Consider the following 144,179-nt stretch of genomic DNA (forward strand, 5'->3'; position numbering starts at 1 on the left):
GTTATCTCTGTACTCCTCTACATGTTGGAAGACGAAGTGAAGAAGTGAAGTTGGGAATGCAGAAAGAGGTTTGGGAGAAAATAAATTATAGGCAGTTTGGTGACTTCCAGATATGATTGAACTACAACTTTAACAATCCCAGCTGGTACAATGGCTGTATCTCTGGGAATCCTGGGACTTACTCTGAATATATCTGGAAGGTTCTAAATTGAGGGAGATTATGCTGTTTTCTCCCATTATAAATGAACACATATATAATGGTTTCTGTCTTACTTGGTCTGGCAGGAAAGGCATGCTCTGGGTACTGTCAGCTAGGGAGCATCAGCTGGCAGGGCCCAGAAGGAGAGCCTTTACTGCCATGGCACCTGCCCTTTGGAACATCATCCCCTGAGATTAGACTGGCCCCATCCCTGTTGGCCTTTCATAAGGCCTTGAAAGCCTGGCTTTGTGCTTGAGCCTGGGGCCTTGGGAGTGGGTTAGAGCCCGTGTCCTGGCTGTACGGATGATGGATTAGATTGTGCCTGGCTGCTATGTGTTTTTATTTCTGTTGTATATTATGTATTTTGTGTTTTTATTTGTTTTGTTGTAAGCTGTGATGTAATGGAAGGCATGTGGGAGGGGGAGCATCCCAGGAGAGGGTACAAGGCAAGTGCTTTCTCAGCCCGCAGCAAGACCGTGAGAAGAAGAAGAGGCTTAGGCTGGCCCGTCCCTAAAGTCACACAGGGTTTATCTACTAGTTGCTTTAGCACAGATTGAGACTGGCGAGATTCTGTCTTTAGGGTGTAAACAAATAAAGGAGCGGTACTTGACTGCACCGCCTCGTTGTTCTTGGGCTGGGCCTGACACGCCTAGAGTCACGTAAAAGTGAGATGGCAGCTATATAAATGAGTAAATCAATCAATCAATCAATCAATCAATCAATCAATCAAGTGAATAGGCACATGTAGATTTTACATGTATGTTATGAATCATCTGAGGCAGATCCTCTTCTTTTTCATTAAGTTCATATAAAGAAAACACTTTTAGGCTGCTCCTTCAGACAGTCATGTAACCATGTTTTGAAGCTGCATTCAGGAACTGACAAGAGAGCTACAATCTTATTGTGGGGAAGAAGAAGATAAAGAGACATTTGACAGTGGACTGCCTAAAGAGAGTTGTTGAAGGGCATTAACATGCGTGCGCATATGTGTGTGCGTGTGCACGTGTGCATCTTAAGGTCTAAGCTCAGATAGAAATATTTCAGGACAATATTTGTTCTATCCCTAATTGAGCATGACAAACCTATGGGCACCTACAAAGTAGAGAAAGAAAAGTTTCGTGAAATATCTTCTGGTGTTTGGGTCTCTCCCTCCCTCCGCTCCTAGCTCTTAATAGTATCAGCAAATCACTTCATTAAATATGAATTGCTCATGGCTATTTCTTCAAAGTAATTTCACACTGCAGTTTGATTCTGTCCTTTTGATGCAGCAGTTTCCCCAGGAGTGGAATAAATAGGATTTTGGACAAAATATTTGATGCCCTTTTTTACTTCTGTTTTAGCATGAGCTTCCTGAGGCTGAAGTCCAATAAGTAAATTTCTCAAGTCTTTGTTGAAATCATTTCCCATCATCTCTGAGTTCATGCAAAAAAGTCACACTTGTAAGAAAATTTGTGATATATATATATATATATTCCCTGTGAAATTCTTCAGTTATCAATACAAGTAGGAGTGTCCTTGCAAAGAGATTCTACTTACCTTCCAGTGAACATTAAGGAGGAAGAACCTGAACATTTTCTGACTCAATGTATGGAAAACAGAGACTGTGTGTTGGGTGAAGACATTGGCATTAGGGAAAGTAAAACCTTTTAACGTTCCTTCTTTTTACAGAACAAAAGTTATGGTTGGTCTTGCCTTATTTTAGCACTCACTTTTTCCTTTAAGCCTGTCAGTTTGGCCCTGGATGTTATCACTTTCAGCAGCACTTGGGCTTCTGTTTCCATACTATTCCCACAATGGATGCTTCCTCTCTTTTTTTGACAAACACTATTTTCCTATCTCTTGGTGATGGTGGGGGGCTTGCATCTTTACATTAATTTTATTACTGTACTGACCCGTTTGTTAAGGAGTAGGCATGTCAAACCCATCGTTATCTTTGTAACCAAGTTGGCTATTCTTCCACATCTTTGTGAGGGAGTGCAAATTAAGTTCCCGTTCCTTTTGAAAGGGAATGCTTGTCTGAGCTAATCATTCCGTATTGTTTATGCAGATCTGAGCTGTTATTGACTACCTGTGAGTGAGAACTTGAATCAATCATTCCCCAAATTAGAAGCTGAGAACAGCTACGTATTCCCCAAAAGGAGGAGTACAATTCAAAAATCTACTGTGTGTGCAGCACCCTTCTGTAACAAGATACTGTATCTCATTCCAAAATCCAGAAATAGACAACATAGGCAATTTCTTATATGCAAGCATTCTCCACAATATGTATTTTTTTTTCGGGGGGTGGGGGTAGCAAGTGGCAGGAGCTCCTTTCCTTCTTCCCCTCATATTTACTGTAATAGCAGCATGAGCAGAACTCTTTCTGGAACCATTTTTGGTCCCCCAGAATGCTCTGGGACCAGGATAGGAAAAATGTGGTGCCCTTGCAGACTTTCCAAGGCTATGTCCTGAAAGGAAATAAGAAAAGAAACATCATTCTCTAGAATGAAATTTATTCCTGCTTTCTGCCTTAAGTCTCATGCAAGAGGAAAATTTTAAGAATCTTCATTCTAATTCTTTTGTTAGCCTTTCACCAAGTACAAAGTGTTGAAGTGTGTGAGAGAAAAGATAATAATTATGGGGTTCTACCATACCACCTCCCATTCTATATTCATATTATTTCCAACACACCATAAGGCCACCATGGTTTTTTTAAATTGCTTTGTCCTCTGTGTACAACTCCCAAACACATTTTGGGTTTCACCCCAGGCAGGAGTATCCACAGGGTATGGTAAAAGGGTCAAGATGGTGCTCATGACAGTGCGATTGAAGGAGGAGCTTCAATGGCACCATTGTGGACCCCATATTGACTGTTTTGACCACACCCTGGAGACACCCCTGTCTCCAGGCTATGAATCATGAATTGGAAAGGAGGACAAGGGATGTGGTAGACAGCTTCCCCAGTGAAATGCCCACAAACACAAGAGCAAAGCAACGGAAGGTGTCTTCTATCCAGCCCTTGGACAAAGCAAGGAGGGAGATTTTTTCAAGAGATGGCCAAAGCCTGGGTTTATTTATTTTCTTTCCAGATCTCATCTCATATCAGAAATGCAGAAACTGGAAGGGAGATCATTATTAATCTAAATTTAAAAACTTTTAAAAACTTTAATAAAAATATAGATTTATATAATTCTTGCCCAGTGCTAGGCCACGTTGATGGCAAAGGTATTTCCAACCAGCAAGTCATTCTGTGTGCATGTCGGTCCCAAGGGGCACTGCAAAAGATGGGTAATTGTTTGAATAGCACCACATTCACAATAAATATCCTTGTCCTCAGGAAGAAATCCCCATTTTTCCATTTGATCTTTAGCTTCACCCAAACGAGTGCACAGTCTATTTAAACATCTCCAAACCGTCCACTCCTCCTTGGAACCTCCAGGCAATTCCTCAAGCGGTTCTATCCAATCGTAAAGATGTTTTGCTTGGGTTTTCCATCTTTTTAATTGCTCTGTTTGAGGTGTGGTAGCAATCTCCTCGGTGCAATCTAAAAAGCTCCTCCTTGATTTCAATCTTTTTGTGGGAGGTACTTGAGCAAATAATGGGTGTGTCGGGTCATGTAACACCTTTCCATATTCCACGTCTTGTGCCTCGCTCTTTCTAACACTTGGTGGGGCTATTCCCACCAAGATATACAGTTTATCAAGTGGAGTGGGGCGCAAACATCCAGTAACAATATGACCTGTATCACTAAGTACCCTATCCATATGTATATAATGCGCAAACCGGCCCCAAACGGGGCAGGCATATTCTTTCCAGATGATAGCATGCCAGTCTTGTTTTGCAGTCGGCATAGTACCAATGGGTCAGAGGTGTGTCCTACAGATGTTGAGTATCATCCTGTTGTGGTAGGCCTGATTGTCCACATTTATTTATTCATTTATTGTTCAGATTTATATAGCTGCCCATCTCATATATATGACTCTAGACAGCTTACAAAGATCTTGAAGCTGTCTGCCCCCACTGTGGAAAACTGGATGGAGTGTAAGACGAGCAATTGGTCTGACTCTTATGCTCCTGACTGGCATCTGCCAAAGTGCTGGATTTCAGCTCCCATAAACCCCCAGCTTTGGATCTCAAAATGCATCATGACATGCATTTCTTAGCATCTGAAGATATACTAATATGGGCCACAATAATATAGGGAATTCTTAAAAAGCAAACCGGGATGGGTACTGCTTACAAGAGTGGGCAAAGAATACAGCGGGTGATTTCAGTCCTTTGCAAATTAAGCTTTATTATCTTCAGCTTCTGTGACTGTTGGTTTTGAAGTTTATTCATCCTGTGATGCTCAAATATTTTCACTGGGCTATTCAGTAATCGGATGACATATATAGATTTCAGAGATTGACGGAGCTTCATCCCAGAATACAAATTGGGAGTGGATTATAGATGAAAGTGGGAAAGAAGCGCAGAGAATCGCAACTCAATTCGGAATGGGGGCTCTAGAGCCTGCAAGCTTCTTGTTAATTTTGACTCCTTTTTTCCCCATTCGAGTGAAAAATCTTTATGTAAGTTCACGGACTACATTAGGCAGAGACACACTGACAAAAGTGTGTTTGGACTTAGCATGCCCTGCTTCTCAGGCAGCAGAATTCTTTTTAATTAAAACCATTTTTGGTAACAGGAAAAAAAAAAAACCCAGTATGTGTAATTGCTAACACCTGCTATGTGTTACTAACAGATGTTTTTTTACTTACCTAAGGGAACTGTTATAATTACACTATAAGCTTTGTGGAATGGCATTTAACCAAGGTAGTATAGAAACTTTAGGTGGAGACTTTGTGTTCTTTTATTAGATTTTCCTCTTGGGGATTGAGGGGAAAAATGTGCAGTAACAAGGATTCTACAAAAAAAAAATCTGTTCTTATCAGCCATATTTCACAATCTGTGGCTGTAGAATCTGTCGCAGAACATGGAGATAGACATGTGTTTTCTGCCAATGGTGAGCAATGTGTAAAAATCACTCTTTTTTTAACAAAAAACAAAAAGCAACCACCAACGATTTGCTAGAAATTTGATTCAGAATATCAGCTCAGGAAACCCCAAGACAGACTGAGCTGGTCTCTTCAGAGCTGGGGCCTGACAAGCTACTTGTAGCCCAGAGTCTATTTTTTCTGTGGCTCTATCCCCTCCTCACCCGCTTGTGTTGCCAAATAATTTTCTGGCAAAAGAAAAAAGAAAAACAGCCAAGTAAAGTAGAGGTATGAGGTCTCTCAGATGCTTAATTTTCTTTCCACCCCTCTCCCAGAAGCCCAACTTCTTAGGAAAAGAAGCCTGGAACTTCCAACTCTACATTCCTTCTCAAACACCTTGGGGTGCCTCTGGATAGACTGTGTCAGGAGGTATCTGCAGATGGGAGGCGAAAAAGTCAAGAAGATGGCTGCAACCGTGCAATTGAAGCTCCTTTTTAAATGTACATTGCAGGCACGCAGCCATCATATTTGCCACCTGGAGAGCTGAAATCCAAGACCACTATTACTGGTGTGGTTGGATCAAAGGGATGAGGAGGTTCTATGGAAGAATATAGAAAGGTAGTGCACAGGAGTGGCCCAAGATACATCGTATGTGGCGCAGCATTTACCATATATTTGCAGAAATCATCTTGTGTCCTCCAGATACTTTGAACTTCAGCTAGTGGGATAAGTATTGCAGGAACTGTCACATTTTGGAGAGTACTAAGTTCCTTGATGTTCCATTGATTGCTGGTCAGGTTGGTGGTTTGTACCTGAATGGAAGGAGTTGCCATCCTGTCTGTCCAAGGCAGCAGTGTCTTGGGCCAGTTCTGTGCCTTAGCCTTTCCACTTTCCTAAATAGGGCTTTCTTGACTCTTTGTTCTGACTACACCGATAATGGAGGTCTTGGATTTAAGAGTGTCCTATCAGAGAGAGTGAGCATAGAGCAGAAAACCTTGCTGCAGATCCAACCCAACCTCAACAAGGGCTTTTAGCAGTCTTTTTTGAAGAACAAAGAGGAAACGTCTTGCTTTGGATATATAGGCAGCATTTAATTTGAATGTAAACCAATATGTGCAAAACCGACTAACTAACCCTAGTTAGATATTGTTGGATCACTGCCAACACCACTAGGCACTTCTTTTTCATCATTAGAACTTTTTTTTTTTTTGTATGTGCTGTTGCTGCTGCTGCTTCTATTTTGTTTGTTTTTGATGCATTATTTTACAATAATCCTGAAATATATTTCCAGGTTCTTCTTCACTATAGATAGCCTGTTGGGTTTCGTTGTCAAGCTCTTCAGTGTCTTCCTGGTTAACTGGAATCCTGCTGAGTCCTGTAATCGATGTAGTAGCTTTAAAATATATTTGCAATCTACTTTTGACTTACTAAACAACTAAAGTTAGCAGATCAAGTCTGCCATAATCTAGGTCATTGTGGGGGTATTCCTACTTGGAAAGAACATACTGTAGATGTGGGTATTTTTCTTTAGCCTTGTACTCCACACCACGAGTAGCACTTTTCAATCTGGCACCATGCCCCAGAGTAATTGTCACTTTGGACAGTGGAAGTTTGTCACAGTCAGAGGAGTGGCCATCAGAGAACAGCTCTCAAGCCCAGAACAGCCTCATGGCTGAAAGGTGCATTACAAACATATCAGCAACCATTGAGCACACCTTGGTGGCCACACTATGATATGATTGGAAATGCTACAGCAATAATTCCATAAACTTCACTGAAGATTGTGGGACACTCTTGGAAGCTGTTAACTCATCCTCCCACAGACATGTGGCTGCTGAGTAGATATGCATCTGCTGGGAATCATGACAGCCATCCATGCTGAGTCCTTCTATTCTTGTAATAGCTCTGAGCCAGTCTAGGGTTGAGTACACAAACATTTAGCTTCCATGCTCTTCAGAAGGCCAACCAGTAAGGGTGACAGCATTCATGTCACCAATAAATCTCTGAAGCAGTTCTTCTCAGCTTTCAGATGGGTTGGACTTCTTTTAGCATGGTCTTAAGAGATGTCCTCAGTTTAAAGGAGGGACTGATATGAACAGAGACTGAGATTCTGTCCAGAAGCTGAATGGTAAACTTAAGTATTTACAGAGACAGGCTTCTTATATGGCACCATACATGGGAGGTCAGAAGGCATAGTTCATCCAGCCTATGTTGTCCTCTCTGACTGGAAGAAGCCACCAAGGATCTCAAGTCTGGAGTTTCATATTTCCTAATGTGTAAAAAGCTGAACTAGATCTAAGAAGCATTTCTGCATTTAACTTGCTGCATGTTTTAAAAAAATATCCATCAGCTTTGGAGACTACCCTTCTAGTAATTTAAAACATGGAACACATGAGGAGGAAATATAACCCCTTTTCTCCTGTTTTAGTGGCATGGAAAATCTCTCCTGTAAATTTAATATTTGCTTTAAGGGAAAAATTAAGCATTAATTAAATACAAATTGGAATAAATTCCACTTCTGTGCAAGTTGTGATGTCAATAACTGTTAGTTTCTTTTCCACTGATTTGCATTTTTCCTCCAAATGTTGCACATTAATTTGTTTATAAATATTGAAAGTAATTTCTACTTTGATTGTGAGACCCTTTTTTTAAATGAGTGGAATGAAATGTCAGTAAGCTTCTACATATAATGTGTATGATCTTCAGTGAGTTATAACACACACACACACACACACACACATTCACACACACCCAGACATCATATTGTATCTTAGACCCAGCAGAGAACAACCTAACTGACAGAGGCAGAAGAGCCATTCTGATATCATGGAACCTCCTTCAGCTTGTCTGAGGCCAAACTAGTGTCTCCCTCATGGCTTCTTCTGTCCATCCAGTAGCACAGATGTGAAAAATAACTTGTACAGTTGCTTAATTAGAAATCAATGATCTGCAAAGGCCTTTGGCTTCAGCCACTTATCTGTAAAATGGGAATAACAGTGACAAAGATACTTCTTAGAGGAAATAAGGGAAACACTGTCAAGGTTCTTGTCAGATAGCATCCAGTCATTGTTTGAGGATCTTTAGGACACAAGGCATTCACTCCTTTATGAAGCTAATCTTCCAATTGGCTGCAAGCATGTGTTTGTTAAATCACATTGGCCATGATGATGTGAGATTTATATATATATATATATATATATACACACACACACACACACACACACACGAACAAAGAGGAAGCATAATTTATAATTGCCATTTCAACAAGCTGTGTTGTAATCAAAGTGATCCGAGGGTGACTCATTAATTAATTGTCTTTATTATGATGTGCTATTGAGTTAATGAGCAATTTGTATCAGATAATGTTCTGAACACATTGATTACATAAAATTTTTCAGAAAGCTTTCATCCAACGACACTGTAAAGAAGGGGAAGATGGCAAGTATACTTTTGCTAGTCTTTGCAGAGAATCTATGTCAGAATGAAATTGTTCCAAAGGCATTTAGGGTACATCTCAGTGGGAAAGCTCACAACACAGATCCATTTTGGTTTGTAAAATCCTTCTTTGTCCTGACACATCCTTCATCCCCAGAAGTCCCACCTGCCTTTGAAGTTTCCAAGAACGCTTCTGTACCTATGGCCTCCAAAAAGAGAAAGAGATGTGGCTAATCTTAAATCTGTAATGCTTGTACTAGTCTGTAATGCTTGTACTAGTTCATATTCTTACAGGAAATGGGAAAATGTAACATGCAAATTGGATATAGAAAATAATTAAGTCATACTAAAGAAGTACCAGCAACTTCTTCTTCATCAGAGGATGCAGCTTAATCTCCTAGTCTGTTGATAGCTACAAAAGACCTTCTGGTGATATGGTGACAAAAACCTAGCCTGGTCACTCAGGTTTAGGGGTGGGATAGAGGGGTTTAAAGGCAGGAATGTTTTTTTTTTTTTAATGCATGTGCTTCTATTTCCCGTTTTAAAACTATGCTATCCCTATCCTCAAAACTGACCCTCCAAAATAACTGCTAGTGCTTATGGCCTCAAATCCAGTATACAGTATGTAGGTTATGAGTTGCCCCCTCTTGCATTACAGTGAAAAAAAAAAGCAAGCAAATACTTATCAATTTGTTGGCCAGTGTTGGGCTTCAGGGTTTAGTGACTGTGGTCTAGATGACAGATTTCCTGACATTATTGTGGATGGTATCTTTAAAGACAAGGTGACCTACTATGCAGACCACAGACAAATGAGCAGGGACTGGTTGGGCTCCTGACTTTATAGCCAGGTGTCCTGACTTCTGATTGGTCTTTAGCTAAGCTGGTTTCTGATTGGTGCAGGTTGGTGAGAGTTAGTCTCTGATTGTTCATTGCTTGTGCCCAATCCTGATTGGTCATTTTGGTGGTGTTGGTTCCTGATCCTTCATTCATGCCAGTTTCTGATTGGTCATTTTTGGAGTGCTGATTCCTGATTGGTTCTTTCTTTGTGCTGGGTTCTGGTTGGTCAGTCTGAGCAGCTGAGTCCTGACTGGGTCCTTGTCCAGGCATGTTTCAGATTGCCCCATTTTCTCTAGACCATGGTCACTAAACCCTGAAGCCCAATGCTGCCCAACAGATATTGGTCATGAAAGCCTACACCACTTATAAATTCCCTGATTTGGAAATGTAACTTCTAGTTCTTATGCACAGAGGAGTGTTGTATCCAATAAGTTACAGGCAATGCTAAGAATGGGCAATGTTTTGGTAACTGGAGGCCACATTTACCATTTCTGGTAGTGGTAGGGTGGTGATGTAAGTCTGCTTGGTGATCATACTATAAAAGCTGCCTGTTCTTCAAAGTATTTAACATTTCCATGAAGCTACTGCAAGAAGTTATCCATTGGTCCAGGACTGAGTACCATCAGTACGTACATTTCTACTTTGGGCCAACTAGGAGACACAGAATAGGCTGCTGGGGACTGGATGGGTGAAAACAGACTCAAGTTGAACTCCAGCAAGATGGATTGGCTGCTTGTTCAGAAACCTTCTGACTTCTTAGAAGCTCCAACTTTGACTCTGGATGGGGTTAGACCCTCCTTGGAAAAGCAGGTATGTTATCTGAGTTCTCTTGGATGTGGGCTCCTGCTGGCACAGCAAGTGGAAACTATAGAACCAGCTTTGACTTAAATGCCAGATATGCCATTTCTTGAAGGTAGTCTTCTATCTTGGACTTTTGCAATGTACTCTACTTGTGGTTGGCTTTGAAGACTATTCAGAAACTTCAATTGTTGCAGAATGCAGAGGTCCATGTGCTATCAGTCAAAAGCCCATTCAATAGAATAATGTCCCTTCCTTGGTCACTGTACTGGCTATCTATAGGTTTCTGGGTATAATTCAAAGTTCTGGCTATTGCCTGTAAAGCCCTTCATCTCTTGTATCATAGTTACTTTTGGAACTTCCTGCTCCAAGCAGGCACTGCCAATCCTACATATTCAAACCATGCTATGTATCTCCATCCCCTGGGAAACTGAGGGGGCAGGAGCCAGGAAATTTGCCTCTTTGTGGCTGCCCCAGATGGCTCCCCTTCCTGTTAACATTAACGGAGGAAGTGAAACCATCCTTTAGCTCAAGCTTCACACCACAGGCCAATATCAAGGAAATAAGCACAGATTTCAGTAATGTATCTTTAATGGTGGTCTGGAGAAAAAATGGAATCTTGTAATAGGAATTTCCTAGCTTCATTTATAGTGAATGAGTAAATTAAGGCAGAGTCTCTTCAAATGCTTCTTCCCAAATTACTCTTCACCTGGACTAAGTTGTTGTTTAAGAGGTAAGCCATCAACTGACATGACTACCGCTAACTCATGATGTTTATGATCTGCGTTCTCATCCATTCCTTTCCCAGGCACCCCACAATCTCTTACTCTTTTACCCGGTATTAAACACATTGGACATGTGTTACTGGCTGGGTTCATTTTTGTAATTATCATTTCAGTGGTTATACAATATGTCATTATATTATTATGTTTATTCACATCTGTGAGCCATCCAGTCTTTATGATTCAGGTGGCATGGAAATTGTGTAAAATAAATATATAAACAACATAATGGGAAAAGGGATTTCTGCCTCTTAATCGGTCAATCAGCAATTCACTTAAAAAAAAAGTTCTTCAGTTTTGATGTCAGCTTTGGACCATGTTCCTTTATGCTAATTTTTTATTTAAAGTTATATGCTTATTGAGTCCTAGAAGCTTGGAATAGATTGTGTCATCTTACAATGTCTTAGTTTTTCCACCTTATTTTATTTTTGTTAATTTCTCTGTTAGTGAGGTTTATGTAACACTATGCTATTTTTGTGTGTATTCCTAGCTTCCATTTTGCATTTTTTCCTTATATCAATCTCCCTGAAGATCTTTCAATACATCCCTTTTAACTTTCATCAGTGCCTTCAAGATCTGATCCCTTAGATCTTGTGGATTAGGTAGATAAAAGTTTGTCTTCCTTTCACTTAATCTTTAGGCCACACTGATACATATTTGGGAAATGACGAGGAGTTGCATGTAACTAGCTAGACTGGTGGAAATTTAGATGCATGACTAGAATGAAATAGTCATTTAAAATTTTTGCAAATCTGGTCTGGTAATTATGACCTATCAAAGCTATTTCAAATTGTACAAAATTGTACCTTTCTCATTTGTTTTCATTTTTCCTTCAGTACTTTTTATATTGCATGTTCACTTCATATAAGCTGGAAAGTATTTGCCATTTTTTGGCTTTGCATTTGAAAGGAACTTTAAAGAGACTTGGGGATAGCCTCTAGTTAAATTTGATCATTCTGTCTTGTTCAATCAAGTGATTAAGGACCCTCATTTTCATGACTGATGCAAATGCTGAAGCATTAGTGTGAAGCAATGAGCCATCCTTTAGAGCGGGGAGAGATGACTGTGAATGAAGTGCAGCTTCTACCATCTGACCTAGTATCAGTGGGGAAGACTGCCAGGTAGCTACTGAGGATAATACCATTTATTGTAGATGATGAGATCATTAGCAGCATTAAGTAGAGCTGTAGTAGCTGCTATCAACAGCCTGGCAATTTCATCTCTCATACTTCAGGTTAGTCATTTTCACATGGAGAAACTCTGGGTGAGATTGCCTTGGAGATGGCCTGGATACTCGGTATAAAATAAAATAGCTAGGTTGCCAACCAGTGCACAATTTCAGGTTCATGTTACACCCATAGTGAAAGGAACTTAGTCTTTGCCAGTTGCTTTGTGAAAGCACAATTCAATAGAGGGGGGTTTTTTTTTTTTGGTGCCTTCCAGTCAGTGTTGACTCCTGGTGATTGCCTGACCTAGTACCTGCAGTTTTCTTGGCAATGTTTCCCGAAGTGGTTTGCCCTTGCCTTCTTCTTCTTCCTAGGGCTGAGAGAGAGAGGGCACTGGCCCAAGGTCACCCAGCCGGCTTTGTGCCTAAGGGTGGACTAGAACTTACGGTCTTCTGGTTTCTAGCCGGGTGCCTTAACCACTAAACCAAACTGGCTCTACACTAAATTTAATAGAGGCCTGAGTATAATCTTATTGCTTAGAACTTGATTATCCAAAGGGCCACCTACTTTGGTATGAAACTGTTCATCCTATGGTCAGTAGAAGTACACCTCTTTATTTTTTTACCATTTCTAGCTTTGTTTTGGAAAAGCAGTTTAAGTGTCTAATGGACAATAAAATGGGATATTGAAACCAAAATAACACACCAGGTGAACCAAAAATATGATTGCTTCTAATACCGATGTCACTCTCTTATAGGAAGAGGTAACATTACTGTAAGAACCAGTCACTGAATTCTTATCAAGTCAACACTATAACAAGCTTTCCAAAACTTCTGCTTTACAATGTTTCTGACAACCCCCAGAAATCCCAGGCAATATGACAGCTGGAGGATGGCAGCTTGGCGAAGGTTGCAGAATGGTGGCACTGGATGGATGTTTATCTCATCTGAAAGCTTGATCGCTCCAACTGTGATGGTGGTCAAGAGTTGAAGCTGTGCAAACCATTCCTAGTAGTTTCACTTTGGTGGCAAACATTGTGGAGAGACCCGCAGAACAGTGTTTCTGTTCTTCCAACAGCAGATCTGGAGGGCCACCTCTACAAATAGGTTGCACAGACTTAGTAAAGCAATTTCCTATTCACACTGCCATTGGATCTGCAGAACTCCATGCAGTACATATATTCCTAGCAGTGATTGGGTGGTTCAGTCATGTGGGCCATCCAGAAAATGATACAGCCTAATGTGAATTAATTTGTAAGTACTTTGGCCATTTAGCAGGTTCTAAGATGGAATGCCTGAAGATTTTTGCCCCAGTGATTTGATAGGGTTTCAAACAGTCTCTTGACCAATTTTGGATAGGTTTACTAAACACCCGTGTTTATGTAACATTGTGTAGTTGTGGATTGTTAAGAACTATGGGAAGAAATGGAATGCAGGTAGTCCTCGCTTAATGACCATGACTGGGACCAGCAAGTCCATAGCTAAGTGCCACAGTCGTTAAGCGAGACATCACGTGATCTTGACTTGCAATTTTACTGCCAGCTTCTCCTTTGTCTTTGCTTGTTGGAAGGCCACTGTGAAGCACGGAAATGGTGATCACCTGATTGCAGTATGCTGCAACATTGTGTGAGGACTGATTGTAAAATTACCTTTTCAGCACCGTTGTAACTTCAAATAGTTGCTAAACAGGGCAGTTGTTAAGCACAGACTATCTGTATGTTTTAACTCTGTGTTTGAGGATCATCAGTGCTGTCATGAAAAAGATTAGACTGAATCAAGCCACAGGACAATGACCCAATCAACTATCAACTTGTTATTGTGTTATTTTGCTGAATTTGCAGGCGACAATACTGGGCTGAACCCTGAAACTTTTTCTATTGCTTGGTCTCTAGTTGTCTGAACTGTTCTTTAAGTAAATGGACAAAAAAAATCTTCCAAAAAATGAGAGGAAAACAACCTATTCAGAAATGAATGCAGGCAACCTCATTACAAAGAAAACAAGCAAGTGAGCAAGCAATATTATCTTAACAGCTTATCATCCAGAACTCATGGGCCGCCTGAAATTCAATCTAGCATCTGAGGCTAATAGTCATCTTTTTGTTTTCATTTTGCCTGAGATCATCATTTCTGCTCTTTTACCTATATGCATCAATCAACTTGCTGCTGTGTGCTAAATAATGTTATCTTTTTCCTGAGCTTTGCATCTTTTCTAACATGCATGCATTCCACTCCATGTCTGTTAAACTCATAGCTTTTCAGTGTGCCTGTTATGTAATAATGAGAGCTAGATACACACATGCGCGCGCACACACACAGAGTATATGCACAAAGATGAGATGGCAAACTGTTCAGAGGCAGGCCATATGGTCCTGAGATCAATATTAGGTTTCCTTCTACTAGCTCAAGTGCAAAAGTAGGCTAAAGATCACTCCATGCATCGAGCTACTAGTGTTGGTGAAAAGTAGTCAGCAGTGACAAAAGGGAACTAGTGGTATCGCTCTGATATGACCAGGAAAATTGAATTTGTGCACTTTGCTTTTTGCAATACTGTATTTGCACTTTTTTTTTCCAAATGCAAATATGTTTCAGCATATTTCCACAGTACATTGCATTTTTTTAGAAGTTTGCATGAAAATTCACTGATTCTGTGTTCAGTATCCTATTATACAAGATTTTGCAAGAACGCTCAAAGTATTTTCTTACACACCATTTGCCTACAGCTCACATATTTGTGCACAACTTCCCCCAGTGTACTACTTTTTTTTTAATGGAGCACAGCATTCCACGTTCTAAAGGAAGAATAATTGTGCCTCACAATGCCTATTAGTGTGGGAGGTGCAAATTAGTGTGGGAGGTGAAAATCATATGACACAGTGAACAAAATGAACTTGGCCTCCATTCCTGAGTATGATAGCCTTCTCGTACATGACAAACACGGCTACAGGAGTTGCATAAAATGGCCAGGTAGAGAAAGAAACCATAAAAGATCTTTGGATTGCCCGACTGCAACACCAAGAGGGAATACAGTTGTCCTCTTTCCAGTATACCCATTAGACAGAATGAAGCATCACTTTGCTTGGCAGATCAGGATATCTGATGAACTGGTGCCAAGCCCCATTAATTGAAAGACCATGCTCAGAGCAATAGATCATGAAGTGGATCTGCCTACCCAAGCAGGTGCTGTGGTCATCTTACAATGCATTGGTCTGAGGACTTCAAATGATGTCTGTAAGGTGGCCAGCTGGCTGGAGAGTGAGTAGTACTAGTGCTACCACCACCAGCGAAATTGTGCAAGCAGAGAAGCTGTGAATCTTCCCATTTCAACTGGTGATTTTTCTGAACAGCTGTTACAATGGTACCTTTATTAGACAGCCAGCAGTTGGCCAACAAGAATGCGAGGGGAAGTTGAGAAGCACTAGTTTCAAATATTGCCATCCAATCCTTAGATTTTATTTATTCGTAGAAGTTCCCACCCCAACAACTTGGAATGGATAACAATAAATTAAGAAACAAACAAACAAACAAAAAAAAATACAATATCCAGTTAAGTTTTGATCAAACACATCTACAAAGGAACAGATGCTAAAACCTTAGGGCTCTACTGGAGGCGTTTCATTTCTATTTCCACAAATGGCAGCCCAAAGCAAAAGAGAAGATCGTGCTTCTGAATGATTACACAGGTTTTGGTAAGTCTCCAGCATGAAGGCATTGCCACAGTGGTGGGATAGACACCATGGAAGTGTCTCTGGCAGGTCCAGCTGTCTTGCATTAGCACACAGATAGTAACCTCAAGAGGGCACTCATGGTCAATGTTACACATGGGATTGACCAGACAATCTCAAATCCGCTGGACCTAAACAAGATGAAATTTAGGAAAGACACTGAGGGTGTTTTTTTTTTTTAAATAATATGTTCCTGTACAGGAGCAGAAATCACTATGCTACATTAAAATAACTTCAGAAATATTTATATATACACATATAAAATATTTTACATGACACCCAAAGGCACTGAGTTGCATTGGGGCTCAGCTCCTCATTCCCAGTTACATTGGAAACGGCAAATACTACATTTTCTTAGGGAGGGTGTGGAGCACAGCAGCCCCCAAAAGAATTAAATACCTGCTCCATAAAAGTTGAAAACTCCTGTCTGTAAAGTTGTTGGTGGTGGTGGGGGACAACATAGCCATTTCCAAATTATTATGGCAAAACAGGAAGTACTTTTCAATGCACAGTGTGAAAAGAAAAGAGCTAACATCATTCCTTTTCTTTAAAAAAGGGAAAAAAGCAGCAGCAGGTTTTCAATGATCTTCTAAAATATCTTGGACCACAGCAAGTTCAGCACTGTCTGTTGCTAGCATTATAATCTAGTAAAAAGTTAAGCACTTCTAAATCCCACTGATTTCAACAGAAGAGTTAAGCATGCACTTAAATATATCCGATCCATTTCAATGGAAGTAAGTACTTAACTGTGGCTCAACCTCATCGGTTATTTTTAATCGGACAGTTCAAATGTCAACGTAGCAGTTGTACAGCTTCCGATACAGAGAAGAATACAATGGGATTGGCTCTTAAAATTCTTTTTTTTCCTTGTTTGTTGGTTTTACTAGAAAGATATAGCTTTTTCAAAATAGCTGGTAGATACAGAAAGCATAAATATATAATAAAGTTTAGACACCGATTGTACTAAATGCAACAATACAAAGAAGCAAACGGGAACACAAATGGTAACACAATAAAACTGTATTACATTTGTGCTTCAAATCTTACAATATATTATGTACATTAGTCCAAAATAAGCATCTCATGCCAAAGGACACAAAAGGAAAAAACAAAAAACCAGCAAGCCAAAACCAAAACTAAACTTTCAGCAGTATTTACAATATCTTTTAATGAACATCCAGCCGTGAACAGGTGCAATTTCCACTACAGATAAGTGCAGTCTTCCTTTTATTCCACAGGACCATTCTGTCTCCCTATATCTATGCTATTTAGTAGGTTCTGGTGTCATTTCTTATATACATGTTAAAGAAAAGAGAAGGAAAGGAAAGAAAAGGAGAAGAATGTTGGGCTTCCATACTCTGAGCGGTGAGGGTCTGAATCAGCGGACTTGGGGTGCATACCCTTCTTTCATTAAGCCCTCTTCATAGTCCGTCTGGCACAGAATCATGTTGTTCTTTAGGAAAAATTTGTCTCCCACGCAAAATCTGGAAATACAAGAGGGAAAGAGATGATTCAGTTTGCACCGGATCCTGTGCCAAAGCCTTGAACCAGGGGAGGAATCTTTAAGACTGGCAACCACGGTTCACTGCATTTTTATAGGGGCGCAGCCCTTTCTCCTCACCCCACAAGACTTAGAATGCTGACCTTCTATGGTGTTAGATTGCACGGGAAGTCTTGACAACCAGAATAGGAATTTATTGGAATAGAGTAGCCCAAATTTGTTGAATATACTTTGTGGTTGGGTTATCCAGGCTCAGGGTATTAACACTGACATACTAATCAGGTTTTTGGTAGACGTTTCACCCTATATCTCTGTGTGACTTCCAAATGGGTGGTTGACTTATGGTAGGATCAGATCTGAACTCAGGGGGGCAACCCTTCCTTCTGAACCATTGTACCAAGGAAACCTTGCAGAAGCATGGGGTGAAACTTTTGCAGAAAATACTGATTTACATCTCAGTATTAATTGTTCAAAGTCCAGAAAACCTGAACACAAGATAAGCTGAATAGGCTCCCTATGTCCTCTCTCTAATAGAAGAAAAGCAGCTATGGGGACAAGACAGAGGGGACAATAGGCTCAGCCCAATTTCCCCAGTTAGGGAACTACTGTATAACTGGATTCATACCAGTGCCAGATTTAGACATGGTGAGGCCCTAAGCTATATAAAGCTTGTAGGCTCCTTGTTAAAATATTACACCAGAAGGTCACACTAAGGTGCATACCAAAACAGGACCTTGGGTTGCCACACAAAAAATTGAAATCATATACAGTAGTCCTCACTTAACAACCATTTGTTTAGTGACCAAAGTCACAACAGTAATGAACAAAGGGACTTACAACCAATCCTCAGACTTACAAGTGTTGCAGCGCCCCTACAATCATGTGATTGCAATCAGGGCCCATGACAAACAGCTTGCACTTAAGATGATTGCAGCGTCCTGGGGTCACCATGTGACCTTCCCAGCTGACTTCCCCCAAGCAAAGTCAGTGGGGAACCACATAATTCACTTAACAACTGTGTGATTCACTTAATAACCACTGCAAAAAAAGGGCATAAAATTGGGCGCAACTTGCTTAACAACCGCCCGCTTAACAATGAATTTTCCAGTCCCTATTGTGTTTGTTAAGTGAGGACTACCTGTATATGCCTTTTAATTATTTAATAGCATGGTATTTAAAGTGAAAAATACAAATTATTTTCAAATGAGTGCATTTACTGATCACATCTTTATCACTTGGCTGGCTTAATCTCTCTCTATAGCATATCCTGGAAACAATACTTAAATGTTATTTTTAAAATAATTTTAAGGTACATTAATATATATACAAAATGCTGACAAAATAAGTAATCAGGATCACTTTGATTAATATAAGTAATAATGAACTCCTTTGCAAAATCAGAAAACTGATATTCTGAAATTTTGTGAGGCCCTGCAGATTGTGAGGCCCTAGCCTATAGCTTGTTTAGCTTGTGCCAAATCCAGCATTGATTCATATACTACATTACATGACATTAATACAACATGCAGAACCCTAACCAAACAAACCACTTTATGGCTCAGTGAGATGTGAGCTTAGCACATACATGAAGAGGAAAGAGAATACTCAGTCATGGCTAAAATGTAATAACTGTGAGGAGTCATAAGCCAAACCATCTGTAATATAGAGATCATTTTATCGTGAAAGCAAATTTCCAGGAAACTAGGTGAAATGATACCTCTGATGTTAATTATTTACCTATCAACTGCATGCATGTGACAAATATAGATGCCGCCAAGTTTGGACCCGTATCACCATGAGGGGCTACAGGAGAGCAGGAAAATATTAAACACCAAAAACATCACACAGACTTTGTAGGGTTCCTTCTATCCGCATCCTTGAATTTGGCGCTCAAGGGAAGTTACATGAATCGGCCTTTACAGACAGACAAACCATCTGTAGCATGGTGGCATGAGTAGAGATGAGATGGTTTCTACCACGGGTCTTTTTTTTTTTTTAAAAAAAAGAGTGATCTCTTTAAATGCAGCTTAGGGAAGAGGATGGACCATCCCCCAGACACAGCAAGGGGTCCTTCAGCACATAGAAGAATTTAGCTAATGAACAATGCTATGCTGGGGGGTCATATTCTGTTTGCAAAGAGCCCTCCATCTATAAAAACATCCTGGGAGGAACTGCTTGCTACAGTCCAATTAAATCAAAAAGAGTCACCCAAATAAACTTTTTTGCATTGATGCGGATAGACGAAGACGCCTTTGCTTCAGCTAATCACCCGCCTTTGTCTAGAAAGTATTCTTTAATTTGGTACTGGATTACAATGTCCTTTTTCCCCCTCCTATAATCTTCCAAACGGCAACATTTTGGACACAATTAAGAGCTGAAATAAATGTGTGCACTGTTTACAGTACACTGAACAACAGAGTGGCTATGGGAATAGGCTGGATATGTACTTAATTGCAACCATTTAACCTTCAAATAGCAGTGTCTAGCATAGCTGACCCAGGTAAAGTACACAGAATTATATGCACTGACCTGCCCAACCTCTGATAGCAGCTCCCTCGTTTTTATTAGTCAGTCACTCTCTAATGATGTTTGAAGCCGAAATCTGAGGGAATTGTCACTGAGTAAATTGTATACTGAAAGGAGGCCTTTAATGCTTTGTGAAGTTGTGAGGTTTTAAATGGAACAGCAGTTGGACTGATTTACATTTGTAAAGATTGGAATGCTAGACAAACAGCAAAGCCATTTATTTTCCAACAGGGTGGCTTTGGAAATTTATCCTTATGCTTGCTAAATAGAGAGAGGGGGAGAAAATAGTGTAATAAAAAAGTGAATTGAAAAGAATTAGCCTGGCTCCTGAAGGAAAATTGGACTGTTTATTTGTGGATTCTCACTCTTCCCCCCCCCTCCAAACCTCACCCCACACGCCTTTCTCTTTCCCTCTCCCCCAGTTTTGGATTAAAGCCCACTCTCTCTGTCTGAATGAAAATACAGATTATAAAATGGTCCTGATAATGCTGGAGTTATTTATGGACAAATCAGTTTCACCAAATGCACGTATTTCCCAATTTGTGGTCTCCTGCAGCCTATTTTTATATTTCATTATATTTCTTACAGAATGGAGATCAGAGACAGCGGGAGCAAATCGTCCTATGCATTCTTTTGCTTCTCTTTCGGTAGGGTCCGGATGGGTCAGCTTGCTCTCTGCAAAAACAGTCAGGTTCTTGCCTAATTTTGTCACCATTTGAGGAAATATTTGTCTCACCAATGTGTATGCCAGCAGTTAGATAAAAGCGATCCACGTGAAAACATGAATATGCACAAACCATTAACTAAATATAAAAGATGGAGTGGTGGAAGTGTGAAACCCTATTGTTTCTATCCATTCCACCTCCATCATTCATGCTAGAATGAATGGAGAGGTTGAGTCATTCTTGTACATCATTCAATGGACAGAAAGACAAAACACAACAGAGAGTTTCTTCTCTCCCTTGACAAACACCACGGTGGGAGATAGTGGAAGATGCCTTTTCTCTGTAAAGTCCACTGATGGAAGGGAAAAGCCCATCAGATCCAAGGCTAATAGGGCCAAAGTAGGCAGAATTTGTACCACGGCGCTCTCCCCTCTGAATCGAACTAAGTTTCCCACCCATGCAAGTTCACAGCAGGGGACAGCAGAAACTGAGCTCAAAAAAACCAAGCAAGGCCTGACTGATTTATATTTAGGAGACAGCTAAGAAATCCCAGGGGAGAAGATTAGATTGGAAAGCTGAAAGAACATCTCAGAAAAAGGCAACGGCAAGCCATGATCTTAATGTTGCCCATATAATCAGCAGGAACCAAATCAAATCATGGAAGATGTTACCTTTTTCCCCAGCCAAAGAAAGTACTTGCAAATCTATTTCAAGATCATATCTAAAAAGGTGTGTGCAACAGCCTCCTTTCACTTTACATCCTATCTTGAGCAAGGAGAGCAGTGCTAGCACTGAACAGGAAATCCTACAGCAGCACAGTATGTGGAATGAGAAATCCTCGGCCATTATGCAGCCCTTCCAATTTTAAGCCAGAGAAGAACACAATTTGGCATTCCAATCGCAATACCCAGAAGTCACAGCCAGTCTGGTGAGGGATCATAGGCTTTGCAGCACAAGGACACATGGAAGGTCAAAGAAAGTATGTCTTCAGCCATTTGAATCGTGGATTTCTAAACTTCAGAAAACTCTTTCTATATGGAGAAGACAACATGAAGTTCCCTTTTATTAAATCAATGATCAGAATTCAGTGCTTTGACTAAAAATCATCCCAGAATCTCAAGAGCACATATCCTGCTTTTAAACCAGTTTCTTGGTCTGAACCTCATGAGAAACTAGCTAATGGGCAAGGTTGTCAAGACTATTTAGGTGAGACAGGTAAGGGGGGGGGTATGAATAAGACTGTTTTACCACCAATAAACTATGATTTAAATTAGATTAGCACAGCCTACCCAGTCCATTCCCTATAAACTTGATCTTTGGAGAGCCTTCTTGAAACTTCTGATTTCTACTTCTTGTATTTAAAACTTCTGCTATTATAAAAGAGATCACCACCATGCATTTACACTTCAGGTTTTCTTTAGGAGAAAAATTAAGAGAGACTGTTAATAGCTGTTCTTAACTTCAGCGAAGCCTTAAAAACAGGAAATTCCTAGTTTCCATAACATAAAAATGCTAATCTTTGATAGGTTTCTACTTACATTTTGTCTCATCTATCTTCTAACAAGCTCAGTTTGGGACCTACTGTATGAAGGCAATACAGCTGCAGTTCACAAAAACTTAGCCCTTTCTATTACTTAGAAAAGGTGTCCTGATTTCTTGCTATCATAAACTAACACAACCCTCCTCCAATGTCTACACAAAAAGGAGATTAACAAACAAAACAAAACAGACCTACCCTGCTTGCCTACATCCTTACTTCATGTTCTGTGCTTAAAACTAATCAAAATAAAATAAAATAAATTCTCAACATCTCTACAAGGAGGAGCTGAAAGGCTTCAAGCCAGGTTTTTCCTTAAAAAAACTGCAGCCCAGGAGACAGGATGAAGTAGATCCTGCAAATGAAGAAATGGACTGCCACAAACCAAGGTGTATCTTTTTAAAAGCAACAATAACCACAGCTTGATTGACTGCAGTTTCAAATACACTGCAGCCAAAGTTGTGGGATCACAGAAACCTGGAGCTGCTTTCAAACTGATGTCTGTATTTATATTTTCATTCTCATTCCAAACCACGGAATATACAACCAGATTCAGGGTTTATATAAATTTTAATCTGGCTGAGGGCCAGGGGTGTCTGCAAGGTATGGCTGTGATGGTATAGTCAAAACTCTACCTGTTTATATGTCTGTCTTTGATCACACCATCATCTTGACTTTTTGGACCACACCTCATGGTGTATGGTGAAAGGCTGGGAACGATTTAGATTTAGATCCACAGCTCCTTATAGCATACCCCTTGTCCCTCCCTGAAATTTTCCTGAAATTTCCCTGAAATTTCTACTATCAGGATGATCTAGCCATGATACACCAGAATTTAATTTCTGCTTGTAGTGTGGTTTTCAAGGGGTAAAAGCCCATTCACTAATCCAACCTCATTTCTCTCCCAAGCCTGAAGAGGAAACTTTGCCCCATCTTTTGTCTGGGGGTGGGGTGGGGTGGGGGTGGAGGAATCAAAAATTACCTGCCTTGCTTGACCACTAAAGATTACTTGTCTTCTCGCGTTAAAGAAGTTTATCTTGCAGGAGATGAAGTGACAATAACTAAGTGCTAATTGTGCATAACCAAAGCTAAAGATATGCTGTGGAGGCATGGAATAAATGAAGCGAACAAGTACGTATTAGGCACTTTTAATAAAGACCCTCAAAGAGTAGTTTGGAGGAATGACGATGGGAACGACTTTTGAGTCTCAATTCAAAAGAGGCTGCAATTATTTCTTCCTTGAATAGATCCTCCTGGTAGGCTAAAGACTGACCTTATTTTGAATGCAGACTCTTTAGTTCTGCACCAAAACAAGCTTGATGTATAGGAACTGTAAATGGCCCTGTAACTTCTAATTGCTTAGCATTATTACATAGTTTAAACAGTGGTTATTACTTGTCTGATATTTTAATTTTCTGCACAACGTGATGAAAAAGGTCAATTTGGCTTTGTTTTAGAATGTAATTGTAGAAAGCTGTAATTATGGCAGCTGCACAATTCACATTGCATGAGGGGGAAAAAAAAGAACTCACTACAGTTGGGGGAAAAAAGAACTTACTACGATGCTATCAAACGGCTTGGGCTGATTCTCAAATTATTTTACTGCCCCACACTAATTACTTCTGGTTAGCGTCCCTTTTGCAGGCTCATAAAACAGCTCCTTTTCCCAAGTAAAAGCTCTATGTGTGCCAGACATACACATATGCACTCGCTCTTGAAATAAAATTTAGATGTTTGGCAGTTTAACATTTGAAAAATTGCAAACCTGATGGACATGAAAAATATGCGGATAAGAAATTAGGAACTTGTCTCCTAAAGGAATGAGTAAATAGCTAATTCATCAAGCATTCCTACCCCCAAATGGGATTTCAAGTTAATTCAAGCCAGAACCACGCTTGTGAGCTGTGTGTTTGCTAGTTTGCAATGGTGTGAAACTGGCAGTACTGACATGCTCCAGATTGCAGCCAGAAAGTAAGTTTACGAGGATATAGCGAGAGAGTATAGTTGGAGTGGTATTAAGACAGAGTGTACATGGTGTGGGGTGGGGTGGGGTGGGAGGGCAGCACAGTTTGGGAACCATCTGAGACCTCAAAATATAGCCAGAGAAAAATGGCATCCAGGTTCTTTTCTTCTGCCTCTAACATGAAGGATAGGTTGTTCACATTGAGATCACATCACTCTGGTTTTTCTGATTCTTTGGCAAAACTCACAACACAATATAATCATATCAGAGTGATCTTCTAGAATTATGGTGGAGGAACCCAACACTTGAACTGCACAATGGGTAGATATGATTGACCTACCTTCCGTGGCAATTAGCTGGTGGGGTGCCGATACTGATCTTTAAGAGATTATATTATGTATATATGATGCTCCTTCACTAAATATATCTAGGATTTTGGCTTTAAAATAATTTTCTGTGTTGGTTAGTGAAGGCACATAAAAAGCTGACTGATGTTGAACTAGAAATGAGCTGAAGTTAAGAATACATTTTGAAAAACTGTGGTATGCTGGTCTATGACCAGAATAAAGATTTGATTTGATAAAAACTGTAGTAAGAACCGCTCCTTCTCTTCCTCCCCACCCCCTTTTTTTTTTTTGCAGAAGAATGTTGCACAAAATCTCAATCCAGGTTGGCACTGCATTGCATGGATGGACAATGTTCTCCCTGAATCATTTTCCTTCTTAAAATTCCAACTGATAGTTGCCTTGCAGTTGCTTCTCCTGAAACTTGAAAGTGACTAGTTCCAAGCACATGTAAAATGTGTGTTTCTCTTAATAAATCATTATATTGCCCTCTTTACGCCCCCAGGTTTGTTTTGACTGCAGTTAACAGAAAGGTGATGCAAACTGGTTCCCACCTGCTCCCCCTACTCCCCCAAACATCTTATGTGAATCAGATCTCTACTGTAAAGCAGACAGGTGAGATAGCAAATGAATTCGTGAGTATATACTTTTTCAGGGATATGGAAATGTGGTGGCTCATACAGTTTGCAGCAACATAAAAAAGGCTCATTTTGGCACAATTTTAATTGCAGAGATTAAATCCAATCCAACATTTCTAATACTGTCTCCTTTAATTTAAGGCATGCACACGTGTATGTGTGTGTGTGTGTGAGAGAGAGAGAGAGAAAAAGAGAGAGAATTTTTATCAGGATGGCAGTGTATGGGTGGGAGCTCAGCTCTGATCCCACTGAATCCTGAAACCTTTGGTGAGACTTAAAGTCTTATTATTTTGTATCATTATAAAATCCACTTTTCGTCATTAAAATCAAATCTCAAAGCAGTTGGGGCGGGGAGAGCTCAACATTGCACCAATGGGACTATTTTTTCCTATGGAGGGTAGATTTTTCTCTAGGAATGTGGTTAGGGAAATTAAGATATAAATATGATTATACCTGACACCTTCAGTCCCAAAGAACCTCTAGTCTCACTCCCACAATTAAAAAAAGAAAAAAGAATTATCTCCTTTGAGTTGAATTTGACTCTGGTGACTTCATGGTCACATCCATCTAATTTTCTTGGAAATAATATGGAAATTGCTTGCCACTGACATATTCTATAATGTTTTTTTACCTTCCTAGTTCAGAATGCTGTGTTTTCCTGGCAGTCTCTCATCCAGGAAGTAGCAAGGTCTAACTCTGTTTAGCTTTTAAAGATCAGTCAAGGTTGACCAGATGTTGCCACCTTGCTGGGCACTCTGGCAATATTTTATGTGGAAAAGAAGACATAGTTGTGCACCATTCATATAGCGCAACATATCGTTTGACCCTCAAGTACACTAATTCTTGAACATTGACAAATTATATTTTCAGGCTGTTTCCCAATGTGCATTTTATAGTGTGACCCTAGATTTGTCTACAAATGGAAGTCTGACTGACTTCAATCAGACCAATGCCCCATTGTATAGGATTATAACCTTAGGAACATGTCAGAAAAAATGAGATACTGGTTTACTGAGGACTAAAACAAATGATTTGGTAAATACTAGAATAGCCTAAGATGCATAACTGACCCCTGAGCTTAGAATAGCCTACCAAATATGTATGTTTGCACTCAATATAGTTATGACCCTACAGTTTAATAATCCTCACGTTTTTGTATCGCCAGTAACAATGGCATTGCTTACCAGTCATCTGGTGACCAGCTTCAGAGGCCTCAAGTTCTGCAAATCTGCACTGCTGTATTGCCCTAAGTTGCACTTAGGTGACTTTGGATGAAAAGCCAAGCAAAGATGGCGCTGGTTAGTAACCGGATGGGGAACTCTTGGAAATCTGCTTAGTAGGATAGACTGTCAATACATCCTGGAAGAAAGTAATGGTAAGCCACTTCTGGAATATTGCCAAGAGTCACTAGGAACTAAGCTTGACTTAAGGGCATCTTCGGCTTTACTGCTCTACTATTATGCTTGAGAAAACATTCCACCCCACTAGTGAAGGGAATTGAAGTAGTCTATTATTTGGTCAGCACCAACACAAGAATTAATGGAATCAAGTGCACAAGAATTTTTGGTGTTTCCAATTCTCAAATGCTACCTAATGTCCTTGAGAAACATTCCTAACCCTTATACTTGCTAAAAGCAAAATGAATGGACAATTTTAAACCAGACTGATTGATTGATTACATGCCATCAAGTCACTGCTAACTCTTAGAGACCACATAGATAGATTTTCTCCATGATTTAAAGCATAGCTCCACATATACTGTTATCTGAATGTTACATGCTGATTTTCTAAAGAGCCATATACTAATCCCACTCCAAGTATTGCAAAGAGTAATAATCCCCTGCTAAAAATTAGAGCTTAACTTTCTATTGAGTGCATCAGAATGTCACCATGTAAGATAATGCTTTCCATATATGTAGAATTAAACCTGGTCTTTTTCATTGTTTCCCTTGGTCTTCCACCATAACCCAGCAGCTCACATGTACCCATGGGTTGCATGCCATTTCTCAGATGAAATTTCTTGAATCTGGTACCCTCCAGATGTCTTGGATCTGAGTGAGAATTGAAGAAATCCAATATATCTGGCAGGTAGCAAACTGAGAGAATGCTGTCCTAGGCAAATGTGGTTAAGCAAAACCCAAACATAAAGAGAAAATGGAAGAGGCTTGCCAAGAAGTTTAACCAATATCCACACACATTCCCTGCAAAGAAGTAGCAAGTTATCTGTTATTTTGTTAAAGGAAACCAGAGCTGTTTTTGAGAACTCTGAATTGTTCCTTTTACGGTTTTACTTATGCAGACAACCTGAATATCCACCAACTGTACATTTTAACACAGCTTCATACCCAGCTAAAAAAGACTAAAATACTAAAAAAATAGTAGATAATAAAGGTTGAAGCCTTGTTCCAGTTTTAACTCTAGTTTTCAAAATATGAGTCTAATCCAAGTTTACAAGGCTTCTCCAAGATGCACCAGGACAAAATGAAACAGATCTCTAAAAGAAAGAGCAGACCCATCTTAAATCCTCATGTAGAGCCCTGCTCAGAGATGGTTCCAACACAGAGAGGGTTTTAGCTATCATCTTTAGTCATCTCTCTCCAATCTGGTGCCCTCAAAATTCCCACGGGGCACAGGAGGACTCTGGGTTAGGGTTGTGCTAGATCCACTCGGACAGAGTCCTCACCTATGGTTTCAGCACGACTACCCTTGAAACCCATTCACAAGTATGAGCAGCCAGTATCGTGGGTGCTAGTACTTTCTTCCTTTCTCTGTTCATTAGTGGACATTAGAAGCTTCTGCTCATTTTCTCTGAAATCAGGTTGTGAATTGCATAGGCATAGTTTATCAAGGTTGCTACTAAATCAGGAACAATAGCAGAAGAGGAAGGGAGCACAAGAGTCTGAGATTCATACTCATAACGAGATACCCTGGTTCATGTTACATATGAATGTCATCCAGAGGATGGGATGGAAGAAATGATGCCATTCCTTACCTGGGTTGTTTTCCTCCAAATAAGGCCCTTGCTAACCAAACCAAGTTCTGCCCAGAGCACATTGGCAAGATCTCATACCCATGGCTATTCTTTTCTAAGCAGCGCCAACTGGCATCAGCACATGGAAACACATTGAAAAGTCTCTTACCTCTGATTACAAAGTTGACATGCAAAACAGTCCAAGTGGTAAACATTGTCCTTGGCTCTCATCACCATCTCAAAAGCAGGGATAAGCTTGCTACAGGCTGCACAGTTTCCAGTAACGCCAAATAACCTGCACGTGGTGGGGATAGTGGAAGAAACACAGAGAAAGAAACAAAGATTGGCTGAGCAGACAAACAAACAAACATAGCACCCAATAATCACCCCATCGTTCCCACTGACATATATTTGATTTCACTGTACGGTATGATGGGAAACGTCTCTCTCTTCTCTCTAGAACTACTGTTACTAATCTGCAGTGCACTGAAGACTTACTTCTTGAAGATGTGAGGGGGAAAAAAAGAAAATAAAAAAAATCACATCAGTCCAGCAGTTGACTGGTTTGAGAGTGCAACACAAAAAAGGCTGAGGATTTGAATGCAACCATGGGAGAATGTTGCAAAACCATGGCCCTGGTGCTATTTATTTATAATACGCACGCACTTGAGCATAAGAGGAAATAATACTTTGGGGCTGGTGGGGAGAAGCTAGTCTTCTAGTCATTTTTGACACCTAGTGCTAAAAGCTTTACCATTATTAAAGAACATTTTATGAAGAAGTCATTTAAAGCGTCAGAAAGCATTAGTGGTTCATGCACCTTCCAACCCTACGCAATGCTTATAGCTATGATTATGTTATAGAAGGAGCCTATTAAAGTAAATGAGGCAGTCAACTATATATAGCCACATTAGGAGCGCTGGTATATTATACTGCGGGAACAATTTTAAAATTCTTCTGAAATGTTTTAACTTTCAGCTCTGTCACGCTACTCTTCGTTCCAGCTGCAAGTCATCTCAAAGGCACCTTAAACCCAGAGTGTTTTCCCCACTCTGTCTTCATCACCCAGGGGTCCCAAATGTACTACCCTTAACCATGAAACTCTGTATTGTGCACAGCCAATACAGTATACAGAAAACATAACATAATAAAACTCATTAAAATAATAACTGTCCACAGACACTCTATGGGCCAAAGGCCTGTTGAAAAAAACAAGACTTCAGGGCCTTCCTACATGGGACAAGAGCTGGGGCCAATTTTACTTCCAAGAACAGTGTGTTCCAAAGTGTGGTAGCTACTAAAAGGATGTCTTGATGGCAAGTCCAGTTCCATGTACCTCACATGGAGGTGGGATTCTCAACAGGCCCACTCCAGATGACTAGACTGGATAAACAAAATCATGATTGGTCAGGTAGTCCTTAAGCCATGCTGCAAGGCTAATGCTGCAAGTTAATAACCACCCTTTGAACTGAAGCTGGAAATTTGAGATAGCTGATGCAGGATGGGTATAGCAGATTTCTTCAGCTAGTAACCTGGCCATCCCACTATACACTATCCATGCAGCTTCTAAGTCCTCTTCACTGGCAGCCCCACACAGTGTGCACTGGAGTAGTAATCATCATCACAGGACCTTGCAGCGTTATGCTTTTCTATCAAGCGTTGTGTAGTGAATTAGCCTAGAGGGGAGGTGTTAGGTCAAATAGGCAAGGCAGACCATCCAATGAAAATGACTATCTCTCCAACACAGAATCATGAAAATGCATATTCCTTCAATATTCATCTCTCTCTGAAGCGGGGAGAGGGAGGAAAAAAAAATCTGGTTTTAAACGGGCGATGAGAAATCAGGTTTGTGGAGTTACTGCTGCTTTGCCGCTAGTGTCATGTGAAGTCTGGAGATGTATTTGGCAACAAAGGCACAGTAAGATCATCGAGCGATTAGGAGTCTTTCTGTTAACCCTTTCCCAAACAAGTATGTGTGCTCCTGCAACATTACCCACTAGACACTTAAACACGTTGTTCAAGACTGTACTGCGGTTGTTTTTTCCCCAAATCGATTATATTACAAGTAATAAAATACCGGTAGCTCCCTACCCATGCAGGAAGAATTCTAATTCTGCGACTGCTGTATTATAAACTTTGGTTTTGGGCTCAACACACTATCTGTGTTTGATATCAATGCTAATGTAAAGCTACTTAATACTTAATACATCCAAATAGACTTTCTTTAAAAAAAGAGAAAAAAAAGACTGCTATTCTTTGTGCATAGCCTGCTAATGCCATTTGCAAGTATGATAGAAAATAGATGAAAATGCCACTTCTGCCGCTTTGCTTTTTGCTCTTCAACATCAGGCTGACAGCAGAAAAATATAATGGCTCTCAAGGGAAATTCCAAATTAAAAGCAGTTTTAAGCTAATGAATTCAAAGGTGCTAACGAGGAAACTCGGGACTGACAACAAAGACAATGAATAGGAGACCTGTTTAGTAAACCTGCACCACCCAGGCCAAATTCAACGAGTTCTGATTCAACGAGAATTCCTCACTATCCACATTTGGAATAACATTCCAGCATGTGTGTGTAAGCATATACACAAACATATCTGCATATTCACATAGACCCCACCACACATATATGTATACACAAAACACAGACACACACACACATTTTCTACTACACACTTCCTAAACTTAGTGCCTCTCTAGATATGTTAGACTTGCAACTCCTGGCATGCATGGCCAAATCCTGTTGTCTTGGGAATTCCAGGAGTTGCTGTCCTGAATGAAGGAAAGCATCATTTGAAAGGCTGATTTTAGTGATGATCTGATAGCCTGATCTCTCCCTCTAGTTTACCAACAGAACCAAAGCCTAACCAAAGCTTAAACATTAGCGGTATTCTGTTCATCAGTCCCTCTGTGATTTATTACACAAGCTTGTGTCACCTTTGCTTCACTAAAGTTGCTGTAGACACATAATAGGGTCTCTCCCCACTTTTCCTTCCCTGAAGATTACACAGGAATTAAGGTATTGCTGATGTTACTAGGTCCTTTTTGAAAGAGCCCCAGGGTGTTCCAATCAAACTGTGTAACAATAATCTTTCACGCTTCTGTGTCATTGTCTTATTTAACAGAAGATAGTCTTCCAAACTTTGGGAACTTGCTGAACTACAACATCCAATGTCTCTTTAACACTGTAGACTATGGCTGTGACTGTTAGGAGTTGTAGTTCAGCTACATTTAGTGAGCCACAGATTCCCCCACCACTGTTGATTTTGAAGGTGTCCTATCTGAAGGCTGGTCCAGTTCATTGCTGTAAAGGTGAAAGATCTATAAGATGAAATAAATGACTAGGTTGTCCAATTAGAGCTGACTTCTAGAGTTGGACACAAGCCATTTGGTCACATTCTCTGCATATTGTTTCAAAAACATTATTCTCTGCATATTGTTTCCAAAAATATGTGCAAATTTTATGCAAATCAACACTTTTGGTTATTTCCTTTTGTGATAATACTAAAGTAATCATCCAAAATTTTGCAGTGACCAAAGCCATTCATAACTTTTTATTTAGGGAGCTGGCTGGAAATCCAAAAACTGGGTAATTTTTACTGGACTCCAAGGCATTGTGAGAAGTGGGAGAATCAGAAGAGGTGGACTGAGACACGTCAGCCATTGTACCTAAAATGAGACAAAGTAGGTTCTGTATCACAGGTGAAAGATTTTGCATTTAAGAAAGTTTACTGGACTTTTCCCAATTAAGGGTGTGTGCCACATTTGTTACAATTGTTATTTAGCCCCTGCATCTGTTTTTAAACCACTTATTGTGATTAAGGGCTTCTGCAACAAGCAGACTTGAAATTAAAGAAAAGCAGAGAAATGCAAGAGCAGCCAGCTTCATCAAAACTGAGACAAATGCCAACCTTCAAAGAGTCTTTCCTGTGCAGAGAATCCCATAAAGCCTGCCCCTATATCCTCATGTGGAAGAAAGGACATTATGAACCATCATGGGCTTGCTTATGAACAACTGCCAATTGTCAGTCTGTACAATAAGCTTTTAGCACACTTCTGTTCTGCTCCAACAATTACTCTCTGCTATCCAGACTGACTCCAACACCGGGTTGTCAGCATGCATGTAATCCTTAGCCTGACAGCATTACCAGAAATCAGCCTGGATTGATGGAAAATTGTTGTTACCAACAGCACCGAGACACTTGTGAAATAGGACCTTGATGAAGCCAGGAAGTATGGATATGTTCTTTGCTATCACAGGCATCACTGAATGGTTCTGAAACCAATTATTTGGTGAGTTCCCCTTTGTTGGAAGCTATTAAGCAGATGGTTAACTGCTATGGATTCCTTTATCTGAATTCTTTCATTGGACAACGGAGTGGATTCAATGATCTAAATATCCCTTTTCAAAAGCCCATTTGTACACACACATGGGCTAACCTGAATAATTTGTAATATGTCCGCAGTTTAACATTCAATGCAGAAATTATTGAACTGAACTGAAGCTGTGGATACAATTCTTCTTTTATTTTTAATCTAATGGAAGAGATCAAATTTCAATTAGGCACACACAGATCCAGATGGACTCCATTTGGTCATGACCAAGCGAACTTTTATCCCAGCTCATAGCAGTAAGAAACAGGACCTTCTCAGTGGCTGCACCAACACTGTGAAACTACCCCAACAGGCCCTTTCTAGCTTTGTTTCACTACTTCATGAAAACATTTTTTTAGAAATCCCAGTAGCCTAAACATCTGCTATGTAAATGGGCATCTGCAGGGTGTGTGTGTGTGTGTGTGAATGATGTCAAAATGATGGGGGTGACTGATTGAAGCCTGCTCCTTTTTAATGTGTGTATGATGTTAAAAGGGGGGCTTTGATTGCCCAGTGGGGCCCCCTAGTTTGTCGTTAACCCCTCCTGTAAGCACCTCTATGTGGAAAGACTATGTCTGTTGCAATTCTGCTTTTGTTGGCTTTTAAAATGTGCTTTAATTCTACTTCACTTTATTCAGCGTATTTTCATTTTATTTTATGATGTTGTGACTTTACAGCTTTGGCCAGCCATAAATAATACCATAAAATCTTTATTACAGCCAAAGGCCAGGAAAATAAAATGTTGATAAACAATGATGTAAAGACAATAGATAGTAAAATAAAATAATAATAATAATAATAATAATAATAATAATAATAATAAAAAAAAAAAACAAACACAAAATGCCTGTGAGTATTTAATCCAAAATCTTGCAAATCTCTAGAGAGATTATGGAGGTGAGATCACTGAAAACTTGTATTGATGTCCCAAAAGCTGGGCCATTTTAATTTTTGAGGGGTAGCACAGTAATGCCCAAGGCTTGAAAAATTGCTGATCCTTGTTTAACAGTGTTGTGAGCGTCTATAGGTGATGCATACACTGAAAAAGGCCTGAGACACTGAGCAGAAGTTAAAAAAAAATAAAGGCAACGAAGCAACTCAGCCAGTTAACTGGCAGGTTGTGTTTGCATAAAATGTTTCACCAGGCCTTCCCGAATTGCTGCATTCACGTGGCCTGCCCCTTTTGGTTAATCTTATCCTAGGTCAGGTTTCTGAGTGGCTTAGCATGGTATTGGAATCCATTTCATTTAGTTAGTCATTCCACTGACTGTGTGAACCCAAGACACTGGATTCATTCCGTAAGCAAATTAAGTGTGTTCCTACTCAACTGGCCTGGCAAGGTTATAAGGATTAAATGAACCTGCTTTGCTGTCCTCAACAATTTTTAAGTGGAGGTATACATTTCAGCTGTGTCTAAGACAAATGTTTAATTTTAAACTGAGATTAACATAAATAAATAAATTTCTGCATTCACACAGCACACTACGTCCAAAGAAATAAATCATATTATGGCTTACCCTCACAGCCCATTTGTATAACCTCTTAAGTCAATTTTCCTCACAACATACTAACCCAGTGCAAATTTAGCCTATTCCTACTGCTCTGTGTAAACCAAATAAATTAGATACCACTCAGATATCAATGAGGACAAGTGCATTGATATCTCTTGAAGAATATCTTGTTGCTTTTAAAAAATGTTTGATTATTAATGTCTCTGAGAGTCACACTGGATGTTGTGACAAGCAGCTCTGAGTTCACTGTTTTCTAAAATTTTACTGACTAGGGTCCCGCTGGATTAAATTAACCTTATAGCTTTGTTAGTTACAACAGGTTTAAGGAAGACATATAAATCTGAAATTCTGGTGGCTTAAAAAAAATAAAAGAAAATCCCCATGTACAACATATACCAGATCAAACACAGGCAATTTAGGCAGAGTTATGGTAGAAGACCTGTAAGCACAAGTAAGCGTTGTGAGTACAGATTATAGGCTTCTGTAAAACAGGGTCCTCTATCAAGTCTTAAGAATAGAAGGTGGATCAAATTAAAAATAAGAAATCTATCCAGATTATTTTCTTAAAATAATGTCACTCCCTAGAGTAGAGTATTATATAACAAACTGAGATAACCTCAATCATAACAATACTATAAAACAATTGTCATACAGTCTTCTTCTTGAGGGACTTATGGCCAGTTACTACTTTGTAGAGGAATGTTAGATGCCTTCACAAAGCTTTTGTTGAGGCAAAAAAGAGAGGAGGAAGTCCTGTCTATTCTGCTTTCAATATTTGGAAGAAAAGTGAACTATAAATCCAGCACATAAATAAAATACCTGGATGAATAACTGCATTTTGATCCAGCATTGAAAAAATTGTAAGGCTGGGTTTACTCAACAAACTTGGGTCATCCAAGCACAATTGGGGTGTTCACATAACATACAATGTCCCAAGAAATAAACTATTGGATTTATTTCAACAGGACTTTGAGATGGAGAAACATTAACTTTGCATGAGGATTCTTGATTATTGTTACTGGTGGTTTTCCTCAGTTTTGATCAGGTATTATTTTTTGTAATTGTTTTAAGATTTTATCATTAAGATGCTATTTATATTATTTTAATTATGTTTATGTATGTAAGCCATGCAGAATTGGTTTTCAAACCAAGCAGCATATAAGCCTAGTACAATAAATATATAATGCCTTAATATGATATAGTCTTATAAATAATATAATGGCTTAATATAATAATCTAGTTCACCAAACATGTTGGAACAATAGTTGGGTTCCTCAGCTAAAATCGGACCACAAACAACTCAACCCCGCTTAGCCTATTGTAGTTATCAGAAGCCAGCCTAACATGATGGTCCTATGGGGAAAACGTTCTAAAGCTGAGATGCCGTAGAGAAGACACAGGCTCTCACCTACTTCTTCTGAAAAGGAGATACGGAGAACAACTTCCTGGGGAAATATTAAATTAGTATGGGGGAAGCACTCCTTCGAATACTGAGAACACTTCAGGTTAGTATTTGGTTTCCATCAGAGGACAGGGAAATAGTCTTGGGAAAGTCACAATTATGCCAGGAGAGCTGTAATGCCACCATACTTATTAGATCTGTTTAGAAATATCATGTGCTGACTTTGGCGCTGGAGATCCACCCCCTTTAGCTCTCATTTTCTTGAGCTAGCCCTACAAATGTCCAAAATCCTTAATAAAGGAAAGGAGAAGAAGAAGAAAAAAAAAAGCTGGTGGCCATTCAAAAGGAAGAAAAGGAGAAGGGGCAAGAGTTGCCATCATTCAAAAATCTCACCCTTATTCACTGAAACAGGAAAAAAGTATTCTTCATTTAAAGCAAAAAGAATGGCTTGGTGGCTTATCCCAAGCTAGCTAGCTTTAAAAAAAGCAACATCAAATATATTCTCCAATAATGTTGTATCTTGCAGCTTTTAGTTATTAAAAAACCCATTTAATAATTTGCCATTTTTAAGGCTATGTAAGAGATCCTTTGTAGCTATGTTCCATGCAGAATGCAACCTTAGCAAGTGTTAATTCTGAACATAGCTGTTTATTTAGATGATTTTTCCCCATTATTTTGGTCTTCTACTTTTTCTTCTTGTTTTGCTGTTATTATTATCATATAACTCTAGAGTACCATGTTGAAATTCTAGACTTAGTTCTTTCTTTTCTCCTGTCCCCAATTTCAATTGCTTTCTTTCCCTGAGCATTTATCAGCTACCTGATTAGAATTTGTTTCCACACAAACCATTGATCATCAGCCTATTACTAGGCAAATGACAGTTAATTACCCACTACATTAACCACTGGGACCCGAGACCTGATTCTCCTGCCATCAGTCAACATGATAAATGTGGCAAGTTCAGTAATGCATGGCCAGCCCCGAGCTTCCTGCTATAGTGTGAACAACCCTCAATCTCACTTCCAGGCCCAGGAAAATCTATGGCAATCTGCATAATTACAAGCTCTAGGTTAATAACAGACAAATGATTTGTTGCATCTAAACAAAGTCCTTGGAACAGGGCTGGTCTCCTGTGGTTTTCCTAGGCTGGCTGTGCTCTGCCATCAGTGAATTTTTGACTATAATGTGCATTTAAAAGAAAAGAGAGAGAGAAACAAAGAAAGAACTGCATCTCCTGATACTATACCTCCCCCCAATTTGTTGCTCACCAATTTATGGATCCTACATATGTGATTTTTAATCATTAAAGAACTCTTGGAGCAATATTATCTTAATTATTCTCTGCTGTAAGCAGGGAATTAGACTTCAGATAAAATTTTCTTCTTCCGCTGACTTTCTCTGCCTCGCTGGAGGCTCCATCAGTTTTCATCTGCACCTGGACTCTGAAATCCTAATGATGAATTATTGCCCTTTTTCCTAAGAGGGCGAACCTTACAAGGGAACATTTTACTGAACTGTCAAGCTCACAGACCGAGTGCGGAGATGCGGAAATCTGATCTAATTTACTGCAAAACGATGCACTTGTTAGACTTTCTCCCTCGGTTTCTTTCCCAAGGATCAAGAGATCAGTCAGTAGCCAGCACGGCCTCTTCATGTACTGAAGAAAAAGAGTGAGTAGGGTTGGCATCAGTTAGCTTCTCCAGGAGGCTCAAGATAATGAGAACTGAAACCAAGTTTGTTGATGCTGTGTAGAAAGAACAAATCAACTCACAGTAAGCAATAGCTTTTCTTCTGATGTTAGTCCTATCCATTGTTTCCTACTCCCCTACTGGATCCTTAAATGTCTCTATGGCCATTATATTTAGATTCCAGCTTTTTATTTTGCAAATCAAAGACCCAGGTGATAAAACCCAGACCAGAATGTCAGTAACTGGAGATTGGGAATAGAGGAATCCTGCAGGTCCTGAGTAGGCTTTGAACAGAGTTTGGTGAAGAAGAAACAGACTACGTAGACTCTTGTTATTCAAGACAAAGCTAATAGGATGCGGGAGGTCCCAGGGAAACGCGAGTGTATGGGTTTTTCAGACCCCCATTAGTGATTATTAACCAGTCTTCAACTAGTTAAAAAACGTGGAACTCTAACACAGATCTAGTTCACACTGCCTGTGAATGAATCTCTAAATGCATCTAGTCTGTACAGCTACTTCCAGCACACAAAGAAAGTCATTTTCCAACTGTATACTGATGTAGGTTTTCATGGCTGATATCTGTGGGGCAGTGTTGGGCTTCAAGGTTTAGTGCGTAAACCTTGCCTCTGAAGATGCCAGCCATAGTTGCTGTGAAAAATCAGGAAATTTGTTGTCTAGGCCATGGTTGCTAAACTCTGAGAGAGAAAGAGATGCAACACAATAGCTGAGTATCTCCCTTGTTTTTTCAGGAAACCCAAAAATTATGCACATCTCCTTTAGAAGAGTTTTTCAGAGTCTTCTGTCTTACTGAGACTGTCCCAATATAAAACCTTAGCAGACAGCAGCAGCCAATATCACCTTACTCAAAATCTCCAAATTAAACTATGTGTTCAACAGGGGAATGTACAATATCTCCCATCAATGGCCACCATGTGTTCTTGAGCCATAAACAAGTAGAATCCTGACATGGGTTTAAAGCCATAGCTAGGACCTAGACTTTTATTTCCCAACTTATTCAGATCTGTTCCCACTCCCAACATATATGCATGCATGTAATCTAGAAAATAATATGTCACAGGGTGGGGGAAGCAGAGTATTTGGCTGTTGCAGAGGTTTTCAATAGGTCATAACTTTGCGGATCCCAAGCTGTCATTAACCCCACTACCTTCAGTCCTGAAAAGATATTCCTTAGGCAGCAAATAATCTACAGGGAAACTGCTCCTATGATTAGATGGACTTAGAACTTTGCATTGGTAGATTTGGGGTGTTCAGAGCTAGCATGGACTAGGAATGGGGAGATCCAGGTTCTAGTCCTCCCTATGTCCCCTAGGGCCAGTCACTCTCTCTCAAGCCTAATCAGCAGCAGGCTATGTAACTAATCAGCTGAAACAAAACTCCTTGTTGGATCATGCATTCATAAGTTTCACTGAAAGGACTGCAGCGAGCAGAGGGCAAAACAAGCAAACCCTGCAGCTAAGTGGGACAATCACTAGGAACAACAACAACATATTTGGGGGGTTATACAAAAATCAATGTATCAATAAGAGATCTGGCCCCTAACAGTTGTGCATTCTGGTACTGTAGTCCCAAGACATCTGGGGTCACTTGTTAGTGAAGGCTGATCTAAGAGAAAGGTTGACAACGAAAATCAGCTGCACAAAGTAACAGCAAAAAGAGTTGAAGAAGCTTCCACTGAATGAAGAGCACCAGCCATGAACTACTAACAGGGCACCTAATATTCTGGATACTCTACAAAACATTGTTTGAAGAAGCTGAGCTATTAACTCTCTACCTGACTGAGAACTTGTACTTGTGTGTTCTTTTAACCTTTTAATCAAAAGAGCAGGCTGATACTTTGGGCCAAGCCAGAAACTCCACATTCTTCTGAAAACTGCACTCCAGGCAACATTCAGTGCCAACTATAATGATTATATCAAGGCTGGGAACATAATGGTTTTGATTCAAGAAAAGAAACATGTTCTGCAACACCTATGGACCTGTGGCTCTCTAGATGTTTACAACTCCAAGCAACCTTGATTAATATCCATATTGGTTGAGGCTACTGGGAGATGTACAGTAGTTTGGGCCACAGGTATCCCTTTCCCAGACCATTGATTTTAAGCATTTTTCAAATACAATCCACTCTAATAAAGTTACCTTTGAGTTACATGTGTCTGCTTATTGAATTAACCAATTTTTCTGGGTTTCTCAAATACTTTGGACCATCAACTAACCAGCACATGGAGTTTCCTAGTATGTAACATGCTAAGTCATTAAATAAACTAATGCTAATACTTATCAAGCTTTGCATGTTGCACAAATGGAATCACTAAATTTTGAGCTGTAATTAGTGTGTTGTGTGAACATAGCCAAGTAATACCTTCATATTAAAACACAAGAAGAATCAGATTAAAGACCTGTTCCTGACTCCATATGTTCTGAACAGCCTTATACCCCCAAATTAAAATGCTTTTTAAAAAAATAAAAATAAAAATGAGACCAGAGCTGCAAAGGCCATATTCTGAAATCTACTGAGGTGATTCCTGCTTCCCCTCAAAAAAGAAATGAAAACAAAAGATGGGGAGGATTGTAAAAAGAAAGAGATCCAGTCTTCATTCTATATCTTTTCCATTCTCCACAACATATAAGCCAACTCAGTCAGGAACGTCAGTGCAACAAAAGGTGAAAACTGACTTTTCCCTACTATTTTAGTCAGCAACCCAACAGCTGGGTGGAAAACAGCCATTTTTAGTTGCTAACACAGCAAACTAACAATGATGCCCTATTTTAGTCTCCTCTACTATTCTGATCTTCCAGCAGAGAGCCAGACTTCACCTGTATTTGTGCTTTGCTCTCTAAATCTTCATCCAGGGCATTAAAAAATTGGAAAATACAGAAGCTGCTTTATCCAACCAAACTGACTACAGGGCAAAATGATCAGATAAGGGGATATGTGTGGTAGGATGAATATTGGCACGGATGAGCACTGAGGGAGGAGGAGAGAGACAGAGGAGCAGGAAGAGAGAAACCTGAGAAGAGAGTGATGAAGAAGGACTGAGAATGTGGAATGACTGGCACCGCATCTAATGACTGTTGGCCTTGGAGTGAGAGATGCTGGCTAGACTATGCTTACAGACACACACACAAATAGGACCTACCAAAGAAAAAAGTGGGCAAAGTCCAAATGGTGGAACTTGACCATTTGATTCATTCTACTGCTCACATGACAAAACAAAAAAGCCGTGATCACCAATATCTATAGTTTAAGATTTTGTCTAAAATCTGGAGATTATGATTACTATTCAAAGAAATTAGTACCTTAAATAAATTCAGTCCATGACTAGATACCTTGCCTTGTTCTGATGCTGGTAATCAGTTTCTCAGTTTGAACAAATAGTGGCTGGTTATAGACTTTTTGCCTTTCATTTAGGCCCAAGTTGCAAGGAGAAGAGATGGGGCTGCATGCATGAGCAAAAAGCCTGGGAATTGTGCTTTAAAAACTAAGGTATTATTGTCCAACCATGGTCTTTAGAATGTCACCCTATAGACAATCATATGATACAAATGAAATGTATGAACTCTAGCTACCAAAAACCTTTCAAGAATGTTTAATGCGTTGTAACACTCCAAAGCGGTTTTCTCAGGGTGATTTTATCAACAGCTGCCATGTGACAAATAATGCTCTACCTTCATCCTTTGAATCACACACAGATGATTTGCTCTTACTTAACATAACTAGGGCACAATATTCAGCAGTGTTTTCCCATCTCTGAGAATTTTTCTCTCCAGAGTCAAACATCTAAGCACAGATGTCAGCAAGCCAATGAGGCATTGTTGGAATATGGACTATTTCAATAGATTTGTTCTGTAACAATCTCCACAAAAGGTGACCTCTAGCTGTAATGGACTATAACTCCCCAAATCTGAAGACACATGGCACGGTATTCTAAGAGTTCTAAGCCCAACACATAAGAGCAAGCTAATTTGCAGAAGTATAAATTATATATAATCTAGAAATATACAAGACATACCAAAACGTAGTCACCTTTAATTTGAGCAATTTTGGGGGGGAGGGGTATGATACAGAAGCAGTTATTGCCTTCTTTTAGGATATTCTTTCCATTTCTGAATCTAGTCTACAGTCCTTAAATTCTCTGGTGGTCTCTCACCCAAGTGCTGATCAAGGATAATCTGGCTTGGTTATAAATCAGCTAAGATTGATTAGATGCTTCACTAGATATCAAATTATTTGACTGTAATGAAATGCACCAACAATCAATGCCACTGGCCACTCCAACCCACATACTTGCCATGAAGTAGGACTTTTGAGAATTAGAGGGTCAGAGTAGGAGAGGGAAAACATGGCTTAAATCCTACTGTAACTCCAAGAAGATCACTAGACAAACGAATCATTCTTTCTTAACCTAGCCTACCACGCATGGTGGTTTTGGTGATAAAATGGTAGTGGTGGTGATTTCAATACATTACTTCAAGCTCTGTAGAGTGTAGAGTGTTTTTTTTTTCTGAATCAAAATCACTGTTGGCTTTTAAGACATTTGTTGGAAGCTACATTCTAAAAAGTAGGAGTTCAAGCCAAGACAAAAATCTAAATTTGATTTGATCACTCTCCAGTAATAGGTTAAATTGTTTTCTTCTTTGATCACTCTTACAAAACAATTTGAACATAACATCCAGAGGTCTCTCAGGGCTTTAAGCAGCCCTAGGGTTTCAGGCTGTGCATGCCTACCTCAAAGGAAGACTGGAACATGCATGAGATGAATACATACTTTCCATGAAAAGAGGTGGCCAAAGCAACAGAGAGCCATTATGGCTAACAATGAAACATGGCAGAAGTATTTGGAATGGCCCAGGTTCTTTATGGCATCACTGCATAATGTGATCGATGAGCACTGTGAAGACCCAGATTCAAGTCTCCACACAATCATGGAACTGAGTCAGTCACACCCACTCAACCCAACCTACCTTGGAAATTTGTGGTTGTAATGATTGAGAGAGACCACTACTGAGTGATCTTGCTCACTTTTCCTTTGGCCTGCCTTACACAGTTAGTGTGAAGTCAGCATGAGAATAGCCTACATGTGCCACATTAAGCTCTTTTTAAGCAATATGCAGGACTCAAATAGAAATCACTTAGATCATCGATCTTTTTTCCACAATAACCTGAACAAAAAGAAAAATCTGCTACAGCAAATTAGAATAAATTCATTCCTTAATTAGTGGACTGAAAGATGGAAGAGCAGGATTTTTTTCCACTGTGCATCCTGAAAACCAAAACTTAAACCAAATCCAGAATCACGTGAGAGATGGATAGAACTGTTGTGATACAAATCGATACTGAAAGGGGGAAAGAAAGGGGCAGGTCAAACCTTATTCAAAGGTCTATGCCTACCTTCAGTTGCAACTATAAACAGTGTCGCTGCTGAATCTCTCCCATTGGTATAACAGCCAGGAGGCTGCTAGGCTCTGAAATAAATTGTGCTCTGCTTTATTAAAGGTAAACAGCAGTTTCAGCAACAATACAGAACATGATGCTAATTGATGAATGCCTTAAGCACTTCTTAGCTAATAAAGGGTTTTTAAGAGATGGATGAGGGGAGGGGGAAAAAAGAAGAAAACATGTACCACGTGTAAAAATAAATTTCTAGGTGCTCAGTTCTGAATATACATGTATAGGTCATTCCAGGTGAGAAGCACATTCTGAAAGACAACCTTGGAAAACGTATATTTTATTCAAAGCTCATGGTGTCATGGGGAAAGACACATCTCAAAGAAAGAGAGAATGCAAGGCCATTCTGATTCCCACAATGTTTCCATGACTTGGGTTTAAAGATGTATCTGTATCCAAGTGCCAAGATGAAAATGTGAAATCTCAGGTGACAGTCTTACAGAAGAAGCCCTGCCACATATCTTGACAGGAGAAATGGAATTAAGGAATGGAGCACTGAGCAGATTCTAATGCCATGACTTCAAGAAGAAGGGAGATATTTTTCACCTTGGAGCAGCTGGTGGTTAGAGAAATCCATGACATGAAATAATTAAGAAAAGTCTTCAGGAGAATTCTATCTATTTATCTATCTCACCTTTGAATCCTCCTTTCCCTTCCACCACTATCTCTGCAACTCAGACAGAGTTTCAAAATACTTTATTAGGACTAGTTGAAAACTGCAAAGCAGAAAGCTAACTTTGAATTTCAATCCACAGGCTTTATAGTTCAAGAGAGAGAGACGGAGGAGGAGGAAGAGGAGCCGCCAGTACACAGCATGACATGATTCAGAAAGTCCTTCTTAGGTGAACTGGATAGCTTTTTCTAAGTTCCAAAGATCTTGGCTTCTACCAAAACACATTAGGAAAGAAATCACGGCTGTTTTCTGCTCACAAAATGAAAATCTAACAGCAATCTAAACCTGTTCCTAGTGCTCATTTGAATTCATGGACCCCATATTAATGTGGAGAACAGAATTTAAAGTAAACATGGGATCCTTATGTAAGACAGTAAATATATTTTCAGTGACATTCTAATAGTCTAGGATTAGGCTAAGGAATTGCAACTGATTCAAGGTCACTCAATAAGCAGGAAATTGAAACCCATCCAAATACTGTATTGTTTCTACCTGCTTTTCTCCTTTGCATATACTCTTCCTCAACAGGGTATCGACACGGAGCCAGTTCATATAACAGTTTTGCCATTGCAGCCACATATGCTTGAATATTAGGAGAAACTTCCTATTGTGGATGTTGTTCAACAGTGGAATCACTTACCTAGAAAGATGACAGGCTTGTCTTTTAATGTTGTGTTCAAGCAGAGACTAGACAGCCAACTCATAAAGATGTTTTAATTTAGTCTGAATGTGACCTAAACGGTGTCTTCTGAATCTACAATTCTAGGTGAAGAAACTGAAATAGATGTTTAATTTGTTCTGGCTTAAAAATTGGTTCCTATTTTTATACACACTCACACAAACCCAAACCCAAACCCATAGGTATGCTGAGCTGAATGGAAGAATTAGAGATGTATGCTAAATAAGCAAATCAACGTCTCTGTAGGTTTCACTGTGAATTGAATTATAACCCTAATACAGTGGCAAAAGCAACGGGGATCACATCCTTGCCCTGATTGTCATTCTGCAAATCTGCATAAATATATTCTCTGTGTTTTGAGACTTGCCTCCTTATTAAGCCATGGAAGGAACCAAAGTTTGCTGGCCTGAGGGTGCAACAAATAGAACATTCAAAAACACATTTTCCATCAACCTATAAACCAAAGGATATTTTGGGTTTTGGGGACACGTGTTAAAATTTGCAGAATTTTTTTTCATCTTCTCATTTTTTGTTAAGCAAAGTGAAGATTCTCAACTGTAGAATCATGATAAGGAATACTGCATTTTTCTGGAATACCATGTAATCAATCACTTTTTTTTGGCGTCCCTACACAGAGGATGGTTAACAAAGGCTAAGTTACACATAGATGTCATAGGGATGCCAAAGGTTTTTGTTCACCCTACATTCTGAACTGATCAATTTGGCATTTCAGAATCACAATTATTTTTGGTATGTTTGGTTTCACATACTGCAGTTAGAGTTTTAGATGATTGGCACTGGGGGATTTTTCCACCATTAATTTTATTATATCAAGTTTATTTGGTACAATTTTCTTCCTTTTGAGGGGCATATACTATGAAATTCCAACAACTTAGTAGATCACTTTTTTTCTCTTGTGTCCAAAAGAGTAAATGTAGCATTCTGACAACTGTCCAAAAACATACAGAATTCAAAACATCTGAAATCAAGTTCTATTTTTTTTATTTAAGGCGTAATTTCAGCTTTTGAAGAGGGAGAAAGCAATGCACAAGAATCCTAATATTCAATGGACTTTTAAAATCTATTCAGAATAAATCTACATTTCTCTAAAAAGAATTATTTGCATTCAACAGCCTATCGATACCACATACTAATAGCCCCAACAACATAGTTAGACTTTTATTAAGGCAACAACAACTGCAAAGGAATGCGTAGTTTCTACAAGATTTCTAAGAATTACAGGTTTACCACTGGATAGAAGCAAATAATTAGTCTGCAATATAGATGTGCTTGAAGAGTAATCACACACATGGTCTTCAATAATTCTGTGCTGAAATCCATCCTCCAATTTCCTGAAAATCTTCTTCACTTGTTTTTTTTTCTACTTCACACTAAGAATGCTTTAGAATTTTTCAACGTGGTGAATTTGAGCTTACCTTCTGACTTCCAAGTGGCGGAGAGTTTTTTTCCCCCTATTAACATCTCTCCATTATTTCATAGCCCATCTTTCTGATATGAAAAGTCAGATCATGATAGACATCCCCTCCTGGTGCTGTTCCTTGAGACCAAACTGAAACGGGGGGAGCCTGCAATCCACAGGAGAGATATAGACTGTACAAGGCAAGACAAGACACCCTCATGTAAAGGAAATGTACAGTGGCACAGATATAAAAAAAAATCCTCCTCTTCCCGCTTTAAGTGCATTTTTTCTCTATTAAATTGAATGAGCATGATTGGACGATGGTAGCCTTAAAGACAAAATAGTAAAAATGTTCCATTTGCTCCCTCACCCCCCCAAATCTCCCTAATATTATCCATCATGCCTTCAATTTCATTTCCACTATATTTGATAGACTATTTCCAACCAAGATGGTCACAAAATGTTGCATTTCAAATGCTTTTCTTTTAGTCCCTAAAGGAATACAGTGCATCCTGAGTATCATTTTTGCCTCTCAGCTTAGCTCTAAGGGACAACATTTAACCACCTTATAAGTATGCATTTGAAAGGTTAAACCTTTAAAGAGTGCGCTGAGAGGCACCTCAGAAGCACGACATTTCCTCAGTATGTCTGTGCATGAGTTAAAGTGTGTTAGGTCTACTTTCAGGCATATAAAGCTAAAGTTCCCAAAATATCTATTTTATAGATGCTCTTTGCTAAGGTAGAAAGAGGGCAGTGCTTTATGTGTGGAGATGTGAAGGATTTGCATAGAATTGAAAATAGACACAAATTTGTTACTGCATCCTGTAACTACATTCAATGCAATCTGAAACTTCACTTTCTCCCTTGAAATGATGAACAACCAGACATGATTCTAATTTTTTTTCATTCACAGAACAAAACTTTTGGAAGGTAAGCATTTCCTTAGATGGCTTGGCAGAATTCTTCTGGAAGCAAAAACTGTTTTAAATAATGTCTTAATATTAAGAACATAATGTGATGGAATGGTGTTATGAAGGCCACGCTCAGGGAGATAAGCGTTTCCTTAGCCCTCAACAGGAGCGTGGCAAGTTTAAGAAGATGAGACTGGCACCACCCTAAGGAATTCACGGTGTTGTGGCTTGCTGGCTTGGGAACTTAGGTTCAGCCTGGGGAGATTTCTGTCTTGAGGTGGAAGCTAAGAAATGCAACAGAACTGTATTTGCACTGTCTCGTGGAGTTCTTTGGGCTGAACCTGACACATAAGAACGTAAGCAGTGCCCTGCTGGATCGGACCCCTGGCCCATCTAGTGTAGCAGGCTGTTCTCCCCATGGCCAAGCAACTGCACAGAGCAGCCCACAAGCCTCCTAGTAGATGGCCTTCAGAGGCAGTCACCTGGCCATCAAGGCTGATGGCAGTTGATCCCCATGACTTCCACAAATGGGTCCAGCCCTTTTCTGAAGTCAACCAAGTTTGTAGCCAGTACCACATCTCGTGGTAATTACAACTAACTCTTTTCTTTGGAAAAATAATCAAGTACATTTTACCATCTCTGCATGATGTGTACACGCTTCCTGTCATTTAGAAAAGACAACAGTATTTAAGGTATCGCCTTTACAGTAACACTTTCAGGACTTGCCCTTTGATGGCCTGCCTTGAAATGGCTAATCTATGCAGTGTTTGGGATATTCAGCCAAAGCTTAAGCAGAGTATGTCTGTGCGTGTGCGCGCGTGTGTGTGTGTGTCAAAGCCTCAGGTTTTTCTGAAGTCTTCTATCCACTGGACATGTGTTATGAAGAAGAGTTCCCAATACATTATATAAATGTTGATAGGATCATTCTGTAATACAGGAATATTGATAACTTTAGAGTATTCCACAACAAAAACACCATGAGGCAGAATCTGAAAGCTATTGCATGTAGGAACCGTAAAATCTGTAAACTGGAAGAGCAACGATTATCAGCCTCAAAAATTGTACAAAATGTTCCTCTTTTTGAATAAGGTATTATCCTCGATAAACAAATCATGAACTCAATGTTGAGGACTTCAAAGTTCTGAACTCTTTCGTCTGATGTCCGAATGATTTGTTTGGTAGCCTATTAATATATTTTTGCAGCTGTGGGCTTGGTTATTCTTAAGTGTTCTTAAATTTTAAAAATACATTTCATATTTTGATGACTGGAGACTACTACAAAATACATTTTGATGTTACCAAATGCATTCAACATTGCTGAAATTCAGTGCTGTGTTGTGCCATGCTATATGCATTAGACAACATTTCCCCCCACTGTTAACAGCATCAAAGACAAAATAAAGCATTGTTAAATTGAGTGTGATCCAACTTTTTCACCCATTTTTGTCTCTTTTTACAGAACAGCTCTGTAGAAACAGACATTGGAGGATTATTCTATACATTTTGTATTCTGAGTGAATGCTGCCAAATGTCATCTAACCCCCCCCCCCCAATATATTAGTAATAATCTCATTTATTATAACAGGTAAGCTTTGGGGTAAAAAGCAACAGATGCCATGTTGACACAATACTGTTCACTAACAAAGATGCTAATTGTGCATGGATCACAATTCTTCACCTATATGAATAATTGTAAATTAACACACACTCCAAAAGGAAAATAGAGCCTGTTTGAATAGTTAGAACAAGGTTATGCAAGCTGTCTTCTGAGCATGAGAAAGAAAATGTGGGAGCTAATAAAAATGTATGTGTTGCGAACGACTACCTTTGAAAAAATATTTAATGCTGCTTTTGTTTCAGCAGCTCTTTGTGTTTGCAAACCTCAGAGTAAATATCCAGCACTGCTTGCTTGTGGGCAATTTCCATTTTCCTCCTTCCCTCTGAAAGGAGGAAGGTTATTCAGCATACAGGGCCAATGATTCTGAGTAACATCAGCAAAACCCAGCACCACGAAGACACTTCCCTCCCTAACCTTCTCATTTATCTGTGCTTATCTTCTAAGAGGAAGACAACTGCCAGGTTGCAAGATGATAATTTAAAAGCAAACGCTGGTGCCTTAAGCTTCTTAATGAATGAAATCTGAGAAAGTAAGCTTGAGAGAAAAAAACAGAAGTGTCTTTCCCACCTCCTTCTCTTCCTTGTTTCAAAGCCATACTTTGGATATTCCTTTTCTCACCCTAATGACCCTCTCCTTTAAACACACACACACACCCACACACCAATAAGCGTGTGTGTGCACACACACACACACCCACCAAACCCAGAGGGATTGTGGAACAAGGCTGTTACACAAGGCAGCCTGCTAATTGAGAAGCTGATATGGGGTAGAGGGATCCTGTTTTTTACCACATTAAGCTTCGAAATCAAGCATGACTAGATTGACGCTACCAAATCACCGTCTGGAGGCCGCTCCAAGCCAAGAGCAGCAGGGCTTTTCACACCTGATAGGACCTCACTCCATCTACATCAAGTTGCATTAAGAAAGGAATGGATTACAGAATCAGAGCCCCTACCCTTTAAAAGCGTTACTTGGACAGGCTTAATTGCAACTCCTTTAGGTCCCTTAGAAGTATCAAATCCTACTCAAGCATCACAATGATGCCATTATCTCTTTCGCGCCTTTACACCACCATGGAGAACATCGCCAACTGAAAGAAAAGAAACTTAAAATTCTACACACTCATGAGGGATTCACAGCAAAATATTACAAGGTGGAGTAGGCACAGCCAGGGTCATACCTTTTCAAGGATACTCCGTTCAGTTCCCTCTCCCACCCAGAAAGCCACCCACCCAGTCCTCACCATGCTGCCTCTTTGGTTCTTCTTAAAATGTTGGGCACCTTTGCAGAATTTGGATGTGTGTAAGGTTCCTGATCCCCCTCTTGGGAAGAGGTGGTGTGATTTAAAGGATCCTTGTGTGGAAAACAAATCCTCTGTTGGTACCAATATTACACATACTGTTTTTTATTGCTTAACATTTTATTATGTTTTCAATGGTAGAAAACATGATTTCAGCTTGTACACCGCTGGGAAATGTATCGCCTGATAGGTGGTAGAGTAATGCGTAAATTAAAGTAAAGTAAATAATAAAGCAATAATCAAAGCTCTTTAATCATATCTTCCAGCAATGTAGAGGTAAAGCCAGAGACATTTGCATACTCTATTCTTATATCAAGAATTCCTAAACTACTGGATAGATAGCCTGGTAATATTTTGGTAGCATTGTGTTCAAATTTTTATCATGGCAATATTTAAAGGCAGAGAATCCTGTTAAATTGCTCAGAAGTTTTGGGTGCAAAAGACTGCAGCCGGTTTAAAAGAAACTACTTGGAATTGCAATAAACACTTCTCTGGACTGTCCTGTTTTCAGAACCCAAATAATACCCTAAGGTAAGACCGCAGATAACTTTCATCTTGGCTCCACTGCATAGATTAAAGGTATGGCCATTCTATCCATTTTGTGGGCAGTAAAGGTGTAGTAGTTTATGCATTAGGCTAGAAACCAAGAGATCATGAGTTTTAGTCCTGCCTTAGGCCTGAAGCCAGTCAGTCTCTCTCAGCCCTAGGAAGGAGGCAATGGCCAACCACTTCTGAAATCTTGCCAAGAAAACTGCCAGGATTTGTCCAGGCAGTTGCCAGGAGTCAACACTGACTTGAAGGCACCCCCCTCACCCCCAAAAAGTGGAGCCTAAATTGTGGGCCCTTTTTGCATGGAGGGGTTACATGCAAAGTTCTGTGGGGCAAAATGGATACTCATAAGCCAGCAAACCACTTCTAAAACAGGACCTGTTCCCCTTCCACAGCCATAGCCTGGTATGGCCCTACAGGCAAAGAGAAACTGCACATTCCTGATATAGGTGCACCAACTAGACGCACTTAGGATCGGGGATACCCTGTTGTCTTCTCATCCCCATCCCAACTCTAATTGATTAACTTGGAATTTTGAGCAGAAGGAAAAGAAATAGTGTAATAAAACTGTCGAACTCTTAAACGTATTGTTTTTTAAGCCCAAGTGGTCTGTGTGTTTGTGTGGGGGACAAAATGAAATGTTTGAAAACATTTAAAAATGCAATCAAAACCATTCAAAATAGGTGTTGCCCTTTTGGGATATGGCTGCTGGAAGGCTTATATGCCCTCTTCTGTGGCTTTATGACGCATTCACACCTGTCTTTTTATATAGTACTATATCTATGTTGTTATAGGCTGGACCTATAAATCTGGTCCGTTTGGTGCTTGTATAAGTATTGTTAGCCACCCTAACCTCTTGAGCTCTGCTGAGAAAAGGCAGTATATGCAATGTTTCAAATAAGTAAATAGTGTTGGTCTTGAAAGATCCCTTGTTTGGGCATGTCTCCTTAAAGGAAAAAGTAAAAGTTGAAACTTACACATAAGTTTCCCACAAGAGTTGGTTTTCTTCATTACCTACTGGAATAATACAGTTCAAAGCACAATGTGCAATTCTATGTAAAATTCCAAATGAAAAGCATAATGCTTAATCAAACAGATTCTGCCACCCTTCTATATACTGTATGCATTTTTGTTTTCAAGTATGCAGTCGATCGGCCTGTCTGTCTGTCTGTCTATCTATGCATGGGTGGGTATAATACTTTATAACTACGAAAATTGTATTTTTTTTTATTTTAAGAAATACACCAACTTTGTTAATCTGGGAACTTTTGCTGAGGAAAATCTTAACAAGAAATAGGTGAATAAGTCCTAGAATAAAATCATTCAATCTTCATATGCCATGTTGTTTTACACGGTGGGTTTTTTAAACAGCACATTCACTTTACGCAAGGGTGTGTCCTGAACTGTTTTCTGATAACCAAACACGGGTGTTAAAATGCTGAAGCAGATATGGAATTGGTTCCCAAGTCCAATTTCCACAGAGACCTGAACATTAGCACCTTACAAATAATCTTTGCTTGGGAACGCAGAGGAACCAAGAGTCCCTAGAACAGGGAGAAACTAGAATCAGAAAGGAAAAGACACAGCCTTCTTTCTGCCCAGTCTAACTCTTCAAAAACAGGAACTGGGTCAATCTAAGATGTCTGCCACCAGCACATGACAACCAACAAAATGGTGCCACAGCGCTAATTCCACAATCTGGCAATTGAACTCAACTTCACCCTACTGATTTGGGGACAAAGGCTAGGCCACACAGTGCACACAGTTGTAGTTCAATGCCTCACTGCCATTTAGAGTATGTTTCCACCTCTGAGGAAGGAAGGGCTCTTTGCCTGCTGATCAGATCAGCCCTGGAATACAGGATGCTAATATTATTAGGGTTCAGAGTACTGATCCTTCTAGTCTAGGATGGGTAAATTGTGGCACCAGTAGCCCTACTTTTTCTTTTATTATCATTTGAGCAAGCAGGTGTTATAAGGGCATAGTATTGCACAGGCTGGTGGGGGCTTCCTGTTTGCCTATTTCTTTCGTGTTCTAGCAGAAGCTAGCAGAAAATTGTGCCACTAATATTCAGCAATCTGCCCCTAATTAGAGCAGCATGATCCAAGGGTCTTCTGGCCTGGAGCGGCTTGTGGTCCATGAGCTGAACATCTCTGATCTAGTATAATAGGGTCTCCTTTCACTGGCACTTTCTCCAAGGTCTCAAGAAAGATGGCTGTTACCCATCACTTAGTATATACCCAATCTAGTGGAAAGCCATGGGTCCTACCATAAACTCTCTTGTTTTCTGGAAGAAACTGTGGACCCCTGAACAACCATATTAACAGACTGACTGCTAGGGCTGTGCAGCCCTTCAAAGGGATAGTATGAACACAGCACCTGTCTCAAACTCCTCAAGGCCACCGTGCCTTTCCCTGGCTGCTCTCTGCACAATCCCAGGAAAAGAAAGAGTTACTTGGAGGTAATGTAGGCAGGTATTCAAAGCACTTTTTGAAGACTGAATCCAAAGCTCCATAGATCTCTACCAACCAGTGTTTTCTTTTGTAGCAGAACCTCCACATAAATCTTACAATCTGTCCAGACAACTTTGCTAAATGGGCAGATCAGAAATAAAACAGGGAAGTAACATCTTCTCTTCCAATGGATCTTTTGGGGCTTGGGATAAAAATGTCTGAAAGGAAAGCCCATAAAGTCTTTCATAAATGTTTAATTGTTTACAACATTCCTTTGTTTTAATTTCACTCTACAGCCTCTCAGGTGTCCTGCCAAGCCAACTCAAATTCTAATTTGACTCCACAGAGAGGGGAGGGGATGGGAGCTCCCTGCTCAGTCCAGAAAATCCAAGAATCTGACCTTCTCCAGAGATGGCTGTCCTGTCTTGGCTTGAGAAACACACCATCTTGCTAGGTAATTGGCTGTACTGTTGAACTGCTCTTACTGTCAAAAAGCTTTTCCTAACATTCAGTTGAAATCTACCCTCTTGTAAATTAAGCCAAGAACAAGTCCTTAGCCTTCTTTTGTGAGACAGATCTTCAAGCATTTGAAGAGTTCCATAATGTCTCTAAGCCTTCTCTTCCCCAGGCTGAGCATACTCATGTCCAACTTTTCTCACAGGACTTGTTTTCCATAACTGATTATGAATCAGAGTTTTATAAAGCTCAAATATTATATACATAAATTAAAAGACAGGAGGGGTTCTAACTTCAGATTCTTGCATTTTAAACACAAAGTGTAGCTGATGTAGTAGTACATATTTTCTCTATGCCAGTGTTTACAGTATTTGAATTATATAGTTTGGTTCCCAACAAATTAAGTCTGCAAATGCTGAAAAGCCAACATACTGGGATTCCAGGCAAGCCATCTGTTAGGAAAAGAAAATTATGAGGCAGTCCATCCATGGAAAAGGATTCACAATCTTACTCACCTGCCTTAAAGAGCCCTTCTCATCTGCGGGCAGTGTTCAGAACACAACTGATAGAATCCCCAGCTACAGTAGTTAGGAATTATGGAAGTTATTAATTATGAAGGACCGCCTCCCCCCCATGATTTCAACCCGTCCCACCCGATCACACAGAGAGGGCATGCCCGCAGTAAAAGAACTTCGATTAGCAGGGTCCAGAAGGTGGGCCTTCTCTGCTATAGCCCCCGCCCTTTGGAACATCTTGCCCCCGGAGGTGAGACAGGCCCCCTCACTCCAGGCCTTTCGGAGAGATTTGAAGACCTGGCTCTGCCATCTGGCCTGGGGCGGGGAGGGAGGATATCAGAAATGGGGTTGGCTGGCCCCTTAGCAACCTGGTGTGGCCCCTATCGGCCTCTTGGATTTTTTAGCCTTTTTATCTTTGTAATGTCTGGTTTTTATAACTTTTAATTGTATTTCTGATTTTAGTTTGTTGTAAGCCGCCCAGAGTCCCCCGTTGTGGGGAGATGGGCGGGGACAAGTCTATTAAATAAATAAATAAAGTTATAGATTAAAATATCTGAAGGGCACCAGGTTAAGGACCTGATCAGTTGCAAGGAGAAGCCAATCTGGATCTCTTGCCCTTCTGAAAGCTGTTGTAATGTATTTTTCTCAGCACTAATGGCTACCCCTTTTATTATGGCATCCTTTTGGTTGAGAAGGAAGGATAATTAATTTTTAAATTTAAATACAAACAAAAACTTTTATATAAAAGGAACTGCAATTCAGACCATCAACTCATACCCTTATTATACGATATCAAAGCTGACATATGAAGGCTCCAGATTAAAAAAATTTTAAAATCTAGGAATATAAATGTATAAAGAGCAGGCACAAAATGATGAGCATTTAATGATAATGCTAAGTTTCTGCTGATAATGTTAATCAATCCCCTAGAAATAAAAAAGACAGAAGCATGAGTAGTATGTAAGCTCTAAGTACCTAGCAAAATCATTGCACATATCTTGGAAAATGAAGGGGGATAGATATGATTTTGCAAAACCAGCTAGCTAGCTGTAGTAGGAGAACAGTATAGACAAGTATTGGCAGACTTCAAATTTTAGGAACTGTTTTCCCCCTAGAAGGCCAAGGTCCACTGACTGCAGACAAGTACAAACTAATGGAGGCAAGTAGACTCTTACAAAATGGAGCCAAGCAGATACAGCAGTCCATGGTTGATGCATTGGAGGTGGTATCAAATTCAAATCATCCAATGATCAATTAACTCAGCCTTGTCCTACTGGAATATGAGCCTTTGCCAATCTAATATCCACCAGATGTGCTGGAATTACCACTCTGCAAATTCCCAGCTAGCATAACAGATTTGCAGTCCAAGACATTGGGAGAACACCAGGATGGGAAAGGCCTTTCTTCTCTACATTTGAATCTACAATTCAGTGATGCCACAAAAATGTGTTCATGTGTGTGTGATATACAATCCATTTAGCAAGACTTTCCAACCATGTGAAATTCCTTCCTTGCTTATAGAGTTCCCTCCCCATAATTATTTTGTATAAAACTCTAATTCCCCCCTCTCCCATTTACATTCTCAGATTAATCCTCTGAGAATATTTCACAGGCTTTCACTATATTCCAGCAACACAATGAGGGAGAAGCAGGAGGAAAAAAATTCCTTTCCCTCCACCCTATTAGAATTTGGATGTATTAAAAGGGAAGCTAATTTTAGAGTTCAGTCTGGGTTTTTGGTTTCTAAGATGAAAAGAGAATCATGATCATCATAGGCAGGCGAAGAAAGGGCGAAGAGAAAGAAAAGAAATGCAAAATGCACTTAAGACTACATTTTAATTGACACTGAAGAGGTTCTAATCAAGGGGCAGAGAAGCATTTAGGACAATCAGCTACCATTCAGAGGGATGATGTGTGTGATGCTCAGAAGTACTCATACCAAGTGCAATAGAGTCAGGAGCTTCAGGAAAGATTATTTTAGCTGAAAGGCACAGTTGCTAGGTCTCTGGAAGCCAGTCAGACCTTTCACTACAGTCTTACCTACTTCAGCATTTCCCTGTTTCCTGAAAATAACCATCAACAGAAGCATGCATGAACACACACACGCACACCAATTTTTGCTCCAACTGTCATATCCAATGTAGAATAATGGCAATGGTGAGAGAAAGTAACCAGAGGACCTACTTGGATCCATGCTGTGCATCCCACTTTGCTTAAACCTATAATGGAAAGTTTAATTGCCTTATCTGAAGCTTTAGTTCAGCACTGTGCAATCTGAGGCCTGAAATTCCTTGAATGTGGCCCTCAGAGATCTCTAGAAGTTGTTACTAAACTGTACTTTTTAATGTCCTAGAACAGGAAAAGTAATTAAATACATGACTGGAAAGTAAGTATGTGAACTCTATTAAATTTTATTTGAATGTAATGGAAATTATGTACGATCTGCTTTTTGATGTGTGGTCCTTCGCACTTCTCAAGGGCCAGCAGTTGCTTCAGCCAAGAAAGAAACCATCCTGTCCTGCTTGCTTTACTTAAGTGAGGACAAGGTCTGCAAAAGGAACTTGTGGGCTCCAGGAAGAATCTCAAGGGCCATATTAGGCCTACAGGGTGTAAATTCCCTGTGCCTGTCTCTATGAAAGATGAACTCCTTGCTCAGAGGTTTTTATTTATTTTTTTCAATCTACCTAATGATAAAAATGCTCTGAGTAAATTACAATGCTATGTATTTATATCTATCCATAAGAGAGAGAGCAAAAGAGAACAAAGACTAAAGACCACATCTTTGAGAAATGATGCCACATGAGTTTCCTTACAGAGGCCATTCTATCAAGAGACAGCTACCCCTACTGAGACGGCAATTTGCATTAATGTGACAGATACACAATTCGTTGTTTTTTTGATGATGTGCCATCAAATCAACATTGACTCCTAGAGACCACATAGATTTTCTCCAGATCATCTGTCTTTCCTCTGGTCCTTCAAGTCTTCCAACAATGTACTCATTGCCACTGTAATCAAGTCCATCCACCTTGATGTTGGTCATCTACTTTTCTTTCCTTTCACCTTTCCCAGCATTATGGACTTCTTAGGGGTACCAGGTCTTCACAAATATGAAATTTGAGCCTGATTATTTGTACCTCAAATGAGAACTCTGGATTGAGTTGTTCTATGACCCTACTGTTTGTTTGTTTGGGGGTTTGTTTTTTTTTGACTCTATAGTATTCTCAGGCACCTTCTCCAAAAGTTTGAAAGTGTCAATACTCTATCATATTTATTAAACAAGGGCCAGACGAGACATTATATTAAATATTTAATTTTCCTTTTACCTAGGTAAAGAAGTGGATGATTTAGGTAAAAGCAATGTTTTTAATCCTTTCCTTACCATTTTTGCATTCCCAATCATCCCCACCTGCTGTTTCCTTCATCAGATGACAAGATAGTAGTCTTCTTCTCCCCCTCTAAAAATATTTTTCTCATAAATCTTGAGATCTAAAACAAAAAAATTCTAGAGGATTTTAGAAATGCACATTCCTGGTATTGCTCAGTATTACTGCACAATCAGACCTTGATATTTCCTCCAGCTTTCTCCCCATTACTTAAAGAATTAGAAAGAGTCATTAATAAATCTCGTATGCCCAACTGATGAAATCCTGCAGTTCAGAACAAGGCAGAAGTTGCATTACCTTGCTGCTAGATACTATTGGCACAAAGAATGTCATGCTCCAGGATTACGAAACACTTTGACTTGCAGGGAAAGATGATCTACCACTCCAAGTATAGTGATGGTCCATGCCTTAGGGATAAATTGAAGTCAAACAAACAAGCCATTCCACCAAAAATACCTGAGAGAAAATAAAAAGGTCTGGAATGGCAAGCAAACAACGACAAGCAGACAAAGTTGGAGGGCTGGACCCAGTTATGATGTATCACTGGTAAAGGTTTCTGACTCAGCAAGAAAAGTGAATAAACTACCTACTGGAGAGTAACAGATTCAGTAAAGCTTCAAGCCAAAAATGCAATTAACTTTGTCCAAGTATTTGCAAAGAAACTCACAACGCTATTCAGCAGCTTGCATGTCTTCCTGAAATGACTCTCTTTTTTTGCTGATTAGGGAAAGCAAAGGAAAGCATTTGAATGAGATCCCAAGAATAACACACACTCTCTCTCTCTCTGTATAAGTGTGTGTGTGTGTGTATGAGATGGCAAATGCCAGCGTGGTTATTAGATAAATAAACCTCACTGGCTTCTCTGGAAAGAGGAAGGATCCTTGGTAACACCAGCTGCTACCAACATACGGGCTGCCTATTCACACAGGCAGCTTTCAGTCATGTAGGTGATATCAAACCAACCAATGATTTCTGGTCTGTCTCTTACACAGGTTAGGGGAGGGTTATGTGATTACCGTGTTGGATTCCACTCAGCATACATCAGCAGAGGGGTCAAAGCAGCTGCTTGAATTACCTTGCTAATGCATCAGGAGGAAACTTAAGTGGCTAGCATATGCCACGTCAAGAGGCAACTTCCATTACCGTAATACAGATTGTCATGATTCAGGGCAACCCTTTTTTGATGGGGTTCTGAGCATAAACCTGAACACTGCAGCACATTAAAGACTAAGTGGTTTATTACAACACACATTTGGGGGGGGGGCAACTGTCTACTTTATCAGATCCATAAGCACATCCCTTGCACTGTAACTTTCCCACACATACAAGAAAGCTCTGAAATGCAGGGTCTAAAACTGAGCTATAGAAACAGTACATATAAGTGCTACAGACTCAGGACTCAGCCCTAGCTACTGATGGTTAATGGACAAATTTCAGAAGTACAGAGTATATGATGTAAGGCACATTACCTTTGCTTTACAAATGTGGCTAAACAGCTGGGTAGAATATCGAACACCCTCACCAACCTCTTTACCCAGAAGAAATGAGCTTGACACTACCTGTAGAAGATGTGGTGATCAACTGCCTCTCTATTTCTCTTAGACTTGGCCAACATGCTAGCAAAAATCAGATCAGAGCAAAAAGCAGCAGCCATAAATTATCCAACATATTAGTAAGAAACAAAAACAGGAGAGGGTGCAGCTTTTCATCCTTTTTTTTTCCAGGGGGAGAGAAGAAATTTGCTAACAGTTCAGAGAGAGGGGATAAAATTATTCATAAAATTCCCTTCTGGGAAATGTTAGCTTGGTTAATGCTGAATGAAGTTTTGTTATTCATTCATACTGATAGAGAAAGCAATGGGCTGAGAGGGGAATGAGCTCTGCCTATTAATTTCTGGTCTTCAACAAACCCTAACATTCTACTATTGACTATTTGAAACATCTACCGAAGGAGATCCAACTATGTGTAAAAGAGGACTGCAGAGGCTGGAAAAGATATAGACTAAATGATCATTTGGTTCAGCTATGTGTATCAGCATGAGAAAAAGAAATCCCTGTGTCACCCTTTTTTTCTCTTGATAGAGTAAGGCTGGGTACTTTACAATCCCAGGATTAATGTAAATCCCAAGTCACATTTTTATAACCCTTGAAACCCTCTTTGATAATAACTGCTGAAAACTGACACCATATTTTCCTACCATTTTGAATGGGGAAGTAGATTAAAATAGTAATGTAGAGCCTGGAGAGGCTTTTCAGTATTAAGAAGAAAAACAAAAACAAAACACCCCCCCCCCAACTCAAATACCACCCAACATAAATGCTATGATCCCCCACCCTGTAGCCTTGCCCTCTTGCGCTCTCAAAACTATTTGCTTAAGGTTATATACCCTTCTGGTATAGGAGCACAAATGAACTGCAGTGATTCACTTGGCATGCAAGCCAACTATCAACTTTTAAAATTTCTTTGAAAAGTATTGATCAGCTAGAATGCTCTTCTGCTTGTTGCGCATATTTTAATTCTGCCAGAAAAACACATTTATGGAAACTTTGCCATACTGGGGAAACTCAAAAATCTCTTTCAAGATTAGACTTCCAAAAAATTATACGGCCCACTTGCAACTATAATATTACATGAAATTTAGCACTAAAAGATGAACCGTTTTAAGATTATCCACTCAGGGAACTTCACAATTATGATTTGGAAGAATTGCAAGAATTATCAACCATAGCCTGCTCATAAGCTGCAGTTCCAGGTCAGAGGGGAAGAAGAGTTAAAATAAACCAGACAATCTGAAGAACTTTTTGAAGATCTTCAAAATCTTTTCGAAGGGGCTTAAAGACCTGGCTCTTTGCCCAGGCCTTTGGAGAGGATGACTAATGCCCCATTTTTTTTGTCCCTTTGTGGGTTTATTCTCTTTGCCATCGTTGTTCTTCTGTCTTGTGCTGTTTGTGTGTGTGTACGGGTGCATGTTATTGTTCTTTGTTTTTAAATGTTTTAACAACTGTAAGCTGCCCAGAGTCTTGGGAGTCGGGTGGCATATACATTTAATAAATTATTGTTGGTCGCACAGTCAGCCAGATGTTTCGACTGGATTTGGCATTTTTATTCACCGATCGAGTCCTTCCCAAGGACCTGGGATAGGCAAATGTTGTCTGATGTTGTTAAAGGTATCGCCTCAGGATATAAGCTGTTCCAAGTAAAGCTGCCTTTTGCAATTGACTGATGGTGATTTTTGTCAATGCCGATGGTGTTCAAGTGGTGCTCCAGATGTTTTGGGATTGCACCCAAGTCACCTATTACTATTGGTACTATCTTTGCTTTCTTTTGCCACAGTCATTCTACTTCTATTTGCAGGTTTTTTTATTTTGTGATTTTCTCAAGTTCTTTCTCTTTTGTTCTGCTGTCTCCAGGTAATGTCCACTAGTCAGACTTTTTTGTCTTTCTTATCAACAATTGTTAAGCCTGGGGTGTTGTGTGGCAGGGGCTTGTCTGTTTGAATTCTGAAGTCCCAGAGCACTTTAGCTTCTTCATTTTCTATTACTTTGCCTGTTTTGTGGTCCCACCAGTTCTTGCTTTCAGGCAAGTGATATTTCTTGCAGATATTCCAGTGCACCATTGTTGCTACTTTGTCATGCCGTTGTTTGTAATCAGTCTGTGCGATCTTCTTGCAGCAGTTGACTAGGTGGTCCACTGTTTCTTCAGCTTCTTTGCAGAGGCAGCATTTGCTATCTGTTGCTGTCTTCTCAATTCTGGCTTTGTATGATTATTGTTATTGTTGGTCACAGAATCAGCCAAATGTTTAGACTGGATTTGGCATTTTTATCCACCTATTGAGTCCTTCCCAAGGACCTGGGGTGATGATGATATCATCATCATCATCTGCAGTCCTATCATAATCTAATTGGGAGCAAGCCCCCTTAAACTCAGTGGGATATATTTCTGAAACAACATATATAGGATTGCACAAGTAATCTAATTTGAAAGGCAGCCATTTTATGTATTAGTTTTATATCCCATCTTCTATTCAGAAGCTCAAGGCAGCATAAATAATGTTCCCTCCTCCTATTATTCCTACAGCAACAACTCTGTGATGTAGGTTGGGCTGGGTTGAGAAAGGGTGACCCAAAGTCACACCTGTGGCTGTGAGAAGATTAGAAACTGGGTTGCCCCACTCCTAGCCTAGCACCTTAACTGTTACACCGCACAGGCCATTTCACAATTTTAATCAGGTTTGTTACATTCATTATTAATACATGTATACATCACAGAGTTCTATTTGCTGTTCTATTTATTTTAAAAAATACTTCTTTTTTATTATTAGCTTCTCAGGGAGTTTACAATAAGACAACAGTTCCTAGCATAACTATAATTCAAGGAATTTAAATCAGTGGTGTTAGAACAGAGTTTATAACTTCTGCCAGCCATACAGTTTTGTTCAGAACTGATATTAAAATACAGGTTTCAGCATATGCATCTTTAAAAATTGCAACTACTGTACTGAGAAGGCTTAAAATCTTCCCTTTGTTACACTCTGATTGAACCCTCCAATGGTTATTTATGGGTTTTTTCTTTTTTTAAAAAAAGATTGTGTAGCATTAAATCATGTAAAGTGTAGGTGGGTCATATCTAAAGGGTTGCTGAGACATCAAACTCTCAAAAACCCACACATTCTAAACTTCTTGGATGAAAAATGAGATACATTATACCAAAAACATACAGCGGAAATTGACTATATTTTGGCTATGTCCCAAATAATTCCCCAAAATATTAAAAAGGACGATCATCCTGTATCATGCAACCTTTGCTCAAGGTCTTGTGTAGAAATGCTTAACATTTGTGAATGCAAGCAGGCCAAAGTCTCATGAGATTTTATTTATTAGACTGTCCAACTCAACCAGTGTGACTCTGGGTGGCCTTATAAATCGAATGAATGAATGAAGGAAGGAAGGAATTTTGGGACTGTTCCTCAAAATTTCAAAAAATTTCTGCACCCTCACAAAATATTTGGCGATCTTGAGATTTACCAGCCTTTTAAACACATACACACAGACAAATATTGTGAGTCTGTGGTTGATATCTAGGTGTTTCAAGGTTATCATGATTCCTTCAGTGTTATACTGCTGATCCCATATCATTGAGTTAAATATGATTTTACAAGCATGTGGAAGTTGTCTTGATCTGAGCCAAGCTACTGCCAAATAGTATATCTCCAATATTTAGAAAGTATTTTTTCTAGGAACTTACACATTCTTCTTCATTCATTATCGAAACATGCAGGATTTATCTTCTGCCACTAAGCACTGGATCTTCCCAGTTCCACTTACTCATCTGAATCGAGACTGTGTATCAACCTAGGATTCAGCAAGGCTAATTTACAAATAAAGACCAATATAATGCTCTGGACTACGGACATTTTTAAAACAGTTCACATCTTTTCAGAGGAAAATCCCCGCAACAATTCCTCACCAACCTGTTTTTTCCCCTTGTATCCTATGGGTGGAAGTCTGAGTCTCTCCCTTCCTTTCCTTTTTATTTTATAAGTTTTCCTGTTAGCAGCAAATGTACAGAGACTTTCTTTTTCAATAAAAATCCTGGCCTTGAGTTTTTGGCCCTTTAATAGTAGCCTCTATGGTTGACTACCCTTGGTGTTAAATTTTCGTAAATTGTATTTTCTGTCAGTATATCATTTAGAGAGAGAGGGGAAAAAAAGAGGCAACAGACCCTATCATTGCAAGCATTGTTCTGTCAGGAGTACATTTTAACAGCATGACACAAGTATTTTTCACTACAGGAGACAAACAATGATATGTATTTTTTTGCAGTAAACATTGCCTTTGGTACATACAGGTCTGCTAGCATTCATCTGTCTAAAAAATTTCATTGGGTTGTAGACTGTGGGAGGGGGGGGGAACCTTGCCTCGTTAATGATTGCCAAAGGCTGAACCTTTGTAAAGTACCAACAATGCTCTGTCACATTTTTCACAAAAGAAGAGCTTGATTGACTATTATGCGAGACTGTGGAAAACTCAAGCAAGCTGGATTAGGGTCTACATTTAAAATGTTGTGAAAAGAAAAGGAAGGAGGGGGAAATAAATAGAAACCTTCACGTTTTCTTCTTCCTGATAAATATACCACGTAACTTACAGAAAAGATTTTCTACTGCAAAGCGGGATGCTAGGTAGGTCTAATGACTTACAACATATTGGCAAAAATTGAGAGAGAGAGATAGATGCATTTCAGATTACAAAAAACTAAATCTGTGAGCATTTGGAAAAGAATGCATTGCTTGGCAGGAGATGGCATGCATTTATCAAGAATAAATCCTGTAAAAACAATCTGATTTGTATTTATTTATTTATTTTTTTATAGCGTGACCCCCAATTTAGTTGAGTGTGGGGATGCAGGAATTTCAGCAAAGCATCTGTCGTGAGATTCTAGAAAAAAAGAATGGCAAAATGCAGGCTGAATTACGCTACCATTAGAGGGGTACAGTATAAGCTAGCTAAACAATCACCCCCATCATGTTTATGTCAATGTCAAGTTGAAAACAAGTATTGAGTGGTGTACCAACAGCGCTGTGTTTTAGGCCCTGTACCATTCAATATATTTATAAATGATATGCCCGAGGGATTGGAAAAAATGATTGTCAAATTTGCAGAATGCACACTGATGAGGGGATAGCAAACCCCTAACAGACACTATTAAGATTCAGGAGGTTCTTCACAAGTTGGCACACTGAGTAAAGGCCAGCAAGATAAACTTCAACAGGGATAAATACAAAGCTCTACATTTGGATAAGAAAACTCAACACATGAGAATAGGGTTGCAGGGGCAGTGCATGATTTACAGACAGCAGCGCATGTAAAAAAGATTTGGATGTCTTCATGGATTTCAAACTGAACATGACCCAACAGACTGTGGGGAGACATGATAGCTGCCTTCAATATCTGAAGGACTGTTATACAGAAGACAAGGCAAAATTGTTCAGAGCTGTTCCAGTTGTTTGTTGGATGTGAGGAGTGTATTGTCTTTGGGGGTGCTGGGAGTTTTATGCTTTTTATTGTTTTATTATGGTTTTGAAGCCACCCAGGGTTATGATACATAAAATGGGTAGCTATATAAATCTTTTAAGTAAATAAATAAAAGGTGAGAAGCAATGGATTCCAATTACAAGGAAGCAGATTTCAGTTGGATATCTGAAAATAATTCCTAACAGTAAAAGCTGTTCAACAATGGAACTGTCTGCTTTGGGAAGTACTGGATTCCCCTTCACTGGAGGACTTTAGAAAGAGATTTGATGGCCTTGTGTTGGAGATGCTGGGCTAGAGAATTCCAGAAATGGGCGGGGAGTCAGACTAGATTATCCTCAAGTCCCTTCCAACCCATACATTCTATGAAAAACTCAAACTTCTTTGACTATATTTTTGTGGGCACAAAAGATTGGAGAAATAAATGAAAGAAGTATGAGTTGCTCTACTGTTACCTGCCCAACTAAGGAGAAGATATGGATTATGTTTTCCAAGATCAACTTGCAGGTATTTCTGAAGGAAGTGTAAATAGTGATGAAGGACTTTAATTACTCTAAGCTGAGAGACAAACTCTGCCAACATGGTCCTTCCATTGAATTTTCTAACTTTCTTGCTGACAGCTTTCTTCTTCAGAAGGTGGAGGAAAGAACAAGATGATCAACTATCCTTGATTTGATACTAACTAATAAGGAGATCTTAGTCAAGAAAACTGAAGAAATAAGAACACTGAGAGAAGGTGATTATGCAATACTGGAGTTCTTGGTTTTAAGAGAAACGAAACTTGAGTGTAGTTAAAAATGTATTTTGGACTTCAAGAAAGTAGATTTTGACAAATTCAGAGCAATGATAAGCAGGATTTTATTATATTTATATTTATATTTTCAAATTTAGTCACTGCCCATCTCACTCAAAGAGCGACTCTGGGCAGTTCCATGGCAGGCAAAACTAATGGGTGGGACTTGCTAAAAATGAAGATACTAGAAACAGAATTGCAAACAAGTCCACTGCAGGGAAATATGAAAGACAGAATAAATCACTAGGACTGCACAAAAAATATAATACAGATCTGAGAACACAAAAAACTTATATAGAAGATGAAAAGGACAATTTACCGGTTTGAAACTACAGTGATGGCATCAGAAAAGCTAAAGTTCAGAATGAACTGAGGTTGATGAACCCCCCCCCCAAAAAAAGGACTTCTTTAGATTAGTTCAACCTAAAGGGATGAGAAAAGAATCTCTTCAATGTTTTTATTAATGTCTTGAATGAGAAGGTGGAGGGGATGTTTATCAGATTTTCTGATAACACAACATTGAAAAGGATAGCTCAGCTAATTCCTTAGATGATTTTTTTTTTTAAAGTCAACATGATCATGGTAGGTTAGAGAAATGTGCTGAAAATCACAGCAGGAAATACAACAGACAAATGGAAAGTTCTTCATCTAGGAAACAAAATTAAAAATACAAGGACAGCATGGGGATATCTGACTTGACAAAAGTACTTGTGCAAATGACTTTGGCACAGTTGCTCCTACAATCTGAATATGAGTCAGGAATGTGACTCAGCTATAAAAAAAAAGGCAAGAACAATTCTAGGCTGCCTCAACAGAAGTATAATTTCCAAATCAGAACAAGGAATTGTTCCACTATATGCTGCATTCCAGTGCTTTAGAATTAGGAATAACTTTAGAAAAGAACAACAAGGAAGATCACAGAACATTTTCTAGTTCTGTGATCATCCTTACTTACTCTTTTCTAAAGTTCTAGGGAAGCCAGATTGAAGGAGCTAATATGTCTGGCTTGGGAAGAGAAGCTTGTGTGTCTGTTTGCAGATATGACAGCACTCTTAAAGGATCTGAACGGATTTTGTCACAGAAGAAGGCCTGTTCTCCATCATCGCAGAAGGAAGGTTATGGAATAATAGGTTTAAGTTATAGAAAAACATATTCCAACTGAATGTTAGCAGAAAAATTTCTAACAGTAAGAGCACTTTGACACTTAGCCCAATATCCTAAAGAAGTCCCTTTGCTGGATGTGTTCAAACAGAGGGTAGACATCCACCTGATAATGGATACTTTCATTTGTTTTCTTGTATGAAGCAGGGATTGGACCTGATAGTTTAAATAACCCTTTCCAATCCTATAATTCCATGATCAGAAACAATACATCAGAAACAATTCTGCTCAAGTTGTCCAGCTGAGAATTCACAAGGTAACCACCAGTGAATTGCCAGAGGTTAATCTTGGTAGTGGTTTAAGTGTGTGTGTGTGTGTGTGAGAGAGAGAGAGAGAGAGAGGGAGATTGCAGAAAAGCTTCATTCAGGGTTTATCATCCTTTTCTCTGCCTTTGCTCCATTCACATAATGCTTTCTGCACTTAACCGCTCACCACTGCAATTTTGCAGCATTAGTAAATTGAGTGGTCAATACAGATCATCTGAAGGCACTTGGATCACCCATATCGACCACTGAATGCTTCTAAACTGCTCTCAAGGACATGGCAATTGTAAAATTCATTACACTTTCTTATAGTAACCTTGCACCTTCTGTTACTTTCCTGTATCATTATAGCCAGTTGCATCTTTGGGCAGTTGCAAGTTTGGGCTCCCTTCTGTTCTCATAATTTGCTCTTTATCTAAATGAAAGACCCCAAGTAAATTCAACCGCTTCTATGCTTTATGACTTTTTGTGTGTGGTGTGTGTGTGTGCACCTTCAAGTCGGTGTTGACTCTTGGTGACTGCCTGGACAAGTCCCTGCAGTTTTATTGGCAAGATTTCAGAAGTGGCTTGCCCTTGCCTCCTTCCTAGGGCTGAGAGAGAGGGACTGGCCAAAAGTCACCCAGCTGCCTTGTGCCTAAGGTAGGACTAGAACTCTCAGTCTCCCAGTTCCTAGCCTGATGCCTTTACTACTATACCCCACTGGTTCTCTTTTATGACCATTGGTGTGGCTTGAAAGAAGGCCCTTGAAGCCCAAAGTGAAGAGAACTTCAAGAAAATATGTCCCTCCTATCTGTAAAACATTTTGTATCAATTTTCTCTTAGATTATACTTGGCAGTAAATCTACTGAATTCCATGAAACCCTCCCATTGTTGTCATGTAATTTGTTTCTTTAAAAATTTTCATCCACTTTTACTTGTTCTTTCTCTATGTCATATTTTAACAGCACTTGATACAGATGTCCTAATTGGTGGTCTTTAATTTAAGAGAACATTGGTACAAAATGTTTTACAGATGGTACATAACTCCATCCTAATTGCAAAAATAGATAAAATATATCATAATAAATGTTGGAAATGTTGTGATACAGAAGGAACATTTTATCGTATGTGATGATTATGTAAAAAAATTCAAAAATCCTGTAAAAAATTTTTTTTGAGGGAGTGCCTTTGAGTCAGTGTTAACTTCTAGTGACTGCTCCGACAGGTCCCTGCAGTTTTATTGGCAATATTTCAGATATGGCTGGCCTGACAGTGAGCGACTGTCCCGAGGTCACCCAGCTGGCCTTGTGTCCATGGTGGGACTAGAATTCACGGTCTCCCGGTTTCCAGCCTGATGCCTTAATCACTATACCAAACTGGCTTTTTCAATTTCTCAATTTTTTTAAAATTAAAAACAAAGCTTAAATTGAAACCTCTGCCCCTCCCGCCCCACCCAGGAATCTTTCCACAACAAATAAATTAAAAATATCAGAGTTTATTAAGATATATGCTGATGTTTGTGAGGACAAATTTGCCCCAACGTTGGAAAAGAGATACTTTTAACAGTATACATCCAGAACAAAAGTTTGGCTAAATTTTGGCTAAATTTAAGCAATAATGGCTTCTCCATATATTACATATCACACAAAAGTCAAACAGATACTTAAGAGTAGAGTTTTTAAATGGGAAATATTTGAGGTAAAGATAGTAGGCAAAAGCAATTTTAATATTTATAAATATTTGGATGTAATCGCCAGTAGGTGCAATGGGAGGGAATTTAGAACTTAATATTCTTTTTAAAATTATTTATTTTTCTTTTTTCTTTTTACAAGATCATGTGCATTTATTTTAGGAACAATGATCAATAGTGGTGACATCAATATAAATATTAATGTTTAGAGTTTTGTAGTGATTTTCAATTATTTCTCAAGATGGTATAATGAGTCTAGTTTTATATATTCAATTAATTATTTAATCAATGAAATAATGAATTTTAAATTTTATGGCAATTGTAAGTTCTCTGTTTATTTGCTGATATATTACTTTCCATCAACCATGTCCTTTTTCACTTTCTTCTTTCTTTTATGTAGTCATTCATTTTCTTCCTTAAATGTTTTAAAATAAATAAATGAAAATGTTCGGAAAGGAAAGGAAAGGAAAGGAAAGGAAAGGAAAGGAAAGGAAAGGAAAGGAAAGGAAAGGAAAGGCCTTCTCAAACATTCAGAATGGCACAGATAATATTAAGGAGGAATATTGCCAGAAAAAAAGAAACAAAAATCTGGAAATGCTGTTATGGCAAAATAGAACAGTAAGAGTCCATAATACTCTCAACGTGTACATAAGGTGCTGCAGTTCTCAGGTTTAGAACATTCCAGAATGGTCATCTCCTGAAGTACAACCTGTATGTGCTATAAACAAAGAATCCAAAATGTTACAGCGTGGTCTGCTTCTATTCAGGGTTTCATCCAATCATGCCCTCTTTGAGATACTCCATGTGATTCCATGTCTCCAAACAACAAACTAACATTCATACTGATCATATTCATGTTCATATTAGGATGTTTTAGGAGGTAATAAACCATGAAATAAAAATAAAATCTGGGCAGCAGCAGCAGGAGAGGGTTCACCCTATGATTTCCAATGAAGCTGTAGCACTGAAAATAAACAAGCATTTCCATTATTTTTTTTCTAATAGCCCTATCTTTGTGAGATATCAGGTAAGAACGTAGACAATTTGCCGAATTGGCTTTATCGTGGCATTCTAGTTTCTTCTTTTCTTTGAAACTGAAGAGTGAAAAACATTCTAATGACAACTCCTGCACTAGAAAGTAGCAAAGTAGTAAGAATCAAGGAGGACTCTTTTGTCTTTAATAGCACAACAAAATCTGCCAGAAAGCAATCCATTCATCCTACTGTATGCAACTGATTGAGATTCATTACACTGTTGCCCTTACTCAGCCATCTAAAACAGGTTTTCCAATTCAGCCTCTGCTTCTTAAACGCTTAAATTCATTTCTGCACGCTTAAACCCTAGCCTTGTTCTCAGCCGAGATCTTTTGCCAGCCCTTCCACCTCAGCATGATTTGACTGGAGATTCCAGGAACTGAATCTAAATCTCAGCTCCGGAGTCTAACCCCTGCCTAATTTATATCTCCTTACTCTGCACCCCCCACTTCTCAATCAGCGCGATCACCTAGCTTTCATCTTCAGTGAAGTGGAACTGGAAAATGATTCCAAGGTAAAGCATACTCCCCTTACCCCTTCCTCTGGAGATGTTTAGGAAAAAACCACTCCTATTCCCAAAATGTTGGTACCATTTTATCCTACCAGAAATCTCAAAATCTCACTTTCAGCAACATTTGGAAGCATCTAGGGCTCACCTGGAAATCCAGCCAATCAGTGCAAACCCTCCTGAATTTATAGTAAGAAGAAAAATCAATCTTTAAGTAGAACATCATATTTTCCCCCTCTCCTACTAAAAGCAGCAAATCTGGCTTCAGAACACAACATCCTCAATTTGGAATATTTCAGAAAACAGATCTTAATGAATTCTAATTGGAACTGGCTGGATGCTCAGCTAATGTGTGGTTCAGGCTCCAATGTTCTTTTACCTTTTGTGTTTCTCTGAACTCTGTAATGCTGTTCTTGGCTCAGTACATGCCACGATGTTTTAAACGTTTGTATGGACCAATGCAATGCAATAGGATATATTTATCAATGTATGTCTTTGTGAACAAGCACACAAAATGTATGCATTTAAGAACATGCTTAAGCATTCATTTTCTGCCAGATTATTTTTAGAAATGCACACTAACAGATTAACAAGATAGAACAGACTAATTAAAACAAAAGGCATAGACATGGTCTGGAAACAGATTGAAGCTCTTTGCATGGAATGAACAGCTAATGTTTTACTTTACAAACAATTTCCCAGATTTTGCTGTCCATTATGGTGCCTATTCTGGTGCCTTCCAGAACAAAGGATTACCTAGAGAGCTACACTCCTATAATTCTGGTACCTCAATATCTATTCTCTACCATCCCAATGAGACCTTTGTGGGTCCAATGGCATTCCTGCAAATACAGCGCTAGAAGCTAGCAATTAAAAAAAAAAGTCAGGTGAGTCAAAGAACCCAATGGGCATCAAGGAAGTACCTGGTGGCAGGTTATTGCCTACAGGCACCACACTACTGATTCTTGATACAAACTGTTCTAACACCATTGAAAATGCCCTTCAGAAAACTGATTGTGAATTACATAAATTAATCTACCTGAATAACATTTTATTATATAAAACATTTTTAATGATCAGTTTGGGAGATTCATCAAGGAAGACTTGGTCATCATATAGTGAATGGAGATAGACTATTCTTTGTTGATCTTTAAAAGATTAAAAGAAAAGATTGTTAGATTTATTTTTTAAAAATGTTTTAATAACAACTTATTCATTGTTCCGGTGCTGAAGGAATAATAATTACTGAAACAATGACAACAGTAAAGATATTAGTATAGCACTGATTAATAACCTGAAACAATTAAACTTGCATGAAAACACAGTATCAACTAGAATAAATTGAATATATCAATATACTCTAGTATTACTAATGCTAATCTTCAAATTTATGAAGTTACTTCCTGCTTGAAATGTTTAAACAGCCCTTGGAAGAGCCACCAATAATCTATCTCAAGCAAGCAACTACAACTAGATCACCTACAATCTCCATTCCAATTCTATGATTCCCATCCATAAAGCAGTTTGGAATCCATTCATATTGGTACCTCTTTTGAACTTACAGCATCTTCTGGGACTTCTCCATACCACTATTTATTCTGTGGCAAGTGTGTAGTTCCAGTGTACACTTATCTGCATCTCACTGTTGCACATGGAAGGGAGCAAAGTATAGAGTGGAAATAATGGCTAAGAACCAACTCAGTTAAGGTCAAGGTAGGATAAGGATCAGGAACTGGAGAAAAACTGCTTTTTCCCAGTGGGGAACAATGTATGTGAGGAGAAGACATATCTATCATCTTCCAACCATAGTTCATCCCAGCTTAGATGCTCTGCATAGTCACCATATTGCAGGATGTAAGAACCTCAGCATGCTTGCTGAAACAGAGAGTATCACACAGTGTGTTAAGAATAGGAAAAGGGGAAACAATGTCAGGCTTTCAAGATTTGAGACAGGCTCTGTGAGGTAGGCCAGGTCAAGAAACAGACTCCACCAGAACTCTATTAATGAAAAGCTACAATAACGAACCTTGAAAGTCTGATAGAGTCTTCTTCTTATACCAAAGAGAGTCAAGGAGAGGCATACAGTGGTACCTCGGTTCACGAATGCTTCTGTTCACGAACAATTCGGTTCACGAACAGCACCATTCGCAAAATTTTGCTTCCGTTCACAAACTCCGCATCGGGTGATGAACAGGATCTGCGGCCATTTTCCCTGCCATGACACGTGGTCGTGGCTTCCTGTAGGGAGCGGACTCTCCCTCCAAACAATAACCGCCTCCCCACCTGCCTTCCTGTCCTCCATGCCAGAAGTCGCCTCAAACAAGGTTAGTGTTCTCTCTCTTCATACTGTACTGTACTGTACTGTACTTGGTTTCATATTTTTGTGGTTTTAAAAAAAAATACATATGGTTCAGAATGGATTAACCGTATTTACATTGAACCTTATGGGAAAATTTGATTCGGGTTGTGACCAATTTGGGTCGTGACCAGAGTCGCGGAATGAATTAAGTTCGTGAACCGAGGTACCACTGTACTTTCTTGTTTTTCCAGGCTGAGCTCACGGTTTTGCTAACAGTCATTGCATGTTTTCACTGTGCTCCTCGACACACAGAGATCGAGTTGATCTACATATACAATGCACGCTAATCTGTAGGCTCACATCTGGCCCCTCCTCATTACACTATCAAATTTTAACCACTGGTTTTATACGCTGGAGGTTAAATCTTTACTGTAAACCGCCCAGAGTCACCCCACAGTGAGATGGGCGGTGACAAATTTGAAATATAAATAAATAAAGCATAAATAAAAAAAATAAATTTCTTCATCTTGTAATCTGGTAGAGTGCCCTTTCTAGAATTAGAGGTGGGTTGAAGATCTTCAGATTTATTTTTTTTAAAAAAAACACAATTTTTAAATAATTTAGATTTAATTTAAACAACTGAATGTTAAACGGGTCTTGCAAGTAAGTAATGTGATACTTTACTCACGCTTTGTGGAAATGGATGGGACAAAGCCTGCCATTTGTGTTTCTGCATCAGGCACTTACAGTGGCCTATTTTTGTTTCTATCAAAACTTTCAATTCAGCACTACTTCAGCCATGAAAGAAGCGTCTGTACAAACAAATCCTTAAAATCTGCAACAGAGTGTAAGCCTAATTAACATTGTAAGGACATTTTTAATAGACATAGGAGAATAAAAAAAAAAGAAGAGAAAATAGACTTCTACATCTGTCTAAAGGTCTCACCAACTCTGAATATAGTCAGTTTGATCATCTTCTCTAGACCAGTCTATTTGAAATATTTATTATTATTGTTGTTGCATACAGTGTATTAATTCAAGACACATTATGCAGAAAGGGACAGATAGATTGAGAGACAGAAAAGGGAACCATATTGTTTGCCAAGATGCAAACACTCAGACATTTAGCATCACCGAGTTGGAGCTAAAGTCTCCAACAGCAAGATAATTTAGCTGCGTGTGTGAATAGCTATTCCTCGGTAAAAATGCTGCCAAAATTAAATCGGAAACGAAATGGCACTTTGTAGTCATTGGATGCTCAGCAGGGTATGCCTAGTTAAAAACCCAAAGTGAAAAGGGTGATTGACCTAAATTGCTACTATTGGTGCAGCTGCACTTCCGTCTTTTCATCGCATTCGATGAAGCTCATTAGTTAATGCAACTGAATTACCTATAGTTGCCAAGCTTTCATTTAGTTTCATACCACATGGCTAGATAGTAGCTTCAGCAGCAGGGTGACACAGTGCCCTGCCATGTAAACTCCGGGAGAGGTTCTGAGCTCCCCCATTGGGTCTGCCTATGCAGCAGGAACAAATCTAAGTTCCCACCAAGGATTATTTTTGATCTGCAGTAGGTCAAAATGTTTGCTCTCGGTCTGCCAGGCAGTATGTCAGCTTGATAGGGGAATGAGAGAGTTGTTGGATAATGCCTGTTTGGGGGGAGTGGGAGTTATGAGGGCTGTCTGCAACAGAGTGGGCAGTCTCCATTGAGCAGACAACAGTTTTAGGTCAAAGCCATCCCAAGGCTTTGTGTGGCACGCTGAGGGCCGCTCTCTCAAGGTGGGCAGAAATGGTTCTGCTGGGGAGGAGAATTAAGGGCCTTAACAGATGCCTTAAGCTCCCCAGATGCAAAAAGGTTAAAAGCTTGGTCCCACACATCCAGGAGGATACAGCAGGGAAACTGGTGGCCTGCACTATTTGCATTTCTGCTGTACGGCCACTTGTTCTTTTTTTAGGCCCTAAAGCCAGAGTCAGTTTATGCCCATGTCATGAGAAAAACAGGAAGCTCTAACATGGCGGAAGATAGTCCCAAACTCCTCCCTGTAATCCAGAAACGTGCCTGCCCACCAGCAGGTATAAAATGATCCCATCCATGATAAATGCTGCCTTCTTCCCCAAAAGGTTGTTGGCTCTAATATTTATTTATCCAACAAAACTGATAATCCACCCCAACCGATGGGCTTTAGGAGGCAAACAAACGCAAAAATTGCAAAAACAAAGCATAAAATTATAAAACCACTATTATAATCAAAGCAGCCAGTTTGGTGTAGTAGTTAAGGCACCAGGCTAGAAACTGGGAGACTGAGTTCTAGTCCCACCTTAGGCAAAAAGCCAGCTGGGTGACCTTGGGCCAGTCACTCTCTCTTAGCCCTAGGAAGCAGGCAAAGGCCGACTACTTCCGAAATCTTGTCAAGAAAACTGCAGGGTCCTTTCCAGGCAGTCGCCAGGAGGCAACGCTGACTTGAAGGCACACGTGCACATGTGTGTGCATGCACACACACACACAAAACCTAGGAGGGGACTCACAGTCAACTAGGGCTGAAGGCATGGTGGAACAATACCAGTGTTACCTGCTTGAAATATGGGGTGGCATGTACCTCTGGGGGAACAGAGTTCCCGGAAGGGGGCTTCCACTGAAAAGCCTACTCCTCATCTATCTCGTGAGGACAGAGGAGGTGCTAGAGGCCCAGATTAGACAGGCAGGTTCAATTCTGGCTAAGTATTGGGTGATGTATTCTAGTCCTGAGCCAAAGATAACAACCAGCATTGGGAATTGGACCTGGAAGCCCACTGGTAGCCAACACAACTCTAAAACAGAGCACTTCCAGGTACAGTTTTTTTTTTTAAAATTCACAATTACTCTGCCTTATTCACAGAAGGTAATAAGGAGACCAGGCAACATACTCAGTTTAACCCTCCCCTCTACCCCCCCAGAAAAAAACAACAACATATGTTCAGAGAAAAAAAATGGAACAGCTTCTCATCTTCTGACTGGTGGTCCTCCATGCAGAAAGCACCCACAGAACCTATGGGTAGGTTAATTTTTAGGACTTTTCATGCTGCAGGCTTGAATTAACAACCATGCTCCTTTTTGCAGAGAATCCTCAAACTTTCAAGTTGGTGAGGGGAAGCTACACAAATATAACAATACAATCAGCTACACTGCGATTCTGACAGTTCTTTGGAAGAATGCATGCTCATTGTAAGATGGTATAAAATGGCTTTTGAAAAAAAAATAGGGGAGTGGACCCAAAGCTTCACCGAAGGCTAACAGTGCAAAGAAACATGATGTTAGCTATCACAAACAATTTTATTCCAATGTAGTGACCCACATTTTATGCCAACCACATAAATAAATAAGATAAATACGTAAGTGCTTCATTAATGGTTCCTTCCTTACAACAATACTGGAATTGAGACTGATGCACACAACTAGAGCTATCCAGAAAGTTCAAACTGGTTTACAGTACTGAAGTATGAAGATGGAGTAATATTAAACACTTGGAAGAGACATAGGAATAGAAAGGCATAGGAACCATTTCCATTCAAGACTTGTCAATATATCTGATTTACCAACAATGATGGGATTTCTAGCTCAAATTTCCCCCAGGAGTTCAAGAAATCTTATCGCCTCAACCTGTAAAGTGGGTTGGGCTGAAAGACAGTAACCCAGTGATTTTCCTTGGCTGAGGATGCACTTGAACCTGGTCTCCCAACACCTTAACTACCACTCCATATATATTCAACAAGGAGACATAGCTTAACTTGACTGAGATACAGATATGGAGAATTGTGCTTGGTACACATTTTAATCCTTATATTAGAATAAAATTGTTTATGATAATTAGCATCTTATTTCTTTGCATTGCTAGCTCTCAGGGAAGCATTTTGGTCAATGCACTTACCTTATTCCCACTTTGAGAATTAATATACAAATTTAAGATAATTGTCCTTCAACAGCCACACTGCTTCAAATGTTAATAGGCATTTCCCAGTGTAAAAATGTATCTAAAAAACATCTTCGTTACAGAAAATAATGAACAACGTAGGTACTCAGAAAAACTGAATACTGTATACAAATGAGTAACTCAGAGAAATGAACATTTCTGTTCAGACTGTTAAAATGATTTTAATGCAAAGTGAAGTGGAAATCAGCCTAAAGACATTTAAATTTGGAAGTGTAAGAAATTGAAAAAAAGGTTTGTTTTGATTTTCATTTGTAATTATATTCTTAGCTATTGTATACATTCCCCCTAATAAAAGTGTGAAGAGACATTTAGAATTCAAATACCTACTTCCTGAGCTGGCACCCACGAGTTTTTAAAGTGAAAAATCAAGGTAACACCTGGCCATTATTCAGGGGTAACAGATTGTATAAAAGTGGAAACACCGTACTTGTAAGAGGAAATGCTGTCAATCTGAATGACGGAAAAAGATCAGCCCGTTAAACAAACATACTTCATCTCTAGGGGAAAGATGTGTCAGTACTAGTACAGTGGTTCATAAATTAAATATTGTGATGTCTACACACAGAAGGGAATTGCTGTTTTTCTACAGAATACTCCCCTGCCTCTGTGTTTTTGACACTGGGCTCAATATTTCTCTCTCTCTTTTTTAACAACGATGTTTTAGACAGCTAAAAACTAGCTGCTTCCTTGTTCTTCTTGTTGCCTAATTGTTTTTCACCTACCACAAGCTGACTCTATCCAGAGATGTTGGGACAGGTCACTTGCAGAATTTCTAGCCATCCCCAGGAACTTGAGGAGTTGTGACAACCCATACAGAGAGTGCCAAGTTGCGAACGAGCTCATCTCAACAATACGATATGTTTCAATTCTGTCATTCTATGAATGGCCAGAAAGATAACTTTGGGATTTTCCCACAATGTTCTGCAATACATCAGCATTCCATGGTAGGTGGGAAAGGACTTTACTAGAAATAGTCCCCCCACCTATAAAATTTAAAATCTCTATTTTATAGAGTTGCAGCAGATCAATATGTCTGTCACTGAGTGTTGTAACATTAGCCCTTCTCTTTACTGTGTCCATTCCAGTATATCTTTTAAAAACTTTCTAATTCTGAATACTTTGAGTAAGAATTATTAGCTTTTTTCAAAAAAGGGGGAAAAAAAGACAACCCCCATCCTTGATCTCAATTTCTAAAATTTCGCAACACACAAAGGAAAAGGGAAGGGGAAGGAGGGGGAAAGACACAAGGGCATGAACATGTTCTAAAGTTGCAGTTCTTTCAACAGTCCACTTGGAAAAACAGAGTTATCAGAAAGTGCTGGGTTTTGGCTGTCACTAAATGACAGTCGAGGAAGAGCAAAAAGTATCCTGCCATTGGTGTCCGCAGCTCTGGCTGCTTTCATCAAAATGATAAAAGCAGTGTCATGCCACAAATTTTCCATTTGTATGCAATGTCACTATGCAGGGGCTTATATCACAATTGTGTGAGGCTGCTTTCATTAGATTAACCAATTTGACTCTTTCACAGTCATCAAAGCATCCCACCTCTCACCAGAGAAGACAGAATAAAATAAAAGAATTGCCTTCTGGTGGGACTTGAAACAGAACGCCATCCTCTCTCAAAACACAGCCACCCTATGTCTTAATGGCAGCACAACCTAAAGATCATCTACATCATTCCGAAATTCTTAAAATAAGGGAGTAGATTCTTTAAAAGCCTACGAAAGGGGTACTTCGAAGCCACAACCTAACCTGAATCTGATCATGAGCAGATGCAATTTATCCTTCATATCCATATCAAATCGGTGACTCAGTAGGAAAGCTTATTTGCCTACAAAAGGGAACACATTTAACGACCTCCAAAATTAGCATAAAAAAAGAGCTTTAAAAAAAGAGGTTCATTGCATAGCTAAGTACATACGGATGTAATGAGGCAAATGACTATCTGCAATTACGTTAAGTGCAACAACTGGAAGTTTAACATAAATAGCATGTCTAAGCATAAGCAATAGGATGCGGGGGAGATCCATAGCTAGATCAGAAAAAGGGAGAATGAGCCCAAATATGAGGTCTGTTGGCTGGTTTAATCTAGTGTAGTTTGACCTCACTGGAGACTACTGTGGTTCTTAGACAAATATTCATTGTGAGACCTCAAGATGTTATGGATTATGAATGCCATTGCAGGACATGTCTGACCTTGTCTGGGCTTGAAAGTTAAGCAGGGTCAGGCCTGGTTAGTACTTGGATGGGAGTCCATCAAGGAATACTAGGGTTAGACTAGAAAGTTAGAAACGCAACGTAGAAAAACACAGTGGCAAGCTACTCCCATATTGCTGCCAAAAACCTAAGTGGATGTGCCCATGAAATTACACAAATCAAGCTTTTTTGACTCAAACTTTTTTGATCCAAAATAGTAAGTAGGCACATGCCTGGCCAAGGAAGACAGGGAGTAATTCTCCCATCACCCCTTACCTGATCCTGTTAACTGAAAATGCCAGGGCTTGAACCTGGGAACTTCTATATGCAAAGCATGCACTCTACTTTGAATAGCCATCTCTTTCCCTGGTGAAATTCCCACACAATTATTCCATTTTCTATTAATGTTTCCCATGGGTTACAGAGCAATCAGGTCACCATGCAATCTCCTTTATTTTGCTCCTTACTCACAAACCCAATATGGAGAGTTGGCAGGTGAGTTTTCTAAAGCTCAACTTGGATTTCCCAGAAATAATCCAAGGTGTTATGAAGGAATCAGTTGATCTTGGCTAGTTTTTCCTAATCCGTCTAGGGTCGAAAAAAATTGCATGTTTCAGCCTCTTAATTTAACTTTATCCAAATTAATGAAGCTACCTCATTCCATTGTACTCAACAAATTAAAACAAAGAAAATACAGAGACAGAAAATGAGGAGGGTAGGCGGGAAGACCACATCCCTTCTCCTCAGCTTTTGTCTTATTCTAATAATGGAAAGGAGTTCCTTCATGTTAAAGAATTATTACATTCAAGTTTGTCAAACGGCCAAGTCTCCTGAAAAAAAAAATCAATATACTTTGTTGTAAAAGACACGTTCTCATGTTCTCACTTTCTCATCAGCATCAGCTTAAGAGTTGGGAAGAAGTGGCCTTTTGAAATTTTTCACCAAAGTTCTAGGCAAAAGAATTTGCCTTGAAATTTCTTTCAAGGCAGAAGTTTGAGGAAACTGTCATGGATGGAATATGGTGCTCTGGCATTTATTCAATAGCAAGGTGCCCAAGGTGTGTGTGTGTGTGTGTGTGTGTGTGTGTGTCTGTATATATATGTATGTATGTATGTATGTTTGTGTGGGTGGTAGTGGTGGTGGGGGGAAGTGCAGGACTATCTCCCCAGCAATCAGCAGCCTCCCACTTTCTCATTTTTTCCATTCAGTTCTAAGGAAAGATATCAGAACCCTTCCCATCTGCATCTTTTTGGCCCCATCAAACTACGTTAAAAAAAAAAAAAAAAAAGCAGAATTTCTGTGTCCAGCACCACAGCAGTTGCCTTGAGAACTGTAAAGCGCAAATCGGCCAAATTCACTTCCTTTACAATGTTCTCTTGAAACAGGTCCTGATGTTTCCCTTAAAGTTCCCATCTGAATGTTGCGAACAAACATGCAGATTATATGTTAGCATCTCTGACACATAAAATTCTGATGTTCGCAGTCAGCACTCAGCAGGATTGGCTGGATAATAGCCAGCAATATCTGAAATGTTTGCATACAGCATCACTTAGTTATGCATTTCTGTATAGAATGTTGCACGATTCTTACAGGCAACGATGAAGAAATCTTTCCCATTCAGAACTTTAAAATATGTTAATGCAAATGGGAGGGGACAAAACATCTCAAACTATTGCTGAAATTAAGACTCTTTTTCTTGTCTTTGAGCGTGTTCTCCTGTAACAAGGTGTGCTGGACAAATTCTAAAGGTAAATGGCAAAGTCTCTAATAACAATAAGGTAGCACCGCTATCATCGTTGCTTCAGAGATTTTATCCTTGTTTCTTTTTCAATGGTGAAGGCAAAACAGTTCCTCACTGAGTCCTCTCAATCTATTAAAACACCCTTATAATAATCAGATTCAGAAAATACACCAACATCCTGCCCCGTGTGTCTTCTGATTTGCCTGTTCCTCGTGATCTCGTGACTATAATGGGAAGAAAGAATAACCTTGAGGACCAGGAGGAAGAGCCGCAAACAAGACAACGGTTAGATAAGAGATATCTGAGTCTGGGCCAGAACTGTAATCTGAGAAGGCATCTCAGATAAGACCCTCCTTAGTTCTCATGAACATAACAGGAGAGAGGGGTGAAGCACATTCAGACTTGCAAGATTCTATTACTGTAACCTTATAATAAAAGTAGTATTAGCATGCATGACTTTTGTTTTCTGGTCTGGTCTACCTTGAAGGGCTGACAGTGACCTCTCCTCCTTTTTTGTGCTCAACGACAATTATTATTGCTGTCACCATTACGCTGATCTATGACCATAATAAAGATTTGATTTGATTTCCTGTCACCAGTATATCATATTACACCTGACCCCAAACTTCATAGCGTATTTTCTTCTCTCACCGACCTTAGTTACTGCCAGTTACAATGTGGAGTGTGGCATAACCCTATTCAGCAGATATTGTCCATTAAATCCCTAAACAAAGTCTGTTAAATCAAGAGTTTACATGCAAGTTATTAAGTACTTTTTATTCCACCATTTGGTCCAAAGACCACAAAAGCAATCTACCCTGTAAATTAAATTGAACTACAGTACATGCTGCACCAAAAAGAGTTGCCAAGGATTTCTACCTTACGAGAGGTGAAGCCGGTAGGATTGGACAGTGGACTTTTTCAGTGGCAGCCCCTAACATATGGAACTTGCTCCTGGAGGTTCATGGGGTTGCTACCATATCTGCCTTCCACAAGATAGCCAAATCCTGTTTATTCCAGCAAGCATTCAAGTGCTAACAGTGATTTAAGCAACCTTTCTCCTCGTCTGTTGAATAGATTGGATTTTTTGAGGGATAAATGCTTGTGGTTGTAGGGATAGGGACATGGTTCTATTATTGTGGGTTTTAAATACATAAAATATTTAGTTTTTGTACACGAAGCACAATATGCCTTCCTCTCCTTAATTCTATCTATATCCTGACAGTTGATTTTCACTTCTACGGTGGTAATGGAGCAACGTCCTCTCTACCCCAAGGGCAGCCAAGCCAATCTATTCATTTCTTTGCCATTTCTTTCTTTATATCCTACTTTTCCTCCAGGACCTTAAGGCAGTGATTTTCCCCATAACCACAATCCTGTGATTGGGCTAGGCTGAGAAAAAGGGACAGCCCGGAAAACATCCATGGCTGAGGACAGACTTGAACCTGGGCTTTCTTGGCCTAAGTTCAACACCCTATCCACTACACCACACTGTCCTAGAGCAAACCACGCCACACACAAATCCCTTTCCTCCAACTCCTCACCATTCTCTACCTCTGCAGTTTGAGGTGTCTGGCTCCGTCTGCCTATCCATAAGCATGGCCCTAAAAATAGTATCAGAAAATGGAAACAGATGCCAAGCGTTACCAAACAGAGAAATGACTGGAGGTGAAACACAATGGACCATCCAAATGGCAACAAAGAGGGAGATAAGACCACCCACATGGGGAATCCAGTCTAGAGGGGGCCCTGTCTTGCACCCTTTGGATCTGCTCTAGCAGTAAGATGGCAGTACCTTCACGGGGCATGCAGTGAGGAGGGCTAGTTATGTCCAAGAATGCAGTCTGCAATCTTTTGGAGTTTTTAAAAATAATGTTTAGAAATATTTACCTCTATAACCCATTTTAGATGCATGCATTTAAGGATAATTTTATAACCTGAGAGACTGCACCCATTATTTGAGATGCTGGCTGCCAACCAATGCAAAGGAAATTATCTTGGGTTTACACAATTTGAACAATGGGTTATAGCTACAACTGACTGTTGTTTAGGAAAATAAAATAAGTAGCTCAAATCCTGTTAGGAAATCTCAATGGATCAAATTGCTAGCAACATTCATTACAGAAAACTCGGGAAAAGTGAAGGACAGGTGTGATTTGAATCCAAGAAATATCATTTTTAATTTATCTAATCAAGAATATATTGATAGCAGTGTAGTCCAAGGCACAGATCTGTGGCAGATTACGAAAGGAACTGTAAACCATTGTTCTCCTAGACCTGCAAGTGTTTTATCCTTGCACCCCAAAGCATTGATATATATTGGATACAGTTTTATCATGTAATAACTATTTGTCTAGAGACAAAGTAAAACAGGAATTTGGCAGATTTTAAGCAACCATGCTGAATAAAGTTGCCTACGAACATGCTCTACCATCACTAGTGTTAATAAAGACAGGGCAGAACACACTCATTTAGGCACAAATGTACTCTAGCATGTCTGAAAAACCACCCGTTGAGTGGAATAGACATACGAATGCGAGGACTCAAATCAGTTTATAGACTATGCACTGTTCCCCTGCTTGAAGCAACATTTGTATGCTTGCCATGGTGCATCCATGTGGCAAGGTATCCGTAGCAACAGTCAAATATGGCCTGCTTCATTTGGGCTACACTGCATGCAGTGCTAGGGAATGGAATCAAGTGGGGATGAAATACGATGGGTGCGCTGAAAAGATCTCAGTCCTACCTTAGGTAGTCTCTGCGGCACAGGATAAGGTTGGCTTTGGTGTACAAGGTGGAGCCTACTTCCCCCAAACGGCAGTCACAGCAGGCACATTTCAGGCAGTCCTCATGCCAGTACTTGTCCAGGGCCTTGAGGAGATACCTGTCCTTGATCTTACGGTTGCAGCCAGCACAACCTTTCGGTTTGGTGTCTGGCTGGACAGAGAGCATTTGTATACCTAAAAGCAGAAGAGTGAGGAAAGAGGAATTCATTTGGGATATTCAGGATGGACCCATGTCATATACAGGAATCCTGGTGGTCTGAGAGAACATTTTAGCCTTCCTTCCAGTGTTCATCAAAGTTTCTCCAGATCTCTTCCCATCCCATTTTTGTTCCCAATCAACTTCAGTGACAGAAGAACCTAAAAAGGTTCCTTAGATCAAAGATACATCTAGCACTCTCTCCTTCCCAGTGGCTAAGCAGAAGTCCCCCAAAGCACCTGAAAACAACAATCCCCTTTCCACTGTTGTTTCCTAGCATCTCCTAAATAGCAAAGTTCCATATTTCAATTGTGACCCATCCTCCTTGATAAACATGGATTTGTCTAATCCTGGTTTAGAGTCATCTAAGCCAATGACCAGTGCCATCCCTTGTGGCAATAAATCTCCCAAGTTAATTTTGTGCTCTATGACAAAAAGCTTCCTTTTGTCCTTCCTGAAGGTATTACCCATAAATTTTCACTGGGTGACCCTGCCATTCTCCTATTACAAGATAAAGACTCTTCTCTATCCATTCTCTATATACTATGCAGTTTTATACATTCCTGTTTGGTCTTGCAGCTAAAGTTCATCTAAGCAAATTTTTAATAACAACCCTAAAAGTTACTGTACTCTCCCATTTCATTTTTCCATCAGAATAAATTTTATTTAACATATATGAACACCAAAATATTAGAGCGAGTCAATATGACATGGTGTTGGACTAAGACCATACATATAACAAATCATGCAGCATGGCAAATATAATCACAGTTTGGCTTCTAAGGGGGTCTAAATATCTACAAATATAGCAAATTAGCAGATGTACAAAAGGGAGGAAGTTAGAAACTTTTTTTTTCATTTTCATTTTTCTTTTTCTACTTTTGATACTGTATTTTAATTCTTGTTAAATTTGCTCCATTCATCTATTTTTTCCTTTAATTAACATTATATCTATATAAATAAAACAATACAATGGAAATTTTAATATTAAGTAATTAGCTTAAGACCAAAACCTCTATTATATAACAGATACTTTGATGAGAGTCACAGTGGGTTTTTTTTTAATGTGATACTAAACTCTCAATGAAAAAGCCAAATAATTTTAATGCTTGTAATACTGATATCCTAAATTGTAATTAATATTGATAGAATATCTTTTTTCCTTCTTCTCTATTTTCAATACTCTAAGTACTCTTAGCAATACTCAATAATAGAATGTCAATAACCTTTAATTATATTCTATAAACATCATTGTATTGAAAGAATGAAAGAGAGAGAGAGAGAGAGAGAGAGAGAGAGAGAGAGATCCACACACTAATTCCCACTTGACTGTAGAATTCACTAGATCACTTAAGACAACCACTATTTTTCAGCCCACTCTACCTCATGGGGTTGTTGTCACAAGGATAAAATAAAGGCATATCATAGTGTAAGCAGCCTCAAGCTCCCAAAGAAAAGGAAAGATAGATGCCATAAGAAATAAAAAATAAAGAGATTCATATATTATCTCCACTACATATATGACCTAAATGTTTAAAGCAGTTTGCCGTGATCACTTGAAGTCCAATGGGTTGGATCTAAAGGTTTCCTCCTGTTGGAGGCTAGAAGTCTTCTCCGATCCAACCCAATTTTAGCACTGCAAATGTATGTTTGGTTACTAGCCAATTAGAAGCCAGAAGCAATTGCTGTAACTAAGAACAGTTGCTTTCTTTAGGTTTAATCAGGCACACTTGGGATAGGCATACTTTAAACAAAATCACCAGTGAGCATGTAAACATCAATCAGATCCTTAACATGACAATTTTCTCTGAGCTGGAGATATTGCTTCCAACAGGCAGGGTTTCCCAAGTCTCTAAAGAGGTTGAATGCATTTGGAAATGCATAACCTATTGCAGAGAACAGCAGTGAGGAGGAGGAGGAGGAGAGATTATGACTGAAGAGCCAGATCTATTCCTTGATATAACATATTTAGCTGGAGATGAAGAAAGACAGCCAACCAATCGCTCTTGCTTTAAAATAACCAGACAGTTTTACTGAATATACAAGCCTCATGGAGATATATTGGCTTGGCTCACCAATTATACTAAGATATGATTTGGTTTATCTTGTTTTGGCTTAAAATTTGGTGCAAGCACAGTCACAGTTGATGGCACAGCCCATGGTATGAATTCAACCAATTGTGATTAGTTCAATAAACCACAACTAAGTAAACAATGGCTTAACACAACACGTGTCTTGAATCCCAGTTCTGCAAACCTGCATGAGAGGGAACTGTGGCATCCCCAGATTGTTTTTAAAAAAGAAACCAAGTGATGAGATTTATTTGGCTGCTACTCCTCAGAACTACTTCAAATAATATTCTGACAGCACAAAGCTATAGGGCACCTCTCCATGTATGTTACAAGCTCTCCACAGATGTGAATCATGGTTAGGTAAAGTTTGAAAGTAGCTTCCACTGTAGAAACAACTTACAAAATTATTGTGGATGTTAACAATGCTTAAATGAGGAGAGTGTAGCATTATGTCTTGTCTTTTTTATCTGACGATGCATCAGATTTGAAATTACCCACATAGTAGTGCTATCAGGGTCAAAAATATTTTAAAAAGAAAGCCGGTCCTTATTCCAAAAAGTTTTATTTTGCATGGGGCCAAGGAGCTTCGTTTGGCAAGACCCAGGAGGAGACCCTTTTCTGTGGTGGCACTCGCCCTCCGGAACATCATTCCCCCCGAAGTGAGACTGGCCCCAACCCTATTGGCCTTCTGGAAGGCCCTTAAAACTTGGTTCTGCCATTGGGCCTGGGGATCCCATGGAAGTATGGAGCCCGTTAAATAGTTGTATTGTATTCAGAATGCACTCCCATTTGTTGTTGTTATACTTTTTTTAACTGTTTTTAATTGTTTGGTGTAGTGGTTAAGGCATCAGGCTAGAAATCAGGAGACCCTAAGTTCTAGTCCTGCCTAGGTGACCTTGGGCCAGTCACTTTCTCTCAGCCCTAGGAAGGAGGCAATGGCAAACCACTTTGGAAAAACCTTGCAAGAAAACTGCAGGGACTTGCCCAGGCAGTCTCCAAGAATCGGACATGACTGAATGGATTAACAATAATAAAAACAAAAACACTGTATTTTAATGTTTCTGTTTTAATTATGTTGATTGTTTGACTCTGTGTTTTAATTGTGTGCACTGCCCAGAGTCACAAGCATGAGATGGGAGGCTATATAAATGTAATGAATAAATAAAATAAATTTAATAAATAAAATAAATATTTTAAGAATTAGCAATATAGAGAGGGAGAAAGAAGTGAAAACAGGATATATGCAAGTGTCATTTATACATACTTAACTTCCTTCAGCTGAGAATGCAGATGTCATTAATTCAGCAGAAAATAAAAGTTTTTTTTTTAAGTCCCTTTTATTATTTTTAATACATCATTGGTGCTGCTCTAAAAAGCATCAGTTATGTTTCAGATTTTTTAGGAATAAAATTCTATAGCAGGTATTCTTGGGAAAATATGCAAATCCATATTTAATTCATGTGAGCGTGGCTGATTTTGAATTATTGTAAGAGGAAAGCTTGCAAGATTGGGCCATATTTACTCACAGACGAAAGGGTTTTATATCCTGATTCTAACGTCAGCCAGAACCAGTGTCTCCATTTTTCAGGAGAGGGGCTTGGAAAAATACATGAGGTTTGCAAGAGGTCAGATTGGCATCTGTCAGAGCACAGGGGAAGGAACACATTTCAATTACAAGAGTTCTAGAAAATAAATGCCTTCCTGCCCACTGCTGAAGTCAAGCAATGCACCCCTTACCCAGTTGTTTGCGAATAAGAGAGTCAGTAGCAGGACTGAAAGAATCTAGCAATTGTGATTTCTCAAGTTTGCAAATTTATCGTGTGTTTCTCATAACTTTTCTTTTTTAAAAGTTCGCACTAAAAACTATGTAATTTGGGGGGCATATTTCTTCAAATTTGCCCAATAAACAGGTTTTGCAAGCAACTTTTACTGATAATTTTTTTTTTGGCCATTCTTGTCATGGAATACATGTGTGGGTATGTGAACATGTGTACATCATTGCAAAACTGGAGAAGTATAAATTTTGAAATTGAATGTTCATTCCTATATTCAGTGCAAGAACGTGAAATTACATTTGCATTCAGTCTAGATTACTGTCTCTCCCTTCCCTAATTGCAGTATCTAAAATGTTTAGGGTTAAGGTGCAAAAAGCAAGGCCAGTACTATGAGCCTGTTGTAACAATGGTAACAAGATTAAATGTTAATTTATTCTGGAAGAGTTTTAAGTTTTGTGCTCTTGCAGTGGCAAATGATATAAATATATATGTCATTGGTATTAGGTATTTACTAGTATAAGTAGATATATTCATTTTATGTACTAATAGAAGGTCAAAGAATAATGCTTCCGAAGATGCTTCTGAAGATGTGCAACAAGGAGATTATCATTAAAAAGCACAATTGTTTGTTTGTTTCAGGGGTTTGGTTAGTAAATGTTTTATGTATACCCCATTAAATGTTTATTTCAATGCAAAGGAACTCAGGATCTGATGCAACTTTAGTACATTATAATTGCTACTGTGAAGTACCAGAGATGTTCTACAGCAAGTTTATAAATAAGCACACAAATATTGTAAAGTAGGAATAGGGTTGGACCAGGGAGCCTAACAGCAGGGTCAAGGCATCTTAGCTTTTGTATCAAGCTGGCAGATTAGTAGCAGAGGGAATTGCTGGATAATGACTGGAAGATGTTCTGCAGATGAACAGCCCAAGACCTGCTTCCTGTAAATTAACATACATTCATTCATATCCCACCTTATTGCCCCTGTAGGATCCCCGAGAGAGCTAGCACAGAGAATAAAAACATAAATCCAACTAAACAATGAAAACAGAATCACAGCAGCAATATTATTAAATCATTAGCAGTAGACACAACAATCTGCCTTCTAAAGACCGAAAGACCCTTTCATATTCACACCCAGCACAGCTCACATTTCAGATAACAGTGGAACAGAAAGTATATGGATAGATCCAATTCAAACTAGCTGCTCTTAAAATGTCCATGATCTAAATGTCTAGGGTAGTATTTTCTAACCTGGTAAATTCCATACAAACTGGGATTGCAGCTAGCAGAATTCCAGACAAATGCCTCAAAGTTGGGCAAAAGAAGAGTAGGACAGAAATCTAATGAAATAAATAAAGTTGGGTATAGCTGGTTTGAAGTAAAGTCTCCTCCGAGCCAAGCTTAACTCTTGGTGACTGTGTGGACACATTCATATAGTTGTCTTGGCAACAATGTGCCTTCTTCCAGGATAACTTTTTAACTTCCCTGGACAGACCCTGCTTAGCTTCCAGCCCAGGAAGTCACCTTACTAACTGCTGTGTCAAGGCTACTTAAGGCTTAGCTATGATAGAAACTATTTACACTTACAATTCAAGTATCAATTAAATTAGTTGCTCTAAAAGCAGTGTTTCTCAGCCTTGGGAACTTTAAGATGTGTGGATGTCAACTCCCAGAATTCCCCAGCCAAGTGGGGGTTGAAGTCCACACATCTTAAAGTTCCCAAGGTTGAGAAACACTGCTCTAAAGCATCATATAATCCAATTTAATCCAAAACTCTTCTGAGTCTTGATTGAAAGCTTCATCTTGATTGAAAGATAAGGTGTTGGTTGCTCTGTCTTGCAGCTAGCAGGGATGGGGGAGAATTCTATTTCTTTGTTTTTCACATAAGAAATGATCAAAAGGGCAACATGTATTCAAAAATCATATGGAAAGAATTCAGAACTTCAATTAGAAAAATTTTTTCCTATACATTCAGACAGGTTTCAATAGCTCCTAAAAGTCTTGAGGTGAACACAGAATGTTCAGCTGTATTTATAGTGCCAAATCAGGCTTGCCTGATTCACAGTTGTTTTTCTGACCGACTCCTTGTTTTTAATATCAGCCCAAACGGAGGGTAAAGCTGCTCCTCTCCATGCTGGGAACAGCTGCTTATTGAATTAGGCAAAAGGTTTTCCTAAATTCATTTCTGCTAACAAGTCTGCAAGATTTACAAATATCTTGATCAACGGAACAGAACGCATTTGAAATTTTAAAACTCTGAATGCAGAAGAAACCCAAAATGGGAACTTTATCCAGTTTGACTTGCAGCTACCAGCCTTGACACCTGAATTTTAAACATCTCTGCCCACTCATCCAGGGGAATCGTAGCCTAATCAGGAGCAGGCACATGTTTGGGCATTTATTATGGTCTGACTTCACACTGGTGGAAAATACCAGTGTAATAATTGTCTGACATTTAAGATAGAGACCTTGTCTTTTCTCCTACATAAAATCAGATGGGTCGGTATTCGAAATAGAGCTTTTTGGGAAAGGATGCCAAGGCCATGAACGACTGCCTCCTTGGAAATATGCCATCCTCTTTCTTTTTTTAAAAGCATTTGAAAGTTTTAAAAAATGCACAAATAACAAAATAAACCCAACATGTGAGGGTCAAAAGGAGGGCAGAGAGGATATCTGCAGACTCTTCCCATCCTGGATATAAACTGTTCTAACTTCTTCCTTCAGGACGGCGCTACAGAGCACCATATGTTAAAACATCTAGATATCGGTATAGTTTTTTCCCTTGTGCCATTGCTCTGCTAAACACTACATGACTCAATATGTGCCGGACAGTGGCTTCTCCCTTTGAACAAGTTATTTTACTGTGTAGTGTTTTGTTTATTATTTTTCTGCTGCTATCCAAATGCACTGTTGATTTTGCTGTTCGTCACCGAAGACAAATTCCTTGTATATATTTTATACTTGGCCATTAAAGTATTTTGTATTGTATTTGTATTGTATTGTATTGTATTGTATATATTCAGACGTCCAACCAGAATTAGTAGATGTAAAACCAGGCTATATTAAAAGCAAGCTAATTCCTTTGACAGAGAATTTCTATAAAATGATGTATAGATAGTATTTGTCACTAGAAATTGAAAGATTTCTTTGAAAGATTACCAAAAATGTACAAAAAGGTTTCAAACATATGTTGGAAATGTGAACAACAAGACGGGACTTTTTATCATCTTTGGTGGACATGTAATAAGGCTAAAAAATGTTGGACCCAAATTCATATATTAATTCAAAAGATTTTGATGGTTAATATACAGTCAAAACCAGAAACTTTTGGGGCTGATGGATAAACAGTTGGAAAAACCTCATGGACCTTTGTTTTTTATATATGATAACTGCAGCTTGACTTTTATATGCTCAAAGGTGGAAAGACTTGACATTACCCACAATGGAAGAATGGATGGTGAAGATGATGGAGTTAGCTGAGATGGCAAAATTGACAGCTTTGCAAAACTGACAGCTTTGCTTAGAGAAAAAGCACTAACTTTAATGCCAATTGGAAGCCCCTTTGAACTTTTTGCAGGAGACAGAAAAAATGAAATTATGATATATAGATTTGATGATTAATGAAAATAATAGGTTATACAAAATATGTATGTTAAGATGTAGTTTTACAGTAAGAAGCCATTATATGATTTATCTATATCTGGTGTATAAGAAGTAGGAAGTCATTCTTTTTGTAATTTTTCCTTTTTTCTCTTTTCTTTACTTTCCATCACTTTTGTATTCTTTCTTTATTTCTAACTTTCTTGTTCTCTACTTTTCTCCTTGATTATTAGTTCTTGTTTGCTTTTATCTTTATGCTTTTTATAACTTAATAAAGTTCTTATTAAAAAAAAAGCAAGCTAATTCCAACTAGCTTTGCCCTTTTAACTTCTATTTTCATTGCTATAGTTAGGATTATTGGGGAGGGGTCACTTTAGGTGCCATTTTTATTACTTAAACAAGTTTTGGAAGCCACACTGAGCACTTCACAGAAAATGGAGTATAAAAATAACAAAGAGAATTCTCTAAGTATAGTTATACTAATGTGTGAAAGAACTTAGACCTCAGAGCAAAATGCAGAACATGCTCCATAGGAGTGTCTGCAAGGACGTCAAAAACAATCAAGATGGAGGCTATAGCCATGCAGATGTAAAAAAGGGTGGGGCTTTGATTGCATGATTGTGGCTGCCATCTTGACTCTTTTGACCCATACCCTCTGAATACTCCAGTGCTCTAATTGTTCCTGGCATTCTATTCTGAGGCTCTTTCTATTTGCTTCAGAAAAGGCCCCTTTAAGACTCTGCTATCCCAATTAGAAGAATACTAGTAATGCTCAAGAGTGACATTCCTCATGTTCTCCCTACTTCCAGAGCACATTTTAGACTCCAAATGCACACAAGACATTAGGCAAGCTCAGGAAAAAGAGTAAGTAGCATCAGGACAAAAATGAAAATTGATACAACTTAAATACAATTTAATTGATTCAATACAGTCCAAAGGATTTAGTATTTTCCCCACCTTGGTGGTCAGCTGTTGGAAAGACTCACTTTCAGGGATTGCCTCTAACTCTGGAGCCTGTAATGCACTTCTAAACTGAACCATAAACCGTATGGTTTGGAAAACTCAGTGCCAAGGCTCATATATTGTAGAGGGAAGAGGGAATGGCCTTGAAGTACAGGAGGAAGAGCACCACCAAGACAACAGTCAGATAAACGAGGGCTGAGTCTGAGGCAGGAAGGTAACCTAAGTAGACATCTCAGACATTCAGCTATGTCAGCAAGGGCATTTCTCAAGTGTGCTCCCGCAGTCATGCCAGGCATAAGACCTACAAGGATGATGAGGTCTTCCCCATCTAAATATAACTTGGTGGGAAGGGAAGGGAAAGGCAAGAAGACCTCAACAGTTAGTCCTTACCCTCCACCCTGTGTCATTATACACACATACATACACACACCTTAGAGACTAAAGGACATTGTCAGACGTACTGCATTGGCATAATACTGATGCCTGCTTCCACTCCCTTTTTCCTGATACTCTGTACAACAGGCGACCTGGAGCCCGTTGAGAACATTATGGAAAACGTAAACTGTAAGGCTTAGGAGTGGAAAACCTATTAAGGCTGGGTTTCAACCTCAAAATAGCTAAAAACCTATTTCAAACCAAGCTTGCAAGTCTCCCAGTCATACAAAAAGCTACTAGAAAGTTTTATTTTATTTATAGGAATTTTTACATACTGAGCCCCAGTGATGATGGTCACAAGCGTGATCCTGAAGTAGAATCAACTTTTTTGTGGAAGTCGGTTCTTTCAGATTGCCTATCCAAGAAAGTTACTACACATTAGGAACAACTAACATCACAAAGAACCCATACATTAATAAAATGCTTTACCTTTACTAACTACCTATTATTTAGTGAACTCTACATTAGTAGCTCACTCTAATTTTCAACACCCTTTATATATCGGGCCCGTGACAGGTGGAGTGAGTTTGGCTCGACTGTGTGGACAATGCAATGTCTTGCAAAGTGGGGACGCAATCTGCTTCAACAAGGCATTTTGCATTGCCCCGTGGTTCATCAGGACTTGCAACAACCTGAAGGGACTGACCCAAATGGATCAAGCAAAGCACCGTCGATGCTTAGAAGCAAGGAAGCTGGGTTGCTTTCTAAGATGTGTACAGCCCTATAAGACATGCTCCCATGTTCCTATGGAATATACCGAAGGTCCGAGAGAAACCTTCACAGCTGCAAAATGATGAACTGAGGGATTGGTGACCCACAAGAGTATACGGCAATTACATGCTCCTTTGCACATAAATAATGCTAAACTCTTTAGGAATGTTGGAAGAGCCCACTTCCTAAGAACAAGAGTAGTTTGAGAGTAGAACCAATTACACATGTCTAGGATGTTTTAATATGAATTCTTATACTATGGATTCCTACCCTAAGCTGGGAAGGGTGGCCTAAATGCCCCCTCTAAGCCTTAAAATTCTAGAATTTTTGTCTCTGCACAAACCAACCAGCACAAACAAAAACTCAACAAGCCCATCTCAATTAGCAAGTTTAAGTTTTCCCAAAGGTTCTGCTTAAAGAACATTTTTTAAAATTAGCAAAACTGTGGTTTTGACACCAGTACTTGTCACAGCTCAACAGCTTGCCAGGTTTTCAAATGAAAAATAGACTTAGACTTGCTTGACTTAAGGTGTTTTGCAGATTAATACAGCTCTGTAGACTGACAGAGCCTTCCCTGTACCCTACACTCTTAATTTCAGATTCCATAGTCTAGGAAATGTGAAAGATCAAAGACTAGCTATACCAAGAGGTGGTAGAACTAAACGATTAGTGAATAATAGGCTCACAATCACACTCAACCATTTTTAAAACTGTCAACTGAAGAAATCACAAAGGGTTACATCCACACAACCAAGCAAGCTAAAACCAAATCTACATTTGGCATAATGCATCAGGTAACTAGGTTTCTGTTAAAAGGTAATTTTATATTGGCTTTTCCCATCCCCCATATCTCTCTAGATATGCTTCAGTTGCAATTCCCACGATCCCAAAAGACTGAGAACATGAATAGCTCTAGCTTCAGGACACCCAGAAGCACAGAAATTACGACTGGATGCTGATGCTGCGAGGTGTAAGCAGGCTGACTTCAGCTCCCTTCCTTAAGATAACTAGATCCAAGTACAGGTAGTTCCCCGGTTAAGAATGCCCAGTTTAAAGACAACCCATAGTTAAGAATGGAGCCTACGGTAGCAAAATTTGAGATAAATACATAATGATTTGAGCTAAATACAAAGTGGTTCAAGTTCATGACACAATACTACTTATACGGTATTATACAGTAATACTGTTCTGGTTTGCATACAAATTCAACTTATGGACAGACCTTGGGAACGGAACTCGCCCTTAAACTGAGGACTACCTGTACCTTTCAAGCCCTGTTATTGCAATGGTTGGTTTAAGCAGATGTTTAATTAAGTAGGAGGAATAATTTTAAGTTAGTGCTCAGGATGTCCATACTGTGGGTAACAATCCTAGAGATAGAGGACCAGGGGCAATGCTCTTAGGCCTAAAAAATTATTATCTGCACTCTGAATATAGCTATTTCCTTCACTTTGCAGAGAACATGATTTGGAATAACAGAGGAAAAATTATTCCTTTCATTCAGCAATAAAGATATGGTTTGCAGAGGATTCCTTGCGTTAACGGTGGTACACCAGCCAAGCCCTCAGAAATTCCCTTTTACATTTAAATAGCTCATCAAGGAAAAGCAAAATGCTGCAATTAATTAGAATCATATCCCTCTGGCCTCCAGTGTGGCTAACCTCAGGCCAGACACACACAAGACTAGATTACAAAGCTTGCTCGTGTGGCAAATCCTGAAGGCACAAGAGTTCTTGTACATGACTTCAGAAGGAAGGCCACCTAATTTTTGTGGGACTCACTCCCTAGTTACACATTTGAAGACTGCAGCCAGAAGGAATTAAGATCTTTTCCAAAAATAAAATGCCCCCCCCCCCCCCCGCAACTGATAGATCAAGTTGTTGAGGCAATGCTTGGCAAACACAAAAAGTAATTGCTTCACTACAGATAATTATTCAGGGAGGGAGAGAAAAAGAGCTGGGGGGGGGGAGGAGGAGGAGAGAAAGAGGCCTATTCTGAGGAAAAGCCATTTTGCTCAACAGACGCCTTCTTAAATTCCTCCCAACACCTCAGGAGTCATTGAGATTGGCGTGCAAATTGTTTGTGGAAAATTTCCTATGGCTTCAGAGGGCCCCTGTGCCTTTGGAGTTGTTTGACAGTTTAAGGAAAATCATAATTAAGAAGAGACAAATAATAGTTTGAGTGGCATGGTGAAGGAGGAGAAAAAGAAAGGCCATTTTATTTTTTAAAACTCTGGTGAGGTTTTAATTGCCTGGATTGCCTTGGGTGGGCTCACCAGCACTCCACTGGCTCTATTATGTTCAATGCCATTCACCTCCCCTCCTCAAAACAAAGTAAAGGCAAGCCTGTTTGCACCCAGTAAATTGTCATCCATTTCTCCTTCAGAACAGGGGAGTTTATGTCTACTTTGCACTAATTACTCCCTCCCCCAAACAAAGAAATGGACAGTGATGATATTTATTATTATTAATGGCATCTTCCTCCTGCTCCCGCCAGATTGACCTCCCCTTAATGCATGCCAGAAATCTGGGTGGGATTCAATTAACTCAATTCAATTAAAAAGAAAAAAGAAAAGAGGTGCTATCTTGGGAAGGGAAAAGAGAGAAAAATGAGTTACTGATGAAAGGGGGAAGGAGGAGGAAAAAGGCAGGGCATACAACTTCACAGCTGGTGTGGCCGCTTTAAAAAAAAAAATCCAGTGGCTGCCAAGGATAAATCTTATCCTTGCAAAATTTTGGAAGCCTCTTTTTAGTGTGTGGCCTAAAAACTACCCCTACGGCTTCCCTGCACCCAAAGTTTCTTTAAGGCGCACCAGATACACACATTTATTTCTCAAATTTATACATAAACACCCCCCCCCCCACCACACACAGAGCAAGATCTGGAGAAGAGACATTTTAAAGTGTGTTACCTCAACACTATTTAAATAAATGCCCCACCAGTCCCCCCCTCCCTCATTTCTCTACCTCTCCCCTCCAAAACAGAGAGAGAGCAACAGAGAACAGGGTGGAAGAAGCTAATTTTATTCTCCCCCCCCCTTTCTTCCAATGCAGCTGTAAGACTCCGAGAGATACTGACATTTTCCCACTCTTATCAGTTTAATTACAGTTACCATGGCAGCAAAGTACTAGCGGTTGGCAAAGGCCAACAAGAGATTTGCAAGAGTGAACTCAATTTTGATGCGGTTCACATGAAATAAATAAATAAAAGATGTCCCCTTCCCCTCCCCCCTTAAAAAAAGGGAAAAAATTAAAAAGCCAACCCGGAGGGAAAACACACTTTGAACAACAAAGAACCCCCCCCAAAACACACACTTTTGTGGGTCTGTGTGTAGTTCAGCCTAAGCCCGGCAACACTAATTTTTTCTCTCCCCCCCCCCCCCCGCCAAAGCCACGGAAGGATGGCTCTGGGCTCGCTTTGTTATCATCAGTATTAATATTTGCCGCCTGCCGGAAGGGAAAAGGGGGGGGGGCAGCGATAGAAGGAGGAGGGTCGTCTGTCGCTTTTGCTGATGTAACACCTCGTAAGAAACAATTGGATGAGGAATAATTCAAAAAGTGGTCTCCTTTTTTAAGAACCTCAGTTTGCTTTTCATGCAGGCGGCTTTCGGCACAGGGGAGGGAGCCCGTCCGATCCCCCCCGTCTGCCCACCCCAAATACCCAGACTGAAAGAGACACGCGGCTGAACGCCCACTAGGAAGGAAAGGGAGGGGGGGGAGGGAGGGAGGAATAAATGGTAGCGACCCCCAGAGAAACTGGCACGAATGGAGGGCGCGAGGGCAATCTTACCAAAACTTTTCTCCTCTCTCGGCATGGGGGGGCTTGAGAACTCCCGGGCAGGGCGCCTCCGGATTGTGCAAGGCAAGAAACAGCAAGGGTCGGTCTCTCTCTCTCTCTCTCTGTCCCCCCCCACGATCCCCCCCCGGCCCCCGAGTTTGGGTCAAGGGGAAGAGAGTCGCGCAGAAGACGGACCCCCGAAGAGGGTCTCGGGGGAAGGTTAGGAGTTGCTGGAAAAGCGACACGCGCGCCCAGCGCACCGGAGGCCGCTGGCCAGCCAGCCTGCGAGGGAATAGAGGGGATTACAGGCTGTGGCGAGCGGCAGAAGCCCCCCGGTTCCCTGATTCCGCGCCGTATTTCCCGCTAGCAACCCCAGCGGTCCCTTTTTTAAAAAAAAAAAAATACATACATACATACATACATACATACATATATATATGCGCATGGATTTGATTAAGCCGTCACACGCAGCGCCGCTGAAGCGCTTCGCGGACCGCGTAGAAGATTTCGCGGCGGAGGGGTGAGAGCGGGTTCGGGGGAGAAAAGAGGTCTCTATCACCGTCGCGATCAAATTGGCCTCCCCCCCCCAATCCTGACAAATGCTGCACCGATTCCAACCCCTCCTTCTGGAAAGCTGAAATTACCCCCCCCCCCCGTACACACACACAATTCCCGAAAGAATGCCTAAAGGGTTAAAAGCCGTCCCCCCCCCACATGCCTGGTTATAAATGCAAAGCACTGAAACCGGGGGGGGGGGGGCGACGACAAAGAGTCGGGTGGGTTCCGAGGCTGAGAAGGAGGAAATGAAGTCCGCGCAGCTCACCATCGCGTTTCAGGCGCGCACGCCGTGGGGCTGAGCGGCGGGGAGAAGGGGCGAGCCGAGGCGGACTCTTTCATTGTTTAAGTTTGCCTTGCACGGCTTCTCTCCAGCCCTCCAATCGCGCGGCTCTTCCCTCCAGCAGCCCGTTCTCGCCGGCCCTCTCTTATTCCTGCATCTCACTCGTCATCATAAAAAATAATGAAAGGCACGCATGATTTAAACACAGACATACACACGCGCGCGCGCGCACACACACACACACACCTTCCAAGCTTCCGAAGCCTAAAGTTGCAACGCAGAAAGAAAACAAGAGACCAAAAAAAAAGGGGGGGTGAGAAAAGAGGAGGAAGAACACGACCCGGAGTTTATGATTCAGTACGGCGACTTCTCCCCCCCCCCCGCTCCCAAGCAAGCAGCTAAACAAAACCTGACTTCCGCTCCCCCCCCACCCGCGGGGACCTCAACTTACCTCTCCGCTGCTAATCCGATTTGCAAAGGTGAATTCAAGCCCCCCAAGACGCTGCTTTGTAGTTTTTCTCCTTGGAAAAGGTCAGAAAAAGCAGCGTTGCTTATTTGGGGGGGGGGGGGAGGAAGGAATCAATACAAAGCCGCAGAAGGTTAAAAAATGGGGAGGGGGTGTCAGAGAGAATGCGGGGAAGCTGCCTGCGTTTAAAAGGAAACGGTAAGGTCTCCACGATCCGCGAAGTCAGTTTGCTCGCCCGCATCGGAGCCACAGGTGTCTTTCCAGACGGGGCTCGCGGCTTGGGAACCGGGCTAGTCCCGGGCCGGGGTGATTTCCGTAAGACGCCGCCGCCCCGCCCCCCCCCTTTCCCCGGTCGAGGTCCGGGCTGGCAGCAAGCAACTTACCTAAAGCAGCTTGCTTGGAGCCGAGCGGGAGGAAGTCAGGCGCTGTATCAGTTGCTGCACGCAATCCCTTAAGCAGCCAGACATAATACAGCGGAGGGAAAAAGGTCACTCTTCTGAGGCGGAAGGCGGCGGAGAGAGCGGTGGCGTCGCTTGCCAAAAGCTGGAACGGGGCTGCGTCTCGTGGCCGGTTTCAGGCTATTTACCGCGACTCTCTCTCGCCCCCCCTCCTGCCTTTCTGACACGCGCGCGCGCGCGCACATACACACACACGCCTCCTTTCCCTCCTCCCTCTCCTCCTCCCCCCCCCCATCTGCAGCCGGGAAAGTGCAAAGCAGCCGGGAGACAGATTGAGTTTTGTCGCTAATTTCCCAGGGTGAACATTTACCAGCCTGCGACTTCAAGTCAGCAAAAAAGCATATGCACACGCCCGCTAGAGGCGAGCAACTGGGACGGTGGCGGGCCAACGAAGCCTCCGTGACCTTTGTGGACAGCAGCTTACGGGTGCGGGGCGAGACGCGCTTGCCGAGGGAGCGAGTCTCCTCTGTTACCCCAAGGCAGCGAGCGCTGCTTTTGAGCAAACAGGCGTGCTCTCCGGAGACGCCTCTCCTCCAGCCGTCGGTCGCTCTCAATTGGGAAAGGCTCGCCCGGTCCTCCACCCCGCGAATCCCCCCCCCCCCAAGAGCCAAGCCCCCTGAGTTTAGTGGCGTTTACTGGCGAAGGGGAGCCCGAGTTGAGACGGGGCGAGAGAAGTTACTCAGGCGATGGATGGATCGTCGAGCCGGGAACGGGCGGAAAGCCTGCGTGTTGGCCGGGATAACTTTGGGGCTCTCCCTTGTCAATCGCCAGCCGGGCGACGTTCCCGGAAAGGGGCAGGGTTTTTCTGAGAGCACAGCAAACTTTTTTCTAAACTTTCTGACCGTAGTCGGCTCAGCCTTTCGCACTGGGCCGCGCCTTTTCGAAGGCTTAAGAAAGCGAAAGAGGTGCCAGCGATGCGTTCTGTAGGCCCCCACGAAGACCTGCTCCTTAATCCTGGGCCAAAGGGGTCGGCGGGATGCGCCGTCCCTAACTTTCCTAGCTGTGACGGGGAGGGGGAAGTCCTTCCGAAGAAGCAGTCTAGGATGAGGGCTCTGACGTGTGGATTGCTGTCCTACCCAAACGCGCCTCCCAGCTCCATTGAAATCAATGGATCTCTTCTAGCTCGCAGTTGAAGTCAATGGATTACTAAAGCGAGGCGAATCTTTCCACGTACATTTGGGTGGTAAATACTCGTAGGTCAACAATGAATCTACTTACTGTGCAAATAACCCCCCTCCCACCTATCTAGGAAGCGAGAGAAAGGGGAAAACCTATTAAGAATTTGTAGACTTTGCAGACTTCAAAGTGATTCTCCCTTGTCTGCTACTTCGAACTTCACACTAAGCCACAACCCCCCCTTTTTTTAAAAGGTGCCAGTTTAGATTTCCCCCATCCTTAAATTAAAAAAAACACACCCTTATTGGAAAGGGTCCTTTCAAGGCCACCCTCCCGTAAATCTCCTCCAGCTTTGGAAGATCTGACATCCCACTTCGCCCTTCCCCATCTTCTCCCCCTCCCGATAATCCAGCAGTTCTGACCCTTAATAGCATTATTAATTGAATCCACAAGGAGACAGGAAGTCTCTGTTTGGAAGGCCCATACTGAATTCCTTCGACCAGTCTCCCCTTCCCACCCTTGACATCGAGTTAGCAGCACCCCAGGGCAGTTCAAGCCCGGGCAAGTCCCAAGTACAGCTTGCCAGAAGTCGCCTGCCTCCAAGGCTCCCACTTCTGGGCTGCAATAATCCAGATGGCCAATAGAAGGTGGCAAAGAACACATTACCCCTTTGTTGCCCTCTGAGGGTCATCCTAAGTTTTGCCACATCTCCTTGGGTATCCTCACGAGCCTGCTACGGCCACGGGGCTTGCTGCTCCAGGTTCCCAAGGCAGGGACCAGAATAGAGCTTTTGCACCCAGGGGCGACCCTGCAACCTCAGGTCTCCTCTGGTTTAGGGGCGACATCTGCAAACACCACTTTTCCCCTCTCCAAAGTGACCTCCCCGGCTCTCTCTTCTCCAGCAAGGCGTTCATTGGCAGGTGGGGACGAGAGAGAGAGAGAGGGAGGGAGAGAGAGAGAGAGAAAGCCGGGCTCCGTGCGCGGAGAACGGGAGAAATAAAATCAGAACAAATGGTACAGCTAATGAGGACAATTAAATTAATTATGTTAAAGGAGATGAAATCCTCGTGCGCGCTCTTTCTTCTTCCTTCCTCCTCTCCTTTTTTCTCCACCCCCACCTCCGTCTGTATGATCTGCTACCCCTCGCTGGCAGTGCTCCCCCGTAATTCATGGCAACTGATTAGTGCATCTATGCAAATCTTTGTTTAAATCATTCAACTAATTAAATGATGGGATTATTCCTCCGCCGACGGTGACATCACACGCAGTAATTAGTCCTCTATTTGGACTACGGCAAGAAGATACCCGATGTCAACACCAACCTTAAGCACTTTGTCACTTTCGCGGGTGTGCGCGCGCGCGCAAGGGCGGCTGAAACAAACAGCTTCCCGTCTAATTGCTCTCCCCACCACCACGCTACCAATCAAGGACTCTTTTTGAGAGAAAGAGGGGGAAAAAAAACTTGGTGAGTAATATGCCAAACCACATGTGTAAAGGAATAAAATAGAATACTTAACATTCCGCTCCATGCCATTCATTTCCCTCTAAAATGTAATGATAATTAGATGGGTCATAAAATGCTCTTCTTTTCATTATGACTGATGAAATGCATTAAAGCTGACAGGGTATTACCTGACAGTAATTAGGTTTTGTCATGAATTAAATTATTTGAAAGCAGGCTCTTTCCCCCAATCATTTTTATTTATTTATTTATATATATATATATATATATATATATATATATATATATATATATATCTAGGCAAAATAAAAAAAGGGGGAACCCAGCAGTTTCTTCCTTTCTTTGGGATCGTATGAATTATTCACATACAAGCAAGTGGGGGGCTGAGGGGAGGGAGAGAGAAAAAAATGGGGAAGTGGCTTACTAGCTTTCAAAACCACTTTCTATAGAGGGGTCTGCTTGATCTTGTGTGCGGAGGCTGGAAAAGATTCAAGTCTATGGGATGCAGGATTGGAGGGGAAGGAGGGAAAGGGGCAGGGTGGGGAAAAGCGAAGGCATCTGGCAGAAAAGAAACAGAGTTTAATCCTTCTGACTGGACCCCTGTTCGCCCTCCACAAACTCTGCAGCTTTCCCCCCCACTGCTTTGCCCCCCCCCGTCCCTGAAAACACAGCGCTCCAAATCACCTTTCACAACATTGAATGTTGTGTTCCAACATTGCGTCTTTCTCCAAAGCAACCAGAATTTGCCCCTATTGTTTAATCAAGCTGTAAAGGCTCAATCCAGACAAAACAATGCCTTTTATTCTCCCCCCCCCCCAGTTAGAGTTCAAGGATTGGGGAGGGGGGTGGGCAGGGGCACAGAGAGAGAGAGAGAGAGAGAGAGAGAGAGAGAGAGAGATGAATTATAGTTTATAGACAACTACAGACTTGCTATTTAAAAAACATCTCCAGCTTTAGCCCCCTTCTCTTTGAAAGATCCCCCTTCTCTGAAATCTCCGCTTGCTTCCTCCTCTCGCTATTTGCCAATCTATTTATTTTTGAAATCCACCACAAAAAAAGGGTTTTTTTTTCACAGAGGGGGAGTGAAAGGAAGGGGAGAGAAAGTTGTTTTTAAAAGGGGGAAAGACTTACCTTTTGTGCAAGAGGAGACTTGTGCAGGAAAAAAAAATACCTAGATACAGCAGTCCTTCCAGTTTCACAGCTTGGAGACTTCTCCTCCCCCCAAACACACTTTTTCAGGGGCACTTGCGAAAAAATTTTTTTTTTAAGTTCTTTTTCTGTTTGGACCCCCCTCCCTGCTGATCAGAAATATTTCTGTACAGTCCCAGAGAGATGCCTGGCGTATTGGTACGCCTCTGATTGTGAAGCGAAAGAAAGACAGTGGGAGGGAATAAAATATATAATCCTGCTTTTTTCCCCTTTAAGTATAGGTTTTTGTTTTTCAAAAAAAGCCACTTGGGCACCACCACCCTTATTTCAGGAGGAAAAATTGTCCTTGGTCATCCTGCTAAATCCTGTCTCCAAGTTTGAATGGCAGCACCAGAGGGGAACAACCCCTTTTTCTTCCTTCTTTTTCCTGTTTCTCCTTCCCTACTTGCTTGCTTGGTTATTTCCTTACTTTCTTCCCCAGCTGAGCGCAAAAACCTGAGTGCACCGGCAGTCCTCCTTCACTATTTAAACACCTCCAAGCAGGTCCCTAGTTAGCAGCAATCTTCGGCTCATCCAAGAAGCTGACAAGGACGGTTAGAAAAGGCTGTACATGTTGCTCTAATGGACCTCATTAAGTTCTACTTACAGATGTTCTCTTAACATAATTGATCTGCGGTGAGTTGAGAGGGCTGCAACTTATTCCCTAGCCCCCAATTATGGTTGGGTAATTAGATCCCCAACCTCCAATTTTTCACATTCACCCTTCTAACATCCCAAAATATCAAAGTATCTCTTTCTCACCAAAGCTCGTTCTCCCTCCCTTTACCGGACTTGACTCGACTCACTATATTGACAGTTAGATATACGCTAACCTTTGTAGTGACGCGAGTTTTAATGGTGCATTCAGTCCATTGACAGAACTCTTGGGGTCTCTTTCTTTCTTTCTTTCTTTCTTTCTTTCTTTCTTTCTTTCTTTCTTTCTTTCTTTCTTTCTTTATTTCTTTCTTTCTTTCTTTCTTTCTTTCTTTCTTTCTTTCTTTCTTTCTTTCTTTCTTTCTTTCTTTCTCTCCCTGCCCTCCCTCTCTCCCTCCCTCCCTTTCCCTCCCCCCCTTCCCTTTTAACCCTCTGAAACAAAAGGGTAAAAAAACAGGAGAGAGAGACTCTCTGGCTTGTATAGTTTGTACTTTTGATAAAAGGTTTCACTGATGAGCTTTGGCAGTTGAGGTTCTTTTCTAATGTCTTTTTATCTGAATTAATTCCTCAGATGAAAACTTTAAGGAACAATGAAGAAGAGAGGTATGGCTCTGAAATAGTGAGAAGAGGGGAAGGGGAAAAAAATTACATGGCACACCTGGGACAGATGAAGCCAAACTCCGGCTTTTATAATGCCAATCAGCAAGGCTGTTATCATCCCTCTAATTAGGAAACCAGCCTAAAACAGAGAGCGCTGGGGAAATGGTAATGTTATGGTTTTGCACTTAAAAGGGGAGAGATTTCCTACCCTGTAAGAATTCACGATTGGGGTTGACAAGTCCTTTAATTAATGGGCTGGATTCCCCGTGTGTGCACATTGGGAGCGCATGTTTCAATTCATAAAAGTGGACAAAGGGGGCTGTTGGGGAGAAGGAGTGTGTGCGCGTGTGTATGTGTATGTACGTGCTGTGTTTGTGTGCAGGAAAGACACAGAGAGGAGGTGAAACAGAAAGAAGGGATTGGAAAAAAGGGAGTCCATTAGTTTTGAAGGAGAACAGAGTTCACAAGCTACCTTTCTTTTAACCCCCAAAGGATTCTACGTGGAGCTGCGCTGAGCTGTTTGACAATGGATTTGAAAGCTACAGCAGGAAAAAGCCCAAGGCCATCAGGCGAATAAAAAAGTTTGGGAAAGAGAGCGCATTTGGAATCTGAGAATGCCTCCTTGCTTCTTCTGTTCTCTAACTTTCCATTTGGAAGGGCCTTTGTGTTTTAAAGCAGAAATTGCATCTGGACTGGCCCAATAAGAGAGCTTTTTAGGGCCAAATTTGTAGGTCATTTGGGTTTCTTTGAGCCTGCTCCTGATCTAGGATTATTCTATGGGCATTTTGTGTGAGAATGAGGCTTCTCCTTCTGACACTGTGTGAATGGAGCATTAACTGCTTGTCATAAGAAACCAGGATTTGGGTCCAAACCAAGTTATGTAGACAAGTTCAGTTTATTCTCTTCAGTCAACTGGGCAGTCTTAGCCACACCAGTGCTCCCAGCCAGGCCTCCAAAATTAAGTAGCCTTTACATCCAGAATAGTGGTACAAATTGGCCTCATGTATACCCATTTTTTAATCTTGCTTTCAAATGAAACTACCCCATGCCAAACTTTACTTGAAGTTGCATGAATGTGCATGTCATATTTCTAAATGTGGGGGCAAGGTCGCTTGCTACCTATCAATGCTTGTGGACCCTGCTATCATTTATGATCTAGATAGATAGATAGGAAGGACTACTTTTTGGCTACCTGGCTCAAATATCAACATTATTGTATTTATTTCTAACCCTCACTGAGGTCAATCTTCTTCTTAAAAGTCCACCCACGCTCATCTTAAGCAATTATGGTTTCTTTGGTTTTTGTTCATCCAGCCCTGTGAGTTATGAATGACAGCGGATTGTGCGAAACCAGTCAGTTGTGGTTTCTTCAATAAACTATGGTCAAACAAACCAAAACGTGTAATATAGAAACCAAGGCTTAATGTTTCTGGAACTATGATGTGATTTTTGCATTTTTGCTGACCTTATCCAAAGCCTTGGTCAAGGATCCATTTTGGAAAGCTTTCACCCATTGGATTTTGTCCTACCCTCTGGAGCAGTGTTTCTCAACCTTGGGAACTTGAAGATGTGTGGACTTCAGCTCCCAGAATTCCCCGGCCAGCACTGGGGAGACACTCCTCTGGAGCCTTAGAGAATAAATCCACATCTTCCATGTAATAGCCCTCCAGGTATCTGAATACTGATACCATACCTCAGCCTTCTCTTCTTTAGGCTTAAACATACCCAATTCCTTTAGCAGTTCTCTCTTGAATGTAGTTTAAAAGTCCCCTAGGTCAAACTAAATTATTTATGTCCTTGCTCCATGGGTTAAATTAAAGGGGGTGACTCACCAAGGAACTTGATCATACATGCAAAGGCTTATGTGACTGCTGGGTCACCGCTCAACCAGCTAATCCATAGGATTACTAGTAAATTGTCAACCCCAATACTCTGGGGGGGAAATAGTCCAATTTTGTTTCCATTCACCTAATTAGTCTATCATGTTAGCACATCTATGATAACTTGCTTTTAGCATACTGGTAGCTCTCCATCTCCTAGAACGTGACTTTTTTTAAGTTTGCTTTTTATTGACTCGGTCAAGATTTCAGTGGTATCTTTATGGATTTGAACTCAAATCTGAGCTAAACCTGGGTTTGTTTTGTTTTACAGGACAATTCCTTGCTCTGTTCTCATACTAAACTACCTTCTGGAGTCAGAAGCCTTGTTACCTCATTCACTCAAATAGAAAATGTGACATCATGTGGGAGGTTGCAAGCTTTACTATATCATTTTGAATCAAGTTTTGGATTTATGAATGATTAAGTAGGGGGTTTCCTTGGTCATCCAGATATAATGTTTCCCCCTCTAGTTAATTCCCTTTGAATCCCAGATTCCAATTGTGAAATTTTGCAGGGGATTATATAATGCATAGAGGTTACTGATTTTAAAATCAATGAGATGATAAAGCTGAGAAATTAGCTTTGTTTCTGATCTTTGATTATTTTTGTTTTTTGTTTTTTAAGAAGCCAAGGATTCAAGGAATGAGCAACCATTATGTCAGCTTTTCAACTATCATACAGTCAGAGTTGAATAAAAACTCCCATTTGTAAGACTTGAAATCTGAGTTAAACAACAACAACAAATTTGTGTAAAGGTGTACACTTTGACTTGAAGAATTGTAAGTCCAGGAATTTGTTCCAAGTGCCAGAACTAAATGATGCTTACAGTTAATTTATCCTTCTCCATATTAAACCTTACTCCTCATCACAAACTTTCTTCATCTCACACACACACACACACACACACACACACACCCACAGAGTACTAAATCATATGGCTTACTGGTTTTGATCAAAAGTGTTATGTGAACTCAGGTGATGTGGATTATCCAACAAATCCTAGTTTAGTGTGATGTGTGACCTTAGACATAGAATTTAAACAGGTCAAGATGATTTTTTATACTAGGAACAATCGCTCACATTAAGTCTTATTCTACCTTTTCTTGATCCTTCTGCTTCATACAGTCTATTCTCCTCTACATTGCCTTTCTTGTAGCCTCTACAGTCTTTTGCATTTTCAAAATAAATGCATTTACTTGCTTGCTTATTGCATTTCTACAATCTTCTTGTAACCAAGTTTAACTGGATCCCTTACAAATACGGTGTTAAGATATAAATAATCCAATAGAATCATAGAATCTCCAAGCTGGAAAGAGCTATTGAGGCCAACCTCTTGCTCAGGGTAGAATCCAAATTAAAGCATTCCGACCAGTTGGCTGTCTAGCATCTACTTGAACACTTCTGTGAAGGGGAGCCCACCATGACTCTGAGTAACGATTTCCACTGTTGAACTGTTCATCCAGTTAGGACATATTTTTCTAACATTCAGCTGGAATCTACCTTCTTGTACCTTAAATCCATTACTTTATGTCCTGTACTACGGAACAAGAAAGAACAGGCTTTGACCTTCTATGTGACATCCTTTCAGGTATTTGAAGAGTACTACCACATTCCAGCCCCACCCCCCTGTTATTTTTTTCCCAAGGCCAAATGTTCCCAGTTCCTTCAATATTTCTGCATAGGGCTTAATTTCTAGTCCCTTGATTATCTTTGTTGCCTTCTTTGCACTTGTTCCAATTTCTCAGAATCCTTTTTAAAGTGTGGTGCTCAGAACTGGACACAGCACTTGAAATGGGATTTGGCCAAAATAGAACAGAATGAAATGATTATTTCCCTTGATTCAGATGTCATGCTTTTGTTGATGCAGCCACATCATACTGCTGGCTAATTCAGTTGAATAATAAAATTACATTTACCTTCTTTCCATCAGCATCATACTGCTGGCTCATATTCAGTTTGCAATCAACTACCATTCCAAGATCTTGTTTGCAAATAGTATTACCAGGCTAGGTATCCCCATCATATATTTGTGTGCTTGACTTTTCTTCCTTAAGTGAAGAACTTGGCATTTGCCTCTGTTATGTTTTCATTAATTTCTCCAACCCATTAATGTGAATTTTATTTCTGTTTTCCAGGGTATTAGCAATCCCACTCAGTGTTGTACCAACTGAAAATTTGTTACACCTCCATTTCACCTTTTCATCCAAACATTAATGAACACATTGAAGTATAGAGGTCCCAGGACTGAATTTAGTGTCACCCCTAGGTGATAGCACTTGCCAATTTGATGAAGACCCATTGATGAACACTCTTTGAGTATGATTTTCAAACCAGCTATGCATTTACTTAATTGTAATACTATGCAGCCCATAGATAATTAGCTTGCTAATCAGCATGTAATGGAATACTTTGTCAAATGCTTTGTGAAGTCAAAGCATATTATGTTTACAGCATTCCCATAGTCTACTAAAGGATCAAAGAATGAGTCTGGCAAGATTTTTTCTTGACAAATCCACACTGATTTCATTTGTTTAGGATACATAGAAATCAAAATTTTAGAATCTGCCCTAGAATCTTCCCAGATATTGGTATCAGATTGACTACTGTATTTTTTTGGATTTTCCTTTTCCCCCTTTTATAAGATAGGGACAATATTTGTTGTCCTCCAATCATCCAGCATTTCAGCAGTCCTATAGACATTTCCAGATCTATAATTGATTACATTGTATTCCAGAGATTATCATCTCCTGTGCCAACCACACCCTTTCTTGGATTGGGAGACCCTTCTCATTGTCACTCATAATTTAGTCACCTCTCATTGGACTATTGCAATGAAGCTGCTCTTGAAGATCACTCAGAAGCTACAGCTGGTCCAGAATGAATGCCGCAATGTAAGTAATTATGGGTGTATTTCTGTGATGGAAGACATGAGCGGGGAGGATTCTGGAATGGAGCTTCAAGGTTGCTGGTAGGGGGAGGAGAGGTTCCAGGGAAAGCACCTCTTCAGCCCCCAGCCAGAGTGTGGGAAAGTCAAGAGAAGGAGACTGACCCCTTCTTAAGGACATCATGGTTATAGTTGCTGTTGTTGGGGATTAGAATTAGTCTGGCGAGATTCTGTCTATTAGGTGTAAGCTAATAAAGGAGTTGAACTGATTCTGGACTGTCTCGCTGTTGTTCTTGGGCTGAACCTGACAATTTCAGAACACCCATGTGACACCATTACTGTGTAAGCTGTGGGGGTTTCCAGTTGGCTTCTGGGTGCCATTCAAGGCATTGGTAGCCATCTTTAAAGATTTTTATGGCTTAGAAAGTGGTTATTTGTGGGACCACCTCTCACTAATTGTTTCTGCCATCCCGTAAGATCCAGCGTGATCCCCTCACTGAAGGAAGGTCATATATGGAACCGTAGAAGTGTGTCTTCTTTGTCACTCTCCTACCCTCTGTACCAGCATTCCTCCTGAGGTCTCTCCTTCAGGAAACTCATAAAACCTGGCTGTTCCAGCAGGCCGTGGGTTTCGGGTGAACTTACTAGTATGCTATGCTTGTTGCAATGTTTGTATTCCCTGGACAGTTGTTTGTTATTTGGCACTTCTTGTGCAATTGTATTGCAGTTTTAACTTGCCCTATATGCTGCCTTGTGTTGTTTGACAATTATGCAGCATCACAAATCCAGTAAATTCAATAAATAAAATTAGGAATCTACCTTTAAATTTACTGTATGTCAACATTTTCTACTTCTTTTTTTGGGGGGAAGAAGTGTTGACAGGTAATAAAATGATTGAGAAAACGGGACAGAGCAGGTCTAGTAATTTCTGGCATATGATCCTTATAAGTAACAACAGAATCAACGTCTCCTGTTTCCGGTTATTATTGACCACCAGGAAGTGACTATAAACACCACACAGGATAAACATTGTTTAAAAATAGAAAAATTTCCCCTCCCTCCAAAAGAAGGGGGGGGGGAAGTCATGTAAAACCTCAGACATGAGGACATGATGTAATGCAACACCCGCATCTCTCTAACCTGAGACCTTAAGGGAAGGTGGACTATACAGTATGTACCATTTTGAGCCTCCTGTTTCCTCTCACTCATCTGTATTTGTACTTCTGGCTCAAAATGGTATCAAAATATGTTTGATACTTAGTTCGAGAGAATAAACTGTTCAAAAGTGAAAAAGTCTTCAAATGAGAGTGGCATGGCAGTTTTTTTTTTAAAGATGGGGAGAGGGGAGGAACAACTTTATAGGTAAAGTAGTGAAAATTTGACGTGTCTACTTCTAATCAAAGTTAAAGTAAGCCAGCATCAAATGTTGGTTTCAGAGGCTGGTTTATTCAGAGTAAAGCACAATTCCTTAAGTTGGAAGCAGCCCTAAGCACCTTTAGCTTATCACACTGGCGTCACGTGCAAGCAGCAGCAGGTGTCGAGGGGGTAGGGGTGGGCAGAATGAGGAAAGTAGCATTGCGAAGCAGTCTTGCTCCTTCTGTACATGCATTGGGACAATGCACACATATACGAAAGGGGTGAAGCTTATGGCCCAACATGGCTTTTGGCATTCTGGTCAAAACAGCTCCTGTAAATGCCCATGAATGTCAGGCTAAGAGATAAGATGGTTTCTTTAGTATGAACTTAACAAATAATGTCAATCCACTGTGGTTGATAGGCCATGGTCTATGGCTTAGCACAATTGGGAACCCACTCATTTGTGGTTTATCTGACTAACCATCATTAAGCGATCCTAGCCTGTACAGTTGTCTACAACAGGACATTGTAGACTTTGCAGAGGGTCACCACGCTATTATTTCTCTTGAAGTTCTAAAAGGTATTCTTTTAATTTGTATTAATGTTCGGATTTTGTGTGCTGCCTGGAGCCGCAGAAAGTTAGAATAGGCATGTTTTAAATATTAATGTGTGTGATTGAAGGTGTGTGCATGAATGCACAAGTTAAGCACATCTGGGCTGGGGAAAAAAAACCATATGCAACAACTTTCAACTTTCATTTCGAGACTGCCAAGGTACAACAAACAGCTGAGAAAGGAAAGCAGGTTGGGGTTTATAAAGGGAACAAGAAGGGTCCTCTTTGTGCAAGAAGGCCATACAATAGCAGTTTACTGAACGGCTGAAAGCTATTTCTAATGAATAAAACAAATTTATCCTAAAGGGGGAAAATGAGGAGGCTTCATGAAAATCCTGTTCAAAGACTGAAATTATAGCCTATGACAAAAGTGTTGTTAGGGAAAACTTTTAAACACTCCCAATTTTCTAAATGGCTTTTTAGACACAGTTGTGCTCACTACCCTTTCTCCCTGCCTCTAGGTATTAGAATCAATGTGGCTTATTCTTAAGGATATTATGTTTCATAAATAGTAATTTCAAATCTCAAGAAAACAAAGCAGTTTCCATACTCCCATCGTATTTCCATTCTCTTGAAATTTGAAAGGTAATCGGTAACAGCCAGACTTGATCCATGTTTTCTTGGAATTAAGTCTCTATGAGTAAAGATGCCTAGAACTGCAACTTAAGAAACTTTCTTCCACCCCCAATAGTGAATCAAAGTGCTATTCAGCCATTATTGAGTCAGCCCAAAACCAATGCCAACATGACATGGGCCACCTTGGTTGCCAATCCCTTTTTTGTCTTAACTGTGTCTGTTCCAAATCCATTATGTTGTGTCCTGGTTTGAGAATGTGCTATTAATTCTAGGTAAGGTCATTAGTTTTGTCCTCTGGATTGCCACTGGCCCCTTTGAGCCAGTGGGGCCAACATCCATAAATCAGGGCATGGGGAAGAATGGGGACGGTCTTCTTTTAACATTCTGAGCTGCTTTGGCCAGTCCATAGCACCAGGGCTGCCACAGAAAACAGCGTCTCTTAGCCTCTACTCTCCTCACATCCTGGAAATGGGATGCAATCAAGAGTTTTTCTTGGGAACAGTATACTGGGCTGGCCAATTCTGGTAAGAGGAGGTAGTCCTACAGCTACCTAGGGGCCAAGCCATATATGGTTTTATAGGTCAAAACCAGCACTTGGAATTGCACCTGGAAACCTACTGGCAATCAGCGTGGGGCCTGAAGGACAGCTGAAGTATGGTGCTCCTGGCCATCAATAATCAGGATGTAGGATTTTGTACCAATTTTAGTATCTGAAAGGTCTTCAAAGATCATCCCATGTAGGATGCAGGGGTAACAACCATGTGGTTATGGCAACATGATCTCACACTCTAGGTAGAGCAGCAACTGGTGCACCAGCCAGAGCTGGGCAAAAACCATCCTGTCAATGACTTCCTTGCCCACCTAACAGCAGCCATGAGCCCAGGAGGTTCCTAACTCAGAGACCTACTCTCTTAGGACAGTGCCTCCCACTCAAGAATTGCACGGATACGTCATCTCTTCCTCCCCATAAAATAGTGAATCTCTTCTGTCTTCTCTCCCAAGTTAGAAGTCTGGAGAGAAGTTGGTGCAAAGAATAGGGAAGCTGGGGAAGTGGCAGTTATGAGAGGAACTCATGAAAGAAAGTGCTGCTGGAAAGAACAAATGCTGGGAGAGTGTCAGGCCTAGCCCAAGGGACTCCAAGGGACAATGCAAATTCAGTCCAGTTATGTTTATTAGCTACAACCTCTAGCAAGAATCTTCCCAGACTGAAACCCCAGCTCCCAAAGACAGACAGCCACAACAGTGTGAATTCCTCAGGGAGGTGCCAGTCTCATCCTCTTGTTCCTCCCACGCTCTTCTGGGGAGCTAAGAAAATGTTTATCTCCCTGAGCCTGGCCTTCATAATTCCATTCCATCACAGAGAGAAATGTCTGCACTGAAGAGAGGCTAGTGACCAGAAGGGAGGCAACATGCACTGTTCTTAGGGAGGTGAGGCACAGGTGATTAAGGCAGCAGCATTGCAAGCCTTGCCACCTTTGTATGCGCACTGTGATGTCACAAGCATGCACAAAAGAGATGGAGACTGTTGCACTGATTCCTGCAGGTGCTGCTACATCCCCATGCCTCCCAACTCCTGCAAGGTACCACTAGTTGTCTCCACAACGGGTAATCTAATCTGATCTCACAGATAAGGGGTAATGAAGGGTTACAGATTGTAGTGGGATAGGGGCAAAATACCACTTTTATCCCTCTCAGTGATGATTCAAGACATTTCATGTGACAGGGATGAAATGAGGCCAACATTGTGCAATGAAGGGGGAAGATTGGGGAACGATTGGGGATGATTTTCTCATGTTCAACTACAAGTGAGGACAGGGCCAAATCTTGATCTTTTATTCCCCAAATAACAGGGTTGTGTGCTAGTCCCAGTCCTATTCAGTCTATTCTTTGCTTGCATGTTGTCATGCGCTGTCCAGGGTCTGAAGGAGGGAGTGTACATTAGGTACCAGTTGGATGGCTCTCTCTTTGACTTTTGCCACTTGAATGCACGGACAAAGTGCCTCTATACAGTTATCCAAGAAACCCTCTTTGGTGATGACTGTGCACTCCTGGTGCACAAAGACAGTGATCTACAGTTGATGCTGAACAAATTCTCAGATGCTGCTATGTTCTCCGGCCTGACTATCAGCCTGAACAAGACTGAAGTACTTTACCAGCCTGTACTAAATACCAACCCTATAGAACCAACAATCACTTTGATGACACCCAGCTGTCAAATGTAAACAGCTTCAAATACTTGGGAAGCATCATCTCGAGTGATGGGTCTTTGGACAAAGAAATTGACTCCAGGATCAGCAAGGCCAGCCAGGTACCAGGGTGGGTGCATACTAGAGTGCTCAATCAACACAAGATCTGTATCTCCACAAAGCTGAAAGTCTACAGAGCTGTGGTTATCCCTTCTCTCCTATATAGATGCAAGTCCTGGACTCTGTACTGAAGGCACATCAAACAGCTGGAGAAATTTCACATTCGTGCTCTCTGCTCCATTCTCAGCATTCATTGGCAAGACCGTGTCTCCAACCTGGAGGTCTTGGATCATGTGGAGTCCACCAGCATTGAGTCCCTGATTATCAGAGCCCAGATGTGGTGGGTGGGACACATCATCAGAATGGATGACCACGGTATACCTTACCAGTTGCTCTATAGTATACTGGAGTCTGGGAAGAGACCTCGAGGTCAAACATGCAAGTGCTACAAAGACACTGTGAAAGAAACCCTACCATCACAGTGACATCCAGCCAAGGGAACTAGAAGCTGCGGCTGCTGACAGAACCCACTGGTGAGCCCTGTGCTATGAAGCCTCCATGGCTTTGAAGACAGGTGCCGCCAAAAACTGATTGAAAACCATGAGTACCTTCACAGAAGAACATCCACAGTTACTACAACAATGGACTTCCAGTGCCCCCATTGTGCTAGACTCTGCGCTTCCAGACTGGGACTGCAGAGCCACCTCTGTGTCCACAGATGAACTGCACAATGGCATGTCCTCTTTGAACCTGAAGGACTACCATATAGTTCTACAAACTCAAAATAGTTTCTTCCTCAGTTTTGGATGAACAGGAAAAAGTGTTCTGCTCTGATGGGCTTTCATTCCTAGATGATGTTTTATTTCTTTTTATTTTAATGCTGCTCTCAGGGTTTAAAAAAAATTTTTTTTTTTGCACTTGAGCTTTTTAAGCTTCAATTGATATTTTTATTATACATTGTACCAGGTGCCAGGTAGGCAGAGGGTACAATTTATCTCAATAAAAAAGAAATAAGATTTTCTGTGCATAGTCACTTTCTTCTAGAATTTCTAATATTCTAGAGTAGTAGCTCATTACAGTACTTCATTTAATTACCTGCTACCTTTCCTCATGTTATTCAAGGTGGTAAATAAGGCAAACACAAAATACAGGAAAAACTAATGAAAAGCAAGAAAAAAACAACTAGAACAGCAAGTCAGGAAAAGAACACCATTAAAAAAAACCAAAACCCTCTTACCCCTATGGGTGCTACGTGTCTTCCTCAATCAGGGGTCCTCTACCAGAGGCCTGGAAGTTTGAGGGTTCTGCGCAGTATCTTAGCTGCTCCTAGCACTGCACTTTTCTGGACAGAGAGCTCTGATGTTGTTCCTGGGATCTGTGGGAGCCACTCTCCCAGCTTAGGAGTCACAGCCCCGAGTGCTCCTACCACCACTGGGACCACTTTGGCCTTTACTTTCCACATCCTCTCTAGTTCCTCCTTCAGGCCTGGCAGTTCTCCAGCTTCTGATACTCATTCTTCCTGATGTTGCTGTCACTTGGTACGGCTATATCTATCACCACTGCTGTCTTCTGGTCCTTGTCTACCACCTCAATGTCTGACTGATTGGCCAGTACCTGCCTGTCCGTCTAGATCTGGAAGTCCCACACCATCTTAGCCTTGTTATTCTCCATGACATTTTCTAGTGTATTCCAGTATCCCATTCCTACACTGGAATACACACACACACATAGTCTTCTAATTCACTGACCTTTGAATTTTATTGCCAAATATGTGAACAGAAAAATTGAGCAGATGATTTCTCAAAATTTCACTACAAGGAGAAATTCTTCCACTTCTGAAGGATGGGATTGTAGTTAACAACAGTACTGAGAAAGTCCCAGGGGTGCTTTGCTTCTGATTCTTCTCTTGGGATTTAATTGAGGCGTGGAAGGTTGCACTCTGCACAATCATCTCTCCAGCAATGAAAGATACAGCTATTTGGCTACTTTGTGACTAAAGAAGTACATGAAAATTGCTCTGAAATTCTCTTCTCCTTTGAAGAAAACTTCAAAATCATATTCTCTGTCACCAAAATGAATGAAGACTCATAGGAAAACAAGGCAGACATTTTATTTCAACCACTGGTGATGCAAGTCCCTTCTTTAGAATGACAGCACTGCTTCAGGCAGCAGAAGCTAGAATGGATGGAGGGGGCAGGCAGGTAGAGTGACAGCCATTCAGTGGTGCCTTCAGGTTCCCACTCCTTTCATCAGAATGTCAGCAGCACAATTGCAGCACAAGATCCACCCCTTTGGAACATTCATATGACATTACAGCACAGGCAGAAAAGGGGAGTGGCTTGCATCGCGACGTTTTGATGCTGCTTTCATCAGCCAGATTCCCCTTCCCTGCTCCCTCCCCAGACACTTCTGCATCCATTTCATCTGAATTACTCTAATCTTTTTTTGTTTCTTGGGATCAGCTGTATACCATATGCAACCTGCTTAATTAGCCTGTGACAGTTGGGCAACATTGGGCTTCAGGTTTTAGTGACCATGGTCTAGACAACAAATTTCCTGCTGTTTTGCCAGATTCCAGACAAATCTGGTGTCTAGACCATAGTTACTAAACTTTGAAGCCCAATACTGCCCAACAGATACCAGTTATGAAAGCCTACACCAGTATATTAGTCTGTGGCTGTCAGGTGCCTATTTTGTACCCCAGGAATGAACTAAGCTTAAATGTGAAAAGAGGGTGTGCTGAATTATCCTCATTTGGGCAGAACAGGGTCTTTTGTTTGATCTGATTCCAGTTGAAGGACAGCAGAGTGATAGGCAGAATGAAAAATCTGACTAACACAACTGAGGAAAGCCTCCTCATTGAGCTTAAGTTTGGAACTGACAATTTTAGGAGATGATCTTAAACTTGTAGCCTACCAAATGAAAGGTACTGTGGCCTGTGATGTTCTTATATTTTATGTATCATGCAAACAGTGGTATCATGAAAGCCAGACTGCCGGACTCTTAGGAGCCTTCTGAGTAAATGAATATCCTGACTGTGTCAGGAAACACTGCGCATCACATTCCTTTAAAAGACTGAAAGAACAGAAACAATTGCTGCTATTTAAGAATGGAAAAGAAAGAAAAACACCAAGAAAGGGATATTGGTAGATATAGAAGTGGAGTGGTGGTGATAGAGCACCTTGTTGAAGGTCTCTTCAACTCACAAATATCACAAAGAGAAGATTTATTGAAAGGCTGCTTTACAGAGTTATTAAGCTTGACTCAACTTCTTAACCCTGGGTAAGAGAGAAATCTCTTACTGATGCCCATTCAGATTAAATAGGGGAGAGGATGGTTAAAACTGTACCCAAATCCCAACATGCATGGATATTTACAAGGGGAAAAGGGAGGGAAATGGTGATGTCATCCCACAAATGATGTGACTTAAGTACTTGTGTCAAATGTCATGATGCCAGCACATAAATGCATAATTTGCACAATGACACCATGACATGCATGACATTTTGATGTCATTGTGGCTTGTTACAGATGCCTACATGCTGATTTTCTTTATTGCAGCCAGTAGAAGGTGAACTATCCCTGTATCATGGATCAAATAAATTAAATTAATCTCCCCTCAGATCATCTGACTTCTGCAGGAAGGATGTGATGAGAAAAGCTGGGAAACTGTCTCCCTACCTTTTCTTAATTTTGACAACCCATTGGATGCTTGAGTACATTTACTTTGGTAACTGTGTTTAGTAGCTAGAGGGCTTTTTATGTGTATACTGTTGAGCTTTTTTTAAAAGCATGCTCTGATATCTCTGGCATATCAAAGGGAATCATTGATTTAATTGGCTTGCCTTATGGTCATAATCTGCCTTGCCAGGCCAGGAGTTCAAAGCTCTCTCACCTATACTAAAAGAACTATTACCATGTGGTCTTGGCTGAAACTGTTCTGCCCAGCTAGATCTGTTTCTTGGCAAAAGAGTCAAGAGGGTCCATGAGACCTGTATTTTTGGCACATGGAGCCATGCAGTTCCAAAGCTCTATTATGCTTGTGTTGTGTGTCATTGGAGACAGGGATTTATTTGACAAACTTGTCCACATCCTTCCTCCTATGAAATCTGAACTGAGATTTCAGTTAAGAGGATGCAACTTTTTCCTTTTTAAGTTGGCACATGGCTAAATCATGGTTGCTTATGAAAGATTGCCAAAATAAATAAGCCTGGATGAAAATGTTTTGTGGCCTAACTCTGACAATCAAACTGGCATTCTTCCATCCCACTAAGAAGGGGGCAGTAACTTGATTCAGAAAGGAATAATTCAGATTGTAAAACACCCTTGTGGTCCACTGGCCTACAGATGCTGCTTCAAATGTCCATTGAAAATGTTCCCTGATTGTTGAATAACTTGTTCATTTATGTATTTATTTAAGTAGGCAAAGTGTAAGTCATGCTTCTCTGCAGACTTTTGAATGCAGGGGTAAAGCTATGAACTTGCTTTATCTTCAGTGGGAACATTGTTCTCATATCTCGTATCACTCGCTATGACTGGCAGTGCTTCTTGAGAGAAACATGGTTCTGTTGACTGGCTTTATCATCATGCTAAACCATGACTTGTTTTAATCTTTATTTACTAGCAAGCTGTAGTAGCCCAGTTCATACAATATATGAACAAAACAAACCATGTTAGCATGGACCAATCCTGGTTGTGGCTCCTCCCTGGTTCTTTTCTGGATCTTCTAATTTATTTTCATCATTTCCACATGTTCAGAGTGGTAGAAGAGGAGTTAGTGGCCAGCCATTCCTAACCCCATGGTACTGGGAATGTGTCTCCCTGAATTTCCAGCTAGTAGGCAAGTCATTGTATGATTTATTTGCTTTTGGTTTAGCATTTAGTGTGAACTTGGACACTGGGGTTTATCACAAATAGTTTATAGCTAGGATGGTATTATGAACCCAGTTTATTGTGGTTTTTCCAATAAAACCAAGGCTTATTACACTAAACATGAGCAGAGAGAGAAGGAGGAAAAAGAGAAGGGGAAGAAAAAGGAAAAAAAGGAAGATTAATTATTGGGACACTGGACAAAGGGTGCTTTTCCACCCTTCCCTCCATTGCCAGCAAACAGTAAAGTCTTGGAGAGTATAAATCTATGAGCCTAAGGGGAGCCTTGTAGGAAATAACAACCTTGTAACCCAACCTGTGTAGGGAGAGCTTCATGGACTTCTATGCAAGTAGCAAGCCCCTGTTGCTTCCCTGAACTCTGCTGGTTCGTAAGTCAGAGTTGCCTTAGTCTTGCAAAAGTAACATTTCCAGATACTACATATGATCATTCAAGAGTTTTAAAAGTAGCCCTTCTTCGTCTTCCTCTTTGTCCTCCTTATTCTTCTCATATTTTTCTAGAAATTGCACATCACTGCCTGCATTTTTATAATTTCTGTTTATGTGTTGAAATTAATAACCTAATGAGGCCAGGTTCACCTCCAGAGGACAGATGTGGGTCAAGAGGGAAGAGTTTGTATTTGGAAAAGGACAACACAGTGTTCTCCTCATAAGAAGAGACTAAATAAGAGTGTGCTCAACAGAAGACTTAAGTAATAAACCCAAATTCTTCCTTGGAAGCAACTCAACAACATAATTCTTGTACAGATATTCTACTTTAAGCCCTCTGCATGAATTCAAACACCATGCTAAATCATAATTTGTTTAAACCATACCTTAATGAGCAGGCTGGAAAGAAGCTAGCATGAGCCTTACATAAATGAAAAATAACCACAATGTTTTTTGTTTGTCTTCCTTATGACCTTAGCCATTCTTGCTTTGCCTTTCTATGGATTGATTAGAGGTCTGGGATGGTTACTAAACTAATATCTTGGCTGTATAAATCTAAGTGGCCATGAGATGACAGCAGAAAGATACAGAAAATCATTAACGCTTAATCCAGACAACCACCAGATGGTAGCAAACAGTTTTCTGTATTTCTTTGCTGCTATCTACCAGTTGTCTAGATTTTTGAATCTCAGACATAGTAACCCTAACAAAACCAAATCAAAACTAAACCAGAAAACCACAAACAAGCCATACCTCCCCATTCACATAACAAACCAAGTTGCAGTTGCAATCCGTAAGTCAACATCAACTCATGCTTTCAAAGTAGTGATTCATAGTCTACAGAAAGTCAAAATCGAGCAAGCTATCAGGTTCAGCTGGCACTGCACGCCTAGGAACTTGCCCAGCCGCGCTTTAGTCAATTTCACCGCTCGAGCGCTAGCGCAGAAAGAGGAAAGGCGAAACCGCAAGCTAATGAATGGGCCACCTGGCGCCACTTCACTAATCTGGAGCGGATGCGTTGTGTTAACGCCAGAGGGCCGCGGGCGCTATAGACAAAGGAGAGAGCCGCGGAACTGAGGAAGAGATCAGCGCGAGGGGATGCCCTGGCTGGGCGCACGACAGAAGCCCCAACACGCCATAGGCAACAACAATCAAAGAAACAGGAGAACTGGGCTGAACCTGCCATTCCAGTAGAAGGGGGGGATTACAGGGGGCAATCTGCAATCTAATTTGTAATATGTAACCTAGCAACGGGGCCCGGCCCGCGGGGGGATTGAGACAACTATAAAGGAGTAAAGTAAATGTACCAAGCCAGTCCTGGCTTTGCTTGTGACTGCTACGTTATGCATGAGTAAACCTCTTTTGTGAACCACACGTGTCACGGGAGTTTCTCTGTCGTGTAAACCTATTTATGCTGTGGCTTATTGCCTTTAAAAAGGCATTTAGGAAACAATATTCAAAGTCTTTTTTAATTAGATTTATTGAAAAGGAAAAGAAATTAGGTTAGAGAAACGTTGACAACTGGATTCTTTCAGTTTAGAACCTATTCTTCATTCTCTTGCTAACAAACATTTGATGGACTAGGTAAGTGGCTAAGAGCATTCCTGAAAATAGAAGAATACAGTATGCAGATGTTCCAAGCTATTAATCTTACAAACTGTTATCCACTCTGTCAGGTTCTGAGGTGCCCCTTACACCATCATTGCATGTGAAAGGACCATACCACTACTCTTTGACATATACATACAATGACAGTCACAAATTAATGTATAAGTGGGAGAAATATGCATTTGATTTTTAAGAAATGCTATTCAGTGACATGGTGTCCTTTGGTTCTTTTTCTCCCTTCTACCTCTCGTCTTCTCATTCCTGGATGCTCCACATGAGCTCTGGCCCTACTTGGAAACTTTGTAAAGGGAATGAACATCTGGCAGCATGAGATCACTAAATAAAATCACAAGTTATCACCTTTGGTGATGTTATAGTTCACACAAGACTCACTGAAAATGAAGGCATTTGACAACAGCTGTGTAAGACATTTCTAGATGTGATTATATTTTCCTATATGATTATTCTTACATGCTCATTTAGGAGTAATGAGTAGTAAAGTAGCTAAATCCACAATTCAGGCGGTTGCAGAGACAGTTTTCTACTAATCCATATTTCTTCCACTCACCCATCATTTCTTCTATATATATCTCCAGTGTCAGACATTTATAATGGAGACCCAAAACTTGGAAAGTCTATTTTACTCCTTGGTATTCTATTATTTGGGATACAGACTAGTACACACTTGGAAATTGCAAACATTTCTACTTGGCTTAAGGGCCTTTGGCTTTTAATGTGGTTTCCTCATCATATTTCCAAAAGATGGGGAAGGATGGAGTCCATACTACACCCTGCTATTAGTTGCTATTTGCTTTGCATCTAATCCCAACATTATGACTGGCACTAAGTTGGAGACGTTGAACAGATCTATCAGTTGTCCACTGTTATTGGACAGCAATGAGTGGATGGTAATTGAATAGTACAGCTATTAATATATAATGCTGAATGCTTAGAAATATTGGTCCTGAATATCATCAATGGACATTTTGAATCAATTCAGCAATAGATATCAGTGGAAGTTATTTTACAAAGGAATTACTGAGATAAATCTGAGACTCTTGTATAAATGCTCCCCACTAGCTTATTGTACAGGATGTTCATCCTGGAGAGTTTTAGCAGCTCAGTGGCTTGATACAGGCCAGTACAAGTGGTCTCTTTTTGCTAGTGCTATCAAACGAAGTCTGCAAGAATCCAGAGAACCATTAGATGGCAGTCAAGGGATATAGAAAGCTCTTCACTACTCTGTAGTTGGTCAAATGGACTTTTTCAGCCCCAATTTTGGAGAACTATTTTTTGCAGTCTTGGATGTCTTTGGTATCTCTAATGCAGTGTTTCTCAACTTTGGCAATTTGAAGATGTGTGGAGTTCAACTCCCAGAGTTCCCCAGCCAGGCTGGGGGATTCTAGGAGTTGCAGTCTGCACATCTTCAAGCTGCCAAGGTTGAGAAACAGTGATCTAGTGTTTCTGAAATAAACAACCCTCCCCCATCCACTTACAAGGTTTCTGTAGTTAGCACTGTGTCTCTGTAGTAAACATAATGCTTCTAACTTTTCATAATGCCCCTGTCAATTCAATGTTAAATGGCAGAATTTAACATATGGACCGGTCTCTGGAGGTAATGCTGGCATGCATAATTAGCATGATTTGTCACCATGTAACTTTCAGAGTGTACATTTTAATTAAAACAAGTAATGGCGAAGGAGCTATATATTCTAATCAGTGAAATATGTCCACTTTTAAAATGCAGAAGGATTATATTCTGAATTTAGGTCATGCCGGAAAGACATGTTCTTGCATAAGTATATCATTTCCTCAATTTGGGACTTAGCAAATGTGGATCAAATGTAGTTTGGAAGAGGTGCTTCAGAACATGTAGGGACTCACAGCACTTTTTTAAAGCAATTGTGCCTTTTTTTCAAGCTTCCATGTAAGCTAGAAAAAGGTCACAACTTTTTTTTGTGTGTCCCGTGAAACGTGCAGCAACTTTAATGAGATGGCTCATCAAATCAGCCACATCTTTTTTTTTAGGTTTTGGTGGCAGCCTGAAAAAAGATCCCACTGCTTTATAGAGGCACTTGGTTGTAGTTTTGTGCATTTTGAAGTACATTCTCCAGATCATTTCCAAAACATGTACATCCTTATTAGCAAATTCTTGTAAGTGCAAGATGTGGTACAAGGAGAAGGTCCTATCTTGAGCATTGTTTTATGGAACTTTCCCAAAAAGTTTTCAATTCCTTCATTGTTAGTATCATGTGGCACCAGTGATTTGACAATCAAAAGTGAAGAATAGATTAAAAGTCTGTCTGTCTGTCTGTCTGTCTGTCTGTCTGTCTGTCTATCTATCTATCTATCTATCTATCTATCTATCTATCTATCTATCTATCATGGCATTTCTGTTGATTCTTGGTGGTTCACGATCATGAAAGCCTTCCATCAAACAGAACAATTAAGCACCATCAAAACCATAAAAAACTATTCCATAAATCTGAGTTAAAAATAAAAGTGGAATTCAAATCCCAACAAAAAATAAAAATAATAAAAAAATATCCTGGATCCTTCAGTAAGAATAACTTGTGCAAGTAATCTAAACCCTAGTGAAACAATACAGCCTTCACTACCCTCCAAAAAAATAAATTTAGGGCAATTCAGACCTTTAGTGGAGGAGGCTATTCCATAGGACAGGCCACTGAGAAGACCTGACTCTGGCTTCCCACCTCATACACTTCTGGGGCAGATCTGAAGCATCTCTTCTGGGTTGAACAGAGAATTGGACAGATTCAGTTTAAAAGAGATAGAGTCTGAGAAATAACTAAGCCAAACCATGTAGTACTTTAAAGGTTAAAACCAGTACTTTTAACTGGACTCAGGAGCATATCAGTAACCAATGAAGCACTTGTAGAATTGGTGTCACATGGCTGAAATCTCTCTCACCCAATGCCAGCTGTTCCAGGTAGGCCAGGTCAGGAAACAACCTGCAAGGCCTTTGTAGGTGATGAAGTGAATTACATCTTGAAGCCTACTAGGTGCCAGTGCAGCTTGCAGAGCAGTGTTGCTACATGGGTGTACCATTGTGCACCCATAAACCTCCCCTGCTGCTGCATGTGGACTAATTGGAGCTTCTGGATGGTCTTCAAGAGCAGCCCCATGTAGAGGGTGATGCAATCATCTAACTGGGAGGTGACCTAGGTTTGAGTAGGGCCTTCCAATCCAGGAATGGGCAACCCCATCCAGAGCCAAAGATGGAAATTCCCCAGGTCCAGGGAGACCTAAAACCCACAGGCACACAGTCTTGTTAGGGTTAAGCCAAAGCCTGTTCTCTGTTGAGACTCCCACAGCCTTCAGACACTGGGAAACAGTCCTGATGGCATATGAAAAGTGCATCATGATATCATGAAGCAAAGTGAGTGACTTAAATACCTATGTCAGATGTCAGGACACAAGTACATGAAGGTGAGGTTTGCATTATGGTATCATCATCCATATGTCATTTTGATGCAATTTTAGTTCGCTGCAGGCACTTATGCTCCTACAGCCACAAGGCACTGGAAAAGGACCTCCACCACATCTGCGGTCCAGCCTGCAGAAGATGAGATCTTCCACTTCTTAATTGCCTCCAAGGTTGATGACCCTCCATGCCATCCAGCCAGCAATCCATTGTTTCCTTCTGACCACCTTGGGAAGACATACTTGCACACAAAGCTGGCTTTCTAATCTAACAAAAATAATGTGTTTGAGCTCCAAGTCTTTGAGTTGAAGACTCCTAACTCTGGATTTTCTAGATTAAGTCCCTTGCTGGCTGTTACCTGTTTTTTTGGACAGACTGCTAAATAGTGACACCTCTAACATTTGGACTGGCAGGGCAATGGGAAAATTAAAAGAAGGGTAGAGAAGCTGTGGCAGCAACAGTGCGATTGCAGTGCAGCAGGTGACACAATGTCAGCGATGTCTTTTCCCATCATGAATAATGAGGTCACAGGTGGCACACCACTGTCATGGCTCCCACAGAGGATTCTCTGTCCAAATAAGACTAGGAGATAGAGGAGAAACTCTATGAAAAAAGCAGGTCACAACTTCAGACCCAGAGGAAGGATCTTTCCTCACTGCTGAGTTGTTACCCATCCATGTTTGACAGAACATAAAACAATGCCAGCATAAAATCTACTGTGCTCATTGCCAATCTCTATCCTGCCTTTGTTCCATCCCTTCTCAGTCACTGCTGAATGATAGCCAGGGTTGGGACAGTCATTATAGGCAAGGGGATTGGGTTGCTGATGTCCCCTTTCAGCACATCACCAGGCAACAGCGGAAAATCCACCAATGAGGGTGCTACAGGAAGGACTCCCTCCAGGACTCTACCCGTCTTCTCTAGGCTGGTTTGTCTGACCCTCTTCCCATACCCCATTGGGCATCTCCCAGGTTAAAATACTGTTGAATCAAGAAACACATGGAAAGGTATCAGATTGGATATAGCTCTAAGGCAGTGTTGTCCAAACTTGGCCACTTTAAGATGAGTGGACTTCAATTCCCAGAATTCCCATGTTGGCTGGGGAATTCTGGGAGTTGAAGTCCACTCATCTTAAAGTGGCCAAGTTTGGACAACACTGCTCTAAGGGAAAGGGAGATAGACCCTGCCCTGTCTGCACAGCTAGCGAGGTCCTGTAAGTGGGAGAACAGAAAGGGGCTAACTGCTGGACAGGTGTCTCTTGCTTAAGGAGTAGGGGAGTGATTGAAACTGACCAATGCAGAAAAAACCAGCCACCAGTTTTCTAAGACTATTATTTTCTGAGACCACAATGAGGAAAGATGGAGATACTATATCTAAAGGTAAAAACACTTCCTTCCTTTCAGAATATTGCATTTATCTACACATACATGCCAATCACACTTTCCCCTTTTGGGGTAAGCAATGTTATGCAAAGCACAGAGGACTAAGACATAGTGTTATTATTATACTCTATTAAGAATTAAATTTAAGAAATTAAAGGCAAGTGATTTGAAAAAAAAATGACTATATTTAGTTTACACCAGCATTATTCACTCTACCTTTCCATTTCTTTCATCCTTGCAAGCCATCCTTGTTTTCCTTAAGCCCAGACTCCAATTTATACATTGTCTTTTATTCCTTAAAATTCTCACCTCCCTCTTTTTGAGATCTCATCAATTTCATCCAACAATGGTTTTGTTGCTCTTCGCTTTCCTTTTGATCCATTCACTCTTCTTTCATATCTTTATTTTGAAATTCAATCCTCATGTATTCTCTCTGTGATCAAACCTTTTCAATAAACTTCTTTTCTATGGATCACTTACTTTTGTATTCATTCCACTTCCATTCAGCATCTATTTCTTCTTATTTTACCACACTTAAGTGCCCCATTCCCATTAATTAAACTCACTTTTATGTTTCTCCTTACATAGCCAATTCTTACTTCCATATAACAGAAGGACAGAAGCATGCACTTATACACAGCCATTTTCATTTCTTTCAGTGACAACAACAACAATGGTATTTGCAGGATGACACTATCACATCTTTGCAGGTCCAGAGACTTAAGGTAAAGTTCAGGACAGATGAAAATATCTGTCTGGCTTCTTCCCTTTTTCCCCAAAGTGAAAAAGGGTACTAATTTGGCAAAACATCACTTGGAAGTGATCTAGATTTGTGGGACTCTGTGAGGGGGAAAGAGAAGCATTCCTATGGGCTGAATGGTGTGATGAACCATGACTAAAATTCCAAATACAGCAAAACTACAGTAGGCCTTCTGAAGAATAGAAGCTTCCACTGGAGGCTTCCTGGAATGGTCCATGCGATCATGCAGTGTGCAGTCCATGGCCATTCTAAGAAGTCCCAGAATAGAGGAACCAGGCTGTAAGTGTCCCTGCTTTTTAAGTGAAGATGAAATCCCTTGGTCATCACACAAAGTTTATAAGGAAAAGGCAAACCCTACCCATCGCCCCCTGGTCTACTTTGGAATTTATGGAATTTATGTGGATTTTTTCCTGTCAGATTGGAAACTGATCCCTAAAAGTCAACTAGAAAAGAGAGAGATTTTGAGGCTTTGGCCTGTTTTCCCCTAATGATGAGATCCTCCATGTCTGTTGCTGCCATCGGTTTAATTTCTGGGCTACTCTACAAGGTTGAAATCTGCTTTATGGTGCAGTTTTGACTTACATAAAATATAGTAATGTTTCCTATATATGTTTGGAGGAGGGGAATCTGTATGGACAGGGATGTGGCTATGTTGGGAATAAAACCAACCCCCTTGGCCCCATCCCCAGCTTAAGCCTTTCTGTGTTTGGAAAAGCCAATTAGCAGGATTAAAAGTAATGAGTTCTGTGTGAAAAAGTCTCACTATCCTGATTTTTGTATGCTATTTCATCAGCCATAGTCATATTCTATCCTCACCTCCAAAATATGTGTGAGTGAAGCCACAGTGTAACCCTTAATGCTAAGGGTACCACACTGGATAATTTGGGACACACACATCCTGCTCTCTGCAAGATGTTTTGCAGACAAAAAAGACAGTCCCATAAACCCTCTGCAACCTGGAAGATAAATAGAATAAGAGAAGAAAGGGGTAATAATTAACTGCCCTTTCACATCACTGAAAACCTGCCAGTGGAGCCAGATGCTCCCTGTCTAACAGAAGGGCCGGCCCTGCATACAAGACACCAAGGACTCAGAAGCTTATTTTCCTGCCTTAAGAACGTAATTCTTTTTTGTACTTCTTTGCTCTCTTTTCCTCCAGCAGTAAATTCCGGACTCAAAGCATTTTCTTTTAGCTCCAGAAGTCACAACTGCTCTGATAGCTCCCCGTGATGTGTGAAGTATAAAAGCCGAGATAGTTATCGCAGATAGGAGTTCTATTACGGAAGTTCAGTCTATCTATCTGCTGTCTAAATTGGGCTTTGGCAGCACAGAGGATGGAGCAGGCAAGCAAACGCTCTCGATCTTTTCTTCCATTCTCAAATGCCTCAGAAGTGATATTTACTGTTGTTCGGCCTCTTCTCATTCTTTTCTTTCAGCAAATAAAGACTGTGAAATTGAGTAGCCTGTTGGCCCTCTGTATTAATGCACATTTCTGCTAGCATCGGTATAGCCAACGTTTTCCAACCTTAGGTATAACATTTAGTATATATTATATAGGGAGCTTCCTTGTTGCTAACCAGGATCCCTGCACCATCAGAGGTTCTACATTTTTAATGCTTTCTTTTTTCAGTTGTTAATTTCCTATAAATTGCATCATCATCATCCGTGACAACTCTGGACTTCAGGTGCTTTTTTTAGAAAATAAGAATGCTCCATTTATTTATTTATTTACTTGGGCTTATATGCTTCACTGATCAGAAAAGACTCTAAGCAGCTTACATACAGTAGCCCTCTGCTGTAAGGTTAAAAAAATGTAAGTCATAAGAACAAAAACATATTACCGCCACCACCTCTATCACCACACAGCGTTGATCAGTGATGCCCAGTGATACATCTCCACCCCTGGCTGGGCAGGTGATGCTGTTGAGGTGCTGACTGAGTGCCTGGGTGGGGATGAATGGACTTTGACTCAATGCTGGCAAGAAAGAGTGGCTTTGGGTGTTTGATTCTGGTGACAGGCCATCTTTGACTCTGGATGGGGTGGCCTTCCCCCAGACTGAACTGGTGCACAATTTGGGGGTCCTCCTAGATTCATAGCTCCTGCTCAATGAGCAGGTGGCTGTTGTGGCTAGGAGGCTTTATACAAATTTGCCTTGTGTGCCAATCGCACCCTTTCCTGGACTGGGAAGCCTTGCTCACAGTCACTCATGCCTTGGTGACTTCCCATTTGAATTACTGCAACACGCTGTACATGGAGTTGCCCTTGAAGGCCACCTGGAAGTTACAACTGGTCCAGAATGTAACAGTATGTTGGGCACCCCTAGGTTCATCCGTATTATACCCTTGTTGCATGAGCTGCACTGGTTCCAAGTTTCCTTCCAGGTGCAATTCAAGGTACTGGTTATTATCTTTAATCCCTACATGACAGGGGACTAGGTTATCTGCAGGGCCACCTTTCCCTGAGGGTACCTGCCTGTGAACTGAGGGTGCCCACAGCAAATAGGATGGGCACGCCCCTAGCCCCATTGCCATCTTGTGAGCCCTCAGAAGCATCCCTGTTCTGTTGTATAGGACATTCTCCCCCCGAGAGCCAACAGTCCCCCACCCTTTTAACCTTCCAGAGAGCACTTAAGGCCTGACTCTTCCCCCAAGCATGAGGATATGGTGAGGTCAGAGTGAGATGAGAATGTTGGTTGCATCAGAGAAGTGCAGTTGTGGCACCAGGTTTTTCTGTTTTTTGGTTTTATTGATTTTTTTAAAATAAATATTGTATATGTTGTTGGTTGCGAGCCGCCCAGAGTTTGGTTTAGCATGGGGGCTATACAAATGTTTCAAATAAATAAATAAATAAAATCAGCAATGGTAAACCTTTTTGTCAAAGGAATAACCAAATGTTGTGGTTGAAGCTCAGGACATTGCCTAGAAATGCCCAGGCCTATTTGGTTGGAAAAGGAAATAAAAATACCAGGCGTTATATGAGGTATCCCATGGGAGAATTCTGTCCCCTAAAGCAGTCATTTTGTAAACGGGAACCTTCTCCCAGCAGCCATTTTGCTAGGATGTTCTCAAAATTCTTGATCAGCCCCAAAGACTGAGGATCCTCATCATCTCAGCCTTGGCATCCAAATCCTATGAAATATAAGAAGGATTAGAATTCCCCTCTGCCCATTTAATTATTCAAGTGTATTCCTTTGACACGCTCATTCTCCAAATATTTCAAGGCCCTGATCTACTAAATTAAAATGCATATTACAGGAAAGTTAGATAGCCACTTTAGGTACTTCTTAAGTAGAGAAAAAAAAGGAGATAAAGTATTTGAGGTAAATATAGTAAAATGCCAAGGAACCCCAATCATCTCCAGAGGGCATGTCAAGGGAAGGGATTACACTTGCTCTCTCAGCAAAGTCTACTCCTACTTTCTTAATAATCATCCAGAAGCAGATACAGTCCATTCCTGCTAAGTGAATAAGCTAGCAACTGGCTGGGACTCCACACAAATCAAAGCTAAAACAATAGAAATAAGTGTTGTATATATGCAGTAGGAAGGGTGGAAAGTTTGAGGTTAATCTCACAGCAACTCTAGTTTAACCAATCAAGTAGCAGATGATATGAAGGACCAAAAACCTCGTCAGGGCCACAGTAGAAGCACAAAGTAGTGGGCAAGATGGATAATCTGATTTTATTTTGTAAACTTGTCATTATTGAAACCATCTCTGATATATTTTTTATGGTGGAAGAATTCTGAACTAAGCTGAACTAAAATCTTGTTATAGGTATTGCTAACTATTCATTCAATCCCTGTTCTGCTTTCAAAAATCTTTTCTAAGCATTGAAGTAGGAATCTCAGTAGAGTCGCATTAGTCTGTCTATTTGATTGAATTAACATCAAATAGACATCAGCAAGTCCATGTCTAGAGGCCACTGAAACGTACTTTTGGAAATACCTGGCCTAGTACATTGAAGTTTAACTGTGCAACTGGAAAGATTTACTTATTGTTATGGAAAACAAAATTCATAGGCTTCAAGAAAAAATTCGGTAGGGTGAGGTTTAGCCTCATCATTATAATCCAGCTGGATTATGCATGTTGTCCTGGAGGATATAAAGAAACTGGATTGTTAGGAAGCTGCACTATAGATTGACCAGACAATGGTAGAAAACCAGGTTCCTCCTACTATACATACAATATGTGATAAATCCACAGGTTTTATGCCCCTATCTAATCCCAGGGATTGCAGTCCAAACTGCAGAGATGAAATCTAATTGTTTTGATAATACTGGATTTTATTTCCCCATGTCATATCCAGTGCATGGTGGGAAAAGCAAAATGGCAGATGTGAGAAGATTGCCAACAAGGGAGCTGTTCACATCTGCCATTTTTTTTTAAAAAAAATGAAAGCATCTGCTTTTCTGGGCTGCAAAGTAGACTCTTTTCTCCTAGTGTCAAGCCTTACACAATGATCTCATATGAGGGCTTCCATTGACAGACTATCCCCCCCCCATGCTCTTTATTAAAATAAAACAAAACACTAGGCAACAGTATGACAGTTCCATTGTAGCCTATTTTCTACCCTAGCCTTCTTTCTAACACTGGTTCATTCTGTGCAAGGGTCCCCTCCAAGAGAAACATTGGAATTGAGCCCCCCTCTGCAGCCTGAAGTGGTACAGCCCACTCCCTATTAACATCTACAATGTGAGACAGCTTGACCCCACAAGTCTTAAATATGAAGACTTGCATGCTAGGGTTATATACCACACACATCTTTCTCTGACACAATTACTCAACTAGCTGTTGAAACATTACATCTTTTATTTGCTGCTCAGCTACATGATAGCCGTGCCCTGCCTGTTGAGAAGGTCATTTTTAATTTTGTTTTTTTTTTAAGAGTTTATTTTCAAAGTCTGTCTGTGGTGGTTAATGGCAGGCTCTTGTCTTAACATCCTTTCTTGCTGTAATATGCAGAGAGAGAGAGACATTTGCCGAGATCAGATGGGAGTAGCAATAATAGCAAATAAAAATCCAAATTAAGGGAAAAGAGCAAGTAAATAAATTTTTAATCATATAAAATTTAATACTTATGTTAAGGAAAAGAATATTAAAAGTCATTTTATATAGAGTGGATTTATATTGGAGCTGATTTTCTAAAAGTTGTGCCGCTTTGAGTGATATGATAATCATACACTTCCTCTCTCTCCAAAACCTCCTCCAGTAGTACATGGGGATTGAAATTTATATATGCAATAACCAGCAAAGAATCATAAACGAAAGGATCAAACCAGAGAAATCTGTCTCACTCCATTTTTTCCTGTCACTCCCATAGCGATTTTAATATTTTTCTGAAGTCATCCTGCATTTCCCAGAGACTAACACTGTTTCAAATACAGTTGGCTCGCAAATAAAAGCTAAATGCTGCATACGTCTTGGTAAACCACCATCGTGTCTGAGGACTACATTAAAAATGTCCTCATAAAAATGGGTTAGCCAAATCTTCTCCTAGCTGTAACTTTAATGGGCTTGATCTTAATTTGGGGTGAGTCTTAAGCCTCATTTCTTTGGAGCAACAGCCTTGGGTTTTGGTTTTGGTTTCTGCATAAGTGAGGAAATCAAATTGACTAAATGCTGTGCATTTTTCACATTCACATCTCCCTGCCTAAACCATATGGGCTTCTTGAAATAAATATCGAGGGCTTTAAAGTAACTTAGAGAGTATTTCACGTATGAGATGGCCCCCAACCTATTATGGATGGCACAGTTATACTTAGATTACAAGGTAGTTTAGAGGCTGCAGTTAGCCTAGGATCAAGTGAGCAGAACGTTGACTGTATGTATCATGTGTTATAAAGAGCATCCATTTCTAAGTCCAGTTCAGGCTGCTATTTCCCATCATCAATGGTAGGCAGATTGGGCAATTGTCCAGGGTCCTCCCCTTGAGCCCCTCCCCCATGTGGCATAACCTCAGTAAATAAAAGAAGAAACCCAGAATAAGCAATTTGTTGGCTCCTTCCTCTTAGCCAAGCAGCCAGCTGAATATCGGCCTGTAGATATAGGATAAACATAGTTTTATATTTTTGTCGTTTACTTTCATTTATAAATAATGATAATCCTATAAATGTTAATCTGAGGAATATATAGTGAGGAGGCTACAGTAGCTGCAGATCACGGTAATTTCTGAAAGCCTCACTTTGAGGGTCTCCTCTGAGTGATGCTGACAAAGAGACTGGCAGGACAGCCAACCAATCTGAGAATGCTGAATATCCTAGGCACCATGAAGCTACTCTCCAAGGTAGTAGGATGGGATGGCAGAAGTTGGTTGTTAGATCTAACTTCCCATTCTGCTACTCAAAATGGTGTCTTCATTTTGGCTAATGGTAGGGCTGGCCCTGGGTGTATTTCCTGATGTTCAGCTCGGAGCAGGTGGAAAAGTTCCAAAAGTTCCAATCCAAAAATCACAGAAATAAATTTGTCCTGACTGAAGGAAGGTGTTATACTGTTAAATAAACAGAAGTGAGGAAGAATGTTCTTGGTCCTATTAAAATCCTTCCCTTTACTAATCAGAAAAGGTAGCTTTCAGTCCATCTACTTTATATGCAGATGTTCCCCATATGTTAGGAAAGTTATATCTTATAACATATTACTTGTCTGTGTAGGTGAATACAGTCTGTACTGAGTGATTCAGGTTGTGATGCCAGGTAAAGAACAATTGTTATTTATTTTATTTTTTAAAAAACTGAGGATATTAGGGACTTGACCTAGGATCTGGGCCATACCAAGTATGAGCTCTTCCTCTGCACTAATGTCCTTCCTGGGACATCCCACATGGCTGCTTCAAGTCAGAATACATGATTGTCAGGTTCAAACACTGTCCTCAGTCTTCATGCAGTTCATTTGGTTTGGGCTTAGCATGATGTGTGTGCTCAACTACTCTGGTTTGTAAACCATGCTTTTTGGCCCAGGGTGGGCAACCTCTGGCTTCTGAACTATAGATGGTAGCCCAGGCTCTTTTTGGATTTCCCAGAGACCCTCTCCCCATGATCATACTGCTGATACTTGGCAGCATATTGTTAAACTTGGGCAGCAAACTTTTGCACTTTACATGATCAGAATCCTGATACAGCCTTTAGAGAAAGGTGTGAAGAGGGCTGAGTGAAAATATCAGCAATAGGTAACTGAGTTGTGATGGGAAACCTTCCTTAGTGATCCTTGGTGTAACAGTCGTATGACCCTATTTTCATCTATGAATAGTTGGAGGTACATGAAGTCTGCTCTGTCCCCCCCCCCCCCCCCATTCTAAGCAGAGGGATTTATATCTTTGACTTGCATATCTCAGTGTACAGGTCACCTGCAATGCCAAAACGGGAAGCTGATCAGTGACAGAAACACAAGAACATATCGATGAATATGCTTTCCTGTCCTTATGATATGGTGCTTCTGCTGACACAGAGGCAAGGCATAAAGTATTTGGCTTCTATATTGGGGAAAAGATGGCGTGCCATCTTTACAAGGTAAGTCTTCTTCAAGATCTCAGTATGCTTTATGACATCTAGCTAATACATGACACATTTGTCAGATTCTCTGGTCTGCTTGCAAAGAGGAAATAAATTCTTCAAGGTCACCTAGGGCTTCAGCAAGACAGGAAGAGAGAGACATTTTTCATTGCCCCTTGGTCTTCCTGCTAGACCATGCCCCAAAATGCTATATGTTGACATCTCCTTGCATCTGGCCATCATAATAAAACATGATGAATATAAACTTGGATGCCAAATGCTGAAATGTACCATGGATTCAAAGTAAACAACATTGCTACAGCTTGTTTCATCTCCCTCCCGCCACTTCCCACCGGGGAATTTTTGCTTGTCCTCACATATTTCTCAATAAATCTTCATTATTGCTTTCTTCTTTCACTGTCTTCTTTCTCCCTTTTTTTCTTTTTTAAGATTATTCCATGAGCCAATGACAAATTTCCTTTATATGTTCCCACAGTCATACATTCCATTGACATAGGAACCCAGCTATATTCTCTAGAGACCAGGAACATGCTGTCCAGATGATTCAGCCAATAAGGGTTGATGATATTGTATTACAAGTTTCATAATGTAAATGAAAAAGATGGCCTTCTTTCAATGAAAACTGTAATATAGCTATTGTGCTTGTTGTGTATTGCAGACCAAATGTATTATTTATGCAATTTTCCTTTTTTGGTGGTGGGGGGAGTGGAGGGAAAATGTGTGTGAGAGAATAACACAACAGTTACTCTGAAAGAGATGATTTCATTTTATAGTTTTTCAGTCTCATGGATATGAACATACCCACATTGAATAGCATTGAATGAATGAGGCAAATTGCGAAGATAAATATTCAAAACTGAGGGCAATCTATATTTTTGTTATGGAGAAAACCACTTTTAGGGAAGTAGGAGAAATTAGACCCCAATGACTCTCATGGTATTATTACCATTTGAGTACACGTTGTGTTAACTTATCATTGAAATCAAATCCATTTCTCAATTTAATGTTTTTCTGAAGCTTTCCACAGGCTCAGTTGGATCTTATAATCTATTAAATCCATGTCAGGAACATCTAGGAATATGGAATTATTATTTAGCCTATCTTCATCTTCCTGGGAGATTAAGTAATGGAAGACATTGCAATTAATCATTTACCAAGAAAGAGTATAGTAGAGGGACAGAACAAATACAAAACTCCCAGGTTCAACTTGTGGAATAAGATATCTGGGAGTGATTTCTGTCAAGGAAAATGGAGTTTAGGTACGGAAGACAGTATTAAACTCAGTAGATATTAGATTCAACTGACCTGATAGTCTATCCTGTTAGAATTTCAGAAGGAGACCAAATGGGCACTGATTGCAGGATTAGGTTCAAATCTGGTGAGTTGGAGAACAGCTGAATTTGACTTGAGAGTACATAGGATGCTATCCAATTAAACTCAGGGCAAAACCAGAAGTAAGATTTGGAAATTCAAAACTCCATATCTTCCATTGACCAGCATGGAAAATCCACTTAATGATTATGATTAAAAAAAAAATCAGAATTGAACGAAATTTGTAGGTATTATAATTGGTCTTGCTAAAAAATAGGAGACATACCAAATTTCAAAGAAATGTATGGAATAATTTGATGACAGGCAGTTTTAAATGTTGATTTTAAAAAGGGTATAACTTTAAAAACCCTGTAACTATCACTTTCTGTGGGATCAAACTTGTCAAATTTCAGATAGGAAAATGCAGGAATATGTGGAAGACAGTGAGGCATGGTTTAGAATGATTTTTGGATCTTTTATAACATGGTTGAAAGATCTGGTTTGGGGTAAAAAAATTTAAATATTAGAAGGTGTTGGGGCTAGGATTAGAAGTTGATAAAATCAGAGCAGAAATTGGGCTTGTCCAGATTCTTTAAAGTTTTTTTTAATTCCACCCATTTTTTTTTAAAAGATGCTTTCCCATTACCCATTCGCTTTTTCCTAACTTATTCAGTCTTAAAAACAGTAGATTAATTTTAAATTATTAATATAAGATTGACAGAAACAGAGGAGGAGGCTGTGGAAATGAGAAAATCTAGGGAAATCCGTATGTATTTCCTGAGACTAAGGCTGAAGACCCAGAGTTTGCACAGAGTACTCTGTTTCTCTTTTTTCACAAGAGAATCAATATTTTATCTGCATCAAAGTTGCAAAACTTAGCAAAGCTCTTATGCAAAAGCAGGGCCTTCTTTATTTCTTTCTCTCTGAGCAACATTTATTCTCTTGTTTTAACATGTGGCATGGCAGCTTCTATGGAATAATATTGACTGCCCTAGGATGCCCTTTTAACTTCTACACCAGGGTTTCTGAACCTCAGCAACTTTAAGATGTGTGGACTTCTGGTTGGGGAATTCTGGGAATTGAAATCCACACATCTTAAAGTTGATAAGGTTGAGAAACCCTGCTCTACACAGTGGAGAGTTGAAACTTTTGTAAGTTGGAATCTGTACAGATGACCAATTAGCCTCTCATACTCAGCTATTTAGTCATCTGAGTCAGCTTGGAAGTGCCAAAGAGGGTTCAGATGCAGTCATAAGAAAAATTGAGTGTCTTAATTTGAGTCAAGGTCTAAAGACAAGTTGAACACCGCATCAAGATGCTCTTTAAAAAGATGTATATTAGATATGGCCAAATCCTGAAACTGGCTGCTTTGAAAATACTAGATTCCTTCAAAAATGGCCTGTACTAAATCTTAAATGCTCCCTTTAATTTCAGTGGCTGACCTCTCAAGGTGGAGTAAATGGCGAGGGATATGATGGTTCCATCTTTGCTTGTGATCGTTTCAGGGATATTTGGCTGGAGACCAAGTGCAGGATTAAGTACCTCCTTGGCTTGATTCTGCAGATACCATGTCCTGGAGCACTTCAAATCATTATGATTTTCTTGGACAATCTGGAAATTAAATGGTGAATACTACAGTGTAGTCTGAAACACTGTTCCCAGGAGAACCACAAGAGATTCTGAAACTGAAACAAGTGTGTCCCAAATGGTTTACTAATGGAAAAGCAAGCTACTGAGAAATGTAAATAACTGCGGTCCATTCTTTGCCTTTAGATAAAACTATGTAGCTATTAAATAGACCCTTGACAAGAAGAACGGGATGATTCACACAAAAAATAGAAGTGAGGCTGGAACTTTTCTGACCAAACCAAAAATTGCCTAAACCTCTCTGTGTAAAAATACCAATGGCCACACATGATGAAAAACAAAACAGAATCCATTTATTTATTGATGACACTCATATCCTGCCCATTTAGAAAATACTCTGGATGGATAACAAAAACAATACACAGTATATCCAACATTAACTTATAGTGCACTTCATCAACAATATAATGAGAAATTAAAACGAAGATCAAATTTTAACCAAATTAAACTAACATTAAAATAAAACTCATGGTTAAAAACAGTATCCCAAATACAGTATTCTCTAGAAGAGTCATGCCTTAAAAAAAGCTTTCTGAAAAATTATTGGCATAGGAGCTGATGGGATTTCAACAGGTAGTATTTTCCAAAGCAACGAGGCTGCTACTGAGAGGTCTGCTCCTGTCTCCCTGGCATACCATGGAGAGGAACCTGAAGCATTGTCTCCTGGGTTGCCCAAATGCGACAGGTAGATTCCATTTGTAGGAAACAGTCCCTATTTAATTTGGACCCAAGCCATGCAATGTTTATAGGGGATAACCAGCACCTTGAACTGAATTTGGAAGCCTATGGCAATCAACAAGAAATCTATAATATAAGTGTAATAGCATGAAAGAGGCTTTCAATCCCCAGGAGATGTGCTTCTGTATTTTAATCAAGTGCAGTTTTTGGGCAGTCTTCAAGGACAGCCCCATGTAAAGAAAGTTGTAGTAAGTCAATTGTGAGGTCATGAGTAACCGTTGCTAAGGTCTCACATTCTAAAAAGGGCTGACCAGCCAAATTTGGGCAAAGGTTTCCCTGGCCTCCAAGTCCACCTGCTCCAACTCCATTAGGAGTTGGGAGTCCAGGAGAATCCCCAAGTCATGGATCTCCTCCTTCAAAGGGAGTGTGATGGCACTGACATACAGCATGGGAGCCCTTAGAGAACCAGATGGTTCCTGGGCAAACAGTTACTTCATTTTGTTGTGATCTAAGTTTCAACTTGTTTTATCCCATCCAGTCCCTTATAGTGCTGGGATAAGCACAACCATTGAATCTCCTGCATGGTCCCGGTGAAACTATATAACTAACTCTGAATTGACAGATGACCTCCCTCAGAGGCTTCATATGGATGTTAAATAACATGGAAGAGAGCAATGAGCCCTGTGACACCACATGTGAGAGTTGCAAGGACTTGATTGCTCCTCCCCATCTCTATCAGAAACCATCCATTCAGAAGGGAACAGAACCATTGCACTACAGTGCCCCTAACTCTTGGAGATGGTTCAGAATGATAGCACAATTGAGGTTATTTGGCACCACTGAGAGACCTAACAGAACCAAGAATATGACACAACTTTCAATATAGTTTCCATTCTATAGCCAAGCCTAAAACCTAATTGCAAGGGACTGAGATAATCTGTTTTCTGTAGCATTCTTTGTAAATGTAGTTAAGTTGCCTTTTCCAAGATTTCCCTTTAAAAGGGAAAGTAGAACACTGGACAAATTCCATAGCTGGCTTTTTCAGGTGGGTTTACATTGCTGCCAGTTTGAAGGCCACCAGCATAGTCCCCTCCCTTCAAAAAGGCATTAATCACCTCCTGAATCCAACTACTCACCACATCTTAGCTCCCCCAAAGAAGGCAAGTGGGATAAGGATCCAGCCTCCAGGTGGCTGAATTCATGCAACCAAGAACCCTGTTCACTTCCTCAGAGTCTACCAGTTTCACAGTCTCCAGATAACCTTGCAAGACATTCTCCCTCCCCCCCCCCATCCCAATTACTTCATTGGGTTTCGCCAACTCGGGAGTCAAGTTCTGACTGAATGCAAGCAATTGTATGTCTTGCAAACTTGTCTCATGAGCCTGAAGAATGATCATGTAAACCATCTTTCCCCATCAGGCAGTGAATCACTTTAAACAAAGGTGCTGGATGGCATTCCATTAAAACAGTAAGGATAGAGAATGAGTGACATTTTGCCACTCTAATTACCACATATACCTAGTAGTTATCTGGATGGATTAATTCCTCATCCTCTGCTACTAGTACTGTAGGCTTTGCTTCAAATGCTTTATTTTCTTTGTTTATATAAACCATGGAGGCTCCTGGGGTTTGTGGTCAAACAGATCTGACACCTCAATATTCCAAAAGTTATCAAGGGTCATATGAAGCTGCCTCCCATATCATGGAGAAAAGCCTCAAGTGCCCATTGGAAACTGTCCTGGGTGGATGATCTTAATCAGTCCCCCTCCTTGAGGAGGTTGACAGTAGTGATAAGTCATAGACTGACAAGAAAGTGATCTGGCCATGACAACAGACTAATGGCAATGTCCACAATCATCAGATTATAATCCAACTGTTCTAAAATAAAAACTAGATACTATGTCTGTTTACCTTTACAAGAGAATCAGGGTGGTGAAGTGGTTAGGGCATTGGACTGACACAGCTTCTAGTCCACCCTTAGTTGTGGAAGCTCACTGGGTGACTTTGAGCAGAGTCTCTCAGCCCAATCTATATCACAGAATAGATGTTTTGGGGAAAAGTAGTAGAAGGGAGTGCTTTGAACACCACTTTGAACTTCTGGATGAAAAGGTGGAACATCAATCCATCCATCCATCCATCCATCCATCCATCCATCCATCCATCCATCCATCCATCCATCAATCAGTCAAACAAATAAGCCAGAATGGAGCTACAGAATGAAGTTCACCAATGCATCTCAATGTGTTCTCAGACAAAGTCCTACTTTCTTTTTATGGGGAAGTGTAACAAATCTAAAGGATCCTTATCAAATTATTGCACATCAAGTTGGTAACCTGGATAGAAATAATTGGTGAGCTATGGATGGAACTCACCCGTATCTGGGGAACAGAGAACTATCAGACCCTAGTGCTAATTCAGGGAATCCCATAGTGTGGAAGAAGTGTGTCTGCTCTGGATACAGAAGGTCATTGTTTCAATAGCTGGTAGCTACACATTTTAAAATAACTCAGCTAATAAAGCTGCATATGAAGGCTTGGAGGGACCCTGGCAATTAGAATGAAAGATTCTAATTAGATGAATCAATGGCTTGACTCAGAGAAATTCAACTCCGCATACAGCAACCTTGGTACCTGACAGGGTTCTTGTACTACCAGAACTTTCAAGAGATATTATTTTTATAAAGTGAAATGGAAAGCTGGCACATTGCAATGTCAAATGCCAGCTGTCAGCCCTTCCAGGTAGACCAGACTGGAACACCAAAGTCATGAATACTAAAACTACTTTTATTATAGAGTTATACAGTAGCGGAATCTTGCACGTCTGAATGTTCCTCCCCCCTCCCTGCTTTTATCCTGAAGAGAAGGAGGGAGGGTCAAGTCTGAGATGCTCTCTCTACCCCCATTCCTGCTTTGGACTTCGATTTCCCCACTCCAACTGTTTCTTGGCTGTGGCTGTTTCTCCTCTTCCTCAAGGTTATTCTCACAGCCCGTTACGTCAGCTTACCAGGGTCATCTTTAGTTTCCAGGAATGCCCCTGAGTAGCTGTAGCCTGAGACTTTATCCAAATGCCTATCTGTCTGGGAAGAGTAAAGGCAAACACGAGCCGGAGTAGTGAGGAACAAAACGGATTGTGCAGAGTAACTTCACTAGTTTGTCTTCTGGTAAATGGATGCTTGAGGCTGGTCACAACTCCCTCTATATCAGTTTTGGTCCAGAATACCACCTAAAATGGAAGCCATCAGAGAACCCACAACATGCTTCCAATGTTTTGGTGCTGCTTACTAGTCCCTGATGTTGCCCTTTCTAATTCATCATCTATGTAGCCAGTGTAGTGCTTTTAGAGAAAGGACACTAGTCTTTTCCCTTTTCCTTAAGAGGGGGAAAAAGAGGGCAAATAGATGAGCAGGTGGGCTGTGGAACCCACAGGACCAAAATGTCTGCCGTTCAGTCATACAGCACACCATTGTGCTGCCTCAGTCACATCCCTAAGTGATTTTTTTTGCAATCTGAATTTCATTCATTACCCAATTTTCATGATGCTCCCCTGGCATTTGAAATATGTCTAAGGTAGACTCCCCACAGACTCTCCCCCTTTCTGCAATAGCAGATCTGCAGTGTCTAAAGACAGATCTAAATATCTTTGGTGCAAATTACTTTAGGCCGGCAGAGCAGGAGCCTCTGTCATCTTCATCACATTTCACACCTACACAATTGATAACAGATTAATATCTGGGCCTCCAATATTTCATCAACATCTCCGGTGAAGGCATCTTGCATTATTTTATCTTAGGAAACCATCAAAGGGGCTGAGATGGTGAAGGGAGAATCTACTGAGGAAAGGGAGAGAGTTGTAGAAGTATGTGTGAATGTATATGTGTGTGTGTGTATTATCACTGAAAGTGAAAAGAAGGAGAAAGCGAAATAGTAAGAGTGCAGAACATTAAAGGAGAAGCATTTCTTTTGGTATTAAAAGAAAAGCAACAAGGTTGGTCATGGCAAAGTTCTCACCTCCGATTATGTATCCACTTTTATTCAATCATTGTATCGCTCTATGGCTGACATTTGGTCAATAGTGCAATCTAGCACTGATCAGAATAAAGCAGGCATCCTAGAGCACCTTGGAATTTCATTAGTTTCTGTTTGGTACACTCTCTGTACATAAATGTTGATTTGCAAACATGGTTTGGAAGCTCAATTCTTGCCTTTTAGAAGAAAGAGTCAAAGGCCCTCCATGTTATTCTGCAGAATTCTTGTTTCTTTATCTGGAATAAAATATTCCTTCCCTTTCCATGCACACATAGGGTAAAATATCCTTGTCTTGTTCAAAGATGCTAGATCTTGCAAATGGGACCCATTTTTTTGGGGGGGGGGGAGACATGGGGCTAATGACATCATTAGAGTGCCAGGGGTAAAAAAAATTGCCCTCTTCTCTGGGTGAAGTTGGGAGTTAAGACCAACACCAAGGCCTAAAGGAGCAGTTTTATCCTCCTTTTATCCCTGTGGGAAAAGCTTTTGACTTCAGAGGTCTTAAGGAATGAAGTTGTACTTTATGCTTTTGCAGAACACCTAGAAAAGGGCCCAAAGTCTAGAGCCATCCCCTCTAGTGGAAGGATTGCTAGGGGGCTGTTTCTGGCACCATAAAATGCATGCTCGGGGACCAAATACAGTCCATACACCATAAGCCCTCAGAAGAGAGAGTGAGCAGAAACAGGGAAGTATGGAACCTCCTCACCCCTTGAATTGCAGGTAAAACAAAATGGGGCAGAACATACAACCTCCCAGAAATGCCCCCACTTCTGCTCATTAGCATGACAATCTCATGGTCCACCCTTGTGATCCCTGGCTGTCAAAAGTAATACATCTCATACAATATAGGCTCTGACAACAGAGTGATGGCTTGTCTCTAATTTTTGAAAACTCAAAACCAGCACCTTGAGTGGAACTTAGAAACAAACCAGCAACCAGCATAGCTAGTGCAGGATTAGGCTAATATTACTGTTCTATTCACTGCAATAAAAACTCCAATCAACCTGTTCTGAACCTTGAAGCCTCTGAGCTTTCTTCAAGGACATGAATAATTGAGGACAATGCCATGTGATTCACACAAGCAAACATTATTGGTAGTGTATCAGCCTTTAACCAGGGGGAACAGCTTACAGTACCCATCATACCATCCCCAAATAATGTATGTACTGTACCTGTGTTTAGTCTCACAGCAGTTTGCAAAATCAAATTTCCATTCTTTTTCAGGCCACTTTCCAGCCAGAATCAAATGATTTAGAAGTTGGATTTTGGAAAGGATTATAGCAGCATTCTTCCACATGGCTCCTAGTAAACTCCACTAGATAGATTTGAGAAACAATAGGATTTGGGCTGTGAGTGAGAACTTCTGAAAGCCCTCTGTGAAAATAATAAATAATGAATGTCAAGGTATCGATGCCCTTTTCTTTTTTTAGAATTAATTTTATGTTGGGGTTCTGTAATCTTCTTGCCTTGTGTTACTTTAAAACGTGATAGTAAATATAAACACATATAAAGATGATCTTTGATATTTATAGAGGACAGATGTGACTCATCAATGTGATGCTACAGAACAAAAGGCTAATACAGTTTTAGGTTCCTTCAAAATGGTGCTAAGTTGGAAGCCAGTTTGTGGTTCTGGGAGCAACAGTAATGCTTGTGAACGAGAAAGTATTAGTAGGAAATCTGCAAAATGATTTGAACAAAGAATGGCTGCACAAGCTTCTTAAAAGACAGTATGGGAGCTTGGGGTAGTGCTGAACAGACAGGAGATATCTGGGTTGAGAAGCCGAACTCAGTCATGAAAGCTGAAGGTCATTGCCAGTTTTGATTTCTCATACAGAAATATTATATAATAAACTTTACTGAGACATAAGGCAACCCCAAAGAATTGGCTACTACCAAAGAACAAGATCACCTGAAGTTTAAGTAGAAGTGGTTAGTCAAGGAAAGTTCAATGGAGACAAGAAGACTTCTTATCCTATTTGTTGAGTAACTCCAGAAGTGTTCACACTTTATCACTGAAAAGCCATAATGACATGCCTGACCACATTGGGCAGTAGTCAACCATTCTTCCTACTCTACTGAAGATTTGCTGTAATACATCATGCTACCTGAATTAATGGTCAGTTTCCAACAATTAAAGATGATGGTGATTGATGGTGTGATTTATGATTGAAAAATTATGCACTCTACAAAGCCTTGCAGTTACTAAAAGGACTCCCATACCTGGGCTGCAAAATAGCCAGAAGATCACAAGATGACAGCAAAGAGATGGAGAAAATGCTATCTCTTTGCTGCTATCAATGATCATCTTGATTTTTGCAACTGTAATCAAGTTCATGATATAAAATTCCGTTCTTTTTTTCCTCCTGTTTCTTGGGCTACATTCCTTGATGGACTCTTGATGTCTAGAGCGCAGCTTCCAGAAGTGCCCAGTTAACATAGCCATCCAGAGAATCCTGGGAATTGAAGTTCATGCATCTAGAAGAAGCCACTGGCAGGGGAAGGCTGATGTAGGATAACACCTAGATAAATGTAGAATCTATAGCACATGACAACTTCTATTTAAATAGATCCAGGAAAGGAAAGTCTATTAGATGTGTACAAAACTCAGCAATTCAGGAATTAAATGTTCCAGAGAACTCTGGAATGTTCTTTTCCCCTTCTGGACTGTGCCAAACCTCCTCCCAGGCCTTGTCATTCCTGGATTGGTTAGTTTGTTTCAGAAAGTAAATCCTCCAAACTGGAAACAGTTTGTGGTGCCTCACCTCAGAGGACTTACAGCAGAATTCAGTTGTTCCAGCTTAGAGATCACAGGTCATTCATGTCTTCATTGCATTGTGGGGGAATCTGACAAGGGTCTATCCATATTAAAATGGTTGTGTAGTTCCTAGTATATTTTCATGTCCTTACAGGAATCAAAAGTTAGGAGTGTCTAATCACTGAATGATCAAAAACATGATAAGTGACATAGTATCTCTAGGCATATCTGGGCGTGACCATAGCATATAGAAAGTTGCATCCTGGAGTGTTAAAGTCATACATGGTAAAGGGGATGAATTAATGAATGAAATGAGAAAAAGAAAAATCAATATGTTGTGTGTCTGTGAAATTAACAGAAAGGGGAAGGATATAAAGCTGAATGAAGAGTGGAGCTGATGAAGACATATAGGGAAATAAAGGTGGGAGTAATGAATGGAAGAACCAGAGATGAGTTTTGGGAAAAAATCTGCAACATTCTGAATAAATGTGATCCATGGGAAAAATTGTTAGATGGCATTCATGGATAAGTGGGAATGGAAGAAGAGGGTAGAGAAAATGTGATTCAAAGATTCAGGATGAATGAGAATGATGACTGTTTGGTGAATGCCTGTTTAGAAAAAGGTCTGTTCATTTTGGATACATGGTTTAAACATAAATCTACTCATGCATACCCATGGCAAAGGGATGAGCATAAATCTAAAAGCATGATTGATTTGTTTGTTGCTGATGAAAGATTACAAAAATTAGTGAAGAATACAAGTGTGTGGAGGTATTCTGAATGGGAGACAGGCCATTTTTAGTACTGTGAGGACTGGGTCTTTCGAACATGGAAGAAAAGAAGAAAAGTGAAAAATTAGAGTGAAAATAGAATGATTGAACCCTATATGAAAAATGATTTGGTACTAATCTCCCAGGAGACTGAACACAAAGTGGAGGTAAGAGAAGGATGTTGATGCTGTTTGGAACAGAGTGAAAAGCATTATGTTACAGAGGATCACAGAAGTGTGTGGATGTTCACTAATGAGAAGTATGAAACAAGATGATTGCTAGAATGATGAACTGAAAGAGGCTGTGGATGAGGGGGAAAACATATATCATATACACTCATGCATAAGACCATCCACAGATAAGCCGATCCTCAAAATTTTTGTATGTTTTAATTTTCACAACTGGCTTATCTGTGGGTGGTGCTTTTTTATGGTACTTTGGTTAAAAATGTGAGGGTTTGATTATCTGTGGATAGGCTTATACATGAGTATATATGGGAGACACGGGTACTTTAAAAAGTATTACCATATATACTTTTGGATAAGCCCATCCATGGATAAGCTGAACCCAATTTTTTGGGTATACTTTGGCACCTAAAATTCTCAGTTTATCAGCGATTATATATGGTATGTATTCAGCAAGTATATATGGTAAGAGAATGATTGCTCTCCAAAATAAGGACAAGACAAAGGGATGATATATTTAGAACTGTATATAGAAAGAAAAAGATAGTTGCAAAGGATGCAGTCCAAGACAGCAAGGAACGGTTACGATTAAAAAGCCAGAAGACATGCAATGCAATTTTTGAGGGAAGTAAAAAATTGTTTTGGAAGTGGGTGAAGAGGCCTGAGCAAACAGCCTCCATCAGGATAGCTGGAATTAAAAACAGAAGTAATTTGGGATGAAACCCACGTGAGAGAATGGTGGAAATAGCATTTTAGAAATCTGTATGGGAGTGATAGTGATATGCACTGATTTCCAGTTAGTATCTAAATGCAGTTCAAGGTGATGGCTGTCATGGTTGTCCTTCATGGTTCAGGGTCTGGATATCTGCAGGACTGTCTTCTTCCTGCCTGCTGAAATCTGGTAGGGCAGGCTGTTTATGTGTTCCACTCAATCAGAGATTGCCATATATTGGGGTGACAGAAATGGGCCTTCTCAGGCCCTAGCCACTCCCTTCCGCACTTCAGAAAGTCTGTGAAGGCTTGGCTGCTTCACCAA

General features: G+C 40.3%; 1 protein-coding gene across 3 annotated transcripts; it reads right to left on the bottom strand.

Annotated features, from left to right (window-relative positions):
* Positions 1 to 2,504: 2,504 nt before the first annotated feature.
* LMO3 (LIM domain only 3) lies at positions 2,505 to 97,315 on the bottom strand. 3 transcript variants are annotated; one of them, XM_088141319.1, is made up of 5 exons: positions 97,105 to 97,315; positions 81,844 to 82,057; positions 28,205 to 28,330; positions 17,248 to 17,374; positions 2,505 to 2,646 (listed from the first exon to the last, which is right to left on the bottom strand). In XM_088141319.1, the coding sequence occupies exons 2-4, from the start codon at positions 82,047 to 82,049 to the stop codon at positions 17,269 to 17,271; spliced, it is 438 nt and encodes a 145-aa protein (XP_087997445.1). In that variant the 5' UTR covers positions 82,050 to 82,057; positions 97,105 to 97,315; the 3' UTR covers positions 2,505 to 2,646; positions 17,248 to 17,268. The 3 variants fall into 3 exon arrangements, with proteins under 3 accessions (XP_087997445.1, XP_087997444.1, XP_087997443.1); XM_088141318.1 differs by lacking the exons at positions 2,505 to 2,646; positions 97,105 to 97,315 and adding an exon at positions 96,707 to 96,835 and having other exon boundaries at positions 15,540 to 17,374; XM_088141317.1 differs by lacking the exon at positions 2,505 to 2,646 and having other exon boundaries at positions 15,542 to 17,374; positions 97,105 to 97,313.
* Positions 97,316 to 144,179: the final 46,864 nt, after the last annotated feature.

Source organism: Python bivittatus, unplaced genomic scaffold (genome assembly GCF_059951505.1).
Source record: "Python bivittatus isolate LINGU-HERP-01145 unplaced genomic scaffold, Pbiv_v1 ctg000330_np1212, whole genome shotgun sequence".
Taxonomy (NCBI): Eukaryota; Metazoa; Chordata; class Lepidosauria; order Squamata; family Pythonidae; genus Python; species Python bivittatus.

Coding starts and splice junctions, on each gene's coding strand:
- LMO3 (XM_088141319.1), bottom strand. CDS start 82,049: ATGCTCTCTGTCCAGCCAGACACCAAACCGAAAGGTTGTGCTGGCTGC. Junction 28,331..81,843: donor TGCCGCAGAGACTACCTAAG/GTAGGACTGAGA, acceptor CACCACGTGCAG/GTTATTTGGCGTTACTGGAA. Junction 17,375..28,204: donor TGTCAACTTTGTAATCAGAG/GTAAGAGACTTT, acceptor TTGTATTTCCAG/ATTTTGCGTGGGAGACAAAT.